This window comes from Strix uralensis, chromosome 15 (genome assembly GCF_047716275.1).
Source record: "Strix uralensis isolate ZFMK-TIS-50842 chromosome 15, bStrUra1, whole genome shotgun sequence".
Taxonomy (NCBI): Eukaryota; Metazoa; Chordata; class Aves; order Strigiformes; family Strigidae; genus Strix; species Strix uralensis.
In genome coordinates, this window is record NC_133986.1 from 22,083,057 (window position 1) to 22,195,410 (window position 112,354).

The 112,354-nt window shown below is 50.8% G+C and overlaps 1 protein-coding gene across 1 annotated transcript; it reads left to right on the plus strand.

The window, feature by feature from the left end:
- The first annotated feature begins 20,705 nt into the window (after nt 1–20,705).
- Nucleotides 20,706–108,831, plus strand: LOC141950100 (hydrocephalus-inducing protein homolog). Its single transcript, XM_074884501.1, has 47 exons — nt 20,706–20,798; nt 21,949–22,074; nt 23,728–23,847; nt 26,100–26,234; nt 33,006–33,205; nt 39,048–39,172; nt 48,828–49,021; nt 51,724–51,867; nt 55,218–55,317; nt 56,487–56,605; nt 58,615–58,838; nt 63,151–63,218; nt 65,174–65,409; nt 66,235–66,335; nt 67,588–67,723; nt 68,224–68,388; nt 70,726–70,878; nt 72,144–72,382; nt 74,543–74,798; nt 76,659–76,802; nt 78,548–78,691; nt 79,545–79,858; nt 87,418–87,610; nt 88,604–88,720; nt 89,420–89,629; nt 90,489–90,626; nt 92,310–92,487; nt 93,002–93,129; nt 93,803–93,936; nt 94,967–95,103; nt 95,953–96,080; nt 96,199–96,390; nt 96,781–96,930; nt 98,011–98,250; nt 98,469–98,637; nt 100,009–100,179; nt 100,821–100,994; nt 102,137–102,258; nt 102,862–102,957; nt 103,259–103,442; nt 103,920–104,061; nt 105,342–105,507; nt 106,263–106,868; nt 107,360–107,572; nt 107,978–108,180; nt 108,361–108,543; nt 108,763–108,831. Exons 1-47 carry the CDS (start codon nt 20,706–20,708, stop codon nt 108,764–108,766), a joined length of 7,914 nt encoding a protein of 2,637 aa, XP_074740602.1. The 3' UTR covers nt 108,767–108,831.
- The last annotated feature ends 3,523 nt before the right edge of the window (nt 108,832–112,354 follow it).

Below are 112,354 nucleotides of genomic sequence, written 5' to 3' on the forward strand. Positions count from 1 at the left end.
GCAAGAATTACACTTTTTAACCAGTTAACAAGCACGGGAAGGACTTTACCATGTTTGAACTCCTCTCCCGTTACCACTGGCGTTGATGCAGATCCCTTGTGTGCAGAGTTCTGCTGTGGAGAGCCTGGGGCGAGGATCCCCATTACACGGTACTGATCTGAGGGGTTCATCTCGGATGTTAAAACAATTGTGCTTAGCATCAGTTTAGGTTAGAAGAAAGTTTAAAAGCTTCTGAATTCAATGTTTACACACCTTAGGGTCCTACACTGGTGTATTAAGATAGCTGTCTTTGGGTTGTGTCAGCAGTGCAGGATTTGGCCATTCCCTACACAAGAAAAGCCAGTAACTGTCCATCTAAAACTCTGCCATGTAATTCAGGGTAGGACTGAATGTTGTCAACATAAATCTTATATGAAGAACTACCTCTAGAAATGTTACTACTTCTTTCTGCAAATTAAAATAAACAATAGCTCTTACCATTTTGGAAAAAAAAAAAAAAAAAAAAAAGACGACCTTGTTCACAAGAGCAGAAGCCAAAGCATTTGGACAGAGTGGACATGTGCTTGCTACCAGCATTGCCCAGGAAACCCCACCAAGAAATCCCAGCAGGTTGGAGTAAATGCCATGTCCTAGAGCGGATACACTGCAGTTAGCCTGCAGTCTTTCAATACCCAAGGATATTCCTTCAAATTTGCAGCACCAACTTCACAATCTATAGAATACTCAGTACACTTCAGCCTCCAAGTCAGTTGTTATTGCAGTGCGATGAGGCCAAAACTGTTGGTCCTTAACAGTGATGAGAAAAAGGATCATTACCACACCACTTCCCAAAATACTGCTACTCTGAAATTTGCCTACACTGCTACAGCTACTGCTTCACTCCAACCTCCCTTAAGACAAAATTTCTGCCATTCTTCTAGCACTTGATCTAGCCACATGCACAAACAATACTTTCTTATTCCTCATGGATCAAGCTTTTATACTTAACTTGGCTTTTTTACCATCTGTAGTCAGGTTCCTGATAAGCAATAAAGCACCTTGTCTTGCAGGCACTCCCCTCCTCTCCTCACTCTACTCCCATTAAAAAACACACCCACTCTACCCCATGGACAGACCTTGAATCTAAACTAAAAAACAGGTTTTGTTTGAAAACTGTCATTGAAATGGCTATCCATGGCTGAAGTACTTCTAATGGTCTTATTTCTTCAGCATGAGGTGCCTCTGAAAAGCTTAAAGATTACAAACAATCACCTTACTCATGTTTTTCCCACAGTTTAATTGCACGGAGCGTGAGCCAGAAGTTCTCCTCACTTGGCACTAGATGTAGCATTCCATCGGTAACTCTAAGGGAAAAGCTGAAGGACAGAAGTTCCTAGTAACAGGTACAGGTCTGTTTTATGCTACGCTGGATCAATAGTTTACAGTTTATCGTTCAAATCTATGAAAACAAGTTTGGATTACTCGCTTTGTAGTACGTTCAAAATTACAGATTACACATCACATTCAGTATCCCTCCAGGTAACTGGTGCCCTCAATAGCTTTGTCACAGTTTATAGACTATCACCAACCATTTTTAATAAGGCCTTTCTAGAGGATTCCGAAAGCCAGGTTTCTCTCGACAGCCAGGAACAACTAAACCAGTCACTGTTAAACAGCGAGCAAGTTAGGCTTTGGGTATTTTAAAATATTTTTTTTTTTTTTTATGAACTACCACACATTCTCCTCTATCAAGTGCTCTCCCTATTCACCTGAAGCAGTCTCTGGCAAACTGGAACAATGCACACACCCTGATCCAAGAAACATGAAATACAGGTCTATCTAAACACACAGCTCCTTGAAACATCTAAATTTAAGCCCACTCACCACCTCCTCAGATCTCAAGTACACAGGAGATCAGCTTATGCACCTCGTACAGAAACTGGAGTTGTGTCATGTGCATTTTAGACCAACTTCTGTAACACTTTCTTCTTAAAGATGTGTAAATATGCTCACCATTTAAGCTCAGTATACATCTCCTATCCAGGCTTCTCAGCTGCCAGTCATCTCCGAGATCAAGATTATCAGAAACAGTTTGCACAGACGGTCTTGCAAACACCAGATCAATCTTAAGAGGAAAAAAAGTGCCAACCGTGAGTTAGAATGCTGCACTGTTTGTGAACAGCACACCAGTGGGGGACAGTTAGTCAAGTCTAGAAAGAGTGGTTAACATTTGTATTTAGAACTATGTGACTATAGATACATCTCCCAAGAGATTTATTTGCCAAAAAAACTCAAGAAAATTGCTAGAAGTTCCACATTTTATTTACAAAACCCTTCATTTACAAAACCCCCTTTCTAAGCTAGGGAAAGGAAGGGGATTTTAAGTTGAAAAAGATTACTCTAAACTTAGAATTTCCATTAAAAGGGAACTTAAAATTAACCATAGAATTCAGACGTAAGTTCAACCACCTCAGCTACACTTCAGCAAAGGAGAGAGCACTTTCTCTATGCAGTAAGCCCTTTTGATCCTGAAGCATCTGGTTCATAGCACAGTCTGAGGCAAGAAAGTTATTCTGTGAATGTCTGCACCAGACAAAGGCCACAAGAAGGTCACGGAACAAGTGACTTCATGAGAGTGGTACCAAGCAGTGACTTGCTTAGGTACTACAGCACGCAGGTCTCCAGTCACCGTATAAGAGGCAGTCAAGATACAAGGATTCCTGCAGCTGACAAACCCAGGCAGGAGTCACATGAGTACTTTTACTTGTCATTTTCCAGATTGCTTGTCTCATGACCACTTCTGCACAGTCCCTGGCAGATAAGTGCCGTTCCAGCAGGCTCCCCCGCTCTAAGCACAGGGCAGAAAGGGGTGTCCCTGATCTCCCCCCACCTGCCAAACTCCCTGGGGGCTTATTTTCCTATCAGCTCCCATTTTACTGCAGTGTCTTCTCCTGGGATCGGCTCTGGCCAGGCTGTTTAATTACAGTTCCTAAATACACTCTAAGGTACCAATAACCTTGTAAAACAGCATGGTCACAGCTCCCTGGAGAAGTTCTCCTGTTCCAAAGGAAGAACAAAAGCAAAACGCTTACCTCAAAGCCATCAAACTCAAACTTGACAACTGGTACAGACGCATCTTCAACTGCCTGTAAAGGAGTGGATGACTGTGTAAGAAAATATTTTTTGCTACTTTCATGTTCTTTCTAAACTGTGATAAACTACAGAATTTACACTGCTAAACTACTTAGTATAACAACCGAGTTGCTTCCAAACCAAAAAAAATTGTTAGTAAGTTACAAGCAGTATGGCACTAGTACGGTCTAATACTGGCTTTAAAAAGTTCCTTAGCCAAGAGATTCAGAGGCTGATCCTGCGCTGTAATGAACCAGCAGTGCACAACGAGCCATCAGTGTCAGTGCTGGTAAGGCACTTACCTTGGCCGTGAGGAAGAAAAGTCAGAGATTTCTGTCGCTATCTTACCACTGGTTAACATCCAGAGAAATCGAAAAAGTTCTGTCCACACCTTCAGCATGCACTAGTCTTCCTTATTTTGATTTTCTACCATGCCTGAGGGGCTGTCAGATACCTTATGGGACAGTTTTCAGTGCTGCAGACCCCTTGTCAGAACGGTGCCGCAGCCCACTGAGAGTCTGTTCTCAGGGGACAGTCATCCCAGCAAAGGCTCATTTGCTGTGCACATGAAGTCTGTCCAAATGTCTGCACGAGGAAGACCAGGCTAAGAGGAACACTTCTCAGGAGCTCAGTGTCACAGGCGAGGTGCCCAGTACATCAACCGGGGGTGATTTCACAAAGCAGTTTGCACGTTCACAGCGCAGCCCCTACTCACTTGATGTCAAGCTGACAGCGTGCGTCCCTTCCACAATGTCTGGGGCTGAGTGGCCAGAGAGGAACAGGACCAGGGCAGAATGAACTAGAGGTCCTAAAGTGCATCCAGAGGGACACCACGGCAAAGGCGCTGACAGAAGCCTTTCCACATCACCTTTAACTGCCTTAGATTTCAGGCTGCCCCTTCTTCTTCCTGCCCCTTACTAGACCTAAGATTAAGGCAAGGCTCCTAGGGACAACCCTGCTTTCTGATACAGCTGACTCATTCTCAAACCACGGGCAGGGGAGAAGTGTACTGATACAAGGAAATGATCACCTGCTTTGCACCTTATTTACTTATAGCAACTTATAGCAACTTATAATGATTTCTGAATATTGCTTAATAATCCTGCTTGCCCTGACTGTTCTGTGAAAGCTTACCAAGGGCTACTGCTACTGTGTTCATCAAAACAAAGCAGTTTTCTGTGGAAAATTACCAAGAACTACAATGTTCAGCAAAAATAAGAGACATGTCCTTGGAAACCAGATGGGTTCTAGCAAGTTTAGTCTTTGTAGTGGATAGATAGCCATGTATGGGCGGTAGAAATTAATAGACTGGTGCTTTTAGATAAGATAGAGGTGGTAAACCAGTGGGAACCACTCTTGTTGTTCAAGAAATTGGCCAAGAGAATCTGCACATGCTCCAAGGAAAAGTACAAGGTGAGGAGGACTGTGAGCCTTCCTCCAACAGACCCCCAGAGACGCCCACCAGGAGGCAATGCGCAGGTGCAAAGAGAACATAAACTGCTGACACCAGCCTCTAGAGCTAACCCAGCCTCACTTATGCATATGGATATTTGTGTTATGTGATCCAATGAATATGTATATCCACACTCTAGAAGTTTCTGGTAAAATGTGCTGTTGGGGTGCAAGCTTTGGGGAGAAATCCCCTTGCACCCTGGCGCCAGACTGGTGCTTTATAAATCTCTGCGAGTTGTAGAGTCTGTTTCTGGGAACCAGGTCAAACAGAAATTCTGGGGTAAAACTGGGGGATTTGGTGGTCAAACATCGATCTGGGGACCAAGGGCGATTTTGGGGTGAAAAGGCGGGGTTTGGGATCACGGGGACTCACCCTGTAGCACCCAGCTGAGGGTGGCCCCGGTGATGGTGGAGGTGCCGTCCCCCACCCCCACGGCGTCCCAGCACTGGTACTGGAGGCCGTTGGAGCTGATGCTCTTGGGGTACCCCTGGAGCAGCAGCGCCTGCGGGGGGGGGGGGGGGTACACAGGTACCCCTGGGACTCCCAGGAATCCCAAATCCCCCCTGCAACCCACCCAAACTGCATTTGCCACCCCCAGGTCCCTCCAAAACACCCTCAGCCCCCCCAACCCTCCCCAACCTCCTTAGTGCCCCCCCCAGATCCTATTGGCCCCCCAGTTCTCCATTTTACCCCCCAAAACCCCAAATATCTCCCCGGGACCCTACCAGCCCACCCCCAGGACTCCCCGAAGCCCCATTAGCCCCCCCAGGAGACCCCCAGTACCCCAATAACACCCCCCAAGCACCAAGACCCTCCCCCAGACCCAAATACCTCCCTCAAGACACCCCCAGAAGCCCAATATCTCCCCCAGAACCCCCTCCAGGATGTCCCCAATCCCCCCCCCTCAGACACCAATATCTCCCACAAGACCCCCCCCGAGGACCCCAATAACCCTCCCAAACCCCTCCAGGACCCCACCCCCCCACGACTCCATTACACTCCCTCTAGGACCCAGATAACCCGCCCAGGGCCCCAATAACCCCCACAACTCCCACAGAATCCCAATAACACCCCCCCAATAATCCCCCCAGGTCCCCAATCCCCCCTCACGGCACAGGCAGGAGTGTGGGCAGGTGCTGGGGGGGACACAACGTGCTGGAGCCCCTCCGGGGGTCCCCCTGGCCCCCACAGGGCCTACTTCCTGCCGACAGTCTGCCAGGGCTCTATGGTCTGCAGTGAGGCGGCCTAGGCAGGAGGTCCTCCAGCTCTCTGGGGTCTGCACTGAGGGATGTTCCAGGCAGAGGTTTGGTTCACCCAGCAAGTGGGAATTCCTCCTTTTAAAACACTTGCTTTGTTCTGGATGGCTGAAGGAATTTTTCTCCTGCAAAGGTGGCACCAGAACCAGCACCAGCCCCAGAGCCATCACTAGAGGTGGTGTCCCCGGCCTAGCAGTGGGTGAGTGCAGGGGCTGGGGCCAATTTCCCTGGAGGGGGTGGTGGGATCGCCGGGAAAGGGGAAGCTTTGGTCTAAAAACCCAATTAATTTTTCATGGTTCTGATTTTTTTTTCAAGAAAAAGGTTTGTTGTCACAGTTCAGGCTGTTCAGACGTTCTGATGTGTGACTGTGCTTGTCCTTTTACCTTGAACTTGGTGGGTTTTGCTGTCTGTAAGGGTCTGTTGTGTCTGCGGGGTTTATCTGTCAGGTTACCCCAGGGAAAGTGAATTTTAGCCCTTTATTTTTACTACAAGTGTGAAAGCAGTGACGCATTTAATATTTTCTGCTCTCTGTGGTGATTTGGGCTGGGTGGGTTCAGTCTGATGAAACCCTCAGAGTGGTGCTTCAGAGGGTGCCAGTCACCAGAGCCAAGAGGTGCTCATCAGAAACCGGCATTAAGCCCGAGGGTGAGAGCTGGCCCAGGTGGGCTCTTGCCTTCTGGTTGTGGGACAGTTTTTCCCAGCTCGGAGGTGCTGGGACAGATGGGGGGGGGGGGGGTGAGCAGGGGGGTGTGCTGGAGCCCAGCCCCTTTGCAGAGCCCTGCTGCTCCTCTGGCTTTCTGGACAAAGTTCAGTTTCTGTGCTGAGCTTCTAATTTGCACCTTTCCCAAAAGACAAATCCTGTTTGTTTCAAGTTGGAACGACCTGCTCTCCGCTTTCAGAAAAGTATCTCTTGACATCTGCAGGCAGAGCAGAAATCTCACACAATGAAGGTACAAGAAGTAATTGAAAAGTAATTAAAGGACAAGTTTCTGTGTGCTGGGATCCTGGGAGTGCTTCTGGTTGGGAAATCCGGCAGCACCACTTGCTCTGAGCCTGCAAACAGCCGGCAGAGCTCCTGCCGTGGGTGGCACTGCTTCAGCCTCCCCCGTCAGCTGCTCCTTCACCTCCACCTCTCTGCTCTGCACCAGCTCTGCATGAAATAGTCGCTTTTCACTGCATGTGGCTGTGGATTGCTGTAAACGTAATGTAACCAGTTGCCACGGTGTTTCTTTTCAAGCTTGTCCCGCCTGATGTGCTGTCAGTCTGCAGATCGTCACCTCGTTCCTAGGTGAGTGTTGGGGCTTCTCCTGGGGTCTCCTGTGCATCTTCTTAAATGTTGACAAAATGCCTGTGTGGAAATAGAATTAATCATCAGAATATTGATAAGGAAGAATTAATCAAGATTTAAACAAAATAAGTCTCCTGTCCAGAACACTTGTGTAGTTCATCTTGCCTGTTTTTTCTTCCTGTCACCTTCAAGCTCCTGTTCAGTTCTGCTGTGCCCTGCATCTCTGCTCTTTCTCATCCCCATTTCATGTAGCCAGGCAGACTGACTTCCTCTTCCTCCTTTTCCCTGGTTTTGTCCCTGTGAAATCTGTTTTCTGTAACTGCCTGGTCTTTATGGAAACACATTTAGAAACTGCTCTCGCAGGTTCCCCCCTTTCAGGAGGTGCCTGTGGCTGCAGGGATGCCGTGTGAAGCAGGTGGGACAGGGCTGGCGTCTGCTCCGGGTCGGGGTTTGCACCCCTCGGGTGCTGCGGAGAGGCAGGGTGCTGCGGGCTCGCGGCGGTCGCTCGGGTTGGGAGCAGAACCTGGTCTTTGGGGAAAATGTGAGTTTTCCTGAAGTGACTCCCTGTCCCTAAGGCTGGCTGGCGGCCTGCAGCCGGCGTGTGCCCTGTGCCGGGGAGCTGGCCGGGGGGCTGTCAGGGGAGCGGAGAGGTCTGACAGCACCTTCCTGGAGCGCTGGCTGGGACAGGCTGGGGAGGGCTTGAGCTTTGTGTGTGGTGGTCAGGGGAGGCCATGCAGAAGGTGGAGCCGGCTCGTCTGATCGACCTTTTGAGGCAATTCCTGTTGGGGATTGAGGTTTTAAGACAGTTAACTGAAATCTTGCTTTATAAGTTATTGCTGATCGATATGAAAAATGCAACACCTCAGAATGGCAGTGCTCAGAGGGGGGCTGCATCTGGATCCAGGGGATGCTCCTCTGTCCTTAGAACTTAAGGAAGGAAGCTTGCAGGTGTCAGTAGTGCTGCTGCTGAGGGGATTGGGTTTTCCAGAGCTGGGGAGCAGATTCTTACCCTGTCTATACTGCGTCTGCACTGTGAAGGCTTGTGCACAGTAATGCCTTGCTGTCTGTCCCTTCTGTTTCAGAGCTCTGCTGTCAGTTCTTTAATACCCTGCTCTGGTTACTGTTGTCATGGTCCTGTTTTCCTTCATCCTTCACTGACCTTGCTGAGCAGCAGGCATCTGAAGGTGGTGATGAAAATGTGATGGATCAGGAGAGGCAGCAGGACCACTGGCAGTGAGAGAGTTTGTCAGGTGTTCAGTGTCACAGGAGAAGCAGCTGAGAGGTTTCAGAATGGTGATCTGTTTGAAGAGGGGTCACACAGATTCACCAGGACACCATGAAGTTTAAGTTTGTGTTATAAAGGGATTTTCCACTCTAAACCTCGGGCAAGTAGCAGTTATTTCTTGGTATATTAAAAGCAGTTAGAATTTCCTCTACTACTTGTGCCATTACCAGGTGTTGAAGTGGCAGCTGACAACCCCAGAGGTCTCGCTTCTGTCTCACCACCTTCCACCTCACACCATCTGTTCCTGTGTGGTTCGGCTGTGTGCATTGCTGAAGTGCCTGCACACATTCCTCTCTATCCCATTGTTTCCTACAGGAAAAATGGAATTGGGAACAGTCGCACTTGGGGGATTCCATCCTGGGCAGGCAATGGGATGTGCCTGAAACTGTAGTTTGACTGTGTGGGGAATTATTGTGTAGAAAAGCCCTTGGTTAGTGGAATAATTCTCTGTTGGAATAAATCTGACTCTGGGCAGCGGAATGGGATATTTACCTTGTGACACAGAGGTACCTCTCGGGCAAAGCCAAATACTAAGAGATTTTTTTTATGAATGTTCATTTTCATTCTGATTTCATGCTGTCTGAACTGTTTTGTCGAATCCTGACTGTTCTCCCCAGCTGTCCATCACCCACTCTCATGTTTTGATGGCTCGTGTCACAGACAGCCTGGTAAAAAGATCTTGGTTATTTTCTCTTTCCTTTTTTTCCCCTTTGAGAAGTCTCATGAACTTTTTGCAGCTGTCCTGACTCTCCTCCCCTGTCCTCCCTGCAGCAGTGTGGCAGTTAGAGTTGCCCCCCCGGGAGGAGGTGTGCTCTGCTGGCTGTTAAAGAGTTGGCAGCGCTGTGCTCTGTGCTCATCTACAAAGCTTCTCTGTTCCCCCTGGGCAGTGGATTTTAGTGTTCTGCCATTCCGAGTACAGTAACATCTGTACAGATACAAAACCTCTAGCTCATGGATTGGGTTCGTGAAGCCCTGATTCTTTTAATCTCCTTCGGAAGCTCTATTGCCCCACATTTTCTCTCTCCCCTCTTCTCTGTCAAACTGTTTCACAGCTGCCCTTCTTCCCCAGGCTTTGCCTCGTCCCCTGGTCAGACTCGAGCTGTTCAGTTCCTGCAGGCCCAGCGGCTGTTGGGGGATCTGAGCTGCTCAGAGACAGCAGGGTCTGATCTCTAAAGGAAGCAGATTTTGTGGTCTGACTCTGATCTTGCTGAAGCTGCTTTTGTCACCCTTTCAGAAACCAACGGAGGGCTGAATCAGAGCTGGCCGTTTGCTGAAGGTACCAAAGAATGGGGGGTTTAGAAGTCAATGCCTAATCCTGTGGACAACCTTAATGCTGTTTGTTTGGTAACTTGTCGGAGGTATTTTATTGTGGGTTTTGTGTAAGGTGCTATAAAGCAATCCCATGCAGCTGGAAGCCAGAGGCAAGACTATTTATTTCAGAGCTTTGAAGATCTCTGCTCCCGGGACAGCTGTCTCACTGCTGCAGTGGTTGGGTTTTATTTTGCTTTGGAAAAACTGAACAAAAATTTTCGTTCCATTTCCTTTTCCCTGAGGTGGGAGAATTCCTGGAAGTCTCCAAATCGAGTTAAGGGGTGTCTTCATCTTTTTTGCCTGGGCTGGGCTGAGTGCAGCTCCCAGAAGGCCGGGGTTTGGAAGGCTGGGACCGCTGACCCGACCAGTCCGAGAGGATCCTGACAGCAGGGCTGGGCTGCAGATGTGGCTGCAGGTACTGCGGGGAGATGCTGGGTGTGTGGGTGGGCTGACCTGGCTGGTTTGGTTGTTTTGAGGGCGCTGTAGTCTCTGCACCAGCTGCTAATAAGGTGTTTTCTGTTGGCAGGGCTGGTGGCCCATCGGTCTGTGTTCTCAGAGATGAGCCCACAGGAGTCCCTCGCTGGGGCTTGGCTGCAGAGAGCTCTGTGGTATCTTGACAGTGTTTGACATTTCCCAGACAATGCTTAAACCTGCCAGTTGACGCTGTTTAACACTCTCCTCTGTAAGAGCCTTCCAGCAGTGATGCCTATCAACTCTGGCCTTCCCTTCAAAGAATTGTTACCAAAAGCTGCTGTATCTTTGTCACTTGCCAGATGCCACCAATGAATCTCTACTTTTGTTGCTTTGGGCTTTTACATGTTGCCTTTAATTAGGATGTGTGCTCGTCTGTCCAGGGGCTGATGGGCAGCTCTCTGGTGACCAAATCCCAGAGAAAAGAAGGGAGTTTACTGTATTACCTCTTGTACTTGAAGGAACAATCCTTTAGCCCAGGTGTCTTTGGACGTGTCTTTTGGGAGGGGGATACCAGGTCTCCAAATCTAGCAGTTTGTCAGTTTATTCTTTGTCCTGTTTGTGTTTTGCTTCTGGCCCTTAATCTGCAGCAGCAGATTGGGGCTGCGTGATGCACAGAGGTTCAGGGCAGGGTCACCTGTTCCTCCAGGACAGGATCTGCTGATTCAGCTCAGTATTTTAAGCAAGATGGAGCCGAATGAATCCTCCTTGTAGCAAGAGCTGGTAGCCAGGATGGATGAGGAGTTCATTCACAGTTACTGAAACACTGAAGGAAATTCGATTTGTACATTTAAAACTGCTTTCTTAACCAGTGTTTAACGTCTTGGGGTCTCAAGGGTTAAAATACCCCTGGCACCTTGGATCAATCTATGGGGATATAAAAGTGCTCTGGATTAAACAGGCAAATGAGTTAAACAGCACTTAGCTGATTCCCTGGCTGTGAATAATCCAGCCAACCCTGTGGTGAAGACATCTGGGGCTCGTCTGCTGTTCGCAGTGGAGGTTTCGGACCCTTTCTCAAAGATGTCACCGGTCTGTAAGTTACGGCTTTACTGACCAGAAGGTAGGAGGCACTTTGGGAGTGGCCCCTTGTGATGGAGACTGGAGACCTCTGCTCTTCTGTCCTGGACGTCAGGCAGTGGCTTTCACACTGGTCCCATCTCTCAGCTCAGCTCTGCTTTCTGTCATTAGGATACAGCTTTGATTTGCCAGGGCTGAGTGAATTGGGACATCCCCTACTGCAGATCTGCACGAGACATACCCCTCTAGCAAGGTACAGGACAACCTTACAAATACAGAAAGCTAAACCTCCCACTAATTACTCAACGGGAATGCAGCAGGCAGAGCTTTTTGTCTAGATTGCATCCGTGCTGCTGTTAGCTTCAGGAACCCAGTGCTTCCAGCCCTGCATCTTCCTCCCCGTTCTCCCCCATGCCCTGGGCAGATCTCTGTTTCAGGGTTGGCCCTGCTGTTCCATGAGCTGTGCCCTCTAGGTGTGGTTATCAAGTGTGAGGACAGACTTTGGGTGTTGCGCTGTGTTATTGCAGTGGTTGTGTCAGTCAGATGTGGACAAGTCCCAAGTGCAGATGTGAGGTGACAAGTGCCCGTTATTTGGCCCTGACTGCAGGAAGAACTGAACCCCTTCAGCCTTCTCAGTCTGGGTGGAGATGAGTGATGGAAAGCAGTTGCATACTTTCAAGGGATCAGTGAAAGGAGGATGCTTTGCTCTGCTCCCTCAACTAAAATGCTCTGCTGGCAAGCAGCAGCTCTGGGTTTGCCTTGATTTTTGCGGTGACTGCTTGTTGTGTTTAATCTGCTGCGCTGTTATAAGCAGTCTCCCTGCGAGCGAGAAACTTGTGAGTGGCTGAGCTGAGATTTCCAGGTTCCTGATCAGAGGAAAGGCTGTCCCAGCCACATTGGAGTTGGGTTCCTGGTTGCATCCCGATAGAAAAGATTATTCATCCAGTGGGAAAAAAACCCCCAAACCAGAACTGCTGTTTTATCGAGTGTTTGACATACCTTAGCTGAGCAGATCTTGGCACTCAGTACGAGTTACAGCTCTGCTTTTCTGAGCCCATGAGCTGGGCTCACTTACAGCTGGCCTGACTCTCAGGAATGCTGCCTGCTTTCTGACTTTTCCTGCCCCGTGGGCCTTGGGGGCTTCAGGAACCCTTTTCCTCCTTTCCTTCCCATCAGCCCATTTACCACATGCTCTACTATCAGGTTGTTTGGGACTCTGGCCTCTCTTCAGTATTTTCTGGCTGAAACACTTTGGTTTGTCCAAGCAACTGTCTGTCTGGATGTCCATCTCTGACTTGCTCTGTCTGTACTCAGCTGACAGACCAGGAAGTGGAACAGGCATCGGTGCTTCCCAGCTAACTCCCTCCCACCACTGCAGGGAGCTCCGGGTGGCGTTGGGGGACCAGACCTTACCATTCCTGTAACGTAGGTGACCCTGACTGAGACTGGGACGTGCCCTGTCTGTGTCACTGCTCCAACCATCACCTTTAGTTTTTCCAGGAAAGAGAAGCACAAAGAGATGTAGCACCAAAAAAATGAATCTCTTCCTCCCGACTTTGTGACGAGAGCCAGTTCAGCCAGAATCACTGACATGCCGCCCTCTCCTCTTCTGGCTGGCACAAGTCTGGCAGCCTGTGTCTCCAAGGGCTTCTTACTGAAAAGGCCCCGGGGCAGACGTTAGCACTTTAAAGTACTTGGAGCAGACACAAGTCTGCACCAATTTGTTGCAATCACCCATATTTAAAGGCAAGTGGTACCTTTTATTTCCATGGGATTATTGGTCCATGGCACATCTGGCACTCCTATGCACAAGGTCGATGACCTCCCTGCCTTTCTGCTGTACGCTGGCTTTGGCTTTTATCCTTGGTATGAAGCAACTGGCATTTTGGTCTCAGCAGATGGCTGCTTAAAAACAAAAACCCACTCAAACCAGGAGACTTTCTCTTCTTTTCCAGGAGCCAAGGACTTTGAAGGCACGTGCTGAGGTTCACTTCCAGAACAAAGGCTGCAGGGTCACAACACACAGTATCTCTTGGAGCCTGTGCTGTAGCTGAGGACAAACGTCTGGTGACTTTAAGGGCAGGTAAAAGTTTATTGTGATCCAGAGAGGTGGGGAATCTCCATCCTGGGAGATATTTCACACTGCTGGACACATCCATGCACAATCTGTTTGAACTTTGAAATTGTCTGTTTTGTGCAGAGGGGTTGGACCAGAGACATCCAAAGTCTCTTCCTCCTAAATTTTTCTGTGTTTTTGTGTCTGATCCTGCTGATGACCCATGCAGTCTGCTTTACGAGGAGTGAAGGGAAGAGAAGAAAGCATTAGAAAACATGAAGAAATGTATCAGTATTGCTGTCTGCTGCAAGCTGTGCCAGGGAGCAGACGCTAGCTGCCTTTTCTCTTCTAGATGAATTTATTTGACTGGAAAAACAGCTGCTGTTGCTGTGAAGTGTCCAGATGAACCTGTACATAGACCTGGGGCAAGTGGGAATGTCGAGGGGGGAATTTGAGAAGGCAGGGAGCCCATGCTGGCAGCAGCCCCTGCCCTGCCCGGGGACCAAGCAGAGCTCTGGGAGTGATGTGCTGGGGAGGAGCTCCTTGTACTGCTTCTTTCCTCAAGAGCAGCTGTTTCAGGCTTACCTGGATTATGACCATGATGAGAGAGGGTTTCTTGTTGGGCGTGCATCCCCAGGAGGGGTTGCACTTGATATCTGACCTTTGTTTTCATTTCATACCAGGTGTTTCTAGGCCTCGAAATTTTTCTGTGGGCTCAAGGGGACAGTTAAGTCAAGGAGGAGGAGTGTAGGGAGACAGGATGTGTGCAAGGGCTGTGCTTTTGTGTCGTAGCTTTTGTGAGAGACAGACAAGCTTTGTGGGCCAAGAACAGCAGGACTAATGATGGGCATTTCTGGAGGGTTGTGTGCCTTCAGAGCTCTCGGCAAATGTCAGCCAGTTTGTCTGCTGCCCTGCAAATGGTGCTCGCTGGGAAGGAGAAATCTGACTGTCCCAAGTGAATGCTTCTCCCCAGCTGCTTTTCAGCTCACTTTGCCAGAGAGACTAAAAAAAGGGCTGCCCTTATGTGCACGGACTGTGGATTGCACAGAGATACAGCCCAGCAAGCTTGAAATCATGGAGGGGCCAGTCCGACCTCCCCAGGGCCCTCTCCCGAGTTCAGGGCAGGGAGGGACCAGCGTGTCCAACGAGGCAGAAAAGCTCTCTGAGCTGTGGAGAGGAAGGAAGCTAAGCCCAGGGATGGAAGGTGCCATTATAGACTCAGATGTCCTGTCTGAAGGGAGGTTGGCTACCTCATCTGCTGCCTCTGCCTGGGGAGGGAGGGCTTGCAAATCAGCAGAGGAGGGAGCTGTGTTGTGCCAGCAGCTGGAGCCTTCCAGAGTCAGCCTGCAAAGCTGTCACTGCTCTTGCTCATGGAGAAGAAGTGTTACTGACAAGCTGGCTTCCTGAGCAGTCTCCTTGCTGGGCTAGTTACCCAGATCTGCTCCATAAGGAGGTTCATCAGCTCCCCTGCAGCCCAGCTATTCCTTGGGAAGGTGTGATGTATCTGGCTTGGTTAATCCCAGATGTATTTTAATGAGATACCATTTGTAAAAGGAGTTCCCAGTGCTGGTGAGACCAGACAGGGAAAAAAAAGTGTTTCCAAACAGGTTTGGAAACCTCTGTCTTCTAGTGATAGGAAAATTAAACAGAAGCCATCTTTCTGCGTTCATCCCAGCGAGGTACTGTGAACCTGTCTGGGAGAAATCAGCATCCAGTTCCTGATTAAAAAGGTGGGAGCAACAGCCAGGGAGGGTTAAAAGAAGGTATGTGCCTTGAGGCTGTGCTAAAGGGAAACCCTAGATATTTGTTTCTCAGTCAGAAGTTCAGCTGATGGATGCCTCTAGAAGGTCCTGGTGCCTGGGCATAATTTTACTTGCCCTGCTCTGTTTTAATTCAGAGATGGAGGATGCTGAGGGCTGAAGGCACCAGCTGGGTGCTTGGTGCCCTTCCATTTCCCTCTTCAAGGTTTTTAGGTGGGTGGCCAAGGCAGGAGGCAGGCAGCTGTTGATTTGCAGAAACAGACTCTACAACTCAGGGAGAGTTATACAGCAGGTATGTTTACTCCGGTGCTGGGGTGCAAGGGGATTTCTCCACAAAGCTTGCACCCCAACAGCACATTTTACCAGAAACTTCTAGAGTGTGGATATACATATTCATTGGATCACATAACACAAATATCCATATGCATAAGTGAGGTTGGGTTAGCTTTTATCTTTTAATTTTTTTATCCTCATTTTTTGTTTTTTAATGTGGCTACTGTCTTGTCTTCTAAAATCCCAGCTGTTTTAAATGATATCAATGGCTTGGCAGATTCATTCTTTCAGGCCTTTGGTGCTCCCTGCACAGACCGATCAGCGTTTCTGATCAACCGGTCTGATTTCACAAGTGGCTCCACTCCTGCTTTGTGTTTTGAAGGGTTTTCCCCTCTGCTTTTGAGGCCGTATGCTTATTACAGAGCTGTTTTTTCATGAGTGGGAAGGTTTCTCTCAAGGAGAATCTGCAGATGTTTGGGGCTGGTTTTGTTCCTGGCTCTTTGATTCATGGTAGTTGTTGGGATGTGTGAAGGATGGGAAGAGGTTCAAAGGAAGAACCCGAGGAGCTGGTTTAACAGTTCAGCTTGGATGATGTCTATGTTGAAAATGAAAACCTGCCCCTCTGCTCCCACTGCCAAAATGTGATGTGCTGGGAGTCAGCATGCAGACCTCGATCACGTCAAAGCTGTGGAGTCTGACAGTACTTCCACAGCAGAGAGCAGAGGCTCTTTTGTGGGGTGCACTAGGTGCCCTGTTTAAAAATCATAAAGCCCTGGCTTAGGTTCCAGCCCAGGATGCCCTCTGTGTGGCTGTTCTTTAACAAAACGCCCAGTTTTTGTGGCAAAAGACTTTCGGATACAAATGCAGTCAAATATTTGACTAATCCAGCAATTGCTTTGGGATTTTGCTTGAGTTCAAACTCAGCAATTGTGGCTGTTGTGTGGTTGTATTAAGCCTATGAAGGCAACTGCCCAGAGCAGGTAAAGCCACATTCCACTTTGCCTTTTTTCTTGATGCCTGCTCACATTGTAACTTCCTCCCCCAGCAGAGCTGGTGCCTTCAGGCTGCCCCAGCACCTCTTGGCACAGCCCGTGTGCTGCAGGGAGCTGCACCCGCTGGCCTGGCAGTGGCAAGGAGACCAGCTTGTCCCTTCAGTGCTTCACAAGGCATAAAGAAAGCAAGCTGCTCCTTTCCCAGAACTGCTTCTGAACACGCTTTGTAGCTGCCGTGACTGTGCCTGGGGCTCCTGTGGGCTGAGGCTGAAATGCATGTCACGGGCTGGGTTTGTCCCTTCCCTGTGTCCCACTTACAGCTCTTGTTTTTTCTAATCTTCCTCTCCTTTACTTCAAATCACAGAACCAGATGTTGGTGTTTGCAAGTGCCCTGCAGGAGAGGTACTGGACCTGCTGGGGCTTTGGATGACCGATTTGCTGTGAAACCAGGAGCCAAGGAGACCCGTCCCACTGCAAATGGAGCTGCCAAGTGATGCCAGAAGCTGCAAATGCCAACCAAGCTGTGGTGGACCAGGTAAAGCACATTGTTTTTTTTCTTGTCCTGGAGAAGTTGGAGGGAAGGACCACTTGTGGCATTTAGCGTGGTCCTTGGAGCTGACCATGGGAGGATCTTGCTGGGCTGTGGGTGCTCGGGTATTGCCATGGTTTTAAATGCATGAGATGTCCAGTGGTAGAGAGCTGCCATGTGCTTGGGCTCTGAAGGAGGCTCTGTGCCCTCCTTGGGTGGAGGAGAGGAGGGCCTGGTGCTCCCCAGCCTGTGGTGCCCCATGGCACTGGGTGGGATGGAGAGTGCCCTGGCAGGACCCTGCCAGCTGAGGAGAAGAGCTGGGTGTGGAGGAGGAGAGACTGACCCCTGCTCTGCCTCTGTGACTGTGAAAGGCCACTAAGCCCTGCTCCTACAGTGCGCTGGTACTGCAGCATGTTTCTGCCCTCAATATGGTGGGGACTTAGGTGGTTTTTAGCTGCCAGAGGAAACACAAGGCCAGGAGAGTTGGGATTAAGGTAGAGTGAGCCCCAGAACTATCGAAGCATCCTGTAACTGTGTAGGTGATCAGTGCCCTTGACAACTGTCCACTTTCTTGTTTAGGCTGAGATGCCTAAGGGCAGTACCCTGCTGAGTCAGGCCTGAACCTCCATCCAGAATGGACCCATCTTCCTGTGGCATTGTCTCCTGGCAGTCACAGCCTCACAGTTACTGCCTTGCTAACCTCCATGTCAGAGATTCCCCTTGAGCTGTGATTAACTTCTTGAGGCTTGTAAATTTTCTTCTGCATTTACACAAAGACAGCTGGCTGGATTTAATGGTTTCATAGTATTACAGAAAAAGAAAAGCTAGGAGGCATTACATTTGTTGGGGCCAAGGACTTTGCTTTGTTTCAAAAAGCAGTGGGGAAAAACGAGTTTACTCTTTTTGGATTTCATGGTTGCACCGCTAATGTCAGGGTGTGCAAAATGTAGGCATTTGAGATACTGTCTTGATTTAGAAAAGGAGTAGAGAACCAGCTCAGGGTTTGGAAGTGAGATGTAAAATAAACAGAAAGTGAGGAAAAAAATTGATTCCGAACATGGGAATAAAAAGGGAGAAAGCAAACCCAGGGCTGTGTGTTGAGGTGTGTGCTACCAAAAAAATCAATGTTCTCCCCTGCAATATGGGATTGCATTGCTCAGGGGAAGGCAGGACAAACATGGTTAAAAGGAGCCAACTTTATTTCCCTTCTTTCTCAGAAGAAAACAAGTACAAACCCTGCTTGGATTAGAGAGGATTATGGACTGCCCGTTGGGGAATTCATGATTGGAACTTCATGATGATGCAGTTGGGTAAGTGATCTCACTGCAGTTATTTGGTAGGAGACCTTTTGATAGCATCTAAAAGAGTTTGAGTGTCGCAGTCAGTCCCTTCGTTGAGCACTGGAGTTCTTCCTTCATGGGTTAAAACGGGGGAAGGGAATGCTCCCACGGATGGTGTAAACTGTCTGTGCCAGCAGTGCCCTCCTCTCCCTGGGGCCTCACTGCAGCCCTTGTCTTTGCCTTTGCTGCAGCTCCGTGTCCTCTGCAAGACACCAGCTGTGCCCAGTTACTCTGTGGGTTCGATCTGGTGAGTGCAGCACTGATGCCAGGAAAGATGTTTCTGATGTGCCTGTGTCACCCGCCAGGGGCTCTGGTCCTGGTGTCCAGAGCTGGGCAGTGCCTGTGCTGGGGCTTTGTCTCGGATCCTGCAGCAGGGCTGCGGGGGGATGCAGGCTGATGGTGCCCTGTGTCCTTCTGGCACTGCAGCAAGAGAGAGGTTAATAATGCCACACGCCTGCTGCTGCCCTTGGCTGTATGCTCGTGTGTTTCTGCAGGAGGATGAGAGCTATCAGCAGCATTTTCCAGGGGATGGGGGAAGGATTTTCAGCCCTGTAGAGCAGCTCCCTGCATGAACCCTGTGCCTCTGAAGAGAGCAGGGCCAGCAGCCTGCTTCGGTCAGACCCTGCTAGGATGGAGGAGGGTGGCTTGTCTGAAGTGCTGAGGGGGCTGGGTTGCTTCTGTGCTGGGCTGTGTGCCAGTGTGATCCCCTCTCCACGCCCTGGGCTGCTCCACATGTGTCCTCTTGGAGTCAGAAACGCAGGCAGCCAGCTGAGAGCCAAGTGTGATTTGGGAATGATGGCTCCAAGATGAGCTTACTGGTGACAGTTGGATATTGTGCAGGAAAGCAGAGGGGAGCTCATGGGGCAGAGAGAGTGTTGGCAAGGGAAGAGGAGCTTCTTGGTCCCTGAGGGAGCAGAGATGGGTATGTCCAACCTCAGGAGTGGAGAGGGGGCAGCAATATAAACTCCGTACGTCCTCGTGGTGATGTTTCACCACCCGTTTCACCTCAGTGGTGAAATTTCAGCTTCTGGGCTCTCTTTTTGAAAGCGTGGGTCTCCCCTGGGGACAGATGGCTGATGCTTCCTTTTGTGGCTGGCTTGCAAGCCTTCTTGGAACTGATAAGCCCGGTTCATTGGGAAGAAACCCAGAAGAGACTTGGGCCTCCCTCGACTTCCCTGTCTCAGCTGCACCCGTGTACCTGGGCAGGGAGCTCTGTGAGAGGGGGGGGTCTGTCTGAGAACTTTCCATCTCCAGGCATGGTGAGGCCCAGGACTGGGTCAGAAAGTGGAACGAGGTCAGCAAGGGACTGTCTGTAGCCGCTTCCCCGTGCCGGGGTAATGCACCCGGGGCTGCGGCTGTGCTGGAGCCGGGCGGGTGTGCTGGAGGTGGTTTCAGGGCCTGCTTGCTGTGCTCACTGGGTGCTTTTGGTGCTGAGCATCCCTGTCCCCTCTGCCCCCGTGTCACAGAGCTGTCCCCCCCGCCCCCCATTGTGTCCTCGCCGTTGCCATGGCAGTGTTGGGGCTGCCCAGTGCCGGGATGCCCAGTTGCCCTGGCAACGGGGACAGCAGCCTGTCTGGCATCGGGATCCTCCCGTGAGTGTGTCCCCACAGCCCCTGCAGAGAGGGAGAGGTGGGGGATGCTGGGGAGCGGTGTCTGCATCCCCTTCCCAGCCGAAAGCCAGAGGGCAGCTCTGGGTGCTGGTGCTGTCGGGTGGCTCAGCCACAGGCAGGCGGGGGGGAGCTTGGGAGCGGGGCGGAGCAGGGACCCGGGCTGCAGAGGAGTTCGGGGGGGGGGGGGGGGGTGTGACACCCCCTGCCCCACGCCGCAGGGCTGGGGGCATCCCTTGTGCGAGATGGGGGTGCCTGGGGCAGGGGGGTGCCCGGGGTAGGGGGCCCTCGGTCCTGCATTTGAAATCCGTAGGGATTTTCTGAGCAGCAGTTCCTGCGTACGTCCAGGGAAAGGAGTGGTGGGCTTGGCAGTGCTAGGTCTACAGTTTCACTTGATGATCTTAAAGGTCTTTTCCAGCCTAAATGATTCTATGAAATGTGGTCCAGATGCCAGAAAAAGAGTAAATAAAAAAGGACATGCAAAGTTGGCAAGCCAGGATAGCAGAGATCGGATGCTGGGAAGGGGAAAATGGTGCTGTAAATACTTAAGGCAGGAGCCACAGCAGTAAATGATAGTATGTGGAGCTGGGGACTCTCCAGCAGACCCTTGGAAGGGACCCTTGGTCCATCTCACTGTCAGCTGACAGATGAAGTTCATGAAAAGAAATAGTTGTGGCTCGTGGGACTGCACCCACAGCAAAAGGCTTTTTTGGCTCAGGGAATATTTTTATGGAGTTTTACTTCTACGAATCTTAACTCTGCCACTTAAATATGGTCTAATCATGAAACAGTGTGGGGCGGCCTTATGTTCTCCGCTTAGGAAGGATGCCACAGCCTGGAGACACAGGTGTATCCTTTGGGTCTGCTGTGAATGGGATTCTAGATTTTCAAAGTCTCATTGTTACACCTTCCAGGTTTGCCTAGTCACGGCCACTGGGAAAATTCATCGGTCCATGGGATCCTCCAGAATGGCTGATGGACTCCAGAGTAAGGTGGCAGTACGTCGTTATCCGAAGCTGGTCAGAGAGGCAGAGCAGCGTGTGCCTGTAAGTACCTGCTGGGGGCTGGGTAGGAGCTGGGTTAAGGCTGGAAGCTGCCCCTGTCCCTCCTCTGCCTTCCCCTCCTGTTGTCAGGGTGCTGTGGAGCCAGGCACCACCTCCCCACCTCTTTGCTGCCGTGCTTCTGTTGGAGGGGGCTGTCATGGTGCAGTGGGGGGTGGACTGTGTTGCTTCAGGGTCAGGGTCTTGCCTGAACCTGCCAGTGGAGCCGAGATAAAGGAATTATTGGGCATTGCACGGGAACAGCTGAAGCACAGACGTGCTTCCTTCCGTCCTCTTTGCTGTGTGGGCAGTAACATCTTCTGTCACGTGGGCATACCTGCCAGTGCTGCTCTGGCCACACCGCTGGGCAGCTGGGCATGTGGTGGGCTGCTCAAACCGCCTGGAGTCTTGACAGGACACGACTGTCCCAGGTAGAATAGCTTCCAAAAGAGTTGTTTCATGGTATCTCGTGTCCTGTGTGGAGCACAGATGCAGCCCTGCAAACAGCAGTGGATTCAGGGCGATTCCTCCTTCCCACCCACAACTGTCCCCTTTGCTGGCTGGAGCTCCCTTCACTGGAGGTGACCCAGTGCTGAGGCTCTGTCAAGGAGACATCTCTGTATCCTTCTGTGGAGGGGTCTGTGAGGCCAGAACAGAGAGAAAACAAGTGCTAATGGAAAAGAAATAACGAAAACTTGGACCCATTCCTCTCCACCTCAGTCTTGGCACAACACTGCTTTTCTGCTTTCCTCTGACTCACCCAGCAGTGCCATCTCCACCTGCGTGTTGGTTGTGAGCACTGTGCAAGGGTGGAGTTAGGGGATTTCTGATAACTCCTCCCCGCTCTCTTCAAAGGTCTCTGGCTCAATCCAGCAAAACTCAAGAGGGAACAAATACCCGAAGAGCAGAAATCCCCAAACATGTCACATCACCTCATGAAGAGAAGCTAATGGGACAGAGCCACTTGCTTAGAGCGTGTGTATTCCGCTCTATATCATTAATTTACTGATGTTAAATATTTCAGCAGGTAATTTACGGGACTTCCAGGACTATCCTAGTGGCTGTGATCACAAATTACTCATCAGTGGCACTTGAACGAGAAAGTCTTTCTGTAGAAAGGCATTTCTGTAGCTCTTGCTGGTGTTTTGCATTTCAGCTGACTCCCTCTGCCTTCCTGAAGGAGATGTCTCTTACCACCAAGCAGAGGCTGGCCAGCACCCGGGAGATGAGGCGGCCCCGGATTACCCAGCTTCTAGACATGGGTGAAGCCTCCCATCACAAGGTAGCCTTTTCCTGCCCTTTTCCTTGCTGCTTGATGTGACATTTGAAGAGGGTGTGTGTTTGTGACAGGCGTGCCTCCGGCTCATCTGAATACCTCAGTGGCTAGGGCCTGTTGTCTTTTCAAACTGCTGGTGGTGGTGGAGTTCCTTCTGCTGGGGAAAGGTAGAACGTTTTTCCCTGGTGAGAGGTTGGAAGTCCTGATCTGCACTAAGTCAATATAAATAACCTCTGCTGAAGTTGGTGGGTTTTACTGGAGTTTAGCTGATACTGGGGGAAGGCTGGGGCAGGCCACAAGGGCTCAAGCTTGCCATTTTCCATCCTCCTGGTGAAATAGCCACCTCGTGCTTTGGTGTAGTCACTGTCAAATGCTTGGGGTCATGGGACTCCCTCAACGGTGGCAGCATTGCCCCTTGAAGGCTGAGGGCCTATAGAAATTACTCGAGATTTAACAAAACCAAGTGCATTAACGTTTTGGGTTGGAACAATGTGTGGGACCTTTACAGGGTGTTAGATTTTGCAGGCTGCCAGATATACAGGGGAATGGCCCTGGGCAGAGGGGAGTGGAAGTGCGTTCTCTGGATCAGTGGTTACTTAGATGTATGTTTAAGCTGCTTTTCTCACAGGACTGCTCACTATAGCACACAGTCCAAATGGGTGGATCACTGAGGTAGGCTGTTGAGTGGAAAATTGCCAGCAAGAGACCTGTAACCAATTGGTTAAGGATTGCCCTAGGCAGCACAGGAGGCTGGGAATGCATCAGATGAGTGCACACATAACTGGCAGCGTGCTGCAGGCACGAGCTGCCGTGTGAGCGTGGCTCCTGTGGAGCAGCAGGAGGCCTGCCTGGGTCTTTTGAGTGGGAACAGTGCAGCTGGGAGAGGGGAGACAAAGCAGGGAGGAATTTTCTCAAGTATTGCCTCTGCTCTGTGAACATTTGCTGTTTGTGTATAGTTTCAGACATGCTTATGCAGTGGTATTACATGAAATGGCAATAATGGAATACAATAAAGCATCTATTTAAAGCCTGTGGAAAAAGGAGATACCAAGTCCAGTCTTACTGAAGTTGCCCAGTAATGCTGAGAAAAGAGCTAAACCTTACCACTATCCAGCATTCACCTCCTTTGTCTTTTTCCCAACTACTGTGTTACCTTCTTTTTAGCCTTACCTCCTCTGGTAGTGTTGTCTTCTAACTGGTTTCTAGGCTCTCTATCAAAAAAGATATTTAGGGATGTGTGGGACTCGGTCTCTCTGTCTCAGAGTAAAGATCATCCCAAAATTGTTTCCCATGGAGTCTCGTGTAAATTCTTGGGTTTCGCCTGCTCCATGAGTGCTCGTGGCTCTTCCAGGAAGTGCTCTGGAGCTGTGTGACCACCTTAGCACAGGGCTCTGCTGGCTGTAAGCGCTGCCTTGCATTCTGGAGAAGGAAACCTGGAGGAACACCCACCAAAAGAGCTTCTTAGCTTGAGCCTGCTCAGTGTGGTCCAGAAACTTTTGATCAGCTCAGAACACAGGTGGGGGGCTGTTTCCCTAGCGTGAGCTGCGTGGACATACTCACTAAGAGACTGTACTCCACTGGAGATCGGTGTAGGATTCTTTCATGAATCTTTCTCCCAGCAGCTGACCCTCCTCTCACCGCTCTGTCTTGCCTCTCCAGTTCTCAGCAGTTGACCTGGAACAGAGCTTGTTTCAGCCTTTTCCTTCAGAGGTGGTATTTCAGAACTATGTCCCCTTCGAGGTCTACGAAGTGCCACTGATTCTGAGGAACACTGACAAGGTAAGTGGTGGGATGCGGAGGTTTAACACTGTGCTGGAAGAGGAGAGCAGTGTAATTCCCGTGGTTTACAGCATAACAAATTATCTGCTGCAGCACAGCACACCCAGAATAAAATGTCTCACCACCTTTATTCTGCAAGATGGTGGAAATCTTCCCATGCTGGGGATTCTCCCCTTGATTTTGGCCACGCATTGGTGGTATCTAACGCAAAGGAGCTTTTCTAGTTGGCGTCCTTCCCCTTGAAAGCCCTGGATTGATGGGAACGTTGAGGGTTGTACAGTTCTTACCTGCTCTCCTGCTTTACCTCGAGTGTGCACCATGTGCTGGTGGCTTCCTGGTTAATCTCGGTTTCTGGCAGGGCACCTCTGCCTCTCACAGCCTGTTTAGCTGCCTCTGTGCAGCTCACTGTCAAGGCCCAGAGCTTGAGCCTTCTCCATGCTGGAGGAAGTTATGGTTAGTGGCATTATCACTCCAGGAAGGGTGTTTTGAAGCAGCAGGGGAAATGGACTGATTTAGCAGAAGCAGTGGGAGGCCTTTAGGTGCCACTTTAGGCTCCTGCTGAGCTTAATGCAGTTCTGCTCAGGTTTTTCTAAGCAACGTGGCTCTCTGCTTTCCCTTTGGAGAACCACAGCACATCCAGAGTAATGTTCTCTTGAAGGTCTCCACCTTTACTTGAAAAAATTGTGATTGTTTTGAGATTTCCCAGGAGAGTTGAGAAGGGAGAAGTTGAAAAATGCCAGCAATGTTGTTGCACTGTAAAGAGGAAAATTGAGACCTTTTGAATTTTGGCAGGGGAAACGTTTGCTTCAATGAGGCATGTGCCAAGAGCAGCTGGTGGGAAAAGGCAGGAGGGAGGAAAGGAGCTGAGTGGGAAAGTGCTCTGGGAGAGAACATTGTACACACAAGGGTTTCTCTTGACATGTAAGAGTAAGTGTGCTGGAAGCAGAGAATGTTCAGAAAAAGAAAGGTGTAATTAAAGATAACTGTTCTGTAACGAAGAGTAAGATGTGTATGTGAGAGGAGGGCAGGACGGGCAGAGGGAAGTGTCCGTGAGAGCACGTGAATTAACCCCCCTCCAAATCTACCAGTCTTGTTGGAAAACAAGTGGACAAAAAAAGCTGTCAGGGCATGTTGCAGGTGGGGGAACAGCAAGAGAAGTCAGAGTATATTCTGAGATAACAGGTTTTGACAGGGACGTGGTTGGAAATGGAAGACCCTTTGGCAAAGACAGTTGCAGGGTGGTCCCTCAGTTATTCCTGGAGAGTCCTGCGCCATTCCTGGCCTGGCGTTTAGCTTGGGAATACTGGAAAGAGCAGCGTGGGTGCCCCTGTCCAAGGGATACCATTCATGGGGTCCACGCTGATTCTGGGCCCTGGCAGGATGGATTCCATCCTGGTGTATTAGGTGCATGTACCTCTGTAAGGAACTGAAGGAATTGATGCCTCAAACATTCATCGACAGAGAAAACCTCCAGGACAAGCTGTGGCCTTTGTGATTAGTCTAAGGAATGTCACCCGAGGGAGCAGGAGTGTGTGGAAGGCTGCACCCCCCACTCCCTTGCAGTTGTACTGACAAACTCCTTAAGTGGGCCTCAGAGGGGGGAAACTGAGTGGAACCGAAAGTTTCCCCTCAAGCACAAAGACCGCTAATCCCTGGCTGCACTGTGTAAGCCCGGTACTGTGTGGCTCTGTTGTGTAAGCCAGACACCATGCTTGCCTTGCTAACAACTTCGTGCCTTCACCGTTGAAGAGGCGACAAGGCCTGAGAAGAGGTGAGCATTTCTGCCCCAGAAGCAGAAGTATGTTAATCAGCTGATAAGATGAACTGAAACTTTGCTGTGTGTGCACCCACCGCCCAAGATGGTCGGACCTGAGACAACGCTGGATCCAGGGGTGCTGATCCAGATTTCTTTGACTCTCTTTCTCACCTTTCTACTTCTTTCCTTTCTTTTCTTTCTTATAGATTTATAAGAGATCACATTGCTTATTATCCTTTTCCAAGTTTAAATTGTTTTCTACTGCAAGTAAAACATTTTAACCAGTCATTTGGTGTCGTTTCACCTTAATTTAACCCAAGGGGATCACGGAACTGTTGTGACTTCCTGGGCTTCCAGCCCGGGTTGTGACAACCTCAAGAGTTAAAAGTGCTTTGGAAAGGTGGTTAACACGGGATGTCCCCAGGGCATGGCCAGGTATTTTCTCCTCATGTTTCCATATGAGTGGCAAAATCATAGTTTCCTGTCTTTCCTGCAGGTTCCTCGGCTGGTGAAGGTTGTCTTGGAGACATCACCTTACTTCAAGTTGACCAGCCCCGGTGGTGTGTGCTGTAAGGTAGCACCTGGCATGTGTTCAACTTTCCAAATCCAGTTCACCCCTGAGGAGAACAAGGTGAGACTGGAGGTCCAGAGAGGTTGGTGCCTTCAGTGGAAGCTGAACCTGCAGGGCTGGATTCAGAACAGGGCATCTGCTGTGGGTTTTGAGGACTGTCCTGGTTCCAGTGGGGTTGCCCTGGATCTAGAACCGGGGGAAACTCTTTCCCCATGGTGAAGATTATGCTCTCATAGGCTGGAGTCTCTTATGTGTTTCAGACCATTTTTATCCTTCAGTGATGGAACATTTAATGTCATGTCTGCTGGTTTCAGAGATAAGAGAGTCTGCCGTCTGTGGTGGGGCGACCTCCCAAGGTGTTGGTTTCTGGTATCTGTTCAGTGCTGTGTGATTATGGGTATGCTCCACTAACGGTAGATACAGAGGTCTGTTTAAAAGTGACCTGTTATTTGGAAGACCCAAAGTGAGCCTGATCAGAGTGGGGACCGCCACCTTTGAAAACTGGAGTCACCTTAATGCCTAGTGTGTTGGACACGGTAGCGAGACAGCGGAACATTATGTCTGAAGTCATCGTGGTTTTTACGCACTGGTTATAGCCCACAGCCTGCTGTGGGGTCTGCTCCAGGCTGTGGTCGGGCAGCCTGCAGCTGGTCCCCTCTTGGCACTGCAGGATGCTGTTAGCTGCTGCAGCAGGGACTGACGGGCTGTGCTTTCCCTCCCTGCGCTTCCTTGAGCGTTCGCGAGGGAAGATGCACGTGGAACAGTAGGAAAATGGCAGGGTGGGGTGTGGATGTTTATCCATCTCTACCCAATGGTAGGGGTTTAATTATTATGGAAAATACTAGAGGAACAAATAGATCCAGAGAGCTTTTCTGTTTCCCATCGGGCAGCCACTTCCCTGCCTCACCCTGGACTGGAGCAAAGATGGTGCTTTTCCATCCCCTCTGTTTTCAAGCCTTGCAGCTGTGCTGTCCCTGAGGACACTTGTCTGTCTGCAATGCAGCTGCAAGGCTGCGGCAGAGGGAGGGCTGTGCAGGTGTCAGGGAGCCAGCCTGGCACAGGCGCACTGAGCTCTAGATGTTGGGCTGCAGGTGGCTTTGAGACATCTGCCTGAACGAGCACGTATGGGAATAAACGGGCAGGTACAAGCTGCAGGCAGACACATTACCCAGAGCCTGCGGGGTGGCTGTGTCGTCATGCGTGTTACTGTGGTTGCTCTGTCAGCTGGCAGCTCTTCCATGCCAAACACGCCGTGCCTTTGCTTAGAGGTTTGCACATCAGTGCTGTGGCCCTGGCAGGTCTGATTCTCAGTGCTGTGGTGTGAAGGGTCAGTACTGTTATCTGGAGGCTTGTTAGTACAGAAGAATTTAATACCTGGCATGGAAGGGGGGAAGCATTGCAGGGAAACACGGACAGGCAGGCTGAGTCCTTCCACCAGCATCCTGCTACCTCTTAGCACTGTTCTTCACATGACTTTGTTGGAGAGGTGAGGCTAGGGGATAGCTTTGAGCCAGCGGATGTTTCTGCACCCAGCCAGAGGTACAAGATCTCTTTGGGCGTACCTGCTTTTTCATCTTTCACTTGCTGCTTAGATATAGTTTAACACTTTGTCCTATCCTCAAACAGCATGGATATAGAAAACTAAAGAGGAAATGCCGTGTGGTCCCTAGCTCCCCATGCTTGTGAAATAATCTGTTCCTCTGGAGGGACTGAGAAATTATTTAACAACATCAATATTTAGGGTTAAAATTATGTTGTCCTAGGGCAGTTCTCCAAACTACCCAAGTGACACAAGAGCTTAATCTCATTGAAGCAAGTTTTGAAAAGTACACCGGTGCCTTCAAAATGTGATTTATTCATATTAATTAGTGTTCTTTTTGGGGGTGGCAGAGGTAAATTGGTGCCCATGAAGGGCAAAGTGCTGCTCTTCAAGTTTAGAGAGTCAGCAGAGCAACACGTGAACATCACCACAAATACAGGTAGGGTGAGAGAACCCTCAAGAACACCGATGTCCAATACTTTGTCCCTTGTCTTGCCCTTGAACTGGCGAGTGTATGGAGCAGGGAGCTCTGCCAGCGAGAGGTCCTGTGCACAGCTCCAGTGACACTCTGGTGGTTTCTGCTGCACTGGGGGTTGTGCAGGGCATGGGCAGAGGGATGCATGCTGCTCAGCGAGGAGCACGTGGGGATTTATACAGCAGAGTCAGAATTTTGTACGAATCGAACATTTTGTCTCGTACTTGATGGAGTGTGGGCCAGCGAAGTACCAGAGCGCTGTAGCTCAGCTAGAAATGTGTCACTAGTGCAGTCAGGAGGTGCACGGCACCTTGAAAACCCCTTAGCAAAGAGGCTTTGGGAAATGGCTCTGTAGAGCCACCTGCATTGGGCTTGCAGTGCCCTGCATGCAGAATACCTGTGTGTAGTTGTGGAAGGCTTACGAGTGCTGCCTTTGAACAGCCTCTGCCCCTCTGCTGCTCCATCATCTGCAGGGATGGTGGATCACCCAGTGAGCTGGGACGCAGGTACAAGCCCCTCTGCCAGGGTTGGTTTGAATCTGTTCTTCCCCGGGGTCAGTCTGACTTCAGCGAAGTCACTCCTGATTCAAGGGAGTAAAATTGTGGCTAAACCCTAAATAAAGGGACCGTGTGGGTCGTTAGTGGCTGAAATGCCATGTGCCATGGAGCGCTTGCTTGAAAAATGAGCAGTATCCTATTTTCTTGCAGTCATTTGGGAATGTGCCACAGGGTTGGACTGTCAGAAAGTAAATAAATAGCTGACATGTCTCTCTGTTTATTGGCACTTGCCTTAGAAATAAGAAATGCTAATTTTTCTGTTGGGCAACGTTTCCAATTAGTTACTCTTGCTGCTTCTGATGTACACATTTCTGTGTTAGGGCTTCAGCTGCACGGTGTGGGTGTTCTCGTGCCACCCTGTGTTCGGGTGTCCTTGCATTATGGTCTGACAGTCTCTGTCTAATTGGAAACCATTGTGGAACTGACTGGCAATAGACAGGAATACATTTGTGGGTGTCCTTTGGCTTATTAATAGATTATCTTAAAGGAAGAAGGAAGCAAGAAGCATATAAATACATAGCACAGCTTATTCTGTTTGTCCTCTCGCTCTTTTCGCTGTAGCAATACAATATATTCAAGCAATACAAGTTCAGTCTGTAAGGTTTGCCAAATTCATTACTGATGCTCAGTGGAGACTGAATTAATGCTCATTAATATGAAATATGACAGGCTGATGAGTTATTGCATTACTGAAATTAAAATTCAGTTGGGCGCTGTTAGATGTTTGGTAGCACACAGAAGCTATTCCAAGCACACTTTTAAGATGACTTTTGCAGGGAGGAAAGGGGCAGAAAATCAAGGCAAATGGCCCTGTGCAAAATGAACCTGGAGCAAAGTGACCGATTCCAAAGCCTCCTGTGAATTGGTGGCTGAGGAAGGCAGGAGAAGGGCCACCCCTTCTCATGGGAAGCTGTCTTCACCCTCCAGTCTCTCCTCTCTTTTCATGGCCCTTATTTCCCAGCCTTTATGATATCCTGGTTTCAGCAGGGAGCTTTCCCTGCTTGACTTGCTATGTTGCCTCGTGCTACAAGGATCTCTTCTTTGCAGTTGTCTGCTGCAAGGAGTTCAGTGAAGTGTTTAGGACTGGTTACGCAGCAAAACCGACACCTGCGTTTGCTGGTGTACTGGGCAGTTAGGGTTGCTGTCACTGTGACAGCAATTAATGTTAGCCTGAGTTTGCAAAGAGCCTGAAATGACACCTCTGAGACACAAGCAGTTCTTTAATTTCATTGGGTGTGAATTCAAATGCCAGTGGTGATACTTTGCAGGCCAGAGCTTGTAACTTATTGCTTCTGGAAGGTGAATAAGAGAAGAGGAACCATTGTACAGTGGGAGGTGTTTCCTTGAAACTGGGAGAGGAGTTGTTGGAAGGATGAAGTTGTATTTTCATGAAAATCTGTAGACTGAACCTGGTGGGTCTAAAAACAATCTTTAAAGCATGGAAGTGATGCATCCTCTCTCACCCAGGCATGCTTATTTAGAAACCTGGTTTGAAACCGTCTAAGGGTTTGCAGTTGCAAAGTAAAACAAGGCTGTAAACTGGTTCCAGCTGTACCCGCAGACTGTAAGCAAGTGCCTGGCAGAGCTGGTAACGCAGGGCAGTGCTGCAGTGGAGAACTGCAGCCTGTATCTCCTCCCGAGGGAGGGTGATTCAGCTTGCAAAAGCTCACGGGACTGTGGGTTCACAGCAGCCTGAACAGCCAGCTTCTGCCTCGCACCCCTCTTCCCTTGGCTTTCCCCCCGTTTGGCCTGAGGCTGCGTTCAGCTTGGTGCAAGGTCCCATTCTGGTGGGTCACAGAGTGTGGCTGAAGGGTCAGGGCACTCTGAAGAGCTGAGTCCAGCCTTGTACAGGATGCAGCGTCCCAGGGCGTCCCTGGAGAGGGGGCTCGGCACGCAACGTGCGTGTGCATGAATGGCGAGAGGCAACTTGCTCTCTCAAGGTCATGGTTGTCTCTGTGGCCAAATCCTCGTTGCTTTAGCCTTGCTTTCGTGTACCTGGAGAAGTCCCTTTCCTGGGGCAGGCAGTCCCAGTGCCCCTCCCGGCCCCAGAGCTGGGAAGGTGGCATGTGCTTGCTTCTGGGGGGGTTACACCTGGGGGAGGCATTTATTCCTTGGGCTCTTCTGTACATTGCTGTGGATCCACTTGCTCCTTAGCAATGACAGTGACTTGAAAATGGTGTCCTATTATTTCCCTTTAATACTTCCAACTGTTGAAGTTTCTTTTTTCTTTATCTCCCTGCTGATCTGAACTCCTCGCATCATCCTCTGTCAATCTGGCATCTGGGAGAGAGAAGTAAATATGGCATGCCAAGATGTAACAAGGCAGGCAGCTTTCAAGTGGATTTACAGTGCCTTTGTTACAGTAGTGTGGCCACAGTAACAACAACAACAACAACAAAGTAAATAGTATTCTTCATTTGCTAATGCAGTTTCTGAGGATCTAAATAGTCCAGGATGTGAAGTACCCAGATAGTAGGTGCTTTAAATTCACATGGGCTGCCCGTACCTTTTATTTTAGATGGCTTAGGCTGCAGGATTGAGTACAAAATTGCTAATTCAGAAAGGCTTGCTGAAGATTAAAGGCTCTCCTGAAATGTGATATTCAGTTCTGTAGGTCGTTTGCTGCAGTTTCCTTCCTGGTATTTTACTTTCCAGATACGAGAAGCAAAAGCCCTTCTGCAAGGTCCAGTGTGAATATTTGATATGTCTAGAGAGAAAGATCTTTCTTTATTCTTTTTACATCTTGGCTGTGACAGCATCTGTTACAGCAACCTTAAACCCCAGCTGGTGGGTAGCGCTGGGTGTTAGTTGTTGGGTTAAAGCAGTAGCTCTGTGTCTGTGCCTCCTCTGGCTGCCGTAGGGCCCTTCCAGGCTTGGAGGGGGGCGGGTGTAGGAGAGCAAGACCCAAGCACAGAGGAATCTGAATCTGTTCTGGTTAAGAGAGTTTGTTGTGTGCAATTCCTAAATCAAATTATCTGCTTGCTGCTTCAACAATGATAAAAATATCAGACGACTTCAAAGCACTGAGGAAAAAAGATCAGGACAGCAAGTGAGTGATAAGATGCAGAGCTTCCATCAACTCATGGCTAAGAGAGCTGCTGGAAGTAATGGCTCCTGGCCCTGCTGCAACAGTTTTACTGGTGATTTCAGCGGGGGCAGGGGGTTACTTGCAGCACTGCAATGCCACACCGTCCATCTGGAGATGGATCTGCTCCTCCCTACAGTAAAATGATTTTGGTGATTTGATTTGCCTTCCTACTGCTGAAGGCCAGACAGCTGGGGGGACTGTCTGTCTCTTCTGTGAACAAGCCTATGCTGGGGAGTAGCACAGCTGAGTTTGCTGTGGCAGGGCTGTCCCAGTGTCTCCCATCTGCAGCTCCTGCTACCACCTGCCTCAGTCAGGCATGCTAACAAGGCATCAACCCTGCAGCAGAGAGGAAGCAAAGCTATTTCCCACGTCCCCTGAGGCTAGGTGAGCTGGAAAGGGAAACTGAGATTAGACACAGGAAGAACTCTTAAGTCTAGGGTAGAGCTGGAATAGGCTGCTGAGGGCAGGGGTGGAATTGTTAGTGCTTTTAAGTACTTGTCAGACATCTTGCAAGAATAGTTTGGGTGTAGAGCTGAGCCAGTTCTGTGGTGGGGAGATAGATCAGATAGCTTTTTAAGGGTGTGTGTCCCCAGCCTTGTCCCTATAATGCTCTGGGAAGTGGTGGGAAATACACACTTACCCTGCACTCACCTGACATTAAAACAATTCCCTTGTCCAGCTTGTTAAATATTTCACCGAAGACTGAGTGTTGGTCGAGCATGTGGCAAAGTCCTTTTGAAAATGCACCTGAGCGTCCCCTGGCCAGCGTCAGTGAGGTCGCTGCGTTGCTGGGATTGGAGTTAGTGCTGTGGCACAACTGGGTGCTTAGTGGAGCCTTTGATCATCTGCGGTGGCGATTGAAGCGGGTTCTTGTTACTGCTGTAATCCCTTCCATGAAATTGCTCTATTTTGGTGCCTCTGAATCAAAGTATCAGATAATTTTGTCTGGTTCTGCCAGCTTGCTGTGAAAGCAGGTGAATCAATGGGATTGTTTCTTCTTTGCAAGTTAACAGCCCTGTTCAAGTCACGCTGCAGGAATGAAAGGTCACTAAGGTAAAAAGTCCTTTGACATTGTTGGATGCTACTGTTAGAGTCATAGAAAACAGCAGTTTTTCTTCTGCCATGGGATGGTACTGAATGCACTGTGCTGAGATTGTTTCTTTCCCTGCAGGATTATTTCTACCAGCTCACCTGCATCACAGAAAGGGAAAAGTTTATTGTGCCAATCCGAGCTATCGGTGCCCGAGCTATCCTGGACTTCCCTGACCAGCTGAACTTCTCCGTCTGTCCAGTCAAGTACAGCTCCCAGAAAACTCTGCTCGTTCGCAACGTCGGTAACCGGGAGGCTCGCTACCGCATCAGCACTGAGAGGTAAAGGAGCTCGTCTTCTTTGTGCAAAACACTGTTGCATGATAACATGGTTGGTAACAACATGGAACCAGAGCATCTGAGCTGCTGTATTGCAGCTGCAGCTGGAAACGGGCAGGACACGTGGGGTTTGCTGTTGCTTATAGTGTTTAAGCGTGACGCAACCTTTGATAAAACTCTGCATGCTGCAGCGAGGTTTTGTACTGCAGGGGTGTCTCCAACACAGCATCTCGCAAGAGTGGTTCTGTTAGATTGAAAGAGCAAATGAAGGAAGGCAACCTGGCTGCCCGTGGGCTGTGTAAGATGCTGCGTGGCAGGAGACAGCTCTGGGAGCTCGGTTCCTGTAGACCAAACGCGTTGTCAAGAAATGGGCAAGCTGTGAGCTGGTGAGAGAGACATTTAAGAATTTACCAGCAGCTGTGTCTTTATTTGCAAGTGCCATTAGAGATCGTAGATCAAAGCAATTGGTATTGAGGCCGTGACAAGAACACTGTGTGGTCCAGGAACTTTGTTTTCCAGTAGGTTTGGTCTGGTCCCTGGGACCAAATATTAAGTAGAATGAGCTTTTAGGTGGAGATGAGCAGACACTGGCTTCAAAACTGCACCACAGCCCCAAAGCAGCATGCTAATGAGGGCACAGGCAAAAGATGCAGCAAGTGTCTGGTGCATGGGTTGGGGGCCTTTTCTTCTAGAGCTTTATCTCTCCCAGATTTCCTGGAGAGTGCTCGAATCTGTAGGGATCCAGCTCGCAACCTCCTGATCCTGAGTACCTTCTGAAACGGTTACATACCAGTGTCGGCCAAAGACACCCACGCTCTGGGAGGCTGCAAGCACGTGGTGTTCCGGTGGTCCCGAATCAAATGCCTGACATGAGTTGTGTTGTGGACAGCCTGTCCTGCTCCTTTTGGTCTCAGAAGACAGTCACCGGTTTCCCAGTTTGCTGAATGGGAGAGGGTGGTGCAGCTGCAGGGAGACTGGTTCAATTGGCTGATAATTCGTGGTGAGGTGCTTGGTCCCGGAGGTCTTGGTGTAGGAGCTGAGGTCAAGAATGCAGCAAAGACCAGTGGTCTGACTTGGTGCACCTGAGTTGCTTCAACTTCTTCTCCAGGAAAACAGGGCTCAAAAGACTGCTCTTTACTTTTCTCTTGTGAAACGTGACGGTTCAAGAGGAGCTTCCACCAAAGCCTGGCAGGGTATTTAAGCAGGCTTCTAGGATGCTATTTAAGGAGGCTGCTTCTTTTCCCTGTGGAAACACGTAGACAGGAACTTGTAAATCACTGCACAGTTTTCCTCTGGGATCTCCAGATCTAGTTGTTGCCACCAAAATAAATACTCAGTAAAAGTCTAGCATATTTTTGCAATGTACTCTCCAGCTCTTCTATTGAGTGATACAGCACATGTCGAATCCTGCTTGATATGGATTTTAAGAGTTTCTGAACTTCAGCAATTAAATATTTCGGTCCTGATTTGCAATAAAGAAATGGGAAGCATTGCAAAGGTTTTATTTCAAACCACACAAAAAAATACTCTGAACAACTGGGTTGCATGTGTACAGGGATGGAAAGCTGGTATGATTTCCTTTGTCAGCTGAGGGCATCTGCCATCTCCTCCATTTCATTATGAACTTTTGAAAGCCACTTTGAAATTTTAAACAGATGATTTAAACCTTTGAATATAAGTAGCATTTTATTCTAATTAAGTTGCCCTGACTTTCATTCAGATTTCTTTTTAAATACTCTTAAAAGAGTATTTAAAAACACATGCTTGCATGTGAGAGGAGGAGGAGGATGATTAGTGGCGTAGAAGGGAGTGAGAGATCTGTCTAAGCTTAGATCCATCAGGTGACCTCTGTATCCTTTATTCTCTATCTAAACAATTTAAACTTGTGTTTTCTGGCCTGAGCATATTCAGGCTCTTGCCCATTCACAAGTCAGATGCAGATGCCACCATTTCCTAGTCCATCGTGCTGCTCATATCGTGTTTCCTTGCAGCTTTTTTCTGGATTTCCTTGTCTGTGGCACCAAGCATAACCTGTTTGCCTTCACCTTCAGTGCATTTTCCAGCCCATCTCCAATCCTAACCTTTCCCCTCAGTACTGAGAGCTCAGCTCTTGCATCTGGTCACTTCATGATGACGTTCCCTGCCTGTTACTCATTTATCTAAAGGCTTTGATGTTTTCTGTTGTGCATTTCCCTCCAGGGAAGAGCTCTTAAGTGAAGCCATGGGGCCAATTCAGCATCCTTCTGCTGTTCCCCGTTTGGAGCTCTCCCTTGCCATGGTTTCTACCAGAAGCATGGCTGCATTTTGACCACTTTTTCATGAAGGGAGAAAACCACCAAAGCACTCCCCGTTATGCAGTCTGGCTTTGTGCCTCTCCTCCCTCTGCATGTCCATACCCAGCTCTTAACTGCATAGCATGGTAATAAAAAATAAGAATAGTATAAATAGAGAAAGTCTCTTCGTGTTGTCGCATTGTTAAGGCAGGACAATGAGTTTCTGCTCCATGACATTCACAGAGATAAATGTCATTCCAGTACATTCCACTTGAAAATGGTGTCTGGAAGCAGATGTCAGTGCAGCACTGCCTTTTCCTGACATTGCTGACGTGCTATGCCATGCTATGGGGCTAGAGGGGATCAATCCGAGATAAGATCCATTAGGAATGTCCCCATTTCCTGAAAGCTCAGGAAATTATCCTGCAAGGCACAGTGCCTCGAGCCCCCTTGCATCCCTCCCTGTAGTACCCATACGCTACCTGGAGGCGTGAGATTGGCCAGTTACCATAGGACATGCAAAGACCATCCAAGGACATGAAAGTAGAGCCTAGGTGCAGTGAAAGAGGGAAATACAGAGCTTGCGAGATGCTGACTCCACACAGGATTTCTCAGCACAGAGATGGAGTCTTGGATGCTTTGACTGTAGCAGACTGGGTTTACTGGAATAGTTATACTGCTTGACTTTGGCTGTTATACCATTACTAAAAACTAATATATGCTAAGATTAAACGACCTTTGGTTTTTTTCCTGCAATAGATCTTAGTGGACAGAAGAGGCAATTCAATCACCAGTAATTTTACTGTCTTCCTTGGGTGTGGAGGTAGCTTGTAATGAAATCAATTCTCCCAAACTCAAATGATTGTATAATGCACCAGTAGACCAGAGAAAGGTTGGCTGCAGAAGATAAACACGCCACGGCACTTGAAGTGTATTGCAGCCTCCTTGCACACTGCATGTGCCAAAGGTGTGGTTGCAGGAGAACAGGCGGCATGGTGGTTTGAGAGCCTGGGCCACAGAACTGCCAGCTTTGTTCACTTGTCAGTCGTGTTTCTCAATTCTGTCAGGAGTATTTGGCCTTTGGTATCATCATGGGATGCCCAACTGTCAAGATGGTGAAAGTAAGCAAGATGTAAATGCCAAAATATATCATTATGAAATTGCTTACAAATCTAGTGTTGCTTTGTTTCTGAAGGGCAATAACAGGCAAGATCTCGGCAAGTACTGATGGGCAGGTCTCTCCTACATTGGTGTGACTAGATAAGTTTATACAAGCTGGGGACTGCAAGGTGCCATTGGGAGATCTGGACTTGTGAAAGTTTAGATGTTGTACAACAAAGCAAACCTACAAATGGACATAGTTAAAAAGCATGTCAGAAGAAAACGAGCTATTAAAAAACCTCCAAACCTTATCTTTCATGTCTTTCAGGAGCAGTAGTGATTCATTAGAAGGGTAGATCTAACAGGATGAGAATTATCCTAAAGAACAGCTCACACTTAATGGATAAAAAGCCAACGTCTATCCCGCTAGCGTCATCTCTCGGCAGTGGTTTTCATTTGGCTATGACAATGTGTCAGGGATGTCTCCTTAGCATCTCTTCTTATCTGTAGGCTGCAGACAACAGCTTAGTGACGGTGACTGAAATTCAGGGGAATTCAGTTTAACCATGGAGCTTGCATCTTTGGGTCTTGGAGAACCAGGTCCATGTGAGGAATAACGAGCTCCTGCTACAGCAGTAAGAGAGTTGTCTTGTGGGTACAGCATGGGGTGGGATGTAGGACATGCAGTGTCTGATTTGTGCTCCGTTTCTCAGTCCTGAGAACTGAGTCCTGAACTTGGTTGGATCCTCTTCTTCTGATAATTTGAAGAGATGAAGATATCTTCAGGAGTGTTCTTCCCATCCTATCCCATCCATCTGAGGGCAGGAGTATGTAGACATGGGGAAGGAGTAGGAAGGTGATGGGATGGGAGGTAGTGCTGAAGTGTTGCCTGGGATCCCCCTTAACTGGCAGCTTTTCTGTTCTGGCAACATTTCTGAAACAAAAAAAAAAAAAAGGAAAAACCCAAAATCTCTGCCTTTCCCACACCAGGCAATGATCCCACCCAAGCCCTGGCAGAGACCTGCAGCAGTCCTGGCTTAACCATCAGTGCGGATGCAGGACCGTGTAGAACAGCCCAGTTCTGAGGCTGGTGGTGCCTTGTCTTTCCTCCGCTCTCTCCAGGGTCTCAGGTCCAGCACACAAACATTGCAGGCCCCGTGCTGCTTCGGTGGCAATGCTCTCGCTGGTTGTAATGGGAGCAGGTCAGGCCCCTAATTGCAGCGATATCTCCTTAATGAGCAGAAACTCCAGCAGTTTCATCAGCTGTCACTACTTACATGAACAAAGTTCAGCTTGCGCATGGCTCCAGTTGTTCTCAGTATTTTTTGTGTGTGTTGCATTCTCTAAGCATGGTAAAACTCTCCAGAACATGTTTTTAAGGTGACAAATTGACCACCAGCAAAGCACTAAACCCAATAACTTTTGTTTTCTAAGTGGGGCTGTAGAAGAGCCACGAAGCCCAGCTGCAGAAGCATGTTTCACCTGACTTGTCCCTTTGCATTAAAGCACTGAGTTTTGTGTCTGTCAGCCACCCGGTGACAAATCATAATTGCTCATATTAAATCCAAAGTATCCCAACACATTTTCATAATTATTTCCAACATATTGCACAGAATTTGCCTGGTGGGCCAAGCAAACAGTTATTGAGCTTGGATTGCAACCCAGAGTCCCAGATTGCAGTGCTTGTGAATACACAGAAAACCTCCCGTTAAACTTGCCTTGACGTGCTCCTGGTAATGGCACTTCATGTAGCTGGGGGTTTAATGGTTCAGGATGTAAATGGGATCCTCCTTCCGTGTCTTGTTTCCATGTCGTTGTATCGCTCTAATCTGCGTTTGCACTTATTCATCTTTTCCTGATTGTTCCTTTTCTTAGAGCAGCTTTCATTGTAATGCCGATGAAACGTGCCCTTTCTTAGGCTAAACTAGGATGTTTTCAAGGTAAAAAAATGAATTCTGCAGATTAAACCATAATTATTCTCCGGTCTTCCAGAAAGACACTTATCCTCCCTGTCTGATTCCTAGGCTGCAGTCTCACTGGGACAGGTAATGCCCTGACATTTACATCTCTTGAGGTGGAGTTTATAGGTGGCAGGGAAAGACAGATTCCTGAGGAAGTCAGTGTCAAGTTGTGCAGGCAGATAGCTCTCACCATCTCTGTGCTCCTCAAAACCCATCCTCTGGCTGTATTGCTAGCGGTCGGACTCCTGAGCCTCCCTGCAGAGAAGCGGATGCAGAGTATGGGGGAGATGAGGTCGTTTGACACCACAGGATGTTCGGAGAGCTGGATCTCTTCAGAAGTGAGAGTCAGTAGAGCCATTTCTGATCCTCTGTGTTCTGTTTTTTTCTACTGACTGTGGCTTGTTTGCTTCTTGCTTGCACAAGTGAGCTGAAGTGGAGCAGACTGCAAAAGGAGTATAGTCCCCGAATCGCCCACAGTAGCCCTGATGTGTCTCTTTCTCTGCGTTGCAGCCCCTTCTCTGTGGATCCCTCCATCGGGACTCTTGGGATTGGTGATGCCATGCAAGTAACAGTGGAGTTTCACCCGCTGAAGACCGGGGATCATTCCAGTTCCCTGGTAGTTCACTATGACACAGGTAAGTGCTGGGCACTGCGTGGTGCACGCTCTCTGCATCCTTCAGAACAGAGCCCTTTCTAAGCAGAATAATGTTAAACTTGCTTTGCAAACTACTTCTAAAAGCTTTTCTTTCAAAACCTCTGCACGTTTCAGTGCTTAGAAGGGAGCAGATAAGGGGCAAAGGCTGAGTCTGTTCTGTGTGTCCTGTGTGGCTGTGTGCTGGTCCATCCCTGGTGTCAGCACGGTGTTCTCCACCCAGCACGCCCCCCGTGACAGTCATCTACCATCATTTCCCGTTGTCGCAGCCACCTTAATTCCCTCTCCAGGTGTGCCTCCCCTGTCCTTTACCTCAGGGAAAAAGTGACAAATAGTTGGTGTTTAGGGGGTTGTTAAAGTGGATCCCCTCAAGCAGGAATGAGATTTTTGGCAGGCTGTTTTGCTGGGAGTTGCTGAGTGGAGGAAGGAGGAACCTTGATTCTCCATTGCAGTGTGCACATGCAGGTGTGAAGTTTTATTCCTAGACAATGCTCTGTTTGAAGTGTAACGTGGGGAATGCGTGTCTCTGTCGGACTCTCTCTAAATGCCCCCTGTCTCTTACACACCTCTGTCCCCTGGACTGCTTCTCCGTTGTCTTGCCACAGACCCTTTTTTTATGTTGCCCTCTACCCACCTACATCCCACACTTCACAGCATCAGGACTGAAGCAGCCAGGACTTGAGGGCTCTTGGGGTTTGGCAGGGAGCGCTCGCTGCCTCCCGAGATAGGTATAAAATTTATACTAGGGTACGAGAAGCCAAGCTCAGGCCACAGAAATGCTGTCAGCTTTGTAAGTCACTTAAGAGTAAGTGGGAAAAACTCAAGAAAAAGGTGTGATGTTAAAATGCTTCTGTCTGCCTTGGTTCAGCAGAGGTATCTTGTGATGCTGGTTGAGACACTTCCTCAGTTGCCTGAATGCATTTGGTGTGCATTTTCTCTTGCCTGAAAGAGAGGTTTGTTTTGTCCCTGTTCCTGAACTTCGGTCCTGGGAAGTGTGATGTCCTCACCTGGGTGCTGCTGTGATGCTTTAGCCCAGCAATGAGCATTTTATTGTCTTGAGTTTGTAGAAGTTCTAGAAATGCTCCTATATCTTCCAAATGCTCTTTGTAGGCTTCTGAGTTATCACAGCTTTGTTTAATGTTTTTCAGTCAATGACACATTCACAGAGAATGGTTTGTGCTCACTCAGAGAAGCTCATTGGTTTGGGTAGCACTGTCTTGACAGAACTACTGAAATTTCAGAGAACGACAAAAGGTGCCTCATTTGTATGCATATAGGGAACCTATAGGATAAACTTCAGAGGGACAGATCTTTTTCTGGGTTAGATCAGGGCTAACTACCCTAGAGGTTAGGGCTGTGGGGTTCATACCATGTGAAATGAACAGTCCAAGTGAAGAATCCAGGGCCAGGATCTTCACAGCTTGCTTTGAAAACCTGAGTCTTGTTCTTACTGAAACACCTGATTCCTCCAAGGTTAATCTTTGCAAAAGTGATTTTCATGGATAGGCCACAGGGACCAAACTATCTGCTGGCTCTGGGATAGGCAACCTCCCCGGAACATGGTGCAGCCACCTGGGAGATGAAGGCAGGATTCGTTCCCGCCTGTCAGTGCAGCGCTGCAGTTATTTTTCAATAAACCACAGACTGAGAAGGAGAGCAAGGAATGATTAAGGGATTGTCTCTCAAACTTTGAAGCATACAATTAAGTAAAAGGCTGCTGAGATTAATTGCTGAAGTGAAACTGAAACATTTAATCAGTCTTAAAAGCTGCTTGTTGCAGGTGTAGTGCAGAGCAGCAGACAATGTTGCCCAACCTGGCGGGGCGAGCCCTGGCTGATTTGTCCTGCGCTAAGTCAGACTCCCTGTGACTCGCATACAGAAAGCAGCTGGGTTGCTCTTTCAGAGCCACCAACAGACTGTTTCTTATCAAACAGAGGCACTAAGAGCAAAATATCAGTGTAGGGTGTTGGGAGGCATTTTCCTTGCTTTACTGTGTGTCTGTATTGACTTGCTCACAAGTGGCAGCAGTTCTCAGTGAATCACACTGTTGTTAGTGTGACTGACGCAGGATCAGGTGCATGTTGCGTGGGTTTAGTTTTTGCTGAACTTGAGTCAAATCTGTCCCTAGCATTGCTTAAGCAGACATGGAGCTCTTCCCTTTGCCTGCTATTTGGTTGATTAGAATTGTGTGTCCTTTAGACTGTCCTGGTTAGGAGCACAGGTGTTGTCCCCTGGATAGACTGTCTATGTGGTGGTAGTCGTGTTGCTACAAACTTTACAGGTGAGTGTGAAGAAAATGTCTTTGCTGCTAAGAGCATAATGATTTACAATGAAAATTTGACCTTCACTGCTTTACATGTCCAAACTCCTCCATTTCCCCCATGTACATGGGTCTGGGTGTGAAAAATCCCAGCTCATACTCCAGCTGGGAATGTAAACGTGTTGGGATGCTGAATCCCTTTCTTCAGGTAAAATTGGTGCTGGTTTTGGCTGAACCGGCTTACTTTGGTAAATGATGCCACCCATGCAAGGGCTTGGCGGTGTATTAGTGGTCCTGTACACATGCAGGAAACTCATGAAATCCCAGCCCTGGTTGTTTACTGCTGTTTGAGGTTGAATAAGTAACTGTAGCGTGGACGTGCCAGCACCTCTGAACATCTCAGCTACCCACAAGGATAAAGCATCCGAGAAAAGCACTGCCTTGCTGTGATAGTCATCTGTGGTTTTGTGTAGGCTTTGGAGAAAACCACCACCTTTGCAGACCTCTGTTCTCTTTCCTTTAAGAACCCCCTTTCGACCAAGGGTCTTGTCATCTGTCTTGCAAGGCTGGCATTGCAATCAGTGGCTTCCAGGAACTTGTTTGAAAATGAAATGAAAATCCTCTTGATGTAGTCTCTGGATCAAGCCTTTTCCTTTCTCTTTTTTCTCCTTTGTAAATCCACTGAGGCATGTGGACAGGCAGCAGGGTTTAACTGAGGTTTAGCCCTTGTTGTGCTGCATTTTCCATTCCTGAGATCACTCAAACAAGTTGCTGAGTGTTCTCAATTTGCACTGACTTCAGCCAGAATGGAGGAGGCTCAGTACTTGTCTGAGCAAACTCCCTACCTCGTTACATACTTGAGTCGTCCCTGTATTGTGCAGGATACCAGGGTGGGAATACCGAAAACATTTTCTGGTTTTAATCTTAGTCTTGTGCCAGTGTTTACAGGGGCTCTGACGTTGCCGTGAGCAGCGTTAAGTTACTGTTGAGCTAAATTCATGGCAACAGACCGTGAGCTTCTGCCGTCCACCGCTGTGTGCCACTGCCACTCCAACCTGCAGTTGTTCATCTTCATGCACTTCTCCATTCCTTCCACACCAGGCAGATTTATAGTAGCTGCTTACAAGTGCTAAGAGGTGGGGAAATCTTCCACTTCCTAAGCAGCAGCCCCTTTTGAATCCAAAGCTTCCCTGTAGTGCGCTAACCGATGTAATTCTTTTTTATTTGTGTTTAGTGCTGGCAGATGGTTAGAAACTTACATTGTTCTGTGAGTTTTTAAAGAAGATCTTGTTTCCCGTGTTATCCCAAGGTGTAAGCCAGACTGATGCTGTACAAGAGGCTTCTCTAGATTTGCCTTGGGCTATCAGGCATTTAAAAACTTTGCAAAGGGATTTTTCTTTCTGCCTGTCGTAGGTGGTGAGTGCACGTTGTGCTTTCTTCCCTTCGCTTGTGAGAATTCCCAGCAGTGTGGCTGGTTTCTGTCAGACGTTTATGTTCTTGTACATCTGCTTCAAAGTGAGTGGAGGGAGTCATATATTGTAGGCAAAAGAGGTGTAAATAGGAGTTTGTGCAATTCTATGTTGTCTTTGCATCTTAATAGTAGCAGCACTGCAACAGACCGAGGATTGGTAACTAATACTTCATACAACTGATTGGTTATAGGCTTTTATAGTTCAAATCACTTAGATTGATGGGTGAGTCTAGTTGGTCTCCAAAGTGTTCATTTCTGTCAAAACAGCTAATAGGTAACAACTGTTTCCTGTCTTTGTTCCCCTTTTCTAGAACTGCTTGTAATAATGAATTTTTCTTATACTGTTTTAGATAAGGCCGTTCTGCTCCTTGCAGAGTATGGCCCCTCTCCAGGGCCTTGTGTTTCAAGAGATATGATCTGTCACTTTGAGGGTAGATGAAGGGGAATTACGTTTGTGCTTCATTTGCTTGAGGTTTCTTTGCACAGCTTTGTAGCTCCACAACTCTGTAACACCCCTCCGAACAAAAACCCTGCTCCAGCAACCCATGGAGTTGGCTGCGTGAGCACAGACTGGGATGTATGTACGAGGAGGGTCACTTGGAAGTTAAAAATCTCCTTCTGGCTGTTTTGTTCATCCTCAGGCATGCACAGAAACAGACTTCTGCGTGACGCTGCATACCCCATTTTTAGCACATGAAAGATTTCTGGAAGAATGTGGTTTTCATCTCTTTGCAGGTCACCCTTGACCGCAGCTTGTCTACTCTATCATCAGTGGAAATCACTGACATGTTCTGAAGTGTCATTACCGGGGGATGTGTTTCAGGGCAGAACTGACCATTCATTAGCCTCCTTTCCTTGTGGATCGATCAGCATCTGCTGAGAAGCAGAAGAGCAGCTTGAAGGGTCACTGATTTATTAGGTGGTCTATTGGGCATGTCTTTGCCAGGCAATTGGAATGAAAGTTCCTGCACCATTTTCCCCATGGCCAAAAGCAATGTTTCAGCCAGTCAGGTACCCCAGCGTATCGTTACTGTAGTAGCAATAATGGTTAAAAATAGCCCGCGGCATCCTGGGTATGCGGCAGTGGTCTTTCATCATCCGACGGTTTCATCATCGTTTTCAATACATTCTGCGAAGCTCCTTCATGCTGGGCAGGACAAAGCCTCCGTGCTGGCTCCCAGATATTCCTGTGCCAGAGTATTTCATCCTGGAACGAGGCAAACAGTTCTTCCTAAGCACAGTGCAGAGGGGTGATGGGGAATGCTGTGGGTGCTCGGTCACAGAAGGATGCACAGCGAGAGCCTGACTGCAAGGAGATGACTTAACGTGCAGGAGAGCTGTCTGAAGAGCCTGCAGCCTGTCCTGTGGAGCACTGCTGGCTGGTCACTGCTTTCCACCTCCCTTTTCATCCCATCTGTTGTCTTACGGCTCCTTGCAGGGCCTCTGGGGTAGAGACCCTCTTCTTGCACTGTGCTGCGTGGGCTCAGTGGGTGCTTTGCCGAGGCTGGGGCCACGCTGGGGACTCTGACCGTTACAGCAATACCTGTGGCCACAGTAATGACGAGGATGCTCTGAGCTTTGTTGTAGCCTGGGAACGGTTCTTTGGAAACACCTGTGTTAGCAGCAGCAGTTATTTAGTGGTGAGGTTTATAAACGAGGTCTGGAGTAAATAACGTGATGGTTTAATGATGTCTGAAGGCAGCTCCTGAACACCACCTCGGAGAAGCACTTACAAATGACTGTCGCTGCTCTGCGTTTTGCTCTAGGGCTGGAAATACAAGCGTGGGGACGGACAGACGGCCTTTCTCAGGCCGGCGGAGACTCGGTGCATCTTGTAGGTGAAGCCATTAGCTTCCCAACAGCGAAACAGCTCAGAGCAGTGCTCCTGACTCTGATCTAGTGGTAGCTCTGTGGGAGACGCAGCAAAAACCACATGGTGGGGGGGCTGGATCAGGCTGTAGGTGACTTCTCCAGCTTTCCAGAGATCGCTTAGCCTGGTGAAGTGACTCGCTTCTCCGGCGGTGAAGTGGTAACAGAGACCTCTGCACGCTGTTTGAAAAACAAGGATATGCTGGCAGTGGAGGCAGCTGGGTATGATAGTAGCAGGAGCAAAAGAATCACTTATCATAGGTCGATATGGGGGTACAGTAACATCCTTTTGAGTGAAGAGCTCTGCTTTCATTGCTTGCTCGTATTTTCAGTGAAGAAGCAGCAGGACCTGTCTCTCTCCAGCTGCGTTCATAGAAGAGATGAGAGCAAGGCACTGTCTTCCGACAAACTGGGCAAATGAAATTACACTTGCTTTCCATGCTACCTAAATATTCCAAATTTGACTGTCGTTCACTCCTAAAAAGATTTAAAATCCAAATTCAGCAGAGAGGGAGACACAGGGATAGAGGAAGAATATGTCTTGGTGAAGACAAAATGCATCAGGGTGCTGTTTTGTTTCTGTTCAGTCCAATCAATCTGGGTACCACCTTCCTAATGTTTAGAGCAGTAATCAGTGAAGGAAAGTACCAGCTGTGAATACTAGGAAAGCGTTCTTCATAAAACCTGAAATTTGTTTTGAAATCTTGTGCAAGGGTTTGCTCATCCATTCATTGAGCTATACTTTCAGGCTAAACAAAATCTGTCTTTGTTTAAGAACAGTTTGTACTGCTCTGAAAATTATTCCCCCTTGCACCAGGATGATCATGTAGTATTAGAAGAATTCAGAAAGATGTTTTAGCTGTTCTGTAAATTCTCTCTTTCTCTGTTTCCCTGCACAACGGGAGCCCCACAGAGGATGACCCAATGCTAGATTTCTTACTTCAAGATAGTGAAAAGTTATCATGGTGTGCTCAGATACCTGTGTCCGTAGTCACGCAGATGGATGCTGGGATAAAACACAGTGGTGTTTCTGCTGTGTCAAAGAGCATCGCTCAGGAGTGCACAACCCAAAGCATCTGCTCTACCGCTCTATAAAAAGTCTAGCTTTTAATTTCAAGTTCAGGCATTGCTTTGTTCAGGTTGCAGAGAGAAAGCTGTGTCCTGCCACCTGTAGGAAATGTATCAAAAACATGTAAGAATGAGAGAGTTGACAGCCTGTAATAAGCTCATGTTGTGTAAATAATGATAGGGCAGACACATCTAGATTCAGTAAATGTGCTTTCATGGCAGCCAGGCATCCCAAACCACAACCATGGACATTACCCTGTCAAGTGAAATACCTAGTGCTCCGTCACTGTTACAGTACAGAGGGTTTTTTTAAAAAACTTATCTATTAAACAGCCAAGAGTCTTAAATGAAATGTCACATCTAATTTGACACCAAGACATGAAGCCTGCAGCCGCCCGTGGCCGACCCTGGCAGGTCCGCTCTCTGTGTCAGCCCATCGGCCTGGCAGACGGATCCATGGCTTCCTCCTGACTCTCTGGCAGCTGTGCACGCTCTCCTGGACCCAGAGATTTGTGGGTTTATGTATTCAGAACGATGCTGAATGCTCTCTGTGGTAGAAGGTGCTCCAGCAAACCCTCCAGCCTTCAGAAGAGTCCTGGGTGCCTGCAGCCAGGAGCGCAGGGGTGGCTGCGTCCCCAGCTCCTCCCCGGGAGAGCAGCAATAGGGGATGTTTAGCCAATTGTGTGGAAACAGGCAGTGCATATGCTTTCTCCCTCGTGGGCTCTGGAGTTAGCATTTTTCTGTGCTGGAGGCTTTATTCTCATCGCTGCTTAATAGCTTCTGATGGCTTTATCTTCAAAGAATTTGTCCAGTTGCTCTCTGGATTTACAGCTGTTAGCCTCTACAGCCTCCTGTGGCAGTGTGTTCCAAAGGAAGGAATACTCCCTGGAAAAGTACTACCACTTTTGTGTAATTTCTGACTAATAACATTATTTCAGGCCCTCAGGTTCCTGTTTTATGACAAATAGTGACCAATTTTTCCTTATTCACGTTTCCCAGGCCATTCATGCTTTTACAAACCTCTCCCATCTGTCTCCCATATGATTTCTAGGATGAGGAGTCCTATTCAATCTTCTTATAAAAGCTGCTTCATACTTTTAATTGTTCCTTCTGCCCTTCTCTATTTAGCTTCAAATGCTTCAGCTTGTTTTTTGAGATCAGAACTATACCCAGTATTTCAAGACGCATGTGGCCATGGGTTTAGACAGTGAGACGATGATAGTTTTCGTGGTGTTTATTTTGCAGTAGTTTGTCATCTTGATCGTTGTAGAGCGCTGGCTCATGTTTCCATAAACCCGAGCTCGAAGCACTGTGCATGTCTCCCATTTCTTGGCTCCTGGCTCCTTTGCTTGCCAATATATGCCAAGGACTCAGTGGAGGGAGAGGCAATGCTTATAAAGCATACCCGCCTCTGTAACCCTCCTGAACATCAGTTATTTCTGTATGCCAAGTTGTCCATTATAGAAAGCAGATTATCCAGTCATTGTAAACATTGCTGCTGTCCTCGCAACGTAACTCATCTCTGGCCACAAATCCCTACCACTCCAGACTCCCTTAAGAGCAGAGAAATTGAGGCTATACAGGCATGAAGGCTGAATTCTCGTTGTGTGGAGATGAGTGAATGACTCTAGAGATCTACTGGTTTAACGGTGAGTCTTGCTTCATTCCCCAGTGTCCCCCCAAAAGAGGGTACTCCTTTTTTTTTTTTTTTTCCCTGGAATGAATGTGATTCTGCTGTGTTGTGTCTGGCTTAGGATTTCAGGAGTCCACCCAGCGCACATCCAGCTCTCTCCCTGTGTTGTTGCACGGTAGCCGTTTAAAGGCAGGTCCGTTCTATGGCTGCCTTGCTGTGACCTGTGCAGTGAGGAGGAGGCTCTGCCTTTGCAGAGGGATGCTCTCCAGGCTATGGCCAGGTTGCTGCACTTGTCTGTGGGGGCTGGCTCTGAGGCTTTAAGCACCACTCCACAGAAATGCCATTTCTAGAGAGCATGTCTGATGTTTGCTGTTTGCATCTCACCTGGGAAACACTTGCCTGCAAGAGGAAGAGTGGGCTTGGTACTGAAGTTTGAGCTCATTTGACTCCCAGGAGTTACTTGGCTGGGAAGAAGGAAGGTTTGAAAGCTCTGGAAATGAGGGAGCCTGTGGTGGGAGTCTGTTCGGGAGGGTGACGTGCTGGCAGGTACTCCAGCAAGGCTCCAGTCGTTAGTCAGTTGATGTGCACAGCCCGGGACACTCTCCTCTTCAGCTGGGTCTGAGGTGGAAAGCAAAGATGCCCTCGCTCTGGTCATTGGATGGCTTGGGAAGACGCAGCGTAGACTTGCAGACTCAGGCATAAGCAACAGGGTCCCGGCTGAGGAAATGGGCTTGCAGGACTGTAATGGGCAGGTTGGGGTGGGCCATGCCCCACCAGTCTTGTTTTGACATGTCTTCACAAACCCACAGCAAGTGAGGGCGCTGCTTCTGCAACACAGTGAAGCTCTCTTCTGTGTCCCATCCTGCCCTGGGCTGTCACTTGTTCCTCTGAACCTCCATTTCCTGCCCACGTGCCCCCAGGCATCTTTGCTTGTCAGCAACAAGGGGTCAGGAGAGACACAACACTGGGCAAGCCCTGACTGAGGTGGGACTCCTCAGAGTCACCCGAATGACTTGGATGCAGAATTGCCTGTGACTTGATTGAGATGGCAACCCAAAGGCCACCTGAGCACATCTGAAAAATCTCACTGTAAATACTGTGACCTTGGGGATAAATCTCTACAAACACACCCAGAAATAAGGTGCTGACGGTGGTGCCCAGGACATCCTCATTCTGTACACGGGCAGCTGTCAGGATGTGATAAATGTGCTGATCTGTGGAACTGCTAATACAGGTAAAAGCTGTAACAACTTCTTCTGTTACTGGTGGCTTGCTTTGTTCCTCGTACTTCCATCAGCAAGTGAGATGAGCAAAGACTCCCCTTTGCTTTTTTCCAGGTGAAGATATTCACACAAGCCTTTATGGAGCAGCTGTAGATGTCAACATCAGGCTGGCCAGGAGCTCCCTGACAGTTGAGAAGACTTACCTCACGCTGTCAAACCACAGATCTGTGGTCATCCACAATCGGAGTGAAATCATAGTCCACTTCCAGTGGAAGGCTTTTGTTACTCAGGAAGAGGAAGATTATCAGAAGCTGAGGTTTGTTCCAAAGATTCATTTCAGTAAGATACACTGCCCAAGGGTAAAACTAACGTATGGCCTCAAGGGGTGTTGGTGCATTGAATGGTTTAGGACAAGTAAACCATCTAGGGCATCAGGTTACGTGTCCCTGGAGCTCAGTGCCTCCCATTCCAGCTCCATCCATACTCCAGCTGAGGATGGTGTTTTGGGGAGGAAAGGCTGATTGCAATGACTGGATTTCCTCAGAGAGCAAATTTGCTTTGTGGGAGCACCAAACCACTGAGGTCCAGAGACCCCTGGCTATGGAGGGTCCATGAGGCTGAGGAGAGTGTCAGCACTCGTTACCTGGGACTGCACTGAGTAGCAGCACTTAACATAGCTGCAGGGAGCATAACTGTTACGATATTCACTGCAGCTTCTTCCACTCCAGCTTTGATAAGGTGTCAGGCTCCTTCTCCAGTAATGTGCGGGTAAAGTGCTTCGTTGGCCCAGCAAGTTGAGGCCATCCTGCTGTAGGATGTTGAATTGCCTTGCACTGTCCCGGTTTCCAGCACAACGAGGTATTTCTACCATTCCTCAGAGACTGGGGAGAATTCGGAGGTGAAGGGTTCTGCAGGGAAGGTAGGGCAGCACAGGACAGAGCGCATTTGGGCTGCAGCAGCCTGTGTCTTCATGGTGCTGAGAGATGGGGCAGGTTCTTCAAAGGGTGTCTGTGGTGAAGCTTTGAAATTCCCGTTTCAGGCAGCAGAGAAACACTTATAGCCCGGGGAGATGAACTGGAAATGACACTTAAAAGTTTGAGTGATTAAGGGAACCCTTGTGGGACTTTTCAGACTTGCATGGATGTAGGTGTATAGGAGTTAGCTCATAGCTGATCAGGAAACTGCCTTAAACTGGAGCACTTTTTAAGGGCTTCTGAGCCAATAAAGATCAACATAATTAGGTCAAAAATGCCTTGAAGGCCAAAACTAGTTTTCCACTGTTGTCTATTTTTAATTACACAGTGTGTGACTTCCATGCAAGCTCAGTGCATTAAAAGAAAATCTCATTACCTTCTCTGGGCACTTGCCTGGACCATTCCTTTACCGCTCTCTTCTCGCCTGCCTGTCTCAGATTGGACCCTGAGTGATCCTCTTTCCCCTCAGAGGCAACCAGGTTTCCCCACAGTTCACTTCAACCTGATTCTTTTCCAATTACATCTGATCTCATGCCAGATTATGTCCTAGAGTCTGATCAGGATGTTTTTTTCCTCCTACTTGCAATCTCAGGGATGGTCATAGCTCCAAGGCCACTGTCCTGCTGTCAGAGAAGCTTTTGAGATCTCAGAGCAGAGAGGACTTTTTCCATGAGAGGAGGCAGTGCAGGACCCTGCTTTGGGCTGTGACCCCAGAAGACCTGGATCATTAGAAGGTCTATCCAGGGGTTTGCTCTGTCTCCCTCCTGCAGGACTTTCTGGGATGTAATGGTGGAATTATTGTCCGTTGATGGAGGTTGAGTTGAGGGTTGCCCATCGGTGGCTGGAAGCCCTCCTCAGCGCAGCACTGTAGGTCAGCCATGGAGAAACATTTCCCACTGCACTGCAGGGGGAGCGAGCCAAAGCAAGTGGTTTTGGCGCTGGTGCCAGCCTTGGCCTGAGGCTCTGTCTGTGTACAGCTAGTAACGTCCATGACCGTATTTCCTTTTGAACTGTATTTGAATTTAGCTGGGTGATGATTGCTATCCTGTTTATACTACATTGCCTCGATCTGCTACACATGGAGCCTTCCACTCATCCCCCCAGAGTTGTCACCTGCTGGTTCTTCATGGCCAGGGACTGGAGCATGCAGAGGGGACAGCGATATGCCAGCTAGGAAGCAACTGCTCTGTAGCCGTGCTCCCTTATCTCTTGGTTGTGATCTTTAAACACTAGAATAATTTCTGCTGCAGCTACCAAGTAAGGGAGAGATTAACTGCGTCAAAGCCCTACAGAGATGGCCAAAAAGAGGAAAAAGATAAGGTGGTTCAAGGCTAGACGTAAGGGTTTGGATTCAGAGATGCTGGTCCAGACTTCTGTAGTGGGTGATGCTAGGCAAAGTCCCTTCCCCTCTCAGGGCCTCTGTTTCCATGCATATAAAGCCATTGGTTTCACCAAAGGGATGTGATGCCTGAATTCATTGGTTTGCTTTTACAGTGCTCTGGGATCCTCTGGTGGAAGGCAGTATAGGGCACAGAGAGCACATTTAGCTTGCTTATCCCTGCAGGTCCAAAGGGGAAGAAAAGAGTGATGCCAGTAGCCTGCAGCTGAAACCCAGCTGTGTCTCCCCTTGCCAGTGAAGCCCTGCAGTAGGTGCTCCTTCATCTCGATCTGCCTCCCCCAAGCAGCTCTGTGGTAGGAAAAGCCAGTTGGGGTTGTTGGTGGATTCTCCATCAGTTGTGGCAGAGACTTTGAGCCGGGAGGCTCTCGAGGGCTGCTGGCTTTCAGAAACCTCTTCTGAGCTTGTAAGCATGGAGTAAAACTACGTGCCGTGCCCGCGAACAGCAAGTGATAATCTGATCCGTGTGGACCCTGCGGCTTGGGGTCAGCCCCTTGCTGAGCTGCTGCTGTTCCTCCCCGAGCGCTTTGCTGCCCCTGCGCTCACACGAGTCTCTGCAAATACGTTGCTCATTAAATTATCTGCTTGGTTTGTCTCTCCCCGTGGCTGCAGGCTGCAGAGGCAGAAAGAGGACGAGATGGATCGTTGTCTGAGGGAGTGCAAGGTGGAGCCCGCTCTCCGAGAATGCCGTTCTCTTCTCTCCCGCCCCTCCCAGAACCAGCGGGCAAAGGCGCAAGGAGACTCCATGCTTTTCTCCGACGATGTGTTCACCCTTGAGCCGCTGGTAAGCGATAGCTGAGAACCTCCCTTCCTTCTCCTCCCTGGCTGAGGTCCCTGCATCAGCTGGCTTGATGTGCCGAGAGAAAACACCAGGTTTCTAGTGAGGCTGCGAGTTTGTTGCAAAAAGCATTTCTGTGGGCTCCTGACAGAGCGAGAGGCTGCCTAAAGCTGGGCTCTGCTGCAAGGGCTATAAATTAAGGGCACTTCATAAGTGTCCTTACACTGTTGAGAGCTATCGATAATTATGAGTAAGGGCACAGCTTACACGTAGCGTATGGGGGTTAACAAAGGATATCAGAGCACTCTCAGTTCACATATTGACCTGAGAAATGAAATGGTCCTCTGTGGAAAGGAGGCCAAATTCAACCCAAGTTTGATCACAGACATACCAATCTCTTCATATAACCTGGATGGATACCACGTCTGAATCTCCCTTCCAGTGTCACCTGTGAGCCTGGACACAAGGCTGGCAGGTTTAAACGGACTTTTTGAGTTTCATTGCACATAGGTACAGAAATTTTTTTGCTTTTTCTGTTTACGCAAGCAAAACCCCATATCCTTCAATCAGCCAGAGCCCTGGTTCTGAGTATTTGCATGGTCTGAGATGAAGAATGCCCACTGTCCGAGCAATGCAAAATCCCTTTTCATCTTGGAGTAAATCCTAGGATAATCTCAACCTCTTCTTCCTTTTAAAATAGGTGAAACTATTTTTTTTTTATTTTCAAGGAAGGGAATCATCTTCTCTTCTCAGTTACTCCTATATCCCATATAAGGCTGAGAGCCACCAGTGTTGTCACAGCTGCAGTTTCACACCACTATAGCTGACAGCAGCATGATGTGACCAAGAGGTTGTGTCAGAGTGGTGGGGATATTGTAGAGAGTGGGAGCCGATCAGCTGAGCATTAAGAGCACCCTGTGGTGTGTCAGAGCTGGTTTTGGAGTGTGTCCCAGGGCTCCTGCTGCTTTACAGTCGGACTGTGTCTCCACAACTAGCTTAGCCTGCTCTTGAGCTCCTGAAGTGCGTTGAGGTGAGGTCCAGAAGTCCGGCTGCCCACAGCGCTGAGTCCTGGTGCTCCATGTAGTGACATACGGACATAAAGTGTAGCCTGGCCTCAACTCTCGAGTGGAAACCTTTCCTGAATGGCTGTGTTAATGTTACGCAGTTTGCTCTGGGACTGAATGTAAGTGGGCTACTGCATGAGTCTCTCCCCTTCTGTATTGTCCAGCATTATCAACCTTTTGATTTCCATTAATTCCATTATTTATGGAACAACCAGGTTCACATTCAGTTTTACTCGTGCCTGTCTTTCCCCCTGGCATATGGGTGTCTTTACATCAAATGGTAGTAAGTATTTTCTCCTCTTTATCAAATGTAGAATCTAAAAATCCACTGCTGCTGACTTCCACAACCTTCTCTCCAGTGACAGCCCTGTAACTTCTAGCTTGGGCAGACACCCTTCTTGCACTGCCATGTAAATCTGCTGGAGAGGCCCCCCAGAGATGGGACCTTGCTGCCTCAGACCTTCTGGCCAAAAGTGGCTGCTCTCTTCTTCCCACCTCTCACCCGTGATGTGTGGGAGCTCCCCACAGAAATAATGAAACCCTTGTAACAGGTGACTGGAGAAAATAATTGCTTCCAGAGGTTAAGAAGCTGGTGGAGGGAGAGTAATCTTGGAAACGCTTTCTGGGTGGGATGGCTTTGCAGGGTTTGTACAGAAGCTTTGCTGTGTCAGTGGACCATTAGCTGCCAGTATTTTCAGGTGCTGCAGTCTGTAGAAGCTGCAGCAGGTCACTTCAGTCTGTATAGGGCTAACTTGCTGATGAAAATAACAACAAAAAAGAGGAGGCATGATTTTGGAATTACCATGTGACCGAGAACTTGAGCAGTCGTCCAAGCCTATGGGAAACAAGCTGATACGCAGCTCTGACTTTCTGAGCACATCTCAAATTTGGTTTATTTTTGCATCTACACATGGTATGTCAGCAGAGGCAGCTGTGATGGAGGCCCAGGTGGCTGCCAAAGGACAAAGTCCTTGCTGTTTGCTGCATCCTCCCCCCCACAGCTCGGCTGTAAGTCACATTGCAGACCCGTGAGAGCTGACCCCTTGGAAATGGCAACCAGAGGAGAGGGAGGACGAGGACTTGTTACTGTTACACTGACCTTGACAAGTCATCGCTGTCCTGTCCTTGCCTGGTAGTGACTGCTCAGTGTCACGTGTGAGCTCTGAGTTGATGGAGGTGGTCTTCAAGATGTCCAGGTTACGAAGGTGCTACTGTTGTTGATCCAGAGGTTGGGCCAGGAGCTAACAGTGTTGTTTGTTGCTGCAAATCTGCACCTCAGCTGGGGAACCAAGCTGTTCCCCATCCAGATGAGAGGCTACTGCAGAGCACTTTGGTTTTTGGTGGAAGGCACCATCTCCAGTGGGAGCCGTGGTCCATCCCACAGCTCCCTGTGGGTTCAGTTATTTATGGAAAGAGGCAGATGTTGGCTTTGGCACTGCCTTTCTCCTAAGTGCCCTGAGCTGACAGGGTGCACTTTGAGTGTCATTTTAGTACTTCTTTTGCCAGCTCTGCCTTTTGTTTCTTTGACTGCTTTGAGCAGTGATTTCCTTCCATTGCCTTCCCCCTCTGCAAAGCAAAGCAGGTGATTTGGCCAGCAGTTGGTGGTGCCCAGCTTTTCAAGACCAGCTTTTTCTTACTCAAACTGGTGGAGATGTAGCAGATTCTCATTATTTAGGGGCTGAGGGAGAAATAGGATCTGCATGTATTTACGGTTGGGCTCTTGCAGAGAGACCACTTGTGTAGTTGTGAGTCACGGTGTGCCGTCCCCTCCCGTATCACCTTGCTTTATGCTGTAGCAAAGCCAGGGTACGACAGCTGGAGTGGTTGTGCTGTACCATCATACATCCACCGTCTGTATTTTATGCCACCTGCCAGTTGCAGCCTGTCTGAGGCCAGAAGTGTTGCAATACCATGTTCACAGCACTGCGTAGTTTTACATCTGTCCTGGTTACCATCCATGGTGGTTCTCCATGCTCTGACTCAACTGCCATCCTATAGAGAACACGTAGCCCAGGCAGACCGCTGGCTCCTGAGGTGCTACTGGAGCATGAGCCAGTTTGGTTGCTTCGTTATAGCCCTAATTTAACAAAACGCCTCTACCAGATGCCAGTAAAGGTAAGAGACTTAGAAAGTTTTTTTGCAGCTGCTTCCAAACTCCCATAAATTTTGTTGATAAGTGTTGCTTATTCCCTGCTCTTCATTGATGCTCTAAATAAAGGCTACAGGGCTGTGGTTGAAAACAAGAAATGTGACGTTTGAAGATAAATGGTTTGCTGTCTCCTTCTGTTTCAGGAGGGAGATATCTGGCCAAATTCCTCAGCTGAAATTAATGTGATCTTTAGACCCCGAGAAGCCAGAGTCTATCAACAAACGGTCTACTGCGACATCTCAGGTACGGCTCCTTTCTCCTGCTTCTGTTGCCCACAGTGGAGGCGCAAGTAGTCTTGCAGCCCCCTCGGTTCTCGTGTAGTTGGTAGGAAGGGTCAGTGGTCAGCAGGGTGCTGGCACGTGCCCACTGTCCCTGTGGTTTCCAGGTGGTCTCGTGTCCAAGGCCAGCCCTCAGGATGTGTGGCTACAAGCCTGGATCACCGATCCCAGAACAACTAAGGCAGTGAAGGGATAAGTTTTCATGCCGTGGATTTGCCAGCATTTGCTCTGCTGCTAGGTGCCTGTAGAGGCCAAAGAGCTACAGTGGCCAGGATTCAGGCACTTGAGGCTGCTCCAGTGGGTCAGAGCATCCTTCAGACAAAGATCCCACACTGTCATCTTAGCAGGCTTATGGAAGAAAATGAGCATCTTAGAGTTTAGCTATAAGCCTTGCAGTCTCAGTTCCTTTGCAGCGAGGGGTGTGTGTATTAGCAGTATGTTTATGGCTTCTCTGACCTCAGCAGTGAGGTTTTCCATAACTGTTCAGCGTGCTTCAGGTAAGGTGTCTTTACAAAGCTGAGCTCTCGGTATCATGGTGGGCATAGATGAGTGCTTCTCTCTGGAGATCACAAAGCCCTGTCTTATTTAGGTGCCGCTGCAGGAGGTGAGCCCCGGAGCCCCGGGCACGGAGCTGTGTGTCAGGCACGGGCAGTGGCTGAGATGCTCTGCCTGCTGGAGGCAGCTCTCAGATGTGCATACCACCGTTAGCAGGGAGCTTCGCCTTGCCTGGGCTCGTACTTCTCGGCTCCTGTGCTCTTGTCTCCGATTGCATCAGTATAGATGGCATATTTTTATCTTCAGTTCTGTTTCATGAGCTTTGTGCCTTCACTGAATGGATTTCAGAGCTCATCTAAGCACATGGGAAGAAATTCAGACATCGTGTTTTAAACTCAGCATTGCTTTTTCAGGGTGCAAACTGATGGCTAAATGAGAAACCAGCCCGAGGGGTTGGTTAGAAATTAGAAGCCAGCCCCAAGGCATATCTCTTGAGGGAAGGGAAGAGTCGTGTATCTCCTCCTGGAGCACCTAGAGCTGGTCCCATCCAGCCCCCAGTCAGGGACTAGCACTGAGGCAGCCTGGACAGTCCAGGACAACAGAGGGAATTACTGTACTGAAGTGGAAATCTCTCCCCAGGCCGCGAGACCAGGCTGCCCCTGCGCATCAAAGGGAAAGGCATAGGGCCTCGGCTCCGCTTCAGCTTTGAGCAGCTGGACATCGGGAAGGTTTTTGTTGGATTAGAGCACAGCTATGAGGTGAGCAGTCGGGATTCTGAGGGGCTGGGGGTGGATCCTGATGGCTCACAGGGCAGCAGTGAGCCTCGTGGACCTGTGGGATTTCTGGAAACTCGGGTCATTGTGAGCAGGGAGTATTTGACATACTAGTCAAATTCGGGGGCTTTCCCAGAATCTGGATACTTCTGATGGGATCTGAAAGGTGCATATGTTGTTTGTGAAGTCTTACTCCCTGCTTTTTGGCAACCTTCCTTGGAGATCAGCTGGGAGGCTTCATGTGCAAAAATACCCCCTTGACACATGAAAGCAGCACTGGGACAAAAAGATAAATATTCAGAGGCTTTTGTTTCAGCCCTGGATGCAATGCACCTTTGTACCCGGGCTGTTAAAAAGCAGCTGGAACAAATTTGCTGTGTTTGAACTCCAGTCCACTGCAGCCAGTTTTCGTTAAGTGCGTGCTGCCGGTTCCTGGGAGTTGGAGGAAAGCTGTGCAGCCTCTGGCTCAGAGCTGTGTCTTGCAACGGAACTGGGAGTGCTTTCCCTTGCTGACCAGTCTCTCGCCACTCTTCAGATTTGCTGCATCTCTATGAAGAGCAAAGCATTTCTGGAAATGAAGCAAAGGAATTTTCTACATATTTGCCTCCCCCTGCCAGTGGTGTCAAGTCTTCTGCAAAAAAATAAGATAGGGCAACTGAAAGAGGTAGAAAATGAGGCAATACTTTCAAAAGTTTGACTGTGGCAGGGAAGGACACATTAAGGTGTTTTCTTACCAAAATATTGTGCTCTCTATGCATTTGTAATGGTGATACTTTATTGATTACCATTTTATTATTTTCATGACTTGAGAAAATGTGACTAAGTAGATGATACTGTTAGTGCTGTACTAAGCAGCTAGACTGGAGGTAAACCTCAGCTCAGCGTTGGATCCCTAAGTGCAATTTGTAACTGAGGTGTAAAAGACAAGAGAGGAGAGAGTAGTTTTCAGGTTACCCTTGCAGAGCTTGAATACGTGAATATTTTTAACAGCAGCTGCAAAATTAAAAAATAAGGGACATGTCTCTGCTTCTGTCTCAATTTTTCTACCAGGTTTTACAAGGACAAAAGTTAGGGAAAAGAAATCCAAAGCAGATAGTTAAGTCCATGGAAATGGCAGGATTTCACCCCGCAGCAATCAGAACCTTTACCGCTTTGCTTCGGGTGGGTTTGTTGGTGCCTGACAGCGTGCTGGTACTTGCAGCAGCTGTGGGCATTTCTCGCCCAGCATGAGAAGAGCTGACTCTCAACAAGTGCTGCGGGATTGTGTCACTTGATCGAGGCAGTAGATCTCTCAAGTGTTCAACAAAATACGGCTTAGTTCTAAATTTGCAGTTTATTCTGATAACGGTAAAGTCTTAGATGGTGGCTGTGAATATTTAGGAAAGAGAAATTCTTTGGAATAGATGGAGTTGCTGTGCACCGCACGCTCATCCTTTCCTGACACGTCTGTTTGAGCAAAGACTAAGAAAGTATCCCATTAAAGAAAAAATGAGAAAACTGAATTACATACCATAGCAGAGTTGGGGAGTGCTTCTGAAGTTGGTTATAGTGCTGCCCTGAGGTGTCTTCTACATGCAGTAAACTTGTTGGCTGCAACGTGTTCTGCCCTCGGCAGGATCGGACTCGTCGGGAGCAGAATCAGTTGTGTGATGATTCACTAGTAATGCTGCAACTGCCCTTCCTTGCTCTTAGGGACAGGTCTGAATCGACTTGGTGATGCTGAGCAGCTCCTCTGCACGGCAAGTCGAAGTGGGGTGCTCTGTGTCAGTGGAATAAACCCCGAGTGACTGTTTCTATGAAGCTGTCACTGCTTTGCATGAAAAACCCAAAGGCAGAACTTGTCCTGTTGCATTTTCTTTGGCTTCTGCCAAGCAGCAGCACACAGCATCTTCTGCTTTTTACAGACGTTAATTGCTTAATCAGAAGACAAATCAGCCTTCTGTAAGAAAGGAAGATTCCTTATGTATTTCCATTTTGCTTTCTTGCTGCTGCAGGTGGTGCTGTTTAACAAAGGAGCCATCGACGCTGTCTTCAACTTGGTCCCTCCAGCTACAGCTCTGGGCTCCTGCTTCACCTTCCTCCCCCAGGAGGGCATCATTTTGCCGGACGGGCTGCAAGTCATCCGGATCTCATTCAGTTCCACCATCCTGGGGGAGTTCACAGAAGAATTCAGGTTCAGTGTGAACGGATCCCCTGAGCCTGTGACCTTGACTATCAGGTGAGGAGGGTTATAGGAGCTTGGTGGGCACGTCTGTAGCTGTCTCTGGGTAATCATCTCCCACCTACCTCATTTTAGGATGAAACAGAGAAAAAAAGATGTTGTCTAAGGTCTTAGTCTTGGCTCGGATCCTAGCATCCCCACAGTAAGAGCCAGGGCTTTTTAATCTTGACTTCAGTTTGAACCTTGCAGTTGCAGCAGCAAATGAAGTGTAATTGTCTGTGAGAGGAAATCATAGAATTGTAGAATAGTTTGTGTTGGAAGGGACCTTTAAAGGTCATTTAGTCCAATCCCTCTGCAATGCGCAGGGACGTCATCGACTCGATCAGGTTGTTCAGAGCCCCGTCCAACCTGACCTTGGATGTTTCCAGGGATGGGGCATCTACCACTGCTCTGGGCAACCTGTGCCAGTGTCTTACCACCCTCACTGTAAAATATTTTTTCCTTTATAACTAGTCTGAATCTTCCCTCTTTAAGTTTAAAACCATTACCCCTTCTCTTATTATGACAGGTCCTACTAAAAATCCAGTTCAAATCTTTCTTATAAGCCCCCCTGAAGTATTGAAAGGTCTCCCCGGAGCCTTCTCTTCCCCAGGATGAACAACCCCAACTCTCTGGGCCTGTCCTCACAGGAAAGGTGTTCCATCCCTCTGATCATTCTTGTGGCCTCCTCTGGACCCGCTCCAACAGGTCCATGTCTTTTGTGTGCTGAGGACCCCAGAGCTGGACACAGCACTGCAGGGGGGGTCTCACCAGAGTGGAGTAGAGGGGCAGGATCAACTCCCTCGACCTGCTGCCACCTGTGACCATGACTCCTGTGCTCTCAATACCCAGTTTAACTTTCAAAGTCTTGGGTTCCTCTGGGAAGCAGCTTTGCCTTCATGGTTGAGGTGGGTGGCTCTGTGACTTTCCAGGACGCTGTTTGCACAGAATTTGGAAGCAGTAGGTTCTCACACGTCTCTGTGTGAGGGCCCCGGGGCTTTAAGTGACTACCCATGCTGGAAAACAGTTTGACTGGAGGTGGTACAGGAAAGGTGTGGAGATGCCTGCTGCCCAGTCCGGGTACCCAGGAACTGGAGTGACTCCTTCCTACAGGTAGCTCATTCGTCCTTGGGCCACGGCAGACAGCGGGATGGCATCAGCTTTGGGCGGTAGATGGTCTGGGCCACCCCCCCTGAACACACAGCAAGGCCAGCAGGGCTTTGGGGATGGGCCAGCCTGGGTGACTGCAGCCAGAGGCAGTGTTTTTAAAATCCTCTGTTAATAATCCATCCCAAATGGGTAGCAGCAGCCTCAGCATCACCTCTCATGCTCATGGGTTGGGACAAGCTGTCCTCTTGTGCAGCCAGCGCTGTGGTACCTCCTCTCTGCAGCCAGAGCAGTGCTGACGCGGGAGACGGGGAGCTCTGCGGCAGGTGCTGTCCCACGGACTCGGGCATCATCCCATGGGCTGGTGCCACGGCAAAAGATAATCCTCACCAAGCAAAGGGGAGAAGGGGGAAAAAAAGCTGATGACAGGAGAGGCAAAGCTCACTTCTCAGGACTGCAGCAGCATGCAAACTTGTCCCAGCTGGTCTTTAACGACGGGCTGGTGGGATGACATGGTGTAGGCAGGAAGGCTGGTGCTGGGTGCTCTGGAGCTGTGGGGCTGGCTGTGCCTCCTCAGCAACCAGCTTCCTGGGCTGGTGCTGCTGGGAGGCACTAGACAAAGGCAGTAAAGCAGTGGGAGGAATCTGCGGTTGACTTTACCAATAAGGTGAGGGAAATAGATAAAAAAGAACAAAAAGGGTATTACTTTGCAAGAGAAGAGTGGTGAGTAGGTCTGTTGACCTCAGTAGAGAAACAATTACGTTGGCTTTGTGTTTGGAGGGAAAGTGCTGCTTTTTTTGGAAATCAAGAGGGAACATTTCACAATCAAATAATTTATTCTCCTCTGTCCCTCCCCCAAATTGGTCACGGGGTGTTATTGCATGAGCAGCTTTCTCCTTGAGCAAGGGCAGGTTTTGCTGGTAAGGCTGCACTTATCACAGGTAGAATACAGTACTGCTGCCTCTGCCCCGCAGTGGCCTTGCTCCTGGGGAAGGAAGGAAGGAGCTGTCAGAGGGATGGTTGTGTTTTGGCTTCCCCACAGCCAAATGAAGTGGTCCTTTTTTCCCCAGTGATGCCCTGGCTCCCAGTGCCCAGCATGCCCTCCCCTTCTCTGTGGCCACTCGCTGCCCTGTTTGGCCAGCACCCCCCTGGGCTCAGTGCAGACCTTCTGTCTCAGTGAAAGAGGATTGCTGGTCCTTTTTTATTTATTTCTTCCCCATCCTTGTACTCCTCCTCCCTGGATGGTGGCTCCTATGCAGCCCATCTGATGGCACCGCAGCACACCCGCCTGCTCCCATGCAGCTGTCCCTCAGCAGCAATTCCCATTGCAGTCCTCTCCTCCCTGAGATGGCATCTGCCTCCTTGAGCTCTGTCTTGCCTTTTTCAAGGATCCCTCTCCAGCCCTTCTGTCATTCTCCAGCCCCACAGCTCAAGCTGTTTGTTTTCAAATGCCCTTGAGATGTCCACCCACCAGATCCAGCTGAGCCTCCCTCTTCGGAAGGTTTTGTGCACTGGATTTCGTCCTCCATGGAGAAAAGCTTCTGGTTCTTTTGAACGGAGGCGAGCTGGCTGGTGGGACACTGGGCTGCAAAGGAAGGAACGGGGATGAGAGTTCAAGCAGTTCCTCTCCCGCCTTGTGTTATCCTTCCTACTCTGCCAGGACCCTGATCTCCCTTCACGCATGCATTACTCAATGCTACTGTAAAACACAGTTGTTGCCAAAACCACTGCCTTTTCCCCCATTCTCTTGCAAGCTGTACTGTTATCAGCTCTGGGTTGGCTCCTTGGCTGAGCCTTCTGGACAGTCATTCCAGTTTAACTTCCTAGAGCACAGATTCGGTGCACTCAGCAGAAATGGCAGTCATTTCCCCACTTGCCTGGCAAGGCTCATCCTTGGCAGTTTCCTGGTGTCATCCCCAGTCGTGGCTGGTTTGGAGGTAGTTTTCCATCATCTCCTGACAAATGCTGTGACAGAAAGCGTGTCTGCTCCCTTTGCTCCATCTAGAGTAAGCTGTTAGGGCTTGGGAGGTCAAGTCTGGTTGTGTGAGGTCCCTGGAGAAGGAACTTCACCATCAGCAGGGATTTGGTACCTGACTCATTCTTAGGAGCTGATTCAGCTGCAAGAATCAAGAAGTAGTGTTGGATTGAAACTCCTGAAAGTCAGTTTTTGAGTGCTCTTTGACTGTGCAGTCAGAAGGTGCCAAGACCATAGGTGATTATTCGTTACTTAGAAACCAACCTTATGAGGTGCTGGATGCTTGTTTCTTTGGTGTTTGGAAAGGGATGCTGGAAATGGGACAGCACGGATGGACGCAGGTCCCTCCTGCGGGATGCTGGGGTCTGTTCATGTGCAGAACATGTGGACAATGACAGTGTCAGTCCTGTGAATAAAATGAGAAGGCACTGTTCACTGTGGCCCTTGATTTTTAACTGAGGCAGAGCTGACATTGATTGTCATCAACCATGAAGTCAATTACTGAATGTTGTGCAGCTTCAAGTACTGATTTCAGTGGATGTGAGTGAGTTTTGGAGTTTGGAGCCTGTCTGCTGAGTTTAAGGATGGGCGAGGTGGTGTGGTGGGTTCAGGACACCCGTGTTTGGCGGTTTAAGACTGTTGCTCTTGGATGTGTCAGCTGGTGCACTGGTGATAAGCTGATACTTCCCTCCAAGATTCAACTGTCCGCTGTGTAGAACTGTTGCTGCTCTTCTCAATGGATGTTGGGGCTCCCCTGGATTCATGCCCCAAAGTCCTGCATGTGTAATGATTGTGTGGATCAGGTCTTCTGAGGAAGGTGTTCATATACTCCATGGAAACACCAGTTCCGGCTAAGAAATACCAAAGCAGGGAACCTGTGGCTGGGAAGGCTGGTTACAATGAGTCCCCTTTTGTGTGGACACCTCTGTCCATCACATTACGGGTGGGGAAACCGAGGCACAGAGCCATCACGTGTTCAGGGACCTTCATGGGGCCAGCAGCAGCATGGGGGCATACCCTGCCATGGTGTCCTGAGCCTCAGCAGCAGCTGTTGGCTGCTGACCACTTTGCTTTGGCTGCCTGCTGTCCACATGGGTGCTGTGCTGAGCACAGGGGTGACAGGTTGATTTGAAACCCACCGTGGTTCCGAGAGCAGCTTTTACCCACCCGAGCGATAAGGAAAGCTGAACACTTTGCCATTCTCTCTAACCGAGCCAACACCTCCTCTGCCTGTCTTTGTCCTTGCAGGGGCTGTGTCATTGGACCGACTTTTCATTTCAACGTCCCTGCCCTCCACTTCGGTGATGTCTCCTTTGGTGAGTGTGCCCTGGGCTTGGGCCATGGGTTGAGAGCTCTGTGAATTACCAAAATGGAGCACTTTAACATAAGATTATCTGTCACTTGTGTTCCTCCATAGCAGCCTTCAGGGTGTTAAAGCCAGGGCTGCTGGTTGCTTAGGCGGTCTTGTGCCATTGTGAGATCAAATAGGACCAAAGGAATAGAAAGTCAGTAATTTCTGGTGTCCTCGTAGTCTGTTCAGCCCCAATCTCCCAATCCTTGGCAGCAGAATGACTGTGAAAGTCCTTGTCCCAGAAGGGCCCAGGGGATGGGACTGCAGCAGAAGGGAGTTTAAGCCACGTACTGGCCTGTAGCTGCTCTGGGTAAATGTTCCTGTTGCAAGGCAAGGATACCATTTACCTGCCTGACCTTCAGTGCGAGATGTTAATTAACGCTGTGAGGGCCCCTCGTTGTCACCCACCAGGTCACATGCCCAAGCAGTAGCTCTGAATCAGTCACTGATGTCCTCGGACCATGGGCTCCTCCTTCCCCACCACAAGCCCAGCTCTGCTGACAGAGCCGGGGGCTGAGCATCCAGAGCGTCTCCATTGAATCGCAGATTCTGGTTCTCCATCTCAGTCTCACAAAAGGCTTTTTACTGAGATGATCTGCAGTTTAAATGTGAAATCAATTGTGGATTGACTGAAGGGCCATTATCATTCTGTGCCCAGGATGCCTCTGTGTTTTCAAGCTGTTCATGGACTTTTTAAGAAGACTCATTACCTTTCCTGAGCCACTTCTCCCCCTCCCTCCATCACCACTCTGCCACTTCTTTATTTTCTTTTGAATAAAACAACAAGAAACACACCAGGCAGAAATGTGGTTATGTAATAGGAGATTCATCCTCCTTAATCTCATTTCATTAATAAGGCCTTTTCAGCTGAAGGCAGCTATTGTATTTTTGCTTCTTTTAACTGTGCTGCTGACTGTTGACCTGTGTCTGGCGACTTTGGTCTTGTTTGGGACTGTGAAGTCTGTGTTTGTCCTTTTTGTGCCCCTCCTGCCTCCCTGCTGGAGTAACTGCTGGAGGTGGGCAGTGGTCACTGTTGTTGGACATGGAGAAACTCCCTGCTGTGGCTGCAGTTGGTTTTTCTCCCCGTCTGTATTCAAACGACACTTGGTAAGCAGGCCACGGGAGATGTCTCCTTCTCGCAGAGCTGGCCAGCCAAGCCAGATGTCCACGCCAGAGCAGGTCTCTGCAGAACACCCCACCAGGTGTGGTTGTGTCACTGGTTTTCCATGAGGGAAGGCGAGTATCACAGCTAAAGTGATGTCGACCTTTGCGGGCCAGTGTGCAGTGTGGAAGCCATGTCCCATTCGTTAGGGAAGGTGGAACATGGCTCCTGCTGATTTCTGAGCAAGCATCAGGTTTGCCTCCAGTGCGGTGGGCTGGGAGTTGTCATGTGCTCAGTCTGGTAGCCCCAGACAGGAGATGCCTTAAGGATCCTGCCTAGAGAAACTGAGTTAGAGTGCTTTGCATCATGCTGTCGTTCCCAGTTTCATCCTTCCTTTCTTTTACCGTAGCTTCTCCTCGATGACTTTATATACTGAAAACTGTAGGAGTGTTCGCAGAGTTCACAGGGCATTTTACGGGTTGAATTTTCAGAATAAATGGTCTGTCTGGATGGACACTTGTAAGTGAGAACTAATTGGTGCTGGTTTGGGGGCAGGTGAGAGAGCTCCTCACAGTTAGAGAGAGAGAAACTTGTGGTGTTCAGCATCGCTAAGAGTGGGCATTTCCAAGGAAGCAATCTCTGTCATCAGCGTAAAAGGGAACTTAAGTGACAATTAATTCCTTGCGTAGCTTCTCAGTTAGCTGTACTTCAGATTGAAAAGAGCTGAACTCCAAACCCAGTTTTATCATAACAGGCTATTCACACCAGGAATCACAGGACAGTTGGTGCATAAATTCATATTTGTGTCATTTTCCCAGGCTTTCCTCACACCTTGTCGTGTCGCCTCACTAACACCTCCTTGGTGCCCCTGACCTTCAACCTTCGCATTCCTGGGGACGGCTTGGGAGAGCCCAGTGTCAGCAGTTCTGTTCAGATGTCAGACAACACTCGCCTACTCCGGAGAAAGGGAGCCCAACATCGCCTCAGGCCAACCGAATTTACCATAAAGCCCTGCAGAGGGACCGTCCGCCCCCTGGGATTCCTGGATATCCAGGTATGGGAAGAATCCAGCCATACGTGCTCAGCGGGTGGAGCTGGAGCTTCTCTGAGGGATGAGAGGGCTTTAGCACTGCTAGCTTTGAGTTTAACGCGGGTAAGATACCTGCACTAGTGTTAGGCTTTTGTTAGCTGCGTTACTCCGGGGCTTTTCTGAAGGACCACTGCTTTGTTTCCAAAATCGTAAGCTGAAGATCATGTACCGTATGGTCAAGGACAGAAGCCATTCATATGTTTTTGAGAGCTGCTTTGAGCAGTTTCTTTGATTTAAAGTGGGCAGAGGAAGGATGAGGACAGAAGGTGGCTGTTAAAAAGAGAGATGTCATTGTATAAAGCAGTTTGCTTTTCTTTCCGGTCTTATTTCTCCTCTCCTGATGAGCAGAATGAGTTGTATTCACTGCGGTGATCTCCAGTGGGGACTGGAAAAGCTCTGGCAGCCATGAACTGCACAGCACCTGCTGGGCTGCATTTTGCCCTCAGCTTCCCAACGTAAAGCTGAATGTTGAAGTCAACAGATTGCCTCTGCATTTATGCTGTTGTAGTTGAGATTAAAAATTAGTCCCTTAATTTTAATACAGTGGTGAGTAGAGCATTAATCTAATCGTGCTTACGTATGCCCTGGTAAGTGCAAGGTGTATTTAACAAAGCAGATTTGTCAGAAGGCTTTTGTTACTCCCAGCAACTGTGCTCTGTACATGGACCAGCAGAAGAGTTAGGGCAAAATCCTCCCTTTCCTGCCCGTGGAACGAGAACCGGAGGACAGCACACGTGAACGATGGCTTTTGGGAGTGATGAAGTGTTTGATGCTCTTCTCTTGCCCCAGGTCACCCTGTGTTCCAACACTGTGAAGAGCTACGAGCTGGCACTGGTGGTGGACGTGTGCGGTGTTGGCAAGGCGGTGTCGGCGCTGCTCCTCACAGCCAGGTATCGGCGCTTTCCTTGCAGCTCGTCGTCTCTCCTCGTGCATCCAGCACCACGCTGCCTTGCACGTGGTTTGCTGGCTGCATCTCCAAATGACAAGTCTTGCTTAATGAGCTAGTTCTGCCCAGCTAGGTGTGAGACCGGCAGTGTTCTGAAAGCAGCACCTGTGCTCCGCGGACAGGCATGGCCCTGAGCCTTTTTCTAAGGGGAACAGTAATTATATTCATTATGGGCCTGGTTTTTGGTGCTTGAGGTGTAATAAATTTCCAAAGGGCCATCTTTCCTCCTTCCTGCAAGTGGTGGACTTGTGCTGGGTTGCAACCAAACTACAACATTCATTTGGGCCGCAGTGAGCAGCCTGCTGAGAGCTGGTGTCTGGGTCAGTTAATGAAGGTGCATGCGAATGGGAAAGGGGCTTATGGCAGGACTGGTGAGGGAAAGCTCAAAGCACGATCTTATGAAGGGGAAAATAGTCCTTGATGTGGAAGGTGAGCTCAGGTTTCTCTGCTTCCCTCTGGTTCTTTTGAGCATTAATGTTCTCAGACTGAAGCCAAAAGTTGTTCTTGCTGCAGCCAGGTTCAATGCTGTTGTGCTGCAGTGGGTGTCGGTTTAATTACAAGAGGGATGAGTTCACTGTGCTGTTCCCTCTCCCAGGAAGAGTCATCCAGTCAGTGCCTGGGCTGCAGTTTTGTAAAACAAGTGCAAATGGGGACAGACAGTGCATGGAGCCGTGGGGGTGCAGGAGCTGGGAGAGGGTGATCCCCCACTGCCTAAGGCAGGGGGTGGCTTGTGCCCTCCATCGCTGGGGCAAAGGGCTGAGTTCTCAGGCAGGGCAACAGCGGTGTGGGAGAGGAGGGAGTCGTTTTCACTGAGACACTGGAGTCTTGTGCTCTTTGCGCCTTGGTGAGCGCTGGTCCTCGGTGGGAAGGCTCCCCCAGAGCTCACGCCTTGCTGGGACTGTTGGGAGGGTCCTTGCAAGCCTCCTGGGGCAAAGAGCGGGCAGAGCTGATCAGGCAGCTCTGGGACAGGGCACTCTGTGCTACCTGGGCACTTGGCGAGGCTGAGTCCCAGGGTTTTGCCCCACCTTTACAGGAGGTGGTTGAGTCAGAAGAAGTTAAAGGCGATTTATCGCTGTAGGGGTATTAAGTGTCTATTTGACAAATGTGTTATGCTCTATTTCACACTACTTGGGGAGTAAACGACCTCTACATTCTCTCGGTATCTCTAATTCCCTCTTGGTCATCTCTTTGCCTAGATGCGTGGTTCCTCCACTGCGAGTGCTCAACCCCGTCGTGATGTTTGGACGGTGCTTTCTAAAATTCCCTTATCAGCAGATGCTGACCCTTGTGAACGACAGCGATCTTCCAGGCTGCTACAGGGTTCTCCCTCAGGTTTGGCATTGCATCCGCCTCCTGCCCTCAGATGTTATCAAGGGGTTTATCAGGGAAAAAAAGGGTTTTGGATAAGACCTTGCTGGTTTATATTCAAACCTAAAGGTTGCTGAGAAGAGGAAGCTACCTGAATATAAACTTCAGGAAGCAGTTAAATAGGAACCTACCTGAATATAAACTTCAGGAAGCAGTTTAAACTTTTTAGGAAGCAGTTTATATTCTAGTCTTTGGGGTGCTTTCATGCAGGAGAACATAGAGGGTTGTGAAAAGCTGCTGCAAGGAGGCTGCCAGCACAGGAGTGGGTGTTTGTGGGTGCAGCAGCTTTTGGCCCCCCTGAGGACGCTAAGCCCATACAAGTCTTGCATCTTGCTTTGTACCTTTCTGCTTTCTCCTGGGGATTTTTGAAAATGTGTGTGAATTGCCATTGTGTAGATGTTGAGGAGTTCAAAGTTTCCTCAAAGGTCACTCCTGTGTGTTGCATTTGACTCTGTCCCTTACAGGAACACAAGGAGGACGCTTCTGTGTGGTACTCCAGCCCCGTGCCGTGGGGGATTGTCCAGCCTCGCGGCTCGGTGGAGGTCCCATTGACCCTGGAGGCCCAGGTGACAGGAGAGCAGGACACTGTTGCTCATGTTGCAGTGTTTGGGAGTGAAGAATCCCCTCTGGTGAGTTCCAGGGGACGTGGGCCTTTGTGCGACTCATCTTGGTGGGCTGTGAAGCGAAAGGCAGGGTTGCTAATTCCGGGGATCCTTCCCGGGAAAGCAAGAACTTGTAATATATGCTGGTGTGGACAAGGAAAGAAGGGGTTTGTGGCATACGCAACAGCTAATGCCTGTGAAACAAAGAGCTTCACTCCACAGTCAGAACTGAGTATAACTGTTCAGCAGGGATTCTTTATTCGCAGCTGGGCAGCACTGGGGATCGCTCCACCATGAGTGCCACACTTACTAACAAAACTCTCTGACTAATATACACAAAAAGCATACACATGCATCAGCTTCCTAGAAAAGACAGTCTTGTGCTAATGGGTTCTTAGAACTCATTTACATAGTCTGAGCGTGCGTAGTAAAAATAGAGTGAGGGTCTTCTCCCCCCCTTGGTGGTCCACATCATCTTCCTCACACTGTCTGCTAGCTGAACTTTAGGTTTCCCATGTCCGTACATGGTCATGGAGTGACCTCATCCCTCCTTCGGCTCCTGTTTGTTTCGAGGGGGTTGGTTTAAACCAGCTTCCAGTCGCTTTTCTTGACACTGGCGTCTTCTCAGGCGCTTGTCTTGCATTTTTAGGTCCCTGTTATCAGGGATGTACTCAGGGAGTTTGCCAGACTGTGCAAGGCCTGTTTTATCTCCACTAGGCAAGGAGTTACAGGTTTCAAGATGTTTTACAAGTGGGTAAGATGTCAGAGGGTAGGTAGGAAAAGAGTATAAATGAAATTATATACATTGCAGTAAAATACGAGAAAAATAAAAGCTAGTGAAACACAAGTGATGGTTAACGTTAAAACTAAACGTCCTACTTTACTGGTTTCTATACATTAACAAGGTCAGGAGGTCTTGTAATTTCAAGTATACTTGCAGCCACTTCCCTTCACCTAGAGAAGAGGAAGGATGTATCATCCTAGGTGGTAATCTAAGTGTCCGACACAGCATTTAATTACGGTAGGTCAGACGGGATAAGAAGGCCAGTCTGAAGCCCAGAACAACCCCTGGGTCTCATACTCTGCTGTGCTGTTAGATGAACAGCACTGGTGCTTCGTTAGGCCTTTTGTTCAGGAGCACGCAGGGACGTCCCTGAATCCTGCTAAAGCAAGCGCTGTGTGAGAGGCCATGCTGAAAGTCAGGCCCATCACTCTGAGAAACATCCATCATATCTCTTTGCCAGAGCCCCAGCCAAAGACTCATGAGTCTCTGCACCGCTTGCACCTGGAGCACAGAGACTCTTTTTTCTACTAAGTTTGGAAATGGATGAGGCAAAGCATTCCTGGACTAAAGCCTCCTGAAAGATGATGTTCACATTTAGGCATACACAACAGCAGCAATGACAACAAAATGTAGGCAAGAGAATGTTGTCTGTAGTGTCCTGGCTTCATCTAGCTGAAATCGAGAACAAATATAGTTAATTAAACTTTAATTTAAAATGATATCAACTTTTGAAGCAGCTGTTTCAAAACGTCTTCTCCTCTCTCTGGGCATGAAAGAGGATGTCAGAGGGTTCCTGGGAACCTTAAGCTTTCTGTAACAAAGAAAGGCTGACATTTTGAAAGTTGTTACAGGGATTTAAACTTTTAATAAAACAAGTGGAAATGATGCTGCTAAATCTCCTGAATGCCTCCTGAATGTTTTTAATGATGTGAGGAGGTGGTTTAGCCAAGGGATCCACATTCCTCCTCCAATAGTCTGTGCCAGTTCTGCAAGAACAGAACTTTTGGGTCTCAGACTGTCAAAAGAAAACAATACTGCTTGAATGATGTAATTAATAATTAATGCCCATTATCCACATAATACCAGGAATACACGTATGTGCAAATCAGAGGCAACTAACTTGCGTGATCTCTACTCTAAAGGGCCTGCTTTGCCTCTGACTTGTGCTGGCTTTCACAGGTGTAGCTTTGGGACTAAAGTCTGTGTCCACACTGTCCAAGTGTGCTGTGCAGCAGCAGAAGTCAGGGAGGGTGGTCTGGGGCAAGACTGAGCAGTAAAAGGAGTGGGAGCAGGCACAAGGTAGAGGAAGGAGAGTTAACAGTGTGGAGGAGGTGTGAAAAACCAAACACGGGAAACAGGATTTCTTTATCCCCTGATAACGGGAGCTTGTGGCTTTCAGATGGGATCAGTCCAGATCCCACACTTGCTCCAGGCCTTCTGTTTCGGTTTTACAACACTGAAAAAACTTCAAACAGCCATAATTATCCCCCAGTCTAGGAGTACCCTTAGAGCTGTCTAATCATTTTAAACTTTCTCTGTTGTTTTTTTTTTTGATCTTTCCTACCCTCTTTCTGGAGCAGAAAATCCATTTAGTGAGCACTGGAGAAGGACCAGTTGTCTATGTGCATCCAAGTAAGATAAATTTTGGCAGTATCCAAGTTATACAAGATGCTTCCCGAACTCTCCGCCTCTCCAATCAGAGTGTCATCCCTGCATCCTTCAGGGCAAAGATGGTAAGTATCTGTGGGGCTATTTTCTAACAAAAATGACTGTCAAGCAACCTGTGACTTGATTTTTATATGCAACATTTGCATACCACTGTATGATTGAGAAAGCAACGTATTCCATCCCAATGCAGCAAGAGGAGCCTGGCTCTGGGGGCAGTTTTAGCTGGGGGACCCCTCAGTAAAACAGAGAATTTGCATAGATGTTTGAGCAGAAATGAGTCTGGATCATTTTTGCAAGTTCTCCCTTTATTTTGTGGAAGGTATTTATCTCTAAGCGTCATGTGTTTGGAGCTCTGAGACCAAGAGAACGCTGTGGCCCTTTGCTCCTGAAAGGGCATGGGTTTCCGCACGGTTTCCCTGTTAGATCTGCATTTGCTTTCTGTCGAACTGCTGTTAATGATAGAGACTAGGGTGTGAGGTCTGTCCTCAAACTGCTCGCAGTGAGGTGAGTTTCACACCTACTGGGGGTCAAACCAGTTGCACAAGAATGTACGTGTAAGGGTCGTGTACCTACGGTGGACTCTGTCGCATTGCAGAGCACCTCTGGAGACTGGCTGCAGAAAAAGGCTCTTTAATTCATGGAGGCTGCGTAGTGTGAGAAGCTGCATAGCCAAGGGAGGTTGGGTTGCTGCCTGGCAGGGGGAGCAGGGCTGATGCAGCCAGGACAGGCTCGTGTGCTGAGGCTGGGTGGGGTGTGCTCCCCACTGGAGGGGGGATCTGTGAGGGGCTTGAAAACGGGTTCAGAGGAGGTTTGTTCTTCTCCATGCTAGGTGGGTCAGACTTCTGGGGCTGGTTAGCCCAGACCTGGCACTGTGGACTTGGTGTTGTGGATGGAGCATCAGGCAGTGTGTGAGAGTACAGGCTCAGCCCCCTGGGCCAAGGAGGGGGCTGAATTTCCCCCGTGCTGCTTTTCCAGCTGTTTGGGGGATAAATGTAACCTCAAAGTGGGGGATTCCCAGGGCAGCTTGCTTTGATTCCACAATGAAAACCTGCTTTCCATCTCTGCAGAGAGCAAGCCACCTGGGGTGGGTGGTATTGGTGTGTGAATGATGGGGTTTGTGTGCTCATACCAGGCACTGACCTGCAGAGCTGCTCAGGCACTGCTGTCCCGGTCCCTCCCTCCCCGGGCAGCTTGCGGTATACCCAGGGGGCTCACAGGGTATATCGGCCTCTGCATTGCCCCATAACTTTAGTCCTTCCTTTTCCTGCACCCCACAAGAGACCAGGGTCCATGGTTTCCATGCTAAGTTAGTGTTTGGCTTGTCTTACAGACTGACAAATGCTCGCGCTGGAGGATTGAACCCAGTGAAGGAGTGATTCCCCCCGAGACAGAGGTGTCTGTGTCTGTCATAGCGAACTTGGATGACACGGAGAAATTCAAGGACGAGGTGAACCTGTTCATAGAGAACAGCCACACCTACGTTATCCCCGTCCGGGCTGTTGGCATTGGCACCATGATTGTCACTGACAAACCCTTTGCGCCGGAGCTCAACTTGGGACCCCACTTCAGGTAGGGGATCTCTCAGCGTCTGCTTCTGGCGTGGGCTCAGCAAGAAGGAGTTTTGCTGTAGTCCTTCAGGCTAGTTGTTCTTCAGCGCTCAAGGTCCTGGCTCTGTTTTCCTGAAGCCACAGGGCTTCCTTTAGAAACCTTCTATGGCCATTTGAAAGTTGTTAGATACCCTCAAAAGCCACCAAAATAGAAACCAGCTGTTAAATTGTCACTGACTTGTCTTTAGTTATAATACATATATCTCCTCACTTTTTCAAATAAAGATTTGGAGGAAAACAGCAGGTCCTGGAAGCCTCTGGGTGGAAAATGCTACATTACAAGTATAAACATATTTCCCTTTGCGATAATGTTGCTTGTTTTTCCCTTCACTATGGAGTATCATCTCGCAACAGCGGAAAACCTTGGTGGTAGCTTGTTAGCAGGTCCTTGACTAAATTAATGGTGCTGTTTTGTTTGCCCTCTGCCTGCAGTCCTGGAGGAGCAGCAGAATTTCTTTGCCCTGTACCATCCCTCAGTTTGCTCGCCTTCCCCATCTCCCCTGCCAGGCTGCTCTATATTAGACGCAGTCGCTCTTTCCTCGTTTCTCCCACCTTTCCTTGGTGTCACCGCCACAGCGGCAGCCTGAGGCACGGGCAGGCGAGGGTGGCTGCAGGACCAGCTCTGAAAGGGAGAGGAAGAGAAGTCCACTGAGTTTGGGCGGCATAAATGGAAAGTGTAATTAAAGAGCTTAGCTCAAAGGAGGGGAGTCACTGGTCCTAACGCCTGTGTCTGAAACCAGGCGTGTTCCCGTAAATGGGAGACAAATAAGCCTTTTCAAAGTGCTGCCTGCCTTGTGTGGGAGACCTCTTGGGACAGGAAGAATAGTCTTCTCGAGGTGCCTGTTCCTTTCCCTGGCTGCCAAGAGGCTCCACGGTGGTCCGGTACCTAAATTTTGGAGTAGAAAGAGCAGGTTGATCCTATTCTTTAGGATAGACTTTGGGGGTTTAAATACGCATGCACAAGCCACCCACATAAGCAGGGACATTGCAGGGAGGTTGGCGCTTGTCCAGCGTGTCCTGTGCTCTGTGCAGCCACAAATTGGCTACCCAACGGAGCGGACAATGTCAGTGTGATTCGTGTCATCGTCCTCTGCCCCCCTTCACGTCTTGGTCTGCAGACTCTGGAGTTGTTGCCATTGCTGTCGGCTGCAGAGCTGCCGCCAGGTGAGCTGAGATGGGACCCAGGTAACATCTCAGATGAGTTGGGCTTTCCCAGAGCCCCAAACTGTGCATCCACCCAGAGCTTCTCCAGGCTTTCATCTGTGCTGTCCGCCACATAAACCATTTCACACTAAGCTTGTACGCATCATGTTTTAACAGTCTGTTTCAAAGACTGGTTTGTTCTACACTCTCAGGTCTGTATTTAGCTGCTTGTGGCAGACATGCATTTTGTAAGCCGTGTATTCTGTCCTTTTCAAAAAACCAGTAACTGTTCCAGGAACAATTCATGTCCTGGTCATGCTCAGATTTATAGAGGGTAAAATAATTACTCCAGACTAGCCTGCAGTTAGTGTTTCTTTACATGAAGAAATCAATTTCCATTGAATATTCATTTTGGTTTATATCTAGCTCTCGTTATTCATCTCTCGTTGTTGCTCTGTCCCCTCAGCAGCCAGACCTGGTCTTGCTGCCATGTTTGTATTGGGGAAACTTCTGTTGATCCTGTGTTCTCACAGTGCATTTATCTTCCTAAACCACAAAACCAGCTGCACTGTTCAGGCAAAGGATGACATGTTGGGGGTGATGAGGGTTGGATGCTCCCTAAGGGATGGGGGGTGAGGGGATAACGTGGGTGCCAGGGCAGGGGCCCCGCCAGCGAGGCAAGGGGTGCCCAGGTTACTGGAGGGTCTCTAGGCTGGTGATGCTCTGTCTGCAGCAGCTGAGATGATGATCTTCATGCAGCTCTTCCTTGCTGTACGCAAACAGAGCAGCTGCTGGATGCTGATAAGCTTAGGGGCAACCAAGGTCTGGCTTTTGCTGAAGCTTTGAGCTAGGTCAGCCTTTTTGGAGGTGCTTTTATTGCTGAGTGTGCAGTCAGATAACGCCATCAGGGTGCTGAAGCTGGGTGACCGCTGGGAGATAGCAGCTCCCATGACATTTTCCATCTCTTTTTCTCTTCCAGCCTGGATCCCTGCTGTTACCACTTCAAGATAACAAACAAAGGACGGCGCACCCGTTGGCTCTACTGGTCAACAGAAGGTTTTGGCCAGTTTCACCAGCGCGATCGTGTCCCTGCTGTCAGCACCACCAAGGGCCAAGGTTCCTCCCAGAGCCCCAGACCTGCCTGCCCTGTGTTTAAGGTTCAACCGCAGAGGGTGGAGCTGATGCCGGGCAAGACTATGGAGATGGTGCTGGAAGGCTTCTCCAGTACTCCCCAGGTGAGGTCCCCCCCAAGGGCTGAGACTTCCCAATCAGGAGCAAGTGCTTTCAAGAGCCACAAGTTACCATGGCAGCACCAGCTGCTTTCCTCCCTGGCCACCATCAGCTCCTAAGGCTTTTTCATGTTTCCATGGCTACCGTAAACCCAACCTGCTGATACCAAAACACGGGCTGAAGGAAACATTGCTAATTCAGGGGCAAATGGCAGGTTACAAGGTGTCATGTGCTGAGGCAGAAAGGAAGGGCAGAGAAAATAAGTTACACTTAGACTAGGAGCACAGGCAGAAAGTAAATAAAAAAGTGCAAAGTAATGTATCTGGGGGAAGCAGTGAGTAAAACAAAACACCTGTGAAGGGAGGGAGTGTCTGGGAGTAGCATCATTTTTCCTCTGTAGACAAACATGGGCAGAGGGCTTGTCTGGGACTGAGTCCTGGAGCAGAAAAATGAACAGTGTGTCAGCTGTAGTGATCGGGGTGATGTTCATCCATGTGGGAAACTGTTCGCAGGGATCATTATAATTGACAGCTTGGCCTTTGTCAATATTTCCATAACAGCTTGCCCCAGTCTCTCAGCCAGTCCCGGGGTCCCAAGGGCAGGCAGGTCTCGCAGCACCCTTGGATGGCAGCTCAGAGGGGGAGATTTCAGCAGGATCACTGGGTGTTCTCCTCCCTGGACCCTTCTTTCCAGGGAAATCCAACTCTGCAGAGAAGCTGCCAGCTAACCCTGGTGTACATTCCCTTTCTCCAAGACCGCTGACCACAGATATTTAGGTGAATGTGGAATAAATCTACATCAAGCTCCTGCTGAAACTTGTGTTTTGAAAGGTGTTTGAAAGGATTGCCTTGGTGGTAGCTTGAGGAATACTCGATTACTCACCTAGCTGACTGCGATGGGACTGTCCCTGTGCAGTTTGTTTTGCTGAAACGGGGAAAAGGTACCAGAAAGGAAATAAAGTGACCAGGGTGCAGGTGAGGCTGTCTTGCCTGGAAAGCCGAAAGGGGATCTGTGAGCTGAGCTGTGGCTACCTGCCTCCTGCAGTCAAAGCCAAGACCCTGGGAGTGGGCTTTCCACCTTCCTCGGGTCTTGAGAACTTAATACTCTTGAGGTTGGTCAGAAGCCCAACTCCCTGCATTGCACACGCAACATGGATGATTTTGAGTCTGTAGACTCCGAGGAGGAGTTGGGTTGTGGTGTTGTATCAGAGGGAAGAGTGAGAAGTGAAGGGAGGAATTTGGGGAACTGAAACCATGAGAAATCAGGAAAAAGTCTTAAGTGTAAGAGCATCCAGCTTAAGCAGAGGGTTTTCATGTGAACTGCAAGACATCTCTTTCCTGGGGAGGTTTCTTTTAAAACCAGCTCTAGGAGGGCACGGTACCTGCTAGGAATGAGTGGCCCCCTCTTTACCTGAAGGCCGTCTGGCTATTTGGGTTTTTCCCATGGATCCTGTCCACTAAGCTTCCAAGGGAGGGTTTGCTAGCATTGGCCCTTCTATCACCTGTTTTCCTTAATATAGTTGTATTATTATTTTTTTTTTAAATCAGTTCCTACAGCTTTCTATAAGTATTATGCTTGGCAGTGGTACAAATCAGAACAGTAATCCTTTGGGGCAGGGACTATTACAACTGTAGGCAGCACATGACTCACAAGGGCTTTTTGTGGATAGTGGGGTGTAGCATTACGGACGTTTGAGAGCAGAATAAATGGGATGCAGCATAAAAAGAAAAGGGGACTGCTGAGGAGCCCAGTGGCTGTAACTTGATGGCGGTAATACGGTCTCTGGCTGGGTGGGTAGCAAATGCAGTGTGTTTTCGGGACGCCCTGCTGGCCCCCGCTGAGTGACGGGTGACTCCTCCGTGCAGGTGGTGAAGGAGCGGCTGCTGTGCCACACCGTCGTGGGGAGCAAGGCAGGGAAGGCACAGATAAAGCAAGTGGATGTCACGTGCGAGTTCATTGCTCCCGTCCTGCAGATGTCCTCCAGAGAAATCACTTTCCGGGTGGAGAAGGTAAGTCTCTGGATTTCATCCTGGCATTGAAGAGCATGGCTGATGACTGAAAGCCTGGTGGGGGCGTGTGCTTGTGTTCAAAGGAGGAAGTTAAATGGCTTCTCCAAGTCCGTGGGACTTTGACTATTGAGCTGAGCTGGACCAAGATTTTGCCATTAACACTGAGATCAATATTTCGCTCCTCTGGGATTGGGAGCAGTCCCACCAGCTGTATTCTGCCTTCATGATGTGGAGACAGAATTGAGCTGCTGAGCCAAGGGCACAGGGCGAGATGTGTGGGACCCACGAGAACAGCGTGGGCCTTGCACAGCCACCTCGTGTGCTGGGGCTGCAGGTGGGCGAGCAGAGTGCTGCAGCTGAGCGATGCTAAACCCCCTCCTCACCCGTCCTGAGGTGCTTCATAAAGTAAGTGAAGATGTTTTTAGAGATGGGACTGGTGTTTAACTTCACCCAAGTAAAACTGAGATAACAGCTGCTCTGCCGAGGGGGATCATGGCTACTTCTAGAGAGACACCAGTTCCTGTACTCGGTGTGAAGGGAGGTTTTTGGGGATCCTCCAAGGCGCAGTGATGTCTGAACACTGATCCTGTAGGGAAGCTGAGAAGAACTGAGATTCCTGTCAGCTCCTCAGGCTGATGAGAAAAACCTGTCATCTCTTGTCTCTCTCTGCGTTCTCTGCTGTTGGTATGGATGCTAGCTCTTTGCAATTCCCCAAGCTTCACCTTCTTCAAAGGACCCGCAGACATCCTTCAGCTGCAGTGACGATAACACCAGCGCAAAGCAGATGCCCTTTAGCCTCTGGATCCTGACTCCTGCATCACCTTTCACTCTCCCGTGAGGTGTCTGAAAAAGAGAAGATATTTCATTATTTAGTTTCTGTGTTTTCAGGTCTCTCCTCTGGTTCCCAGGCTTCCAGAGAAGCACAGAATCCTGTGAGCAGGCAGTTTGGGTTTAATTAGAAGCTTTTCAGCTCTCCCTGATGTCTGCCTGTGGTCTGCTTGATGCCATGCGCTCTGATTTATCGAGTGTTACGACGCTGCAGCTGTTTGATATCGATACATCCAGAACCAGTTTCCCAAACACTGTCTAGTTGATATAAACCATGCAGGAAGCCCAGAGCAATGCATAAACAGGAAGAAATAGCTTAGGCAGAGCTGAGCTTTGAGGCTACAGACAGCTTGTCACTGGAGCAGGGGCAGCAGGACACCTGTTGCAGCCCGACTGTTGAGGTTTCTAGCTGGCTGTATGTGCCTGTAGATGTTCAAAGCTAACCTTAGGCTGCTGCAGGCTCTCCACTGTGGGCCAAATCCTGCTCGCTTTTCTCCTCTGACCAGCATCACTGCTTTTATGAGGCTACTAGAGCTGATAAGGTTGTAAGAAATTACTGTATGTGAGTGAAAATCATCTTGTTCCATTCTTCTCGAGGGAGGATACAAAACTGGAGACAAGTGGTCTGGGTTCACTTTCTGCTATTGATCTTGTTCATGCAGCTGCCTCCTCGCGGGGTCCTATTCCCTCCTCTGTATGCAAGAGTGTTTCCCTGTCCCCAGGGGATGCTGTGGTTTCTAAATATGAAAGGCATCAGATATACTTAGAGAAAAACCACCTAGAAGGGTAGAAACTAATAAAAATAGTAAATAGAGGTGTATGCCCTTTGGGGTTGAAAAACTTGAAATGCATCAGAAAGGGAAGGAGTTCCATGGCCACTTCACGTTGTTTTTTTCCCTTGTGTCCTGTTTCTGTAGCAACCCAGTGATGTCCTAACTCTGCAGTACCAGCCTCTTTCTTTAAGAAACGCATCCTCCCTGCCACTCAGCATTGTCCTGGCCTTAGAGCAGCCCTTCTTAATCTGTGGTGCAGACCAGCAGCCCCTCTCTGCAGACGTTCAGGTGAGCAGCCGTGGGCCTTCCTGCTGGTGGGGTTTGAAGAGGGGGGAGTGTGGTGGTACGTTTCTGTTGGGAGGTCCTCTAGTAGAGAAGTTTATTCTTTAGACTCAGTGGTAGACTGGCCTGAACTAAATCAGATTTGAAACGAGCTGCTGAAGGAAATGAAATATCATCTGAACTGGGGAAATACATCCTGTCTCTAAGACGTGAGAAGAGGGGAGCAGGCAGCTAGGTCTGGGCAAGCCGTGTAGTAAAGGTGTCTCTTGGAGGCCATCGAGCTCTCCAGCAGCCGTTCTCAGATAACCTCAGGAGGAGCTTGCTTTCTTCAAGGGCAGCCCTGCTTTCAGGAAGGCTGAGGAAGCTCCTCCAGCTGCTGCCTGGCCCCTGCCCTGTTGTTGGTGAAGGTGTTGGACATGGGCTCTGCTAAACGCTTGTTGTAGGCACGGCCACCACTTCTGTGCTGCGCCAGTGACTAGCTCCTGCAAGGGTGAGGCTGCAGTGCCATGCTGCTTGTGCCGTGAGGGTAAAGGAGTTCCTCTAGAGCTGGGGCAAAAGGCCCTGGTGTGCCAGAGTGCTGATTTAGTTGTGTATTTAGCACATAGCTTCTGTGGGTCCCAAATTCAGCAGAAGAATATTTATTTTCCTCGTGTATTGATGCAGAGCACAGTGAGATGAGCCTGAGATAGTCTCAGACAAGAGCGTGGTGGGGCTTGCAGTCAGGCGCACACTGTGAAGGAAACGCAGGATGAACTGAGAAGCCTACGCTGGGGTCACACGTTGAACATTTACACGTTTCGTGCTGCCAGACCTTGGGACTTCATCACACTGGTGATTAATACTCTTCATTTCCTTGCAGCCCGTGAAGCTGGAGATAGGGGAGGAACTTCATCTCTCCATCAGATTTAACCCTGCTTATGAAGAGGATTTGTGTAGCCGGGTAGTAGAGAAGGTTCTGAAGATACGATTTCTTGAGCACCCTCATGAGGAGCAGGTCACGGTTCGGGGAGAAGTCTACTTTCCGAATCTCCATATCCAGCCCACGGCCCTGGACTTTGGCTGCATCTTGAACGACACTGAAGGTGTGCGTTACATCGAGATGACCAACCGCAGCCCACTTCTTGTCCAGTACCACTGGGCGTTCCTGATGGACAGCCGCGTGAGCCAGATGAGGTATGTGCCCCTTCGCTCTCTCCTTGCAGCTCTTCTCCTTCCTCGTGTCCTGTTTGTGCTTTGCAAAGACCAAGGCTGTTTGCCTGTGATCTGACAAATTGCTTGCAACTTTCCCTGTGGGAGTAACACCTACCAGCCGTGGTCGGGCTTAGGTTCTCAGGGAATAAGTGATCTCCACCAGTTTGACACTGGGAAGGAGACAACGTTCTCCAGCCAAGCTGGGGCTGTGAGATGCTACCAACACTTTTTGCATTGTCCATAGCCTAGAGTCCTGCTTTATTTCTGGAGCTACAAACCTATACTTAGGCACTGGGACAAGCAGATATATGATTTTTCTTTCCTGCCAACCCTACGTGTTGTCATTTTACACTAAGAACCTACACAGGCACTGCCACCAGAACGATATGCTGCTGCCCCAGTCTCTTGCTGCTGCTTTGCTGTAGCCCCCATACTGGTTCCCCTGGGAAGGAAGGCTGGTATTGGAAAGCTGCTTTCTCAGACCTTTGTGGCCTGAGGCAAACACCACACTGGTGAAGTGAATTTTCATCTGTTAAACTGCTCATCACATTCTCCAAACAGCTATTTAGTGTTTTACAGGGAAACGGCAGGTTCTGCTGCAGCTTTGGGTACAGCTGTAGGTGTTGGTGGGAGCACTTGTCTGAACGTCCATGGGAAGCGGGGCCATCCAGTGCTGGGCTGTGGTTTCCAAGCCCAAGAGCAATCTTGCAGTCATGCTGGAGCACATTTATAAACACATTTCCAGCAGTTCCTCCCGCTGTGGCCTCTCTGCATAGCACAAAAGTCTAGTCTGGGCAGTTTTAATTACAGTAGCAAATGGTTTTTCCATAATGCCCTAGGAAACTGAGCAAAGTTAACCATTGTGCGTTGAAGTGCTGCCATTACAAATAATAGAGATCATCAATAAACAGGTTTGTTTAGAGAACTGGGATCTGGCTCAGAGGACACAACCTACTGGGAACTGGAGATTAGCTATGGCTATGAGGAGAGCTTGGGGGAGAAGACCTGGGCGCTGGGGTAGCCTGTTCACAGCTGGATCTTACCGAGTAACAACCAGTCTTTAGTGTGGCCCTTCTTGATGCACGGCACCTTCAAGAACAGACACTAAAATGCAGAGGAAAGCCCGCAAAAGCAGGTGGAGGGAGGTGGGCAGGGAAGAAGGAGCAGAGCTGTAAGCTCTGCTTGGAGGCCCCATCATCTCCTGGTAAACTAGATTAGGGTTTAATTGCAAGCTAGAGGGAAAATCTAATTTTGATGATAGAACAATGCATATGTTTTATAATAACAGAGAAGCAAGCACGTTACAGCAAAGCCTGTGTGGAATTAATTTCTTCTGGGGCCACTTGCTGGCCAGTTGCCTGTTTATCTTTACTCTTTCCTTTTTTTAGAACCAATTTAGGTTTTTGGAAATGTGAATGCTGAATCAGTTTTCAGCTTTTAATTACCCCGTCTCCACCTGAACTGTCTTAGGACCTGAGCCTGCAGGTGCTTGTTCTTCCAGGGGATGCTGAGTCACCCAACTCTGCTGAGTCGGTAGCAGTTGAGGGTCCTGAGCATCTGGCAGGGTAGCAGCCTCTGCTCCGAAGGGTTTGGCATAGCCCCTTCACTGGCTCGTTAGCACTGGGGACGTTGTGGCAGCTCCCTTTTCTGCTCTGTATGTTAATTAAGCAGAAATGTACTTTCTGTGGGTCCCTCAGCAGACACCATGTGATTCTCCGTGGCAGAGCTGGAAATGAAGATGGTCTCCAAGCTATTAAGACCTCAAGTTGCTCATTAAGAGCCTGGCAGAAGGGCAGCATGTCAGATATTATTTCTGGTCCACATTAAGCACTGTTAGTATTCTAAATTTTCAGATCAAACTCACCCAGTCTGACATCGAGGGAATCAAACATCAGGTCTCATGAAGGTGAGATCAATAGAGTTTAACCATCCGTCCATCTGACCTTGCTGGAGCCGATCATCAGAGACTGCCACCATCAATCAGACACACACGTTTATTTTGGCCAGGAGAGAAAAATGTTGTTCCTCTGCCTGGACAAGACTGTGTGCTTAGATCTTTTTTTCTTCTAATTGTTCAACCTATTTTTCCTACTTACCCTTTAATCACTGCTGCTACTTTGAGCAGAGCAATCATATAAGCAACACAGTCCAACCATTGCTGTGTGGTTGGACGTGCCCAACTCACGCCAACCCATGTCCCTTCTCTGGCACTGCTGAGCCATAAATCTCTCATGGTTACTCTTCTTCTAGACCTCTACATGGTTAGAGACAGACTGAGAATACGTTCTCCTCACCCTTTGGGCCTTTGATAGCTCAAAGCTGAGTTAAGCCTTTGCACCAAGATGTTTTCTGCAGCGTTGGAATGGGTCACCAGAGTCACCCAGCAGGAGACAGTAGGTCTGGACTCAAATTTGGACATTTTATCATATTTCTTACCTTAAAGGTTTCTTCCTGAAAGACTGATTTGTCCCCCTTTCTAAGGGCAGTATCCAGCTCCTCGGCTTTGTTTGGGTTTCCCATCAAAAGGAAGACATTAAATCCCAAAGGATATACAAGGATTTTTTTTGAGACCTGTGACAAAGGCTGCCAAAGGCTCATCCCCAAACTTTGCTCTTCTCTAGAGTTTTCATCCTCTGTTAAGGACCTGTGCCTTGTCATTTACTTTGAGCATGGCTGTTCCTGCATCACCTCTTTGTCCCCTTCACGCGAGACACGTTTCCTCCCTGGGACAGAGCTGACACACACCAATCAGTCCGTGTGCCAGGATGGATCAGCAGGGAGCTCTGCACCTCTGTGGCACATGTCAAACCCCTCTGTGTATTGATCTGGTGTGTCTGGACCGTGGGAACTTCGTAGCTACAAATCCAGCATAATGCATTGCCAGTACATTCTTTGGGGAAAGGCTTTGTTGAGCTAAACATGTAGAAAATGACTCTTTCCTTTCCATCCAGGATTTTCTCGGCCAATGTGTTTTGAATCAACCAGGAGCCATTCTCCTCCCAAGTGGATCTTCCTACAGCATTAGTAACTTCTCATTCCTCCGCCCTCTCTCCTTCCATGTCCCCTGGCAGGTTGCAGTGCAGGGACCCTGTGAGCCAGATCCCAGCCTTGTTACTGACCAGAAAACCCCAACTCTCTGTTATATTTGATGGGGTTTCTGCTTTGTTGTTTTTGTAACAAGGAAGAAATGGAAAATGCAGGCAGTGAAAAACAGTGCAAGGCAAAAATCTGACAGCAGTCCTCTGTCAGCCACCGGAGGGGAGAGGTAGCAACAGCAGCAGCGAGCATGTACATCCGAAATGCACCCATCCACCGTGCCCCTGGTGCTGGGGAGTCTCAGATGGGTGACAGTAGACCATACCCCCTCCTCATCCCCCCAGTGCCATCAGCTCCTCGGGGCAGTACGTTTTGGGCTTTGGTAGCCCCATGGGTGCTGCTTTCCCTGCTTAAATCCCGTGGGTAAGGTAGAAAAGGGCTGAGTCGTGATGGAAATGTGCTGCTGAATGCGGCCTTCAGCTCCGTGTGGTTTGGCAGCAGCAGAGAAGCGTTTTGCTTGGTGTAAGGGAGAAGTGGCCTCTTATTTCTTAGAGATGGAGTGTCTGGGAGCAAGGACTGGTGCCAGGCAGGCTTCACCTCTGGGGTGGCAGTGCGGCTGCTGTGAACAGCTGATGGAGAGTCTCTGTGCTTGTGGACAGAGACACTGGGGAGCTGGAGCAAGGGAGACCTGGAAATTTGCTGCCTGTTGCACCCAGAGAGAATGAAAAGTAAATAAAATGATTGCCAGGGAGGGGTTTGGAGCCAGGCGTAAGCGAGCATATGCTGTTACCAAGTCTATCTTAGAGACATAAACCTGCATACTAGGTGTGGCACAGTGATGCTTTATCGGGACAAAGGTTGCGGGGGTGATGATTTTCTGTTTGCAACATGTCTGTAAGCTTCTTTCTTCTCTGCTGTCACCATGTATCCTCCATCTCCGTGCCTTTTCCAGCACGGTGCTGCTCTTTTCCCAGCTCACGTGCTGGCGAGTCAGCCAGCCTGCCCCAGGCCTGGGCATGGCACCTTCTGGTTGCGCTCCTGGGAGCCTGACTGCAGGTTTGAGACAGCTTCTGCTGCCCCAGGGCTTCTGACAGCCCATTACGCTGTCGCACACCTGGAGGACTTTCACCTGGGCCATTGCAGTGGAGGTTGGAGCCCAGAACAGCTGCGTGAGAGTTGCTTTAACTATTCCTCTTGGGTTTTCTGAGGCTCAGCCTCCTCCTTTGCACAGGGTGACAGACCCTGAGAGCTGTCCTTCGCCTCGGGGACTGGGGAGCAGCCCCAGGCTGTTGGAGGAGCAGATTGAGGGTAGGGAAGGCGAAGGAGAAAGCATTGGTTGGGTGAAAAGTGCTGCACGTCCTACCCAAGGTGCTGTCGGGCAGCTGACTGTCTCAGGACAAAGTGTGGGAGGTGTCCCTGTGTCACCCACGCCCCGAGCAGGCTGCGGTGGGATGGGGGTTGCCTTCTGGTTTTGTAGCCGGTCAGCAAACGCTGTCTGGAAGGTGACGACGTCTTGCTCTGTCAGCGATGTTCAGCTAGCAAACCTGGGGAGCAGCTGACTTCTGTCTTTGCTTTCTGGACATCTTCATTACCCGGGGCACGCAGCGGGAACCCGAGGTATGTTTGCACTGCAAACAGCATCCTTCTCCCTGTAAATGATGTTACGCCCGTGCGGCCTGGATGACTCCTCCTTTAATTCCCTCTGGGCAGGAGGCTGCTGCTCAAGGCCGGTCTCTGCAGAGCTTCAATGTTTATGAAACAAAATGTTGATTTTTTTTTAAATTTTTCTGTTGTTCATGGGAACGGCTTGCTGTCATAGCCTGGATGAGGTAGAGCGAGAGCATCGATTCAGGGACTGCTGCTGTTGCTTCCCCGTCATCTCTCTGGCAGAGCATTGAGTAGTGAAGCCACCAGATGAAATCTGGGGGACAGGATGGGCTATTTATAGTCCTCTTTATTTGCTGACCTGCTGTCACTGCATGTGGCAATGAGGAGTACGGTGACAAAATTTTCCAGACCTTGTTTCTCGTAATTTCTCCAGCTGTTTCTCACCCTTCACTCTTTTCCTGCTTCCAGCAAGCTGTGCATCAAACAGCTTTCCTTAAGGGAAAATCCCTCTGAACGCACTGGCGTCGCTCTGCCCAAGAGTGCCGTCTCTAGTATCGCTGTGCTCTTTCCTGGTGCATCCCTGTCTTCAGAGGGTAGGTGAGAAATCTTTAAACTCTTAGGAGAAGAGGCTCAAGCCAAATTTGAATCTAGGTGCCAAATCTTCACATCTTTTTGGGTGTAAATCTGCACAGGGGATTTTTGTGCTGATTCATTCTAGTCCAAGGTGCTGCCTAGTGCAGAGGTGATGGAGAGCCCAGCTTCCCTGCTGGTCCCATCATCACCCCTGAGCTGGCTGCTGCTGAGACAGGGATTGGCAGCAAAAACCCTTCCAGAGAATGGGGATTTTGTCCTGCATGAGGCTGGACACTCACAAGACAGTGAAACTGGTGCTCATCCTTCTGTACAGCCACTCTTTCTCCCCGAGAGGCTGATATTGGGATGGTGGATGGGCAGGATGGGTTTTGGGTGGGTTTCAGATCTCTTGCTGCTGACTGACTGGTTTAAGGCAGACGAGAATACCAGTCAGGGAGATCATTTCCCAAAACACCATCCTGTATTTGTTTTTCAGAAAGAGTGGGATCTGCCTGGCATGTGCCAGTGCTCTGTTTTCCTCTTGTATCACCGAGGAGACAAGAGACTGTCCCGGCATGGAGCAGAAGCAATGCTTGCTGTTCCTCTAAAAGCCAGAGCCAGTGTTTTGGTCCCACAATGGTTTCTTTGCCAATGTTTTCTTTGGCCACAGCCACCAGCTCCATGTGCTCTAGGTGAGGAGCCACTCCATGCTGTGATAGACTCTGTTAAATGAGCCTGTTATAAAAAAATCTTCTCTTATCCACCTGGTCCATCTCTTCATCCCTGAAAACAGCCACAGTGAGAAGACCTGCTGTTACTACTGCCATTGTAGCTGTGCAGGAGCATTGATTCATAGAATATCTCAAGTTGGAAGGGACCCATAAGGATCATCATTCCTAGATCTCTTGGGAGTTGTGAGGCACAGAGCCTCTAATCCAGAAATGGAAACCAGCCTTAAATGATGAGCTGCAAAGCTAGAGACAAATACTCATTTGGGAGCACGTCGTTAAAGGCACTGAGTTCCCGGCTGGGAATGAAGCACCCACATTGCTGTAAAAGATGGGCCTCGTTTGCCCTCGGGAACACTTGCAGATAGGCGTGGTGACAGGCAGGCATGGTTCCAGTGTGTCCCTCCGTGGGGCATCAGAAGGGTGAACAGAGTTACTGTGAGCACCTGCTGCAATTTGAAACAGGGAATGTAGTCTGAGTCACTGGGAATGTTTGAAAATGTTAAACCGAACACTTTTTAGTGACACATGTTGGTCAAACTATCAACTCAGTCCTGTCAGTAAGATGAGCTGTTGAACTGCTTTGCTGAATCATTTGCCAAATTGGTCCTCAGATGGTTTGTGTTTAGAAGCTGCTGGGGAGGTGACCATGCCGTTGGTAAGTGCCACATCGGTTATAGCCTTGTTTCAGCAGAGCTGCTGCCCTTTTAGCGCGAGGTGCGGTTGGAGCCGTTGTTTCACAACCAGGGAATACCGGTGGCACAGCAGGAGCTGAAGCTTGTCATCGGCGTTTGCTGTGTATTGATTAAAAATGACCAAAGCTTCCTTCCCCAGAGCACCAGTCGCTGCTGCTTCAGTGCTCCTCAGGGATCAATGGGCTGTTCAGTTGTGAGTCTCTGCCTGGAGTTGCTCAGCGTGTCTTTCCACGCTGCCCCGTGTGTGTGGGGGTGTCCCGTACCGGGCTCCATGGGTGCCCCCGCACGGTGCTGGGCTCTGTCGGGGTTAGGGCACAGCAGGCTCCGGGCTCCATCCCTGCTCCTGCCTTACGGCGCTTGGAGAAAGCCTCGGGCATTGCTGCTTGCTTGTGCTGACCTGCAGCTGCGGGTGGGTGTCAGGGGAAATATTCCGGATTAGCACCTGGTAGAGCTGCAGAAGTTCTGGCTTTGGCCCTCTGGGTGGGGGAGGCACAGTCTGCAGCTGTGGGTGCTTTCAGGAGGGCACTGGTGGGTCTGCACTGGCTTGTTGCTGTCCGGATCTGCCCCTTTGTGTCTCAGGTTCACCTTTTTGCCCAGTTTGTGTGTCTCTTCCTTTCCTGCTGTGCTTTTTACCTCCCTACAAGGCTTTCACCTGTGTCCTCTTCCATTTCTCCTTGCAGCCAGTTGCCAGCTGCCTGCGCTGCCGCTATACCAGCATCATCCCTAGGCAGCCCCATATGCTGACCTGCTCCATCCTGGTTTTGGAGCTGCTGGGTCAGACCCGTTACTGAGTTCACAGCACCAGTGCCCACCCGGGGGCCGCATCCTGCTGAGGAGCTGTTCGTGCAGGCTTCCCTCCCTCCCACTGCAGGTCCACAATCAAAGTTATGTTATTTTCCAGGTTCAGCCCTCCAGTACCTAAATTTTTCATCAAACCCCAACCATCAAAGGAGGAGGGAGCCTGGTCCAAGCGCTCGGTGTCTGCAGGGAGCAGCTGCAGGGATGGAGGTGTGGAGGAACCAGCCAAAGCCCTGGGAGCCGCAGGGGATCCTGCCCAAGAGCCAGCAGATGCAGATGACTCCCTGGAAGCAAAGGTAGATTTTCTTGTACACCTACCGCTTGCATTGCCTCCCCCAGCTTGCCACCAAAAAGCCATGCTTGTGCCAATCCCCCTTTTTGCTGCCCTGCTGTCATGTGCCCTGAGGGCGGGCTGGGCAGCAGGGCCAGTGGCTGGACACGGGGCTTCTGGGGAGGGAGAAATCAGATAGTTTTGCTTGGAGAAGCCCACTCAGATCCTACGGACCTATGCTGAGTTTGGGTTTTTTTGGCTTGTTTTTACACTGTAAAATGAGGCTTTTATCTGCACCATGATGTGAAGGCCTCCAGTTTCCTTCCTGTATCAAGCTGTGCCAAGTACTGTGATCTCCATGTACCACCTTCTCAACCCCAGCTGGAGCCGCCTGTTTTTATGTCTCTGCCTTCACCCGAGACCTGCAGTATTGCAGAGATGGCCACAGAGCTGTCTTTGATAAAATGAGACTTTGCAAAGTCATTGTCTCTTCCTCCTGGCATGGAAAATGGCCTTTGGTCTGCTGACCTTCCTGGTGAACCTCGGTGCTTTGGAGCTTGATGTCCGTGCTAGTGGGAACTGGTGCCTTGTTCTGCATTGTGTGGGACAGAGGCTGCTCCTGGGGCAAAAAAAAGGATGCAGGAAAGCATGGGAAGTTCTGAAAGCACTGGCGTTGGCGTTAAGTTCAAGGAGAGGGGTTGCATCTGCTCACATCCAAATACCGGTCATTTTAACATTATAACGGCACATTTTTTCTGAATCAGGAGAAATGATACCCTGTAGACGTAAAGAATAGTGTGGCTGAATGTTTTCGGATAGAAGGGTGGAATCATCTTTATTTCCTGCTTTGTTGCCATGTATGCAGAAATAAACCAAAGAAATTCAAGTAGATATGGCTAAGTAGGATCCAAAAGTGCTTCAAAGGATATGTCTGGATTGCAGCTCATCTTCCTGCAGCAGAGTGGTCTCACCCAGACCAGCCAGCTGCTCACTGCAGCCCACGGTGCTTGTTTTCCAGCTCCTGCCATCCACTGCTGCGGAGCTGGAAGGTGCTGTGGAGACTCAGAGCCTGGTGGGGATCAACAAACTGATGCAGCTTGTGGAGGCAGAGCCCGTCATCTTGGGAATGGAGGAGGTAAGTGGGAATCCATCTTGTGCCACGTTTCCAGTGTGGCAAGCAGTTATGTAGCTCCCCCCCCTCCCACTGGTGGCCCTCGATGCTGCTCGCAGAGTGGCCTCACGTCCCTCCAAGCCCATCGCACAGCGCTGCTGAAGCAACTGGTCACTGGAGAGGCCACGCAGGACATGTCGTAGGGTTGACCTGTGCAGCAGCTGTGGAGGGCATTATTCATCTTTTTGCTAATCAAGGGCTCAACAGGAAATTTCTGCAGTAGCTTTTGCTGTAGCATCTTGAGAGAGCGCAGCATGCAAATCGGAGAGAGCGAAAAGCATCAGGAGTCAGATGAGCTGGGCTGGAGTCCTCCCCCCCAGCTCTAAGGGCTTTCACCTCCGAATACTGTGTTTCTCTTAAGGCAGTAAAAGGTGCTTTTAAAGGCAAGTTCTGCAGTGAAGAGAATTTCTTGCTGCCAGGAGACAGCCCAAATTACTTTAATATGTAGTGTATTAATTAATGCGTTAGTGAGTATGGGAGAAGATTTTTCCCGTGGCCCCTCCACTGGTAAGTGGAATGGATACAGGATGAGATTAGGGTGATTTTGCCTGTGTTTGAGGAAGAGCCCCCTCCAGCCACGTCTGTACTTCACTCCAAGCCATGGCTGCTCTTCTGCATCAATTTCCATGCTCGACATCTTGATCTCTCCTCGCCTACCTCCAGGTTTTCGATGTCCTGCCGCTCTACGGTGTGCTGCAGCCAGGCGAGAGCCAGCGGGTCATGTTCACCTTCTTTGGCCACACAAATATCGTCGCCCGTGTCATGGCGCTGTGCAGGGTGGAGGGAGGCCCGACCTACGAGATCATGCTGAGTGGGGAGGCTTCGCTCATCAGCTACCTCCTAGACGTCACGGAGATCGACTGCGGGCTGCAGGTACCGCACGCTTCTCTTGGCAGAGGTCCTTGTCGTGAAACCATCACCGGCGGATTGCCACCCACCTAGGGCTAGGGCTCTCTCCCCTTCCCAACTACTTTGTTGGCTCTATGGCTTGAAAGTACAACCTTGGAGTGGTATATCCTGCATTCAAGCTGTTTTTAATGGCCATCTCCACCCCTCTCCAGCTGGGAATTCCTCCTCCTCAAGGTAACTAACACCGCCTCCTGGGGCAGGCAGGGTCCCAGTGGTGATCTCCAGAGGGACGTGCCCCAAGACATACATCTGCTGATCCGCTCCTAAAGCCTGAGGTCCAAGGAGGTGCTCTCTTTTGATGTTCTTGATTAATCAGCAAAATAAACCAGGGAGGAAGTTAACTTGGGCTTCCCAGTCACTGTAGCTGGAAAGAATGTCCTAGAATAATCCCCACTTTACTTCTTTTTGGTTAAAAACCCCACAGATATTTCCAGCTGTTGCCCTGTCTCCCATTTTGCTGTCACTGCAGGTGCTTTTTCTTCTGCAATGTCTTGATGCCACCTCCTTTGTTCCAGCTGGGTGTGAGATGACACCATGAGGTGCAGAGAGCTTGTCTCCTCCTTGGTTTCCTTATGACTGATCTCTGTGGTTGGCACTGCCCCTCTGCATGCCGCCATCAGTATCTGTTCCTGTGTAGGGCTAAGGGGTGCCCTGTGGTGGTGGCTTCCCCAGGTTAACCTGGGAGACTCAAGTGCCCGTACCTCCTCTGCCTCTGCTTTTCTCCTGTGTTGAGTTCATTTGCTCGCATCCCAATGAAAGCAGAAGGAGGTTCCCAGTATCAGGCCTGTGCCTTCAGCTTCCCACTCCTCTGTCCTCTCTTCAGCTGTTTAACAAAGTCACCGAAGCAGAGGTCACCCTGCAGAACAGCGGGAAGATGGGATTCACCTACGTGGTGCTAAGGCCCAGCGCGGGCACCGCAGACAGCCCTCTGCCCGGCGTGCCCCTGGTCCTGCCCAGCACAGTGAGTATGGAGGTGGCGTGAGTGATTGACCCTGGCTCTGGGTCAGGCTGCCCAGGAGGGGGTTGTAGGGGAAAAAAACAAAATTAAAAAAAAAGAAAACAACCCACAAAAGCAGACAGGGGAGACAGGGCTGTAAGCAGCTGCTGCTGGGGGGCAGGGAGGGTCAAGCAAGCGTGGTCCTAATCGACGCCTTCACGGCCTTTGCCGGCGGGTGACCCTGCTGTCACACAGCAGCCACCGGCCAGAGGCACCAGCGCTTTGGGGGCTCTGGGGACCCCAACTGCTGAGTGCTCCGGCTGTGCGGGCACTGGGGCTGGACTGTGCCGGCTCTCCTGAGAGTCACCTTTCCCAGGGTGTGTGGTTGGACAGGGCTTACTCCTTGTCCCTGCCTGTAGCCCACCCTGCCAGCCCCCTGCCAGCACTGAGCGGGACTTAAATGCTCTCACTTGGGCATGAAGCTGCTTTGCCAGAAATTGTAGCAGCCCCTGTACCGGTCCCCCACTCCCCCAGCTTTGCTGCTCCGCAGCAGCTTTGTGGGGCAGTGAGGGGGCCAGGCAGGAGCAGGGCTGGAACAGTGAGGAGAGGAGTGTGCAGCATCCCACCATCCCAACTTCTCAGTCCTGTGTGGCTGTCTTTGGGCTGGAGCAGCATTCCTGTCTAGTCCCTTTTTGTAGTGGGAAGAGGAAGCCAAAGGTGTTCACATTTCCTCATGCCTGTCTCCTACAAGGGGTGACACACTGATGCCCTCTTGCTGAGAGCTTCCAAAGACCCAGCTCTGCTCGGACCCGCGCAGTCAGTTGCTGTGACAGCCCCATTGGCGCTGGCAGCTTGGCAGGGCTGGCTTTCGCTGCAGCTGTGTTCTGCGCTGCACCAGGGGCTCAGGGGACCAAGTGGCAGGATCTGTCCCACTCAGCAGCTTCTCCCTACAGCATGAAGGGGAGTGAGGAGCCGAGGGTCCAGCCCAGTGTGCAGAGGGCAAGCCGAGGAAAGCTGTGGCTGTGTCCCTCACCCAGGGCTCTGTTGCTGTCTGCTTGCATTTGCTCTCAGCCTGGCTGGCGGGAGCCTAGCCTGGGGCTCAGGCAGCCTTTCTGGAAGCCCGGAGAGGAGGTGCCCTTCCTGGCAACACCTTTCCTAGATCTCGTCCTAGTCTCTGCTCCTGCCTTTCCAGAGATGCATGTTTGCAGGTCACCATGAGCCTGGGTAGGCTCACGCACCCCCGGTGTAACTGCACAGGCAGGAGGTGTTTGGCTGGGATCATTATAAGGGGTCAGGCCCTTCAACACCAGCCTGGGAACCGCTGATGTGCTGTGGCAGGAGCTGCTGGCCATGCTGAGAGTGTGGGCACTTCACTTATTTTGCATAGTGGCTGGTAAAAGAGCTTTTATTTCTTCAGTCTGGCTCTTGCTAGCAGAGGGTAAACACCGCTAGGGGCAGAGCTGTGCTCATGCTGAGCAAGGGGTGGTCTGTGGGTCTGTCCTGGGGGAATGCATCCCTATGAGCCCTCTGAAGGACCTGGTGTAGGAGACTTCAGCTTCTGGGTACAAGAAAGCTAGAAGGCGATGTTGTCTGATCTTTCTTATATATGAGAACCTGCCTTCTCTTCTCAGCATATCTGTCGTCTGAGCCATCCCTCCACCAAACCCTCTTTGGTTCATTCCCTCCCTCTTCTCCCACACCCTGCAGGGTTACATTGGACCTGGCCAGGAGCAAGTCCTGAAAGTCTATTACCTGCCAGGAGTGCCTGGAGCCTTCTGCAGGACTTTCCAGATCCAAGTGGGTCACCTAGAACCAGAAGAAATCTCCCTGAAAGGAGAGGGGAGCTTTCCCAGGATCTACTTGGACCTGCCCAGGAACATCAAAGGTGAGCACGGCCTGTCTGCTCCCCAGGAGGGTCCCCTGTTTCTCCCCCATGTCAGATGCCCGTAGGGCAGCTCACACCTGCCTCCATCGAGCCTGGAGGTTTCAGGGCTGTCAGACCAACACTCAACCCCCTGGTTGCTTCCTGAGGCTCTGGCAGATGAGCCTGCGTGGGCTTTGCCCCATGAACCATCCTGCAGAGCTTGCCAGCATGTGTCGGAGTCCTGGGAAGGTGGTGGCTGGACAGAAATGCTCGGGAAAGCTGAGCACAGGCTGGCAGGGATTTTGGCAGGATTGGATTTGGGTCACATTGCAGGGGATGAGATGCTCCTATGTGGGGAGGAAGATGGGTGGGAATGAACATCAGGGTTGATAGAGGAAACGCAGCATCTACTTTCCATACATTGCTTGAGGAGGGTGTTTCTGGGAGAGGCCAGAATCGGGGAAGTGGGGCTTCCCAGCTTAAATGGGAATAGCGCTGTGCCACGCTTCTATTTGTGGATGTTTTCTTCCTTCAGGAAATGAAAAATATGAGAAGGTCCTCAAGGAGGTGATAGAAAAGATGGAAGACAGCCAGAGAGAGGAAGCAGTTGTTCTGGGGGAGGCTGTGGCCACGGAGCCACCCCCAGATCCCTTGGACGCCGTGGTGAGAATGGCTGCTGCCCCGTTTGACGCGTGCCACCCTCCCCCGGTGTCATTTGGTCCCCTGCTGCCCGCAGCAGGCTTCCCAGTGCCCTGCTGGCACTTGGGACCTCCCTGCCCAACCTGCCCATGATCCTGCATCAGCTCAGCATTGCCCCCGGGGCTGCCCCAGGGAGAGATCCTGAAGACCCTGCTCAAGTGATTGAATTTATGGTACTTTGGGATGGAGATGTAGGTCATCACTGGGGTATTTGCTGCTCACAACCCAAGCCCTGCCAGGTTTACAGAGCTTAATAGCAGCAGCCTGACTGTGCCCTGGGACTGTGCTGCCAGGGCTGACCTCTAAGAGACAGCAGCGTTATTGTGGCTCCCTTTACAAGAGAGCTTTTGTCCGAGCTGCTTTGGCACTGGCTGGGGGCAGGCAAAGACTTGGAGCTCTAGAAGGTTCCTGGCTTGTCTGTCTGTTTGTCTGGCCAGATCAGCTTTTGTAACAGTGACTGGGCAGGCGAAGATACTGGAGTTCATTGCCCTTGAGATGAGGCCCTGGCTAAGAGAGCAGGAGGTGTCACAGACACTGAGCAGCGAGACAGAAGGACCCCATCACCCCTCTCAACACAAGCAGGGGGGAGCCTTGGGAAGGACCGTTGCTAACCAGCCTCTGCCTTTCCTTCCCTCAGCTGGACCCTCGGCTGCAGATGCAGATGGAGCAGATGCTGATGGAGGAACATGCCCTGGAGCAGCAGAAAGCTCTCACCTCTGGTCCCCCAGAGGCCACTGCCTTTGACCAGCACGCTCGTCGGAGGCTTCTCAAGTTAGTAGGGCCTCCTGTACCCTATCTCCAGGTGCCCCAAGGGTAACACCCAGCAGTGCACCCCTGCTCCTGAGAGGTCCTTGTGTCTGCAGAGCTGGGGATAGTGGGGACTTCAGAAAGGGCCTGATCCTGGTAGCTTTGACATGCTCCCTGTGAGCAGCTGAGTGTCCTCACTTCCACAGAGCCACCCTGAGCTTTGGAGGTACTCAGCTCCCCACAGGCGCTGGGTCCTGCTCTTAGGGCTGAGGGGGTCCAGTGCAGAGCATCAAGCCCTTCAGAGAGCACCAACACCATCCCTGCTGACCAGCTCTGAAAGAGGCAACTCAAAGCTGGCATCTTTGTTCCAGCTAACAGACCACACTGAGCAAAAAGAGTAGGGAACACCCTTGACAAACCCTAAATCAGGTGGCTTGGATGCTGGTGGGACTGCAGGGCTTGCCTCAGTACCTTCCCTCTGCTCCTTCATGAGGAGGCACGGGCACGGTAGGCTCCAGTTCAGGAAGATGCTCTGCAAAACAGATCACGTATGTGCTTTCCCGAGTGTGATTGCTCTGGAAAAGGACCCTCCCGTGAATCTTGTAGGTGATGATTACTGCATTTGTTGGTGCTGCTTTAGGGACAGATCTGGTTGCAGAGCAGTGAAGATTTCCTGTGCAGGCGAGTCTTATGACAAGGTCCTGAAGCCGTTTCAGGCTGGGGCTGTACACCAGGCTTAGCAGTTTCATTGAGACCAGTGGAGGTCCACTGGACTTACCTACTTTCTGCTTTCTGTAGCAGAGGAGCTGTGACCAGTATTCATTTTAAACTACTTTTATTTTAAGGTCCCACTGGTAGCTGATAAAACCTAGGTCCTATGCTCCTCGTGACTTACCAAAGTCTTATTACCCTTGGGTCAGACCTTGGGTTTCATGGGCTTGAGTTGAGTTTTTACAGCAGTGAATCCAGAAATACTCACTTTGTTTGCATCTTCCATGCTCCTGGAAATGTAGCCAGGCTGTGGTTTAAGGACTGTCCTTACTCCTCCTTTCAGAGCTGAGCTGCCCGAATACCTCCTGGACTTTGGGTACGTGATTCTCGGTAACACCCCCACGCACGTCATGAGGATCACCAACACCGGGCAGTTCCCTGTGTCCTTCCGCGCTGATAGACGGGTCCTGCATGACACAGGTAACCAGTGCTGGAGAGACTTCACATGGGCTTGAAGGAGCTGTCTCTGACAGATTAGCTTAAGCCACTGGACATGGGGAGTTTTTTTGAGTGCTTGTATGTATAACTTTTTCCTCCTTGGGACCCTCTGCCTGGTGCTTTAGAGCCTGAGTTCTCCTGGCCAGCAGTGCTCAGAGACCCGGCCTGCCCGTGCCTGCCCTAACACTTCCCTGCAGGGGCTGGATGGGCTGATCACCTTGGTCACCTCTCAGCATCTTCTGCTCTTGGCTACCATGAGCATCACCTGATGGGCACTCCATGGGCTTGTGTTGCAAACAGATGGACGCTTTGTGGTTTGGAAGTGCTTTGTTTAAAATTCATAATGCCATTAGCACTTCTGTTCAGCCTCTATAGAGAAGACAGCCTGTGAGGCCCTCTGTTGTATCAAAACAGGCTTTTGAAACAGGCCTTGACGTAAGGCTGCAGTACCAGCAAACGGTGACTCGCCGTGTCTGAAGGGTGATCAGGTGCCTCCTCTAAATTGTTTTTCAGGGAGCACCATGGCATGGGGGAATCTTAGTTGGAAATTCTCCTTTGGAGAGGTCTGTGCATCCTTCCCTGGGATGCCTAGTGAAGGAATGGTTGGAGCTCCTCAACTGAGATGTTTCCTTTTTACCCTGTGGGTCTTGGATTCTGGCTGTGAAAGCCCTTTCTCCTTGTGTGGTGACAAGGGAGAAGGAGTGGCAGTCTTCTCCACAGGTACAAAGGGGTCCTTTGCAGAGCTGCCAGACAGGACATATGGCTTCAACGTGCTTGTGACACGTTCATGTCGACTGTGTATCTCAGCTGCTTTATTTTCATCTGTTCAAGGTTTCAGTGTGGATCTGGACCACGTGAAGCACCTGCTCTGCTGCGAGACCAAGATGTTTGAAGTGCGCTTCGACCCACAGAGCGCCAACCTGCCCCTGGGAGAGGTGGACGTGCTCCTGCCCATCAAGGTACCTACGGTGTGCTTCCTCACCCCGCTGTGCCCGTGCACCTCTCGGGGCAGGTGGAGAGTCGGTGACAGAGCAGATGTCACCGGGGCTCTCAGCTGGATGCTCTGTCCTTCCCTAGGTAGCAGGAGGCCCCACATTCCACGTCCGCCTCCATGCCAGCGTGGCCATGCCATCCCTCTGCGTCTCCAGGGACAGACTGGAGTTCTCCACTCTCCAGTGTGGGCAGTGCCAGGAAGAAACTGTCCAGCTCCACAATCAGCAACAGGTCCCCTGTAACTGGCTCATCACTATCAATGAGCCTGTTAAGAAGGTAAAGCACAGACAGTGTGTAACACATAACTTCTCGGTTGGGTTTTCTTTGCCTCTCTTGCCCTTTCTGCCCCTGTGGCTGCGTGAGCACTTGGGCTACAGCTCATCTGAGAAGGCTTTGGGTACAGAGCAAGGCTGGGTCACCTGGACCTGTGCATTAGCTGGTGCTTCACTTCTCTGTCAGGTTCACCTGTTCCTCCTCTTCTGAGGATGGTGCCTCCCCATCTGCCTGCCCTGCCTGTTCTCCCTCCAGTTCTAGGCCAGAGGTGGCCTCGGCTGGTTTGGCTGTGGGTGCCCTCAGCACCATGACGGTGTCTCAGAGCACTGCAGGAACCGAGGGTCTGTCCTCACAGACCAAGGAGACCTCACACAATTGTTTTTTTGTTCTCAGGTGGACAGACATTGGCTAGCGAGGAGGCGTCAGAAGGTGCCCCAGAAGTTGAAGGCCCAGCCCTGTGTCTTCGAGGCGCTGCCCTCGGCTGGAGCCCTCGCTCCAGGACAGCGCTGCAACGTGCGAGTCAGGTTTTCACCCACAGAAGAGGTGAGATCAGCGAGTGTCACCCCCAAGAGGTCTGGCAGGGCAGTGTGGTAACGAGAGCCCAGCACAGGGAGGAGGAGACGGCGTCTGCCTCCACAGAGAGCTTTCTGCAAGCCCTGTACCCACTGTGCCTCAGTTTCCCCTGCAGCACACTCTTCTGAGAGGGGCTTTGAAATCCCCTGGGGAGCTTGCTTAGCATCAGGGAACGGTGGGGTGGCTGCCTCTCGGCGCATGGGGGGAAATCTGCCTGTTTGCCCTCATCTCCCCCTTGCATGGGCCTGTTTGAGGCTGCAACGCCCTGGTGCAGAGCAGCTGGCGCGCTCGCAGGGGATAACCCTGGAAGGGCCAATCTAGGCAAGTCCTGCTGCTGGTACCAGCAGACAAAACAGCCACCAGGCACCTTCCTGGGCACGGCAGGACAGTCGCCTGGAGTGGTGTGCTGCCAGCAGTCCCTGTGGCTCTGGCCCAGCCTGCCTGCACGTTCCCAGGCAGTCTGGGAGTCAGCTGAAATGATGGGGAGTTCCCAAAGGCAGTTTGCCTGTGGCCACCGTGACTTGGAAACTGGCAGTGGGTAACAGGATGGACACAAGTGCTTCCGTGCCTGGAAACAGTCCCAGGGATGTTTGAATTGCTGTAGAGGTGTAACCATCTTGTGTCTGGCTTTGACCAGAGCCAAACACTGAGCAGAGAAGACGACCCTTATTTCTAGCCAGTGCGAGCTCATCTGCCTCATTCATCGAGCTGATGTTTGCCTGATGCAGCAGTGCCAGGACTGTGTCTGGGCAACATAACCCTGAGGACCTTTCTCATGAGCATCACACTCCCTCGTGACTAGGTCAAAACATCTGATAGTGCATTTTAGATTCATCTGACACCCAAATATCCAGTTACACTTCACACCAGGATTCATCCCAGTTACTCAGAGCCAGCATGCAGATGCTGTAGCCCCTGCTGGAAGTAAATATCTGTTTTCCATTCCCCTTAGAGGTACTGGTGACACCCCTGCCTTGGGGCAAAAGTTGAACTTGAGGCCCTGTCAGCTGGGACTTCATGGAGGAGTTTTCTGTGCTTCTCTCTTTTCAGAAGTCCTACAGAAGTGACCTGAAGATTAACATTTTCCAGAGCAGCCAGCACCTCCAGCTGCAGGTCTCGGGGCGTGGGCTGGAGCCACAGCTGGAGTTCAGCCCCCCAGTGCTCGAGCTGGGACCGTTGCTGCCATACAGCTGTGGAGCAGAGGGGACGGTGGTGGTGAAGAACCCATGCGAGTTCCCCATCGAGTTTTACTCGCTGGAGTTCGACCAGCAGTACCTTGCTGAGGAGCAGGTGAGAGGGAAGGTCTGGTCCCCATGTGCACGGTCCCGTAGCTTCACAGTGCTCCAGCATTCCTAGGTTCCTGCCAGGGAGATGGAGACAGTCCCCAGGGCAAAGTCTGGTGGCATTTCAGGGTTAGCCAGCTCTGCTGGCAGACTGTGGAGGGGCTTGTATAGTCCGTGTTGTTAGAAACACGTCCTGCATATGGCTTCTCTTCCCTACATGCACAGATCCTGCAGACGCTTAAAGACTATGATTGCCGCAACACCTTATTGCTGCCTCCGCGTGCCCCGGGTGAGAAGCTGCCCCCTGAGGTGCTGGAATATTATCAGGACCAGAAGAGGCTGCAGGATGAGCAGACGAAGTCCAAGACTGGGGAACCAGCAGACCAGGACAACGGTGAGGGTTTGGCATTGGCTGTCCTGAGTGTGTACACAGCGGGGAGTCCAGCCCGCATGCCCCGAGCTCTCCGTGGGAAGCCCAGGCTTTTAGCAGCCACCCATTCCCCAGCTTGGTGGAGGAATTCCAGCGTGAAGGTCTGTGGCTTGTAACACGCATCCCCTACCAGCCCTGAGTGCAGCCAAAGCAAGCTCATATCTGCCTACCATGGACCGGGGAGATAATCATGTTGTCCTCTTGTGTCCCCTAACCACAAAAAGTAGGATTGGGTGAGTTCTTCAGCCAGCAGGACCAGGTCTAATACCACCAGCTATCTTATATTTGCTCCTTCCCAGCACCAAAAGCACAAACTCAAAATCCCCCCGAGGGCAGAGACAGCCTGGACAGACTTCTCCGTGGGAAACTTTCCATCTTTTGCACGTGGCCGTGCAAAGTGGCAAATGGCAAAGAACAGATTGCCTGGCCATGTCCACCCTCTTCTTCCCTCCCCGTGTCCTTCCTCCTCAGCAAACTTTGAAGATGTCCAGTCTCTGTCAGATCAAGGAAGAAAGTCCTGTGCTGGGATCATTCACACTGTCTCATCCCAGAGCTCATTCATTTTCCCCTCCGTGTTTGATGAAAGCCAGTCCAACAAGGTGGACTCTAAATCTGAATGTGGAGGAGGAGGAAGGTGTTGAGAAAAGACAGGGGATGGGTAATGTTGCAGACAGGGCAGGGACAAGTGAGAGGCCAGAGAGGTTCTCCCCAGTTTTGCCAAATGAGCACCTTTTCCCCCGGGAGCTGCTGGGATCAGGATGATGCTGCTCCCTTTCCTAGGCAGGGCAGCGCGCTCTCTGTCCTGTGTGACACTGCAAGCCGAGATGGCTTTTGGTGACCTCCTAAGGGCAAAGGTGGGAGCTCTTTGCAAATGCTGTTATGGTGAATTCAGAGCCCAGCTACATCTCCTGGTATAATACTCCTAAAGCATCCAGCTTTTGGATAATCGCTTGATCCGCAAATGGAGCCTCTCCCTTGGGACGGTGTAAAATGCCTGGTTCTGCCTGTCCCCCCCTTACTCAGCAGGACCTGGGACCAAACTCCCATGAGGACCATGTTGACAGGGCATGGGAGATTTGGCCCAGTCCTTTTAGGTATTGCCAAATGCTTGCTCTTTCCTCTTTCTGCCACCCCATTTCCTATACTCTGAACAGGCACCTTGACCACCCTCTAGGGCAGACCCTGATCTGCGCAAGCCTAAAGGAGGGGCATGGTGAGACCTCGGTGTGGTGTTGGTTTCAGCAGAGTCTTCTCTCCCAGGATCTGAGGGGATGGGGAGGATGATCAGGATCATAGGTAGGCAGGAGGCTGACTGTTCTATCTGGTTCTGCACAGCAGAGCATCGGCAGAGCATCACCAGCAGCAAGGCGGCCGCGGGAGAACTGGCCGACAGCCCTGTCTATAGGGCCATCGCCCGCCACCTTGGCATCGATATCTCTGCAGAGGGGCGCGCGGCCCGAAACCGCAGAGGGATCGTTGTCATCATCCATGGGGCACCCCTGACAGGTAGGTGAGCCGCAGCCCGTGGCTGCAAGGAGGGGGGAAGCAGGAGAGACACATCCTGGTGGGCCGTGGTGCTTGGTTGACCAGTTGAAGCGAAGCAAGGTAAGCCGCAGCTCTGCTGGTACATGAAATGGTCCCAGGCCTTCACCAGCTGGGGCAAGGGCTGTGGCTCACCCTGTGTCCACACAGCTAGGCTATCGTTCCCCCACACAGGGTGGCCATGTCCCCGTTGCTTCGTGGGAGCACAGTGCCTAGTGCCCGTGTTGCCTCATGGGAGCAGTCCCTCGCCCACGCTGACCCCCAGACCGTGCCCAGACGTTGTTTGAGGCAGTGCCGGCCAGCACAGGCTGGCGAACGCTCTGAGTGGTGGCGGGACAGGGCTCGAAACAATGTTCTGGCCCAGGGTTGAGGTCACCATGAGGGACAAAGTGCTCAGCTGGATGTGAGGTGGACGTGATCCTCCTGGCTCTAGAGGACAACGCTTCTAGCCATGCTCAACTGTCTCCCTCACGGTCTCCCCTAAAGGGGCACTTGGTTTCCGACTGTCCTTGAAACTTTGAAATCCTGTCTGGGGACTTTCTAGAGCCTGTCCCTGGAAATGCTCCACGTGCAAGTGTCACCAAGCAGTCTTCCTCTCTCTCAAGGAAAGACAGCGACAGCGGTTGCCCTGTCCAAATATTACGGCGCTGCCTGCTTGTCCATCGACACCGTGGTGAGAGAAGCCATCTCGGACAGGAGAAGCTCAGCAGGGCTGCGCGCCCGGGAGCTGTGCATCAGGGCTGCCATCAAGCAGAGCTGCAAGGAGGCAGAGGATGCTGGTAAGGAGAAATGCTGGACCCAGAGCAGCGCTTCAGAAACCCACCATGACCATCCACTTCTGCTTGCTCCAGAGAGGAAGGCTGACAGCCATTGGGTCTCCTAGGGAACATGAGTGCAGCATGTAGAAATGCAAAGCCATTTCGTAAAGCATCTCATGTTATTAAAAAAATAATCTCTGTTTTAAGGGCTCAGACAGGGGCACTTTTACTGCCTCTGGGCTTCTCAGCCCATACTCCTTTTCCTAGGAGTGGTGAAGCACATCTGTATTTTTCTCAGGGTTTTTTTATATTTCCTCAAAGCTGAATCCAGCTGGCTCCTTGTGGCCATCAGGCAGAACTGCTGCCCACTTTAACAACGAAGCAGCCCTCTGAAGCTGCTCATTAAGTACTAGACAACTGACTCTGAGTGTGGCTTCAGAAACATGAGAGGAAGGGAAGAATAACCTCCCAGAGTTTCAGATGAGACATGCTGCAGATGAGCTCTTTTCTCCAGAGGTTTTCCTATACACACTGTCAGGTCACGCAGCTCGTGCATGTGGTGCTGTTCTCCACCTGAGACCAGAGACTTTTAGAAAACCTGGTTGGGCAGTTGGTGCCCCGCGCTCTGCAGGGTGAGGCCAGACCCTGGTTCTGGTGGGGGAAGTTTTGCATTGCTCAGCTTTGAACCTGGTTGGGTTGGGAGCTGATGGAAGGAAGAAGGATCTGGGCCCCAGGTGGGGTTATCCCATGCAGAGGATTTAGCTCCAGTGGAGATGGGGGATGCAGCTGGGGCAGGGCTGCATGTTACCATCTCCATGTGAGAATGCAGGATGGGTGCAAGGTACAGAAATGATGCTCCTGGATGGTGGAGCCTTGGCTTGATCCATAGGGGAGCTACTGTGCAGTGTCACCTGCGTGCACATTTGTGAGGAGGGACGCAGAGCTGTGCCTTAAAAACTCTCTGGCTTTAAAATCCAGTATCAGATGGTGTGCTTTACCATGCTAATAAGAGAAGCAGGGCAGGAGCTGCTTCTGGAGATGGGTGCTGCTAGTGCCCAGCAGGCTGGGGAACAATGGCCGTGTCCCTGCCAGGGCGCTGGGCTGTGCCCGTTGGGGTGGAAGGTGCCTGCTTGCTCCCCACTGAGCGTCTGTCCCCTCCACAGGTCACAACACAGATGCGTCCCTCAGCCTGCAGTTCAGCACCAAGGCCAAGCACAGCCTAGACATGAGACGGTCCAGCTCTGTGGGCAAACTCAGCCTGCGGTCCGTCAGGTCCCGAGGCCAGGTGAGCGCTGCGGCGGGCAAGAAGACGACAGATGGCCCCACCCCCCAATCCCAGAAACAGCATCTGATGGATCTGACAGGCTCCCAGGTGAAGCACGATCTGCACTGGTTAATGCCTGGGACCTTTCTGTTGCCTCTGAGAAGTGAAGGAGCCGCTTCCAGTGGAGGCTCTGCATCACCCACAGCCTGGTGCGGGGGTCTATAGTGCAGAGAGCCAGCTGGGCAGGCTGGGCATGGCTCGGGGTGGGAATGAAACCCTGTGCTCTGGCAGAAAAACTCTGCGGCATCTTAACAGATTGTTGGCAAAGTGCAGTCCTGGCTAACGTGGCTGCAGCGGTGGGCAAAGCTGCGGGATGCTGCGCTGGGGGCTTGCGAGCTTGGGTCTCTGCTGGCCATGGATGCACCCTCCTGCGTGGTCCCCTGGAGCTGCTGGCCTGCAGTTTTGTTCTAGTCTCCTGCTAGTGAGAAACCCCAGCTCCAAGCCCAGCAGTTGGAATTGTTTGGGGGTTTCCAAAGTGGTTGATTTTTCTTGTGGTGTTCAACATTGCAGGGCTCATCAAGTTCTCACCACTCTCCCCTTCCCTGCGTTCCTGCGCAGCGAGAGCTGAGCATCAGTGGCAGCACATCAGGAGAGCTGGGCTTTAGGAGCTGCGTGCTGCCCGAGGACCTGCTGGTGGCCATCCTCTCTGAAAGGCTGCAGGTACGTGGGGTGGGGGCAAATGGTACGTTCTTGCTACAGGGAGACAGGCAGCGAGGTACAATTCAGAGAGGAGGAGGGCTGTGCCTGCTCTTGGAGGAGTCCTGGGCTGCGTGCAGGGATCCGTGGGTGAAGCTGCAGATGACATAAATTGGCAGAGCATGGGGAAAGATCAGAGCTTGTCTGAGCTGCTGCACTTGGAACTGTGATGGCTGGTGATCTCTGACATCAGGCTTTAGTGACTAGCTGAGAGCCCAATGCGTGCGACAGCTGACTTTCTCTTCCTTTTTGACTTTATCTGCAGCTGAGTGACTGCTACCAGGGAGTGGTGTTTGATGGCCTGGAGACCCCCTTTGCACGCAACACAGCATCTGCTCTCCTCTGCCTGCTCAAAGCTGTCAGAAATCGGCCTCACATCTATTTTGTGAACCTGTTCCAGGATTATGCTTCTTGGAAAGCCAGGGAGATGGCCGCAAAAGAGCAGGAAGGTGAGACTCTTCATCTCCGTAACTCTGAAATCTTCTCTCTCAAGCCCTCAGCCTTACCCGTGTGTATCTGGGTTACCAGCAGAACTTGTAAGAGATGTTTTTATTAATCCTTCCACCTTCTGCCTCGGTGTAGCCAGCACTCAGCTCACAGTTGCTTAAAATACAGCAATGCTGAGGCTGACCTCAGTCTCTAACATTAAAGCTTGGGCACAAGTGCAAGCTGTTGTGGCTCAATAACTAATCACTGGCCAGCTGTCCACAGTGCTGGTGCATGTGAGCCAGGCAAGGCATGGGAACTCACTGACCAGCGATAGTTTGGGGCTTATCTGAATTCTGAAGCAGGGATGTGAGCTCGCCAGTATCTCCTGGCAGGATGACAGGCTGGGTCAGGACAGAGTTGTGAATCCTGGCAGCTCACCCAGAGCAGCAAGCTCTGCTTGCAGGCACTGATGGTTTCTTCTCTGGTCTGTGCTGAAGGACGGGAGCGGGAAGAAGCTGCCAGGAGGGAGAAAGCACGTCTCTGGGAGATGGAAGAGGACGAGTATGATGCCCTCACCGAGGAGGAGAAAATTCACTTTGATAACAGTATACTGCAAGTCAAGCGTGAGAGGAAGAAAAGGTCTGTAAGCCTTCTATGGGTGCCTCCCCAGGATAGTGTCCCCAAAGGGTTTCCCTGCTCCGGAGACCTTGATTGTGCTCAGAGGGGTTACCAAGGCCAAAAGCATTAATTACCAGCAGCACAAGGATTGCCAGTTCCACCTCCCTGGTTCCCAGCAGAGGAGGGACCTTCCTCCGGTGAGATGAGAACATCTTCTCTCCGTTTTAGTGGTGAGCCCTTCGGCTTCGACACTGGCTGCAGGGAGCTGGGCTCTGTGCTTCCCTTGCCACTGTGCTTACCAGTGTCTCTAAGTTAATTATGTTCTTTCTCATCTTCATCGCCCTTCTTCACCAAACCAGAGGGGTTGTGGTGTGGGTTGGTGTGAGGCGCAGCTGTGCTGGCTTGGTTTGGATCCCAGTCCTGCCGTAGGTGAGGCCCTTGCACTGCTGAGCTCCCAGGGTTTTCCTTACTGAGTGACACCAGCCACAAAATCTGGTGTCTCTTAGGCTCACCTTCAGCTGCAGCAGCAGGTGAGCCTGGGAGAAGCTCTGATCCAGCAAAGCAGCCCTGTTCAAGAGGATACACAGGATAAGCTTAAGCCTCTATTAACCCCTGCCTGAAACTTGGGGAGGGACTTGCTTAAAGCAAGCCTGTGTTTTAGCACTTCTTTCAGCCCCAGCTGAAGTTTGTTTCCCTGGGAGGAGATCACTAGGGCTGCTTCAAACTGTGATTTCCAGGACAGGCAGCACAAGTTTCCCATGGTCCCAGCTGGGTTCCAGCAGGAAGCCTGGTTGTTTGGAGCCTGTTTTGCAGGAGGGCAGTTACTGCAGCCTTTGCTTTCTGATTGGTATGGCTAGTCTCACTAAGGAGCAGGCTGTGCCCAGGGAGAAGGGCTGGATAAGCCAAGTATTGGTGCAGGGATAAGCAGGTGTTAGTGATTGGTGAGCTGGTTTAGTGATTTGTTAGCTGGATATTGAGAGCTTCAGGCTCCAGTGTGGAGCAATGGTGGATCAGTCTTTGGCAGCATGCTGGAGGTGTCCAGGTGGACCTTATTGGAGAAGTAGTGCAATTTAGACCTTGTGACAGCAAAGCCTAGATTTGGCAGGCCCTGGAGGTCCCCTCCCACTTCCCTCACTTTGGATGTCCCAGCCTCCCCAGGTTGAGGGAAGTCCACAGAGCTGGTCTAACAGTTGTGCCTGGCCTTAGGGTCAGTGAATGAAGTGTGGGACCAGCTGGGATTGCAGCGAGCCCAGATTTCTGGCGGTGACTCTCGGGGATGTTTTCTGTTTGTCTTGCTGAAGGGAGATGGAGCGGCTGGCTCGAGAGCTTGAGGAAAAGCAGCGGTGGGAGCTAGAACGCTTGAGGGAGGAAGAATTGCTGAAGAAGTTGTCTAAGTGGGCCAAGAGAAAGCTTGGAAAAGACAAAGAAAATGCTTCAAGGAAGAAAAGCCATCCTGGAGTCAGGCAGGTGGGTGGTTGTGTTTATAGAGATGAGTGAAAGCCCTGGGGACCCTCCTGCTGAGCCGTACCATTCCTGGCGAAGCCAGCAGCCCCCCGCAGTGCTGGGGGTGGGTACCTGGCCGTCAGCAACACACGGGGCTGTGCTGGGAAACAGCAGCCAGTGTTTGATCGTGCTGCTGCTTCACCAGGGGTATTTTCACATGGGTTTGTTGGGTAGAGCTGTTCTTCTAGGGTCATGCTGCCTTTGAGTCATGGCTTCACATAACTCCAAGCCTTAGATAGTTTTAGTCCAGCATTTCTCCCCATTCTGCATGTGACTTACACCTCTGAGCCATGACCCGCCTGGGATGTGGTCTTTTGCTACCTGACTGGCAGGAGATACCACCAGGCCCTTTAGGTATTCATTAGCAGCCAGACTTCCCAAAGTGTCAGCCAGACACAGGGATGGATGCTCAGCACACCAGAAACGTGCCCGGAGGACTGCACAGGAGTAAGGGGGTGTCTTAAGGTCCCTGTCTGGGTTGGGGAAGCTGTTCTGTTTCTCAGCTGGTTTGCAGGACTCCTCATCAGTCTGGTGCTGGGGAGTTTAGTTTCAGTTGAGCTCAACTGGGTACCAGCTGCGTTCTGAATTGGGATTTGTAGAGCACCTAGCACAGGTCTCAGATGAGGCGTGGGGTGCTATTGCAAAGATCGCCGCTGTCCTACAGCATTTGAGTTGGTGCTTTGAAATGCTCACCGCTTTGTCCTGCTCCTCCTGCCCAGAACACGAACGCATCCACTAGCAACACCAGCGCATCCACCGGCAACCTGTCCGATGTCACCAAGGGGGGAGAGAAGAAGGGATCTGCAAAGGAGCACGCAGACTCTCTTGCAAGTGACAAGGAAGATAAGAAAAAGCAGAGCAAGGCTCCCCCGACAGATGCCTGCCCAGTGGAGGTTGTGCAACCTGCAGACCCAGAACAGGGGGAAACCAAAACCGAGGCGCAGAGTGACAGCGAGAAGAACTTGGCCCTGAGGTTTAAGATCTACGAGGCATCGCAGAGGGATGTCACGCATATTTTGTCATCCTGGGACAGGGCTCAGGGTATCCTGCTGTCCCCTCTGAACCAAGAGGTGGTGCAGCACCAAGTACAAGGCCAGCGCCGGCATTTATCCAGGCAGGGGAGCCGGCAGGACAGAGAGAATGAGCATCTGGAAAAACTGAAGGCTCTTGAGGACTCCGAGTTATCTGGGCTGGAAGGGGAAGGTGCGGAAGGGTCAGCCAGAGGCCAGGACGTTGGGGTGCCCTGCTTGGACATCCAGGTGCTGAGCTCTGCAGATGTGACTGGGGCGATCCTGGAGAGCGGCAAGCTGCCAGCGGCAGAGCAGGTAAAGCCCTTGTGAGGCTCAGATGCTGAGCCTGCCGTGGTCTGGGCCCTGGTGCATTGTGTCCCACCAGGTGACAACAGCACATACCCTTGTCCAGGCCACTGATGATGTTCCACGATGGCTTCACAGCAGCCACGTGGCTGGGGAAGTTCTTGCCATCCCCCAGATGGGTGGGAAGAGGGAGGGCTCTCTGTTGGAACATCCTCTCTGTTTGGAGAGTTTCCCAGTCTGGAAATCATTAAAAATGGTCCCAGGGCAGGGCAACTCCTGGTCATTGTTTCCTTCAGCTGAGTCACTCAGAGTTGAGGTTTCTCTCTAGGTCCCACTTGTAGGTCCTGGCACTGCTCTGGAGCCTGCCCACCCCACTGTGCACAAAAAAGCACTGTACTCCATCTAAATAAAAAAACCCATTGCCAAAAGCTGAGTGCCTTTCAGGAAGTGTGAGGATGAAGGCCACGGGAGTATAAACAGGGTTTTCTCTTATGCTTTAGATCCTGGATGACCTGGGACTGGGTCCCTCGGGGCCTCCCATTCCACCTACTGCTTTTTACTCTGTGATCCGCTACCCGGAGAAGCGGATGGTCCCTGCAGCAGGAGAAGCCCTCGAGCACTTCGCCTTTGTGGTGCCAGAAAGTGCCACTGCAGAAGAAGGAAAGAAGGAAACCAGAAGTTTCTTGGATGTCCCCGTTGTGCCTGCAGTGAAGGTGCCAGGGCAGGGGCCAGGCTGGGTGGGGGCATGGGGGGCAGGTGGGATGGAAGAGGATCACTGTGGAAGGGCAGTGAAGACATGACGGGGCCCCGTGTCTGCAGGCATCCCTCCTGTCTGTTTAAAAGAGACAGCTCTGCTTGAGACATAGGGCAGTTCTGTGAGATGAGAGAAAAAAAAATCAGCTAAAACCTTCAACTTCCCTTGAGGAGAGGGTCCTGGGGAGGGAGGGGTGTTGTAGGCGAAACAAAGTCCCATAAGGAAGACCAAATCCATGGGCAGAGGGGGTTGGTGGTTTATTCTCTCTCCTGTCTGTTACCAAACCTGCAGCTTTCTCTCCAGGATGGGGGTGTCTCGGGGCAGGTCTCACCTCTCTCCCTTTCCTCTCTCCCTTGGTGTGAAGGTGTCAGAGGAGCAGGTCACGCCAAGCGGGGGCCAGTCGGGGAAGGAGAAAGCCGCGGGCAGGCGGAAGGCTGTGAGGCAGAAGCGGAGCTCCAGCCGGGGCAGGAGAGGTCGCCAGGCGCCGGGCACGGGAGCACCCACGCAGCCCCCCGACGCGCACCAAAGCGACGTGGACAGGGTCCCATCCCGGGGGAAATACGTCAGGTGAGCTGTGAGGGAGGAGGTGATCCCTCTGCTTCACATCCATCTTGCCAAACGGGCTCCATCATCCCCAGCTCCGCAGGGACCCTCTGCCGGTGCCTCCACGGGATGGCGAGTCCATGAGCCTCCTCCTTCTCCCATTTGCTCGTTAGCAATGTCTGAAGCCTCCTCTTTAATTGCCAGGCTGAGCAGCTGCCGGTGGATAGTGCCTGCCCACGGGGAGGTGGAACTGAAGGTCCAGTTCAGCTCCACGGTGCCGGGGCAGTTTGACCAGACGCTGCATTTTGAGGTCCTGGGGACAAAGCGACTGTACCAGGTGCACTGCAGGGGTACCTGCCTGTATCCCACCGTCAGCCAGGACCCACGGTAAGGCTGGGGCGTGGGAGCCTCCCCCACTGCTCCCCCCTGAGCTCAGAGCCAGGGCTGCCTCTTGTGCCCCAGTGACCTTCTGGCTTGGGCAGAGCATGCGGCCTGAGCCGCCCAGTATCTCTTCCGTGCTTGGAGCTGGGAACCAGTACTGGTACTATGGGAGACCTCGGCTGGTCTGAGGGATCAGAATGTAAGTTTGATATTGACCTTGAGCAGATAACCACGTACCCTGAAGAGGCGTGAACGTCCTGAGAGGAGCTGCGTAAACAAGAGTAAGGAACTGCCTGACCGCAAGGAGAGGAAGGGTATCGAGGTTGCAGCAGAGAACTCATCCAACCATGAACTGTTAGTCTGTAATTAAACCAATCAGATATGGACACGTACTCTTCATAAAGTTATAAAAAGGCTTGTTAGAACAATAAAGTAGCCACGTTTGCACAATTCGGTGTTTGTCGTGTCCGTCTCAATAACGACAGTGGGGGGCACTGGGATGGTTACTGGGACATACTGCAGGGCACTGGGACATACTGGGATATATTGGGGAGCACTAGAAGAGTCACTGGCACATAGTGGGGGGCACTGGGAGGGTCCCTAAGATGTACTGGGGGGCACTGGGACATACTGGGGCACACTGAGGGGGTTACCGGGATGTATTGCAGGGCACTGGGACATACTGGGATAATTGGGGAGTGCTAGGAGAGTTATTGGGATATACTGGGGGCCACTGGGATGGTTACTGGGACATAGTGCAGGGCACTGGCACATACTGGGATATATTGGGGAGCGGTAAGATAGTCACTGGGGGCATTGGGAGGGTTACTGGGATGTATTGTAGGGCACTGGGACATACTGGCGCGCACTGGGGTGGTTACTGGGACGTACTGTAGGTTACTGGGACGTACTGGGATATATTAGGGAGTGCTAAGAGGGTCACTGGGACATACTGGGGACACTGGGTGTCGCGGTTGATAGTATTGACACGGTGATGGTTTAGCAGGAAATCTGGATTTATTAATAACTAACAGCAATTTATCATTACAAAATAATTCTGAGATGCTGAAAGAAAGAAAAGCGACTGATTCACAGACTCTGAACTGCCCAGATTCACACTCCCTCCCTCACCGGTGCCTTCCCTGACCCATCGATCCCTGCGCATCCACCAACGGACAGACACCCGGAAACGAGGGTCCGTCCCCCCATGAGCAGAGACCGAGCGGGTGACAGAGCAGCGAGCTCAGAGAACATTTCCCTCCTCTCGAGGGCAGAGCCAATCCTCCCGAGGCCTCGGCATTCCCCCGCGGGCCATCCCTGAGCCCCGAGCGGGGGCACCTCGCCCCGGCCTGCCCTCAGCTCTGGCAGCAGACGACACCTCCAGGGTTTGGTCCCTGCGAGGCTCCAGCTCAGGGCAGATGCTGGTCACAGGCCGCTGGGATCCAGGGGAGCTCCAAGGGTCTCCCTGGGGGGCGCAGTTTAGAGGGTCCAAGATCATTGACTTTTGCCAGGTCCCTTCTGGTGCCGCCCAGCAGCTGCACAAGAACTTGGTGAATGTGCAGCTCTGTTCTTGTTCCCATCTGGCCCCACCCCAGCCCAGGTGTGCCCGGCCCTGAGGAGATGAGGGGCCGTTAGAGCCGATCCCCAGCAGGCGGGAGGGCAGGAGCCAGGCTCGGTGACGTTCTCAGTCCTTATCTCCACAGACGGGGCACAGCTGGGGGAGGTGGGGGGAATCACACCCAGCACCAAGCACCTGACCAGGAGGGGCAGGGAGGGGTGAGAATTGCACCCCCACACCCAGTTATCCCAGTTGTTGAGACAGGAGACAGCAACAGTCACAAACGAGCTGCGGGAGCGTCACAGGAGCTCATGGCACTGGCACCAAGTCCAAGTGCGCTCTCTGCCAGCCCCGTGCCCTGTCCCTGCGCCAGCCCCCCGCTGCAGAGGATTCCCTCGGACCAACGGGATCGAGCAGCTCCCCACCCCTGCCCCTTCCCTGCTCCCAATGAACACCGCCCCAGCACACCCGCTCCTCTGAGCTCCTCACCCAGCGCAGAGCCCAGCCAGTGCCCCAGGAACAGCACTGCGATGGTTCCAGCAGCGTCACCGCCGTCCCTCTGCAGGACGGGCCATGGCCTTGGGTGAGCCCCGTCTGATGGCACCGAGGGACTCCTGGTGTGGGGCTCTGCCTGGCTTTTGGAAGGACAGAGGGCAAGAGGCTGATCCAGGGTAATTCAGGTGGTGTAACAGAAGGAAAATAGCCCCCTTCGAACCACACTAACGCTTCATATTTAAAGTCACATGGGTTGTTTGGTTTTAAATTATCCTACTCAGGCCTGAACGCTCAGGCCAGCAAAACCCCTCTGCACCCCACAGCTTGTTCCCCTCAGACAGCACCAGAGCACCTTTCACAGCAATAACTGATTGCCGCGGTTCTCCAGAAGCACTTTTGCTCTGAGGCTCACGACATCACCCTAGACAGTCACTGTAGCTGATAACAAAGGGGTCCCACCGCCCCGCATACCTGGGGGGGCGGGCAGGGCTGGGCAGCGATCCCCGCTCCAACCATCCGCTGCCCTCCCCGCTCTCTCCTGCAGCGGGGCAAGAAAACCCAACCCCAGCCCGGGAAAGCGCTGCCCAGAGCGGGAGCAGCAGTTCAGTTCCCCCCGGCCCCGAACTCACAGACACGCCTGCAACGAACTTTGTACTTCTACCCGCCCCCCCGCGGCACCTCCACTCGCGGCCGGCACCGAGGGCACGGACGGGGCGTGCGGCGGCACCGGCACCGGCTGCCCGAGCGACGGCGGGGCGGGAGGGCCGTGCCGGGGAACAAGCTTCCCCGAGCGCGCTGAGCCCGGCTCCGAGAGCCTCGGCCGGCGCCTCGACGGCCCCAGCCGTCCCAGCGGGCTGCCCCCGACCTCCCCGTGCAGGACGGGCTGCGGCACCGGGGACCGATCCCGGGACAGGCAGCGCCGTCGGGGGTCGGTCCCGGGACGGGCAGCAACACACCGGGGTTCGGTCACAGGGCGGGCAGCGAGGCACTGGGGGCAGTCCCGCGGCGGGCTTGGAGTCACCGGGGACCGGTGCCGGGGCGGGGAGTGCGGCACTGGGGTCCAGAACCGGGGCGGGCAGAGAGGCACCAGGGGCCGGTGCCGGCAGCGAAGCACCAGGTTTCGGTCCCGCGGCGGACAGCGAGGCACCGGGAGCAGTCCCGGGACAGGCAGCGCCGTCGGGCTTCGATCCCGGGGCGGGCAGCGCCGTCGGGGTCCGGTCTCGGGGAGGCTAGGGAGGCACCAGATTCTGTCCCGGGGCGGGCAGCGCCGTCGAGGTCCGGTCCCGGCAGGGCGTCAGGAGGGGCGGTCCCGGGGCAGGCAGCAAGGCACCGGGGGCCGGTCGCGGGGCGGGCATGGAGATACCGGGGGCCGGTGCCGGGAGGGGCTGCGTCGTCGGGTTCCGGTCCCGGGGCGGGCAGCGAGGCAGCGGGGTTCGGTCCCGAGGCGGGCAACAAGGCACCGGGGCCCTGTCCCGGGGCGGGCAGCACCGTCGGAGTCCGGTCCCGGGGCGGGTAGCGCGGCACCGGGGTCCAGAACCGGGGCGGGCAGAGAGGCACCCGAGGCGGGCAACAAGGCAGCGGGGTCGGTCACACGGCGGGCTGGGAGGCACCGGGGGCCGGTGCCGGGGCGGGGAGCGCGGCACCGGGGGCCACTCACAGGGCGGGCAGCGCGGTACCGGTGTCCGTTCCCGGGGCGTGATGGGAGTCACCGGGGTTCGGTCCCGGGGCGCTCAGCGCCTTACTGGGGGCGGTCCCGAGACGGGC

Bases quoted from the DNA above. Each gene is read 5' to 3' on its own strand.
- LOC141950100 (XM_074884501.1), top strand. From the start codon at position 20,706: ATGGGATCCTCCAGAATGGCTGATGGACTCCAGAGTAAGGTGGCAGTA. The intron at 103,443-103,919 runs GTGAGACTCTTC...TCTGTGCTGAAG, and splicing joins GGCCGCAAAAGAGCAGGAAG to GACGGGAGCGGGAAGAAGCT. The intron at 108,181-108,360 runs GTGAGCTGTGAG...TTTAATTGCCAG, and splicing joins TCCCGGGGGAAATACGTCAG to GCTGAGCAGCTGCCGGTGGA.